Source organism: Rhinoraja longicauda, chromosome 2 (genome assembly GCF_053455715.1).
Source record: "Rhinoraja longicauda isolate Sanriku21f chromosome 2, sRhiLon1.1, whole genome shotgun sequence".
NCBI classification, from domain to species: Eukaryota; Metazoa; Chordata; class Chondrichthyes; order Rajiformes; family Arhynchobatidae; genus Rhinoraja; species Rhinoraja longicauda.
This window is the reverse complement of record NC_135954.1, coordinates 102,523,905-102,643,337: the sequence shown is the minus strand read 5'-3', so window position 1 is coordinate 102,643,337 and position 119,433 is coordinate 102,523,905. Positions and strand designations below refer to the sequence as shown.

Below are 119,433 nucleotides of genomic sequence, written 5' to 3'. Positions count from 1 at the left end.
GAGGAAAAGTACCACACTGGCTACTTTGGGTCGGGAAGATCGAAGGAACTGCAGCAGGGGAAAACATGAGATTGGTCACTTTGGACAACGGACCAGTGAACTATATTGATAAATTGGAAACGAGTAACTAAATCATAATAGAGTTGAAGTGTTCTGTTTTTAATTAGTACTATTCATAAAGATTCCAGAAATTAAAGGGGTTAACTTGGGATATGTATTAAAGCAACTTTGGGCTCAGTTATGTTCATTAATGCTCTGAACTTATAAAAGACACCAAGAGGTTTTCACGGGAGATATCATCAATAATGGCATTAGTCTTTGTGGTTGACCAGATCAAATTGTTGCAAAGAATAGAGCGTGCAGTGTTTGTTAATTGGAAGTGGGGTTTTTTTGGGGGGGGGGAAAGACCACAAATATGTGTAGGAAGGAATTGCAGATGCTGGTTTAAAATGAAGATAAACAGAAATTGTTGGAGTAACTCAGGGGGGCAGGCAGCATCTCTGGAGAGAAAGAATGGGTGACGTTTTGGGTCGAGACCATTCATCGGGTCCGAAGAATGGTATCGACCTGAAACGTCACCCATTCCTTCTTTCCAGAGATGCTGCCTGTCCCGCTGCATTACTCCAGCACTTTGTGTCTAAGACCACAAATACAGCAAATGCTGGAAATTTGAATTGAAAACAAAAAACACATTCAGGACTCACTCAGCAGCAGCGAGGAAACAGTAGTTTTGGTCTAGGACCATGCATCAGAATTGGAAAAGTGAGGAAAGAAGAGTTGGGGTGGGAATATAAATGATACAATGCAGGCTGACAACATGGTAATAATTAATTCATGATAATCATCTCCTTTCCTGCCTGATACCAATCCCTTTGCTGCTCTTTTTAAAGAGTAGTCATGATTTTTGTGAACCCATCTGAGGAGCCACAACATCCCTTATCCACCACCCCCCCCCCCCCCCCTCCACAGATGCTGCCTGACCCGCTGATTTCCTTCAGACTATGTTTGCTCAAGATGTCGGCTCCTTTACGCCTCCATGGTTTTATTGAATGTCGGAGTAGGATCGAGACGACTAATCTGCTTCTAGTTCTTTGCCTTTCTCACACTGAATAAAAAAAGTAATCAGTCAAACCAAATGCAAATCTGTACAGGACCAGCCACAGCAGTTTTATTTGAAGCTGGAAAATAAAATATAGTATTCCACTTCACTACAACACGTGAATTACATTGATCACATAAATATGCCTTTTAGATTTTTCACATTAAAACTATTGTCTTTCAAGAAGGTGATCCACACAATAAATATTTGGGAACAGTGCAATGAGAAGCAATTAAATTGTACTACAAGTGTAACTCTTTTTTTCTATTGGCAATGTCGACAAACCAATTCTTCCATTTTGTACCAGTGGCTGGGTGTAGCCTGAGTGCATGTGTAACGAAGGGTACAGGATGCCTGCTTTAATTTCTATAAAAAGTAATGATACAACATACCTAACTTACAGAGCAAATTAGAAGCTGCTTTTATCCTCTGCCAGGCATTATAAATGGTGTGTATCAAACAAGCTGGGGCGTCGTGTGTACCACTTTCGTACAGCCGACTTTTTAAATGGAAATGGTGTCACGATTTTCTGGTGTATGGTGTCGCTTAACGTGCTCAATCTGGCGCGCATTGGACACGTCGTAGCTGATCTTGTACTTGGCCAATATCTTCATCAGTGGCCGGAGTTCCAACCACCACTGCTCCTTTGGAATCCGATGCCTGAAAACACAGTTGGGGGTAGAATTACAAATTCTACTTTGCTCTTCTTGAATGTTAGGCATGATACTCCAGGGGCCCTCAGTGGTGCAATATATACAACCATCCCATCTGTGTAGGAAGGAACTGCAGATGCTGGTTTAAACCGAAGATAGACACAAAAAGCCAGAGTAAGTCAACAGGACAGGCAGCATCCCTGGAGAGAAGCAATGGGTGATGCTTCGGGTCGAGACCCTGCTTCACACTCGACCCGAAACGTCATCTGTTCCTTCTCTCCAGAGAGACTGCCTGTCTCTTTGACTTATCTGCTGTTGTGTGTATGCGCTCGGCACCACCTGCACTCTGTGGTAATTTAGTAAGTCTTCAGCAGTCCCTCCAATGCCAAACATCCAGAAGGACAAGGGCAATGGCTACATGAGAACCCCACCACCTGAAGTCCTGTAGGTCGTACACCATCCTGACCTGAACATATATATATATATATATCACACTGTTCCTTTATTTTGGCACTGAGTCCAAATTCCGGAGCTTCCTACTCAACAACACTGGAGTACCTTCAGCAAATCAAATTGACGACTACTTGATTGATTGACACCTTCTCAAGGCCAAATGCAAATAGACAATAAATACTGGACATTGCCAGTGTCACCCACAGTTCTGTAGGGGAATAAATAACGGCATAAAATCAAGCCATTCAGATGTACAATAGGTCCATGTATCTACCAAAGGATTCTCATACTATTCTTCATTTAACCCCTCAAACATATTCTAACCTGTTTTAATGCAATTAGATTCCCTGAGGCTATAAGCTCTTAACATCCCGTTGGAGCTTTGAATGAAATCTCAATGGTATTAGATAGGTTCAGATTTTGGAAGTTGCTTGTTTACTCAAAAGGGCATAAAGCGAGAAGGGTCCTGACCTGAAACGTCACTTTTGTGTAAACCAGTGTCTGCAGTTCCTTGTTTTTATTCTCTTCCTCAGATTTTTAAAACTTATGGTAAAGGTGACTTAACTAATGGTTTAACAGTATTATTTGTACAGGAAACCCATCTGCAGGCAAATGGCCAATTATATATAAATTCACAGAATCCTGCAGCACTGTCTCCTGTCTTGTGCTTATGTTAGCTATTCAAGAGTTATCTGGTATATGTGTCTCCACTCATCAGTTGTAAAAACCCAACCAATTTCTTCATTTTGACTTTTGTGGGGTTCCATCAAGACTTCATTTTCTAGACCATAATTTATTGTCTAGTCCTCTTGTCTTTAATAAAAATCTTAACGATTATCAGTTAACTCCTTTTTAAAGTTATGGTATTGGCTCCACCTTTATCAGCCTTTTCCAGCAATTCAAATGCTGACACAATAAATTGTAACACAATAACAGTGAAATCCCCAACTAAAAATAAAACATCTATCTGCACGATGCCTTCAATAAAGTAACAGGTGCTTCAAAGCATCGGAGAGACTAATACTGCAAAGATCTCGGTGCGATGCGGGATTGGAAGAGGTGTTCAGAAATATGAATTTAGAAGACCGAGGCTGGAATTTAGAAGACTGAGGGGGGATCTTATAGAAACATATAAAATTCTTAAGGGGTTGGAGAGGCTAGATGCGGGAAGATTGTTCCCGATGTTGGGGGAGTCCAGAACCAGGGGTCACAGCTTAAGGATAAGGGGGAAGTCTTTTAGGACCGAGATGAGAAAACATTTCTTCACACAGAGAATGGTGAGTCTGTGGAATTCTCTGCCACAGAAGGTAGTTGAGGCCAGTTCATTGGCTATATTTAAGAGGGAGTTAGATGTGGCCCTTTTTGCTAAAGGGATCAGGGGGTATGGAGAGAAGGCAGGTACAGGCTACTGAGCTGGATGATCAGCCATGATCATATTGAATGGCGGTGCAGGCTCGAATGGCCTACTCCTGCACCTATTTTCTATGTTTCTATGAGGAGGTGGAAGTACTGATGGATTTGAAAATAAGGATGAGGAATTTGAATACAGAGTTTGGATGTGCTTACGTTTATGTACAGTGGAAGATAGGAAGCTGGATAGTGTACATTGGAATAGTCAAGTGGAGAATGATTACTAAACACCTTACAGTGCCAGTTACCCGGGTTCGATCCTGACTGCAGGTGCTGTTTGTATGGAGTTTGTACGTTCTCTCGGTGACCTGCGTGGGTTTGCTCTGGGATCTCTGGATTCCTCCCACACTCCAAAGATGTACAGGTTTGTAGGTTAATTGGCTTGGTATAAATGTAAATTGTCCCTAGTGTGTGTGTGGGATAATAGTGGACGGGATGATCGCTGGTCGGGGCGCACTCGATGGGCCGAAGGGCCTGTTTCCGCGCTGTATCTAAACTAAATAAACTAAATAAACTGTATAAACTAGACTAGTCAAGTGGAGAGTGATGACTAGACACCAGATGACCTGAGACAAGGATGAAATAAAGCTACATGTATAACCAACCAACCTGAAGCTTTTTAGAACTGATGATCATATACTTACTTAAAATCAGTTGTATCTCTCAGTTCTGATACAGGCTGGAACACCAGGGAACGCCTACGCATTCCCAGTAAGCAAGCAGATTCATGGCAATTTGCAAACACTCTCCCTGTGGGTTTTTACACAAATATAAAAGTAAATTTATTTTTAAAACTTAACCAAATTTTAAATTCACAGTTTATTTTTCTAAATTGAGATACATTTGGCGAGGTTACAGCTTTAAAAAAAAAAAAGGAAAAACTATTGAAAAGCAGCCAGGAACGGACCCCTCTAATTTCAAAAACTCAACATTCAAAATCAGAATTTGACAGTAATTAACATTTATTCCAAGTCAAATCTAAGAACTTTAGACTCTGATTTCCCTTGGACAGCCAAAATATTTGAAGAAAAACATCTTCAGATAATAAAGGACTTGAACTTGTACTGAACTCTTTCATGGCTTCAGAATGTTACAAACCCTGAACTGTTGTAATAAAGGAAATGTGGCTTAAGAATTGCACGTAGCGAGCTCCCAAAAACGTGGTGTGATGAAGACCAAATTAATTGTTTCGTAATGGTAATTGAGAGGCAAATATTAGACAGATAAATCCTTTGACCTAGTTCTTTTACAATCACTTGAAGAGCTTTAATGTCTCATCTGCAAAGCCTAGAGTTTAATGCTGAAGTTTCTGCAGAGGGAAATACGCACGGAAGTCAAGTCAAGTCAAGTCAAGTCAAGTCAAATTTATTTGTCACATACACATACTCGATGTGCAGTGAAATGAAAGTGGCAATGCCTGCGGGTTGTGCACAAAAAGATGAAGCTGAAAATGCAACCAGCAGAGCTGCAGCTTTCAATGCTGAAACTATCAACTGGTTCACATTTCAAGGATCACCATTTAATGAGACTAATGTTCATATTTTGCTTCATACCATTTTCTCACACCATCCCATTGCCCTCTGACACCCACCATCATCAAGTACTTTGAGAGGCTGGTCATGACACACATCAACTCCAACCTCCTAGACAGCCCCGATCCACTACAGTTCACCGACTCACAACAGGCCCATGGCAAGAGGCTTCTTCCTGGCCCCTACACTCATCGGCGGAACTTCTGGACAATAAAGGTACCTACATCAAACTCCTATTTATTGATTATAGTTCTTCCTTGAATAGCATGATTCCAACCAAACTCCTGGACCAAGAAGTCAACAGCCCCCTCTGCAATTGGATCCTTACTGTCCCCAAACAGTCAATGACATTTGGCAACAAAATAACCTCCACAATAATTCTCAACAGTGGTGCCCTATAAAGGATGCATTCTCCCTGCACGCTCACAATTGTGCGACCAAATTCTGCACCAACTCCTTTTACAAGTTTGGAGATGACGCCGCTGTAATGGGCCGGATCTCGAACAACGTGATGGGACAGATTACAGGGAGGAGAGCACTCAGTAATGTGCTGTCAACATAACAACCTCACCCTCAATGTCAGTAAATCGAAGGAGCCCGTTATTGATTTCAGGGATCGCGGTGGTATATACTTCCCTGGTCGAAATGGAGATGGTTGAGACCTTCAAGTTCCTAAGCATATAACCTGGACCATTCACATTGTAGCCGCAGCCAAGAAAATACACCAATGCCTCTAGTTCCTCAGAAGACTAAGGAGGTTTGGTATGACTCTAACTTCTGAAGATGCACCTTAGAAAGCATACTATCGGAATGCATCACAGCTTAGTCTGGCAACAGCTCTGCCCAAGACCACAAGAAATTGTAGAGATGTGCATGTAGCTCCATCCTTCACACACGCACCAGCCTTCCCCTCATCAACAACATCTATTCCATAATGCTGCCTCAGGAAGACAGTCAACATAACGATGGACTGTCGGATCCCCATACTTCCCTGCTCTCCCCTCTCCAAGCAGAAAATACATACAGGTAAGCTTGAAAGCACACACCGCCAGATGTAGGAACAGTTTCTTCCTTGCAGGTACCAGATTGCTGATCTGTTCTCTCATAAGCTAAGAGTGTCGTCCAGACCTCCCAACCTACCCCCTTGCAGCCCTTGCACTTTTTTTAAAAATCAGCACGTTATTGTGAAACTGTAATGCTATAAGACTATCCTCTGCATTCTGGCAATTTTCTCTTTGTTCTCACTACCTGTTACACTTGGTTGTAACTCAGCTATGGTTCAACTGGATAACAGGTAAGCAAAATATTTCACTGTATCTTGGGTACACATATCAATAATAAACCCCCATATCATTACTTTTGTACCCAATATCTCTCAATTTTGTTCTTAGACATTTATCAACTGATTAGACACAGTCCACTGAGAAAGTAAATTCCAAAGATTCTAAATGCCAAAGATACTTCTGGAGGAACTCAGTAGTTCTGACAGTAGATGTGGAAGCACCAGCATTGTGTTTTTTGCTCCAGATTCTTGGAGTCCAGGGTTATTTGTGTCCCAATTCAAAATGCAAACCTTCATTTGAGATTATGACCCCTAGTTCTAGGTAGGGAAGCTAGTCTCATTTGGCCCATATCCTCAAACTTGCTAATCTTGCCATAAACATTCTCATCCAAATCATTTGATTGGATGATTGATAATGATTGATAAAGGCAAGCAGGCCAAAAGTCTTCTTTCAACCTTCTGTCTACCTGCGATGCTACACTGAAGTACATGCACCTGTTCTCCTAGATCCTTCCACTCGCTACACTCACCAGGGCCCTACCATTCACTGTGAAGGTCCTGCACTGGTGCAACTTCCCAAAATGCAACACCTCAGTATTAAACTCAGTTTGGCATTCCTCAGCCCACTTACCTACTGTAATTCTTGACAACCATCCTCACTGCCTAGGAGCCAGACAGACCACGTCTAGGGCCCTGCTCTCATCAATCCTTTTGGTTACTTCTTCAAAAAATGTATCAAATTCATCAGACATGATCTCCCATGCACAAAACCCTATCTTTCCAGATGCAGGTCCATTTTACCCCTCAGAATCCTCTCCAGCAACTTTCCTACCACAGACAACAGGTTTGTTGGTCATATTCAGATCAGATTAATTGTCTGAAAGCTATTTACTGCACTGATAGGACCCTTGAGAACACAAGGCAATTTAGTCCCTCAAACTGTTCTCCTACTCAGTACAGCTATATCCATTAGCAACTTTAGGCTACAAAAAAATCATGGATTTAAAATGAAGAAGTTAACCCTAAGTCTGAGGAGGTTAGTTGCAAACATGTACCACCTTTGTGCACAGGAGTTTCACTTCTGGAAGTCTTGCACATTAGACGTACTGCCCTGCCCCTCCCCCATCTCTACCATAAGACCACAAGGCATAGGAGCAGAATTACAACACCCGGTGCATTGAGTCTGATCCACCATTTGATCATGGCTGATCTATTTTTTCCTCTGAACCCCCCTTCTCCTGCCTTCTCCCCATAACCATTGACACCTCTACTATTCAAGAACCTATCAATCTCCGCTTTAAAAATATCTATTGACTTGGCCTCCACAGCCATCTGAGGCAATGAGTTCCACAGATTCACCAGCGTCTGACTAAAGAAATATCTCTTCCTCCAACTCCACCACCCTGGTCTCGTGAAATAATTCAATCCAATTCCTAAGATTTCCCAGGAAGTCTTGGAAACTTCATTTAAATCATTAACCCTCCTGATTTTTTCCCCCCATATCCATCCCCAAGTTTTACAAATCTCATTTTATAATTTAACTATTTGCATGAAACTAAGGAGGATTAAGTGAATGAGATTCTAATCTGTCATGAGTGAGTCAGCTTCACACCCCTGCCCAAGAGTAGTTTTGTTTGTTTCGAAGCACTACCAGCTTTTTTTGGTGCTATCACTTTCATTAAGAACATTGCAAACCAGTTTTGGGTTCTGGGGAAATAAAATAACTGTTCCAGACCAGTGGTAATCTGATGTTCAATAAATTTGAACGGTTTTGAGCATATTCAATGACCTCAGAATACTGCTAAGAAGCAAAAGGATGCCTGCCCAGAATAAATCGAAATGGTGTAAAAGGGTAACAGTGTTCCCAGTTAAGTCTTCCAATGGGAAAATTCTTATATGTGAATAAGTATTATTCCATGTTCTTGAATGTTCTGTGCAGTATTCCAAATCAAAAACAACCAATTAAATACTTAAAATAAACATACGTATAATGAATAATTATCATTAAATACAGGTATCGTGTATAAAATCATGAGAGGGATCGGGTAGATCCACAAAATCTCTTGCCCAGAATAGGTAAATTGAGGACCAGAGGACATAGGTTTAATGAGAAGGGGAAAAGATTTAATAGGAATCTGAGGGGTAACTTTTTCACACAAAGGGTGGTGGGTGTACGGAACATGTTGGCTGTTGTGGTCAAGTTGGACCAAAGGGCCTGTTTCCACATTGTCATTATCATAGATTGATACAATGACTTCCAACAAAACAATATCAATACCAACTTAAAACATATTAGAATCAGTAGCAGGTTGATTCAGATATCCTTCAAAGGTAACTATGACAGAAACAACATCAATATTGCGCCATTAACTTTAAATGTTCGGTAGGACTGCTTAAAACACCTTTGTTTAAGCATAGAATCAATGCAAGTTAATAATGTTGTCACTAACATAACAATAAACAAAATTCATTACCTTCCTCTATGTATTCCACGATGCCAGCGAGGGAAGCAAAGCCGAGACAAAGCAAGGGATAGATTAAAGTGACCATTTTGTGGTACATCAACTTTCCAGAAAATAACATACGTTTTACACACGAACTATTTGACCATGTACTAAAGGAAGCCTAACTGAAACTGACCAGCTTGTTGGAGCACTGGATAGTTAATGTTAACCCACTTGAGTAGTTTCTGACCATATCCCGAGCTGAATAGGTTTAAATAGGGCGGCACGGTGGCGCAGCCGTAGAGTTGCTGCCTTCCAGCGAATGCGGCGCCGGAGACCCGGATTCGATCCCGACTACGGGTGCTGTCTGTACGGAGTTTGTACATTCTCCCACGCAGGTCACGGGGAGAAAGTACAAACTCCGTACAGACAGCACCTGAAGGCAGGATTGAACCCGGGTCTCCGGCGCTGCATTCTTTGTAAGGCAGCAACTCTACCACTGCGCCACCATGCCGCCCTGAGTTACAGGGAGAGTTGGCCTCTGTAAAATTCTGTTAATGCATAGAGAGTGGACGAGAAAATGGGATAACATAGAACTAGTGTGAATGGGTGATTGATGGTCAGCATGGATTTGGTGGATCCATTTCCATGCTGTATCTCTCAATGAACTAATATCTTTAATTAGGCAGAGACCAAAACTGTACGGAGCATCTTAGCTTTAAAATTACATCAGACATTCTTGTCTTTTTGCTCTGAACCCTCACAAGAAAGGTCAACAAACCTCTTGCCTGCCTAACTGGTATATCTGCATGTTGGCTCTCTGTATCTCCTGAATTGACACACAATATTTGGTCTCTACATTAAAAAGTAATGTTTATTTTTTCATTAATTAATTAATTTATTATGTATTCAATTTTCTGTTCATTTTTTCATTTTCCTTTGTTAAATTCTACCATCCAGCTATTTTTCCCCATCGCTCAACCTGCCGATATTCCTGCCTCTACAGATCATTTTCTCTTTTACGTGGTGAACACTGTGTAGGTGACTTCATGGTTTGACAGAAGGAGGAGTATGGTGACAGAGGCAGCCTGTGGTAAAGTCACACACTCAGGTAAATTAAAGGGCACAGCAAGTCTTCAACAGAGGGCAAATGGGAGAAGGGAACCAATACAAGAACAGGCAAGGTGCAAATGAGTGCAGCAATGTAGACAACCAGACAAAGTGGACCCATTGGGCCCAAACCTCTCCTGCATTGGTGCAGCACCCTGTCCTCCCGTCCTCCCCTCTCTCCTCAACCCCCCCTCCCCTCTCCCCCACTTCCCTCCTTTTAAACTTTAAAATGTGAATAACTTTAAAAATATAACACCGATTTCAATAAAACTACTTGCATCGTTACTAAAGTGACGACGGTGAGTAAGGTGGGCCTAAAATTGTCGCGCTATCGTGTACTGTTTTGGCTGAAGTTCAGTCACAAACAAGATAACAAACAAGAGTTTTAGTATATAGATATAGACAAACAACATTAAAAGAGATTGAAGATTGGAGAGATAGCAGAAGGAAGATTATTTCCTTCGCAAGTCCACAATAATGATTTTGCAATCTGAACAGGTACTACACAATTCTGAAAGTGTGTACAATAATGCTTACATATCAAACTTAAAGAGAACATAATTTTCCACATTAGAGATCAATTTAAACTTAAACTTTAAAGCATTGATAAACAAATTGGCCATGCCTTACACTAAAGAATGAAATCCTGCACTCATTCAAAAAATCACAGTTATCGGATCAATAATTTTGAGACTGCGTTGGTTATTACCTTGTCTGTAGTATTCTTTTAGTTTGTCCGAGATCCACTGCATGGCTTTGGCAGAAATCTTTGTCCCAAAGTTTCTATCAAAAGGAGAAGGAGATCCACCCTGGCGAGATTTAACAACATTGCATGGTTGAATGTTAAATTCCACACGGATTATAATGACTCAGTCAAATTTCTTCGACTGCAAGTTTATTCAAGAAAGAAACTTCAATGATTCAATACTTTATACTTTATATAATACTTTATATATAAGTTATATTTTACACAACAAATTACAAAATGCACAAAATAAAACCACTTTTCACCAAATCAACTTCACCTCCATTTTAAGCTATGTGATGATACTTTTACTTTCACAGATTGTTTCCACTACCTCTAGAGCCAGTGAATTCCAGATCCTAACCTCTCCCAGACAGGTTTGTAGATTAATCGGCTTGGTATAAATGTTAACTTGTCCCTAGTGTGTGTAGAATTGTGTTAATGTGTGGGGATCGTTGGTTGGCGCTGACTCGGTGGGCCGAAGGGCTTGTTTCCATGCTGTATCTCCAAAACTAAAAACCTAAAACTAAAACATGAAAATCAATAAATGTGCCGCAGCCTAACTGAAGAGAAACTGTAAAGTTACCATCAATCCTCAGAACTACACCTCACTGTTAAATGAAGGAAGACAATAATTGAGTGTTATAGCCTCAGTTTTGAATACAGCCGCCCACTCTATGTTTTTAACCCGTGTCGGACGGAACTGCGGATTCTGGCTTATACCGAAGATAGACACAAACTGCTGGAGTAAATGTAAATGTAAAAAACCTTTATTGTCACTACACAAAGTACAGCAAAATTAAAGCAGTCCAGATGATGCAATCACACACAGCAGACAGTACAAAGGACAAACCTCTATCCATAACAAGCTAAACCTAATCTACTGAATTAAACAAACTGACCTCTAATACAATATACACAAAACAATGACAATACGGTCAAGGCAGTGTACAGTTCAATCAAGTACAGCAAGTTATTGCACAGCAATGAGAGCTAACATATTGCACTCAGTGGGACAGGCAGCATCTCTGGAGAAAAAGGATGGGTGACGTTTCAGGTCGGAATCCTTCTTCAGGGTGAAGGTCTGTAGGGAATTTCAGTTTGTGGAAGTTGAGGAAGTTGTGGAAGATGAGGAAGAACTTTTTCAGTCAGAGAGTGGTGAAGGTGTGGAATTCTCTGCCTCAGAAGGCAGTGGAGGCCAGTTCGTTGGATGCTTTCAAGAGAGAGCTGGATAGAGCTCTTAAGGATAGCGGAGTCAGGGGGTATGGGGAGAAGGCAGGAACGGGGTACTGATTGAGAGTGATCAGCCATGATCACATTGAATGGCGGTGCTGGCTCGAAGGGCTGAATGGCCTCCTCCTGCACCTATTGTCTATTGTCTATTGTCTTTCAATCTGAAGAAGGATCCCGTCGCGAAACGTCACCTATTCCTTTTTCTCCAGAGATGCTGCCTGACCCGCTGAGTTACTCCAACACCATGTGTCGATCTTCTATGTTGTTTTTTTTACCTGCTGCATGTGGCCCAGGACATTTTTCCGGCAGTCAAACACACCCTTGCCTTCCTCGCTGTACAACTGGTAGATGAAGTCCGTTGTGTAATTCTCACTGCAGCACTCGTTTCTGAAACATACCAAAAGCCGTGCCTTGGTTTTAATTTTACCTTAAGCTGATTTACCGAGGCAAGTCCCGAATACAACGGAACCTGGAAATAAGAGTAGAAATAGCTGGAAATAAGGCCATAAGGGATAGGAGTAGAATTGGGCCATTCGGCCCATCAAGTCTACTCCGCCATTCAATCATGGCTGGTCCATCTCTCATTCCTAACCCCATTCTCCTGCCTTCTCCCCATAACCTCTGTCAGGATTATGATTCTTGACATAATCAAGAATCTGTCTATCTCTGCCTCAAAAATATCCACTGATAAATACTTCTGAGAAACTGCCCGATTGGCTCAAATGAGAAACGGAGTAAATGCTTCAATAGACAATAGGTGCAGGAGGAGGCCATTCGGCCCTTTGAGCCAGCACCGCCATTCAATGTGATCATGGTTGATCATTCTCAATCAGTACCCTGTTCCTGCCTTCTCCCCATACCCCCTGACTCCGCTATCCTTAAGGGCTCTATCTAACTCTCTCTTGAATGCATTCAGAGAATTGGCCTCCACTGCCTTCTGAGGCAGAGAATTCCACAGATTCGCAACTCTCTGACTGAAAAAGTTTTTCCTCATCTCCGTTCTAAATGACCTACCCCTTATTCTTAAACTGTGGCCCCTGGTTCTGGACTCCCCCAACATTGGGAACATGTTTCCTGCCTCTAACATGTCCAACCCCTTAATAATCTTATACGTTTCGATAAGATCTCCTCTCGTCCTTCTAAATTCCAGTGTATGCAAGCCTAGTCGCTCCAGTCTTTCAACATATGACAGTCCCGCCATTCAGGTTGATACCTCTGATAGAATCGCAAAAAAATCTAACCAGGTTCATCATTTCCAATCTGTGTCAGATGAAAGCTAACTTCATCACGAGGTGCACTGCCTTGGAGGTCACAGCTCAATTAAAATTTGAGCACTTTGTAAAAAGGGTGAAGATTCTTGCCTCTACTTTCGAAATGCTGACAGCAGGTCCACAGCAAGTTGCTCAGACAACCTCACAGGGATATACGGTTGGTTTTTGGGCTACCACAGTACACACAGCCAGATAAACAAACCAGTGTTAGACATGGCGCACTGGATCTGTGCAGGCATTGAGCTGATGCTACCTTGAATGCAGTACCCTGGGTGCGAGACCCAATACACCATTAAAACACAGACTGTAGATGCACAGAGTCTTTCACCCAGAGTAGGCGGATCAAGAACCAGAGGACATGGGTTTAAGGTGAGGGGGGGAAAGATTTAATAGAAACCTGAAGGGTAACTTTTTCACACAATGGGGGTGGCATATGGAAGGAGCTGCCAGAGGAGGTAGTTGAGGCAAGGACTATCCCAACATTAAAGAAACAGTTAGACAGGTTTGGAGGGATATGGCCAAATGCAGGCAGGAGGGACTAGTGTACCTGGTACATGTTGGCCGCTGAAGAGCTTGTTTTTTACACAAAGGGTGGTAGGAAGATGGCAGCTCATTCCATACACCCACCATCCTTTGTGTGAAAAAGTTACCCCTCAGATCCCTATTAAATCTTTTCCCCTTCACCTTGAACCCATGTCCTCTGGTCCTCGATTCCCCTACTCTGGACAAGAAACTCTGTGCATCTACCCGATCTATTCCTCTCATGATTTTATACACCTCTATAAGATCATACCTCATCATCCTGTGCTCCAAGGAATAGAGACCCAGCCTGCTCAACCTCTGGCTTTCGCTCTGACACTCTAGTCCTGGCAACATCCTCGTAATTGTTGGAGGACTGGGCAGGAAATGGTGTTCAGGCTAAAATCTGACCAACCGGGATGTTACTGAACGGCAAGACAGGTCTGGCCGACTCTGTGGGTAATGTGATCTGCAACTTAGGTAATCCAAGTCATCGGCCAATTTTCAAGTGCACACAAGCCGGCTCAGGAAAAACAATGGGAAATGTGAAGCCATCAAAGATTCAATAGGGACTAGAGGGGCAACATTTTTACACAAAGGGTGGTAGGTATATGGAACGAGGTGCTGGATAAGGCAGTTGAGGCAGGTAGTATCCCAATGTTCGAAATACATTTGGACACGTACATTGATAGGATAGGTTTAGAGGGATTTGGGGCAAATGCAGGCAGGTGGGACTAGCGTAGATGGGGCACAGAAGCTCCCCATCTCACATTTCAGCATCAATCAGTAATCTCAGCATCCCACCTAATCCCTTTGGATTGGGATCCAAACCCCATAGGGTCAGAGAACTGTACAGCACAGTGACGTAGCGGTAGAGTTACCGCCTTACAGCGCCAGAGACCTGGGTTCGATCCTGACTACGGGTGCTTGTCTATACAGAGTGTGCACGTTCTCCCCGTGACCTGCGTGGGTTTTCTCCGGGTGCTCTGGTTTCCTCCACAACTCCAAAGACGTACAGGTTTGGAGGTTAATTGGCTTGGTATAAATGCAAAATGTGTTAATGTGCGGGGATCCCTGGTCGGCGCGGACAAGGTGGGCCGAAGGGCCTGTTTCCACGCTGCATCTCTAAACTAAACACTGAAACAGGCCATTCCCTCCATGTTGTCGTGCTGACCAAGTTGGCATACTGGATTGGTCCCGTTTGCCTGCATTTGGCCTTATCGCCCTCTAAACCCTTCCTACCCATCTGTCCGAATGTCCTTTAAAAGTTGTAATAGTATCTGTCTCTATATCTTCTATTGGCAGCTTATGCCAGGTACAGTCTATCCTCTCAATGAAAAAGTTGGCCCTGATGTCTCTCTTAAATCTCTCCCCCTTCACCTTAAGCCTGTGCCTCGAGTTTTCGAATCGTCTATCCTGGAAGAAGATTACGATCATCACTTTATCTCTGCCCCTCTTGTCTTCGTTATGCCTTGTTCTAGTTCCCAGACACTGCTTCTTATCCATACTCTATTCCAATTTAATATTTGAAAGTTAATACTCGTGTGCCTTACCTGAACTTAAGGAAGTAGATACAGGGGAGCCCACTATATACCGTTCCCCTCCCAAGTTGCACATTATACTGACTAGTAAATTTATCACTGTTCCCCCATCAGTGTTTTAGTTTTAGTTTCAGAGATAGAGCACGGGTACAGGCCCTTCGGCCCACCGAGTCCGCACCGACCAGCGATCCCCACACATTAACACAATTCTCACATGCACTAGGGACAATTTACACTTGTACCGAGCCAATTAACCTACATACCTGTACGTCTTTGGAGTGTGGGAGGAAACCGAAGATTACGGAGAGAACCCATCCGGGTCACGGGGAGAACGTACAAACTGCGTACAGACAGCACCCGTAGTCGGGATCGAACCCGGGTCTCCGGAGCTGTAAGGTAGCAACTCTACCCGCTGTGCCACCGTGTCACCATAGCTACATCTAAAACCTGGCATTCCCTCTCCCGTCAGCATGAGGAGGACCTTGACCCAAAACATTGCAGTGTTTCAGAAGGCAATTAGCGATACGCAATAAAGCTCAAATCTAAACAAAAGACAATGTTAACTAATTCTCACCGGAGTACCAGACCACGTTGGACAGACGTTTTCATCTTTGCTGTCAAATGTTGCACGTTGGACTGCAAAACAAAAGGCACAAAGGCATAAAGAAACTGTCATATTTAAAGATTATATTAATTGAAGATTATATTGATTGAATATAACGATTATATTTTTTATAAATATTTATTTTTATTGAAGGAAAGATACAATACGAATGACGTAATGCAATACATTCCCCTCCATTTTGTTTATAACGATTATATTAATGAATATATTAATATTACTAGAATAACGCAGCACGGTGGCACAGCAGTAGAGTTGCTGTCTGGGGCTAAACTGTTTTTCTCCCCCAAAATAAACATTATTCAGAATTTTAAAAATTCTATACAAAACAAGAACACTCTTCCAACATTCTCAGCATTTATCCTTTCATAAGTGTTATATTCAGTGGGGTTCCCCAGCCTTACATCAAGCACTCTTGTCACTCATGTGGTCCCCTGGGTCTGAAGAAGGGTCTTGACCCGAAACTTCACCCATTCCTTCTCTCCAGAGACGCTGCCTGTCCCGCTGAGTTACTCCAGCATTTTGTGTCTATCTTCCATTTAAACCAGCATCTGCAGTTCCTTCCTACGCACTTGATATCCCTTTGCTTGTTTGAGGGGCGTCAGCCCCCCAGCAGCGGAAGGATCCTGGACTGTGGCCCTCTCCCACAGGGCCTTGGTGTTGGCTGCACCGAGCTTCAGTGCGTCCCTCAGCAGGTACTCCTGCAGCTTGCAGCGGGCCAGTCGGCAACATTCCCCAATGGACATCTCGCTCCGCTGGGAGAGCAAAGGTTTCAGGCAGACCAAAGAGTACCTTTCACCGAGTGATCTTCCAACAGCACATGATGTCCGTCTGATTGTGTCCTTGGGAGCAGTCCGTAAACTGAGAAGTGCTTTGGGAAAACTAAACTGCTGTTAATTCCCAATTCCACGTCCATTTAGGAGCTGAGGAGGAATTTATTTAGTCAGAGGGTAGTTAATCTGTGGAACTCATTGCCACAAAGGGCTGTGGAGGCCAAGTCAGTGGATATCTTTAAGGAAGAGATAGACAAATTCTTGATTAGAACGGGTGTCAAGGGTTATGGGGAGAAGGCAGAGAATGGGATTCGGAGGCAGAGATCAGCCATGATTGAATGGCGGAGTGGACGATGGGCCGAATGGCCTAATTCTAATCCTATAACTTGTGAACATTTAAACTTTTGTTATAGCCGAGTTCACTCCCTGCATTAAATGTGGGCTGCTGGCCAATTGTTCCACCACATGCCCCGTTAGGTAATCACCCAAGTTATTGAAGAGATATGAGCCTGCAAAAAAAAAAAAAAAAAAAAAAAAAACTCTCTCTCTCTCTCTCTCTCTCTCTCTCTCTCTCTCATCGAGAGATATGAGTCTGCAAAACTCTCGCTCTCTCTCTCTCTGTCTCTCTCTCGAATCAGTGAACAAGCACGCTCCCACTTCAATCAGCACCATAGGGTCACAAGTGATCAGAACAATTGGACACTCAGGGCTCTGACGAAGGAACACCAAAGGTTTACCAGGATATCACTTGGAATGGAAAGGTGTAGTTATAAGGAGACATTGCACAGTCTGTGGTTATCATCACTGGAATGTCGGAGGCAGTGGGGTGTCCTTATAAAGGCTCATAAAATTGTGAGAGGCTTGAATAGAAGGTCATAAGTGATAGGAGCAGAATTAGGCTATTCGGCCCATCAAATCTACTCCGCCATTCAATCATGGCTGTTCTATCTCTCCCTCCTAACCCCATTCTCCTGCCTTCTCCCCATGTTTTTTTACTGCCTCCACAGGATTCCAGAGGATGGGCAAGGCAGTGAGCCCGTTACTCAGAAAACCTAGACGCACGCTGTTAGTTTTAAACGTCCTGCTGTAAGAAAAGGATCCTGGGTGGCTCAGGTGGTAGAGCATCAGGCTTTGCATCTGCAGGGTCCAGGGTTCGAGTCCCCGTTCAGGCCTAGGTGAAGTTCATCTGCTCACGGTCAGGTTCAAGTGGAGCTGGTCGCTCCCTCATGTTGACTGACGGCCCTCTCAAACAGGCGGCACAACTGGTAGAGCCGCTGCCTCACAGCAGAGACCCATTTAGTTTGGAGATACAGCGTGGAAACAGGCCCTTCAGCCCACCGAGAACATGCTGACCAATGCACAACTACCTACAAGCCAATTAATCTACAAACCTGCACGTCTTTGGAATGTGGGAGCAAATAGAGCACCCTGAGAAAAACCACACGGTCACAATGCAAATTCCGTTAAGTCAGCACCCGCAGTCAGGATCAAACTCGGCTCTCCAGCACTGCAAGGCAGCAAGTCTACTGCTACGCCATTGTGCCACCCCCAGGTTCGATCCTGACTACGGGTGCTGCCTGTGCGGAGTTTGCAATTTTTCCCTGTGACCGCGTGGTTTTCACAAGGTCATAAGTGATAGGAGCAGAATTTGGCCATTCGGCCCATCAAGTCTACTCCGCCGTTCAATCATGGCTGATCTATCTTTCCCTCCTAACCCCATTCTCCCCATAACCCCTGACACCTCTGGGTGCTCGGGTTTCCTCCCACAAGCCGTGTGTTCTTATGTAGAATTGTCCGCAAGAAAAAGTGCGGTGCAAAAACAAGAGTGGTAGTGCCTGGAAAGCACTGCTCAGAGTGGTGATGGAAGCAGACACGACAGCAATGTTAAAGAGGCATTTGACAGTCTTATGAACAGACAGGAGATGGAAGGAGTGCAGATGCATGGTGCCTTGAAAGTAGAGTCGAAGTATACAGGGTAGTCAAAAAGGCTTTTGGCACAATAGACAATAGGTGCAGGAGAGGGCCATTCGGCCCTTCGAGCCAGCACCACCGTTCAATGTGATCATAGCTGATCATTCTCAATCAGTACCCCGTTCCTGCCTTCTCCCCATACCCCCTGACTCCGCTATCCTTAAGAGCTCTATCCAGCTCTCTCTTGAATGCATTCAGAGAATTGGCCTCGGCTGCCTTCTGAGGCAGAGAATTCCACAGGTTCACAACTCTCTGACTGAAAAAGCTTTTCCTCATCTCAGTTCTAAATGGCCTACCCCTTATTCTGGCCTTCATCAGTCAGAGTATTGAGTATAGAAGTTGGGAAGTCATGTTGCAGTTGTATAAGACGTTGGTGAGGCCACATTTAGAGTATCGTGTCCAGTTCTGGGCACCCCTGTTATAGGAAAGATGTTGTCAAGCTGGAAAGGGTACAGAAAAGATTTTCGAGGATATTGCCAGGACTCGAGGATCTGAGCTGCAGAGAGTGGTTGAGCAGGCTGGGTCTCTATTCCTTGGAGAGCAGGAAGATGAGGGGTGATCTTATAGAGGTGTATAAAATCATGAGAGGAATAGATCGGGTAGATGCAGAGCATCTGTTGCCCCGGTGTAGGGGAATCGAGGACCAGAGGACATCAGTTTAAGGTGAAGGGGAAAAGATTTAACAGGAATCTGAGTGGCAATTTTTTCAGACAAAGGGTGGTGGGTGTATGGAACAAGCTGCCAGAGGAGGTAGTTGAGTCAGGGATTATCGCAACGTTTAAGAAACAATTAGACAGGTACATGGACAGTGTAAGAAAGAACTGCAGCTGCTGGATTAAACCGAAGATAAACACAAAAAGCTGGAGTAATTCAGCGGCATCTCTGGAGAGAAGGAATGGGTGATGGATAGACAGGTTTAGAGGGCTGAGTTACTGCTAAGTTACTCCAGCATTTTGTGAAATAAATACCTTCGATTTGTACCGGCATCTGCAGTTATTTTCTTACAGGTTTAGAGGGACATGGGCCAAACGCAGGCAGGTGGGACTAGTGTAGCTGTGATATGTTGGCCTGTGTGGATAAGATGGACCGAAGGGCTGTTTTCCACACTGTAAGACTCAATGACCAACAGACCATGTGCAGTTTAAATTGGAATTCTGGTCAGCACAGACATTGTGGGCTGAAGGGCCTGTTCCTGCACCTGGACTGTTCTATGGTTAAAATGAAGACAGGAGATAAAGGGAGCCCTGCACAATTTCCTGACCAGGTTTCCATTTCCGGTCATATTCAGTATTGCTGGATTTTCACAGTAATAACGTCACTCATTAACTATTATAACTTCAGGGACTAAATTTCTCTTTTCTGTATTAATTTAAATTTATATGCTGTAATTGTAACTTTTTTTTGCACAATCCGCAGGCATTGCCACTTTCATTTCACTGCACATCGTGTATGTGTACGTGACAAATAAACTGGACTTGACTTGACTCATAATAGGTTATCCTTTAGTTACAGGGGTGCCTACTCTGGAGTCTTGTAAGAAACTGCAGCAAAATCATCCTTTGAGATCAGTCCTCTGGATCTGCTAAGCAGCGACAGACAGTCTACTGATAAAATTCAGCTTGTGTGATCAACCTGGACATGATGTCTCACATTTTTCAAACTGAAAATACTGGTGCAAATGCGTGCAGCAATCCATTCCAATAGTCGAAAAGCAACGCTGGCAAAATGTTTTCACTTCTTATTTCTGTCCACTGGGCGGCAGTAAATGGCACAGGATGAAGACAGAAGGAATACGTTCTTCCACTCCGAACACTTAAGACCGAGCAAAGTTTGGTCAGAAGTTTAAATTTAGCATGAAAAGATTCCTGATATGGCAATTTATATTAATTAATATATTGTTATTACTATAATAATAAGTGGTAGAGAAAAGAATATATTAATTAATATATTGATATTACTATAATAATGAGCGGTAAAAGAATATATTAACTAATATATTGATATTACTATAATAATAAGCGGTAGAGTAAAGAATATATTAATTAATATATTGATATTACTATAATAATAAGCGGTGGAGTTGCTGCCTCACAGCGAATGCAGCGCTGGAGACCCACGTTCGATCAAGACTACGGGTGCTATCTGTAAGGAGTTTGTACGTTCTCCCCGTGACCTGCGTGGGTTTTCTCCGAGATCTTCGGTTTCCTCCCACACTCCAAAGACGTACAGATTTGTAGGTTAATTGGCTTGGCGTATGCGTAAATTGTCCCTAGTGTGTAGAATAGTGTTAATGTGCGGGGATTGCTGGTCGGTGCAGACTCGGTGGGCCGAAAAGGGCCTGTTTTCATGCTGTATCTCTAAACTAAACTAAACTAGTTCGCAAAGTTCTGAATTTAATATTGATTGCTGCTTAAAGGAAGCTGAAACAGGATGTAAACATGGCACAGTAAAAAGATTCCTTATTTGTTTGCCCAAAGGAAATCAAGAAGGAATTTGCCTCCTTGCAAAGGGTGAGTGAAATGTACACAACTGATAAAAAAAAAGGCTTCGCAAATTGCTGTGACTGCCTCTGAAAATATGTTTTAAAGAAGGGCCAAGACATCAATGCAATCCAAATTGTACCAACATTGCAGTGTTGAATAGTCACATGGGTGAAGCAATAATTAAAGTCCATATTGTGAAACATGCTGGTCTACATTCAAGTCTTAAATGGGATGAATCTTTCCGAGCTGCTCTCTGTCTATTTTAAAGGACACTCTGAGCTGACAACAGCTGCTGAGGCAATGATTAAAAATAGGCCAACTGAACCCAAGGGCAAAATGTGGAAGGGGCACAGTTCACAGTTCACAGTTCTCAGAGTGATCTGGAGAATGAGACTCCACATCTTAAAGAGTGATACAGTGTGGAAACAGGCCCTTCGGCCCAACTTGCACACGCCAACCAACATGCCCCATCTACACTAGTCACACCTGCCTGCGTTTGGACCATATCCCTCTAAACCTAAACCTATCCAAGCATTGTCTAAATATCTGTTAAATGTTTAGTTTAGAGATACGGCGTGGAAACAGGCTCTTCAGCCCACCGAGTCCGCGATGACCACAATCACCCGTCCACCAGTTCTATCATAGACACTAGGGACAATTTACAGCATCCAATTAACCTACACACCTGCACGTCTCAGGAACTGTGGGAGGAATCTGGAGCACCCAGAGAAAACCCACTTGGTCACAGAGAGAACCTACAAACTTTGTACAGGAAACACCCGTAGTCAGGATCGAACCCGAGTATCTGACGTTGTAAGGCAGCAAGTCCACCCACCCTTTCTGTTGCCCCTCAGGTTCCTATTAGATCTTTCCCACCCTCACCTTAAAGGGCCTGTCCCACTTAGGAGATTTTAAGGCGACTGCCGGTGACTAGGCTGTCGCCGAACGTTTGCCGGGGTGTCGCGGGCATGATCGTGAGGAGTCTTCAGTGAATCGTAGCGGATCTCGGCGCGTCGCAGAAAAATTTTCCAGATAGAAATTTCTCGGCGACAGCTGGCTTGTCGCCAGGTATCGTAGCTTATTGCGGGCGCTGTCTGTCGCATGCTGTCCCCAGGTTTGCTAGGTTGTCGCAGATGCATTTAGAAGCACGTAATATTAAATTAAGAAAAGGCATTTGAAGATACTAGAAGATAGTTTTGTTTAACCAATTTATTTACCGTCAGGACATTTGACAGGTAGGTTGGAGGCGACAGTTTGACGGTCAGGTAAGAGTGGGAATTTTGCGATGTTTCCGAAGATGGTGTAATCTCTTAGCCAGGTGCTAGTTTCACAAAAAAAGTGATTTGTATCGACCTGACTCGGCATTGTCGTGGTCATTGTCGTGGGGTAAAAGATAATTTTGGCGATCTGCTATGACTTTGACAGTCGCCGGCAGTCGCCTTAAAAATCGCGTAACTGGGATAGGCCCTTAAATCTATGTCCTCTGGTTCTTGATTCCCCTACTCTGGATAAAAGGCATTGTGGATTTCCCCTATCCATTCCTTTCGTGATCTTATAAGCCTCTATAGCCCCTCATCCTCCTGCGTTCCAAGGGTTAAAGTCCTAGCCTGCTCGACCTCTCCCTATAGCTCAGGCCCTCGAGTCCTGCCAACATCCTCGTAAATCTTTTCTGCATCCCTTCCAGTTTAACAACATTTTTCCAATAACAGGGTGGCAAAACCTGAACACAATACTCCCAATGCACCCTCACCAACGTCTATTCAACTGCAACATCACCTCCTAACCCACAGTGTCCTCGGATATATCTGATCCCGCCCAAGAGATTTATCCACCATTATACATTCAGCACCTCCTCGACTGTAATACTGGCCATCCTCAAGACACTTCCATTAACTATCTGGTACACATTAAAAACAAAGAGTGGAACAGCTAAATTGGTAGCAAAGGTTCACTAATGGACAGAGTCATAGGGTGACTGCAAAGAAATGAATGACTGAAGAAAGGAGTGTGGTTATGAGGTAATGTAAAGAAGATAAGGTTTGGAATAATCCTATAAACATAGACTGCCCGATGTACTAAGTGGGCAGTCAGATGGTTGACATCCTGATTGTTCCAGCCGTTGTTTGCAAATAAAGGCTTTTAACTTTTTGAAGAATTCTTCGTGTCATCTACTTCAATTTGAACCACGACAAAATGAGCAGGAATTGCACTCCAGGGAGCCTCACAGATAAAACTCTGCAAGATGATCAGGATATCCTTCCCTCCTGGTTTCCTGACTTCAAAATACACCCCCCCCCCCCCCCACCCCCTTCCCCACCGTACTCTGCCCCGCCCAGTTCAGTCCTGCCAGGCTCAAACACAGGAGGGACAGTGCACACAAACGGGCAGCACAGCTGGCACAGCTGGCACAGCTGGCACAGCTGGCACAGCTGCTGCCTCACAGCGCCAGAGACGCAGGTTCAATCCGGACCTTCGTGTGAACTTTACACGTTCTCCCTGAGGGTTTCTTCCGGGTGCTCCGGTTTCCTCCCACACTCCAAATGCGTACAGGTCTGTAGGTCAATTGGTTTGGTGTAAATGTAAAATTGTCCCTAGCGTGTGTAGGGCAGTGTTAGCGTACGGGGATCGCTGGACGGTGCGGACTCGGCGGGCCAAAAGGCGTGCAGGTTTGTAGTTTACTTGGTCCCTACGACAATTAAATGCTCTTGACTCTTACATGTTCATAAGATCAGAAGTGATAGGAGTAGAATTAGGCCATTCGACCCGTCAAGTCTACACCGTCATTCAACCATGGCTGATCTATCTCTCCCTCCTAACCCCATTGTCCTGCCTTCTCCCCATAACCTCAGATACCTGTACTCATCACAAATCTATCTGTCTCTGCCTTAAATATATCCACAGACTTTGCCTCCACAACGTTCTGTGGCAAAGAATTCCACAGATTCACCCCCCTCTGACTAAGGAAATTCCTCATCTCCTTCCGAAAAGAATGTCCTTTAATTCTGAGGCTATGACCTCTAGTCCTTGACTCTCCCACTAGTGGAAGCATCCTCTCCACATCCACTCTATCCAAGCCCTTCACTATTCGGTAAGTTTCAATGAGATCCCCCCCTCATTCTTCTAAACTCCAGCGAGTACAGGCCTAGTGCCATCAAACCCTCATCATACGTTAACCCAATCATTCCTGGGATCATTCTTGTAAACCTCCTCTGGACCCTCTCCAGAGCCAGCACATCCTCAGATATGGTGCCCAAAATGTATTAGTTTTGTTTTTCTTATCATCTCTATTATCTGTGTGCAATGGGTTTTACAGGCCTGTAATGATGCTGCAAGTAAGAATTTCTTTTTTTTCATAGAAAAATAGGTACAGGAGAAGGCCATTCGGCCCTTCGAGCCAGCACCCCCAATCAATACGATCATGGATGATCATCCAAAATCAGTGCCCCGTTCCTGCTTTCGTGTCGGCGCCCACTACGTTTAAATATTTTTTCATATTTTTTCATATTTCAGATACAGCGCAGAAACAGGCCTTTTCGGCCCACCAAGTCCGCACTGCACTAACACTATCCTACACACACTAGGGACAATTTTTACATTTACCCAGTCAATTAACCTACATACCTGTACGTCTTTGGAGTGTGGGAGGAAACCGAAGATCTCGGAGAAAACCCATGCAGGTCACGGGGAGAACGTACAAACTCCGTACAGTACAGCACCCGTAGTCAGGATCGAACCTGAGTCTCCGGCGCTGCATTCGCTGTAAAGCAGCAACTCTACCGCTGCGCTACCGTGCCGCCCTACATGCTCGACTCCTACATGTTTGCTGGCTAAATAGAGCATTGAAACCAACCTGTAATTCTTGGATGTCCATCTTCTCCTCGAAGATGTACGAGACGTCCGCGCCGGCGGAGAGGCCACTCATGCTCGCCAGGTAACCACAGTAACCTCCCATCGTCTCGATAATGAAGACACGTCGCTTGGTTCCACTCGCCGATTGCTTGATGCGGTCGCAAGTCTAGCCGAAACATATCATGTCATTAAACCGTGCACAACAGTTCGCAGGTCGGCCGTGTTGTGATATTGCAAGGACTACTTTGTTGTATCACAAGGACTACTTTGTTTGCCTGTGTAGTAACGTGTATATAAGAGAATGAGGTGATTAGGTGGTCACTCTGGTTCCAGGTGGCCGTGGAATAAACAGCCTGGATTTAAGCTCCAGCATTCTAACCTTTTAAACACGTCTACTTGTGGTCCGTCCAGAGTCATAACAAAGGTATAACAGATACCGGACCACGAAGTACAACAGGCCGAGTTCTTTTTAATACCCTGCTCTACCAGTGTGACTGCAGATAGCATTTTAGACCGTAAAATGGCAAAGGCATTCAACCCTCGTTAAAAACGCCTGAATGGTTTATTCACGAGTTAAAAATAATGTTAAGTGTCTCCCTGGATATCGGCAAATTGTAAAATAATTTTATGTTTTTTATCATGAGGGAAATATTTTGCTTCATGTTCTCTCCTGGATGCGATTATTGTTTTCAAACTATCTTATTTTAATTAATTAATTATGGAATATTTGCACTCATTCATTTGTGCACACCACAATTTAAAAAAAGGCAAATAATTAAAAAAATAATCAACATGTTTTTAAACAAAAAATTGGGTATGTGTTCATTTTGGTAACGTTTAGTTTATGACACAAAATGCTGGAGTAACTCAGCGGGAGAGGCAGTATCTCTGGAGAGAAGGAATGGGTCGAGACCCTTTGTGTCATACCTTCAATTTAAATGAGCATCTGCAGTTTTTCCCTACACAGGTTATTTAGTTTAGTTTAGAATATTGCCATGTGTACTGAGGTACAGTGAAAAGCTTTTGTTGCGTGCTAACCAGTCAGCAGAAAGACAATGCATGATTACAATCGATCCATTTACAGTGTATAGATAGATACATGAAAAGGGAATAACGTTTAGTGCAAGGTGAAGCCAGCAAAGTCCGATCAAGGATAGTCCGAGAGTCATCATAGAGGTAGATAGTAGTTCAGCACTGCTCTCTGGTTGTGGTTATGATGTAGGTATTTTAAAATGGCTTTGGTCTTCAATTTTGAGTTCTTAATTGTAAATTTGTAGAATTCCTGGGTAGTGACATAGTGGTTACATTACCGGAATGGTTTACAGAAGCCGAGAATATTATTCTGGAAATGTAAGTTTGTATCCCACCTATTTAACCACCCAATGGGAAACATATAGTTATTTTAAAAATTTGGATAAAAATTTGGAAAAAAATACACAAATAACTATGAATGCTCCATGATTACTGTTTACTGATGTTCTTTAGGGAAATAAATCTGCCATCGTTACCCAAACTGGACTATGGGATTATAAAACTAACAAACATGGTTAACTCTTAACAAGACACAGAGTGCTCGAGTAAATCAGAGTCACGACTAATCTATGGGTAGGCACAAAGTGCGAGAGTAACTCAGCGGGTCAGAACAGCGGTTCACTGGAGAACAGGAACAGGTGATGTTTCGGGACGGGACCCATCTTTAGATCTTGTTCTCCAGAGATGCTGCGTGGCCCACTGAATTACTCCAGCACTTAGTGTCTTTTTTTTGTAAACCAGCATTTGCAATTACTTGGATCTACATGGTCAACTCTTAACTGGCTCCTCAGTTGAGGAGTAATTTGGGATAAATGATAAATGATAAATGCACATCCGATGACATCCACATCCGTGAATGAATAAAAAAACATGCTGAGTATGGTGGCGCACCGGTGGAGTTACTGCCTTACAGCGCCAGAGACCCGGGTTCGATCCCGACTCCAGGTGCTATCTATACGGAGTTTGTACGCTTTTCTCGGGTTTTCCCTGTGAGATCCAGTTTCCGCCCACACTCCAAAGACGTACAGGTTTGTGGGTTAACTGGCTGGCTGTAAATTGTAAATTGACCCTAGTGTGTGTAGGATAGTGTTGGTGTGCGGGGGTCGCTGGTCGGCGCGGACTCGATGGGCCGAAGGGCCTGTTTTCCCGCGGTGTATCTCTAAACTAAAACTAAACTATTTCGAGTGACTTAAATGCAATGAAAGCCGGCTGTCTTGCCATTATCACAACTTTACTTTGAAAAGGAACAAAAGCTTCTCTGTAGGGTTGCCAACTGTATTAGCCGGGACATCCCGTATTTTGGGCTAAATCTGTTTGTCCCATACGGGACCGCCCTTGTCCCGTATTAGGCCCGTGGGCCGCTGTAGGCCCGGACAGTGTAGGCCAGGGGTCGGCAACCTACGGCATGCGGGCCTAATCCGGACCGCCGCCTGTTTTTGTACGGCCCGTGAGTTAATAATGATTTTTGCAGTTTTAAAAGGTTGAAAAAAAAAAATCAAAAGAAGAATATTATTGGAACACAGCCGTGCGTGAGGTGGGGGTGGAGCTGCCAGCGATCCGGCCACTCACGGGGGAAGCGGTCGCCCAAAGGGCTACGATACACCACTGACGTTCACCGTAACCCTCCCGTCCCCGGCCGCCTCCAACACACGGACCGGAGCCCGGGCAAATGCAGACGGGATGGGCATTGCCTCCGATCACTCAGCCCCAGAGCTGGGAGGGAATGATGTTGACGGCTCACAATAGCAAGGAATAAAATGTGCCCTCGTTTTTAATTTTACTTTCACGAGGTCAGAGCTGTGCCTTCACTTGTCTAGCTGTTCAATATTGTTTTGCAGAACACAGAATGTAGAAACAAGGGACTACCAATGCTGGTTTCCAAATAAAGACACAAAGTGCTGGAGTAACTCAGCGGGTCAGGCAGCATCTGTGGAGACCATGAATAGGTGACATTTTGGGTCAGGAACAACACATTTGCAGTGACACTATAGCTGTGCTAAAAGAATACAATATACGTCAACATTACCAGACTATTGGAGAACCAGATTAACTAATGCTCATTTAAATAGTGTATTGCGTTTGGCATCAACAAATATGAACCCCCAATATTGATAAGCTTTTAAATAGCAAAAAAATTAGGTTTCTCAATGATTTATTACATATTTAAATTGAAACAAACCATTCCCTTTTTATGTAGACTTTCCACTTTTCAATAATGAATGTTTAACATTTTTACATTGTAAAGTTTCCTTGTATTTTTACAAACTAAAAAGATTTTTAATAGAAATAAATTATGAATTAAATATGTTTTTAATCACAAATGGTGAACCTTGGTTAAGGACAAATCGTCTTATAAGTTTTACCCTTTCATTTTTTAATGAAAAATATAATAAGTTGTGTTTTAATAAAATAAGTATATTTTTTCTTTTTTATGTAATGCTTGTTCATTAATTCATGATGCGGCCCTCTGTAACAAAAAGGTTGCCCACCCCTGGTGTCGACTAACGGAGTGTGCTCGGGGAGTGGGGCCGAGTGTGTGCGCCTAACGGAGGTTGCGTAGCAACCCGCCTCTCGGCCCGGGCGGCCGCCATTGGTGGAGCGGAAGCACGCGGCCGCTGGCTGGATGAGGTCACGTGGGGCGCGGGCGGTGACGTCATCTTGTCCCGTATTTTGGAGTTAGAAAGTTGGCAACCCTACTTCTACGTCAATCATATTCCTGTAAAAAATGCACTCTGCCATACGTACAGGATTTTCACAGCAAAGCAGTTGAATAATGTGAAAGCAGCATGCAACACAGCACTACCACACTGGATTACAGAAGCTCTGCTAAGCACACATCATCATAACATTGAGTTAATTGCACCGTTAGAAGCATAGCTGTAACTGAGGCTGAAAACAATGGAACTTACCTCCACGATCATATTGATTGAAGTGTCAGCACCAATACTATATTCACTACCTGGCAGATTGTTACTTATGGTAGCAGGCACAATGCACATGGGGATGCAAAACTCCTCAAAAGAATCTCGTGCAGAATATAGTTCCAGCACTGCTTCGAACGCCTGAATTTCCAGATCAAAAATAATTTAACATTTTTGTTCGATTGTTGCACAGCATCGTGCAAGTATACCCCATCTTAACCATATTGCTTTATGTGTGAGGAGAAGTTTGGCTTCCCGTTAGTAAACACACCGAGCTTCAAACAAAAGAGCATGCAAAGCAGCTGTAACAAACTGGGAAAGCTTGCACTGAAACACACGGCCTAAAGCTGGCTGAAATCGTCTCACCTCATGGCCACTTCTGAATACAGGCACCTCGCCTTTTATGCGTGATTCCTTTATGCGCTTTTTGAACATCGCTCGTTTAATTAGCACCAGAGCCTATTTTACGCACTCGTACTTTTTAAAATAACATGCTCAAATTTGTGCCTGGCAGCGTGGTCGTGTACATGTTCAATTTACATGTTTTTGAGATACGCACAAAATGCTGGAATAACTCAGCGGGTCAGGCTGGAGAGAAGGAATGGGTGACGTTTTGGATGGAGACCCTTCTTCAGACCAAACTAGCATCTGCAGTTCCATTCTACACAGCATTTTGCGCCTACCTTCGGGGTTTAAACTAGCATCTGCAGTTCCTTCCTGCACATTTTTGAGAAACGCGCTGCTTTTCAGGAACGTACCCCCCACCTTCCCCACCTCCCCCCCTGTAAAGCATGAGGTGCCTCTATTCAGAAAAGGGCTGGCGAGGCATGTAAATGATTAGACCAAAGCACAGGCAACACTCCATCATAATCTTGAAACATACATTGAGGATGGAACATAGTGTTACAACTGAGAAATTAATAATACTTGCCTCACTACAAATTTAAAATGACATGAATAAAACATTAACAGATGCAATTTGTATGAATCTATTTCCATAATCGAATTACCACTGACAGTAGCAATGTGCATTTATGTTTAGACTTTAATAAGGTACCTGGGAGTATAATGAGACAACAAACCTAATGTTACAGTTAAACCAAATATGTGTGGTGCCATGATAAACAATGTAGTTAAAGATATAGCGTTAAATATGCATTGGAAACGAGAAGAAGGTAGACGTGATATAGAATGGAAAGTGAAGAGTTTAGGTTACTGAAAGATTCAAGGAATGTACAAGTGTTAAGCTGGATGCATTGAGCTTTGGACGATTGTGAGATGGTCACAGAGAAGGCAAAGGGGAGACTATGAGGGTTTGAAGACACGGAAGAGAAGCTTCAATCTGAAGACTTGGTGGGGATTAGAACCCTAGAGGTGATGGACGAAGAGGACACCTGTAATTAAAAAGTGAATCACATAATTGGATTTAGGAGGGAAAGATAGATCAGCCATGATTGAATGGCTGAGTAGACTTGATGGGCCGAATGGCCTAATTCTGCTCCTATCACTTCTGAACTGATGAATAATGCTACATTCCTCAGCAGCGTGTGAGTGAAAGCTGATTGGAGTTGGAGACAATGTTCGTGATTTCTTCTGTGTCAAATCACACCAGAACATGGGCGGCACGGTAGCGCAGCGGTAGAGTTGCTGCTTTACAGCGAATGCAGCGCCGGAGACACAGGTTCGATCCTGACTACGGGTGCTGCACTGTAAGGAGTTTGTACGTTCTCCCCGTGACCTGCGTGGGTTTTCTCCGAGATCTTCGGTTTCCTCCCACACTCCAAAGACGTACAGGTATGTAGGTTAATTGGCTGGGTAAATGTAAAAATTGTCCCTAGTGGGTGTAGGATAGTGTTAATGTACGGGGATCACTGGGCGGCACGGACCTGGAGGGCCGAAAAGGCCTGTTTCCGGCTGTAGATATATGATATGATATGATATGATATGATATGTGAAACTTGACTGGGTATTTCCAGTCGTGAGTTGCTCTTGCAAACCTCATATCATTTCTGCAGTGGGGATGCAGGTGATGTTATTCATGCAACGTTTTCTGCAACATTGCGACCAAGTCAGTTCCAAGCCAAATCACTGACTTGTGCAACAATATGCAAGTACAGGACGGTCAAAGTGGGAAAACTCAGCCTCAATTCCTTGTTATATTACTTGAACATGAATAAAGGACAAAGAAAACTAGTTATGTTTCAATTCAACTCTTTTTTTTCCATCTCTCAATGAAAACAGCCAGAAACAAGATTTTTAAAAAAAATGAACAAAATTAACAGTGACTGATAATAGGGGAACAAATGGAATTGTAAAAAAAAGTTACTCATGTGAGTCTAAAATGAGTGCTGGAGCAACTCAGTGGGTCAGGCAGCATCCTTGGAGAAAAAGGATGGGTGACGTTTCGGGTCGAAAGTTTGTAGAAATATTCAATCTGAAGCAGGGTCACGACCTGAAAGGTCATCTATCCATGCTCTCCAGAGATACTGCCTGACCCGCTGAGTTACTCCAGCACTTTGTGTCCTTTTGTGTAAACCAGCATCTGCAGTTCCTTGCTTCTACTAAAATGGGTGATGATTTTCAAAGCCATTTAATTTGACATGCAATGGAGAATTTTTAGACCAAGGAACAAAACTTGCTGTTTCAATATACTCCCAAAAGGCAGATTTTTTTTTCCCCTTTTTCTTTCTGTTGAAGGATAATTAATTTCACTGCATTGACACTTGAGTTTCTCAAAAATGATGGGATGTTGCCTTTTTAGTACATGAATTAAGGGTGGTTAATATGCAGCAAAATTAAAACGATTTATGTGGAATCAAAAACAGGCAAAGCATTGATTGATATAAACTGACATTGCAAGATTTTTATGCTGTCCTGCATAGTTCTTTTTTATCTTTTTAATGCAACGTCATCCACCAGCACTAACATGGATCATACTGCAAGAAACATCTCCCCCACCCCCAGAGAGAACAATAATCGCACAGTTGCTTCAAGAGAAGACACAAACAGAAGGGCCTGAAATTTCTTAATAACTTAAATGACCCACTACATTATCCAACCTGTTTCCACAGAAAAGACGAATGCAATGAGATATAATTTGGGAACAAACATTACAATGGAGAATCCGAGAGGGCTACCTTACTGTTTAAATAATTAATTTAAAATAATTCTCAGCAACAAACTCATGTGTAACAAAATCTACTGACAGAGCACTGTTATAGATGATAAAACATTGACAAAGTCAACTCGGTTGGATTAACCTTTTGCCCAGAATTATTTCGAATGTGCAGAGCCTAAAGAGGGCACCGACCGGTAGGTTAAAGGCTTTATTGACTAAAAACATTGAAAAATCTCACTCATCAACAAAAAGCAAATGTGTTGAATTAACCTAGGATAGAAACCCCTGTGATGCACAGGCCGCTCAGCATAAAATAAACACGATGGTGAGGGAGGCCAGTTACTAGCAGTGTCAGTCCGGCTGGTGCTGGCAGATAACGGATGCAGCGGAAATGGCTCTCCGGAGACCAATTGTGTTAGAAATGCGCTCGCACTTTCCCAGGCAGACTTACGTCGGTGATAGCATTCAGGGCAGTGTCTGCACCAATGCTGAAGTCTGAGCCAGGCACATTGTTGGAGACGGTGGCAGGTACCATTACCATGGGTATACAGAACTCGTCATATTTGGCTCGCCCGGCCAACAGTTCCAAAAGTCCCAGGTAGGCCTGGAGGACACATTCGGATTAGCTCGGGTGCACAGGTGGGGGGATCAGAACAAAGGCAAGGACCAAAGGGAAAGCCACCTGGAGCATCCCAGTGTCACACTGCGCTCCAATCATCATCGTTGGAAACGCTACACTCCTGTCACTGCCAGGGCATGTCCAGTCATCAATTAAACATCGTTATCATGTACTTGATTCTTAATTACAATATAAGATACAATCTTACGACAGATCCAAGCAATTTAATCCAATATGTTAAGCTAGTCATAGTCAGAGAGTCATACAGCACGAAAACAGGTCCTTCAACCCAACTTGCCCATACCAACCAAGATGCCCCATCTACACTTGTCCCACCTGCCCATGTTAAACCCATATCTCTCTAAATCTTTTCTATCCATGTACCTGTCCAAATGTCTCACAGATGCCGTTATAGTATTGGCCTCAACTACCTCCTCTGACAGCTCATACCATATACTCATCACCTGTGTTACCCCTCAGGTTCCTAATAGATCTTGCCTCTCTCACCTTAAACTCAAAACCTCTGGTTCTTGATTCCCCTACCTCGGATTAAAGACTCCTGTTCATTCACCTTATCTATGTCCCTCATGATTTTATACACCTGTCTCAGATCACCCCTCAGGATCCTGCCCTCTAGGGAATAATCACCTATGTGAGAAAATGAATCAAATGCTGTTATAGCACCTGCTTCAACTCCCTCCTCTGGCAGCTCGTTCCATATACCTATAATTCTTTGTGTGAAAAGGTTGTCCCTCAGGTCACTATTAAATCTTTCCCCTCTCACCTTAAACCTGTGTCCTCTGGTTCTTGTTTCCCCTACTCTGGGTAAAATACTCTGTGCATTGACCCTATCTACTCTGAGATTGAGTGTGCAAACTTTACACAAGCTTCTTATCATCTCATCCATCAACAGTTACGGTTGCCATTCATTCATCTTTGTTGCCTAGTCCTGTTTAACAGGCAATTACATAATTTCAGTTTCAGATTCATTTTGTTGTCATATACATCAGCGTGTAATGAAATTCCTTCTTAACAAGAAGCTCACAAAGTAGTATACATACTGTAATAAAAACAATGAGTGCAGAACAGCGGAATGATGCTAGATCGCAGTACAATCTGAAATAGTGCAAAATATATTAAAGTTCGGGCCCACCACCGATTTTCCGGACAAAATTACGAGATCGCACATGAAATCCCTCCCCTCGGAAGTCCCCCCGAAAATGTAGGGTGCCCAAGCTCGACCTCAACGGGACTTCCGTGGCCGATCGGCGGGTCAAATTTGCCCCCTGCGGCCAGGGCTCAGGAACTCCGGCAGATCCATTGCCATAGCCGGCTTCCGAGGCCGACTTTGCGGGCCGGGATCTCGGCTGCACGGCGGCCTAGGTACCGGTCGACTCCTCTCGGAGGCCGTGACCTATGTTTGGTCCGGCAAACCGGGTAACCCACCAGGGCCCTTGAACCAAGGGTGCCGGAAAATCGGTGGTGGACCTGTACAATATTGGAATCATCGAATGAGGTAGAGTTAAGAATGAGAATACATGGCAGCACTGCTGGGAAGAGGATGTGAAAGAGGTGACTGGCTCATCAATTTGACAACAGTAGGGAAAAGGCTATCCTTAAATAACTAGCTGTAGTATATAAAGAAATTGATAGACTAATTCTAAACCACTTAAGGGATTGGACAGGCCAGATGCAGGAAAAATGTTCCCAATGTTGGGGGAGTCCAGAACCAGGAGCCACAGTTTAAGAATAAGGGGTAGGCCATTTAGGACTGTGATGGGCCGCTCAACAACTTTTACTCAGTGTTACAATAACTCCGGACATGGCCAACTTCAGTGCTACAGCTTTCAAATTAGTTCAGACCTAAATCAGACATTGTGTTTACATTTGGGTCCTATCTGTGTGTTGGTTTAGGAGCTTCCTGAGGGGTTTGCTCATCGACATTGATCATTCAAAGAAATTAATCTCAATAAAGTGAACACTGGGGAATGCGAAGGAGGTGGGAAATTAAAAGGTCGGCAAAAGGAATTGCAGGGAAGGTGAATGGTGAGCTTCCAATAAATAGTTTCTGTTAGTAAAACTGGGCTAGGTATAACAGCACCCATTTTTTGTAATCATCAAAATGATACATAATGATTGATACTAATTCAACAATTTAAAGCTGAAGTATTAAATGGCTGTTGCTGTTTTCAGAAAGATTATTTTCTCACGAAAGGATTCTCCTTTGTTTTGTGAATATTAAAGTTTGTTTAAAAAGAAGAATCTTTTTTAACCTCTAATGGACATGTTAAAGACTAGAGGGCGTAACTTGGAGGCGAGAGGCCCAATGTTTAAAGGAGATGTGCGGGGCAAGTTTCTTTACACAGAGAGTGGTTGTGTTGCCTGTAACCCACTGCCAGGCGTGGTGGTGGAGGCAGATATAATAGTGGCATTAAGAGGCTTTTGGATATGTGCAGGAATAGGTGAGGAATGGAAGGGGTGTGGATCATGTACAATCAGCATAGGTTGGGTAATCTTGGCGGCATCATGTTCGGCAAGGACATGGTGAGCAGAAGGGTCCGTTCCTGTTCTGGACTGCTCTGCTCTTCATATTTATATATATATTTTTATCATTACACGTGTTCTTTAGGGAATTTCTGAAGAGAAGAGCATCACGTACCTCAAATCCGCCAATCAGCAAAAGAGCACTGATGTTGTGTAAGCGTATCTGTTCAGCGATAGCCTTGAGGTTGTTAACAGGAAGGGTGCTGTCAGGACAGGCAAAAAGACGCGTGAGAGATGCGTGCGGACTGATGGACAGTCAGCTGCAACAACAAACACTGGAGACGCAATTCTCCAAGGAGAGATGTCTCATTTGCAGAACCTTTGCAGGCTGGAAAAACTGACTTTGGATGTGCTGCCAGGTACGTAGAGAACGTGGTTCGGCAATTTAAAACAGATCCACAATAAATCCAATGGTGGCTGAGCAGCCAAGTTCCTGCCAGTCCGAACACTACTACTCCTGCCCCACCCACCTTCTCACCCACCCACACCACCCTCCGCCATCAGGAATGGTGAGGAGGAATTTCCTTAGCCAGAGGGGGGTGAATCTGTGGAATACATTGCCGTAGACGGCGGTGGAGGACAAGCCATTGGGTATTTTCAAAGCAGAGGTTCTTGACTAGTAAGGGCATCAAAGGGCTTACGGAGAGAAGGCAGGAAAGTGGCATTAGGAGGCTAAGATCAGCCACGATCGAATGGCGAAGCAGACTCGATGGGCCGAATAGCCCAATTCTGCTCCAATGTCTTCTGGTCTTATGGTCCTGAACTCTGTTCAGGTGTGGCTCTCATTGGAATCCATCTGATGGGGAACAACTGTGTTCTCTGCTGCAACTCAGTGGCTATGGGACGTGTGAGAAGTTAGTCGGTAGGTAGATAGATCAAAATACATTAGGCTTGAGCCCAAAGACGGGCCAAGTGCAGCTCCAGGTAACCTAATATCCACAAAAACAGGTACTCGTAAATAAGGTGGAACTGATGAAAGGGCATTGATCTAAAATGCAGTCTAGAAATTGGATTTTATTGCACAAGATTTTTCAGGGTTTTATGAAACAATGATTTACCTTAGGGCAAATTGGGACTCCATGACACAGGTGATGGTGTTAATCCTCATGTGGAATTTGGAACAGGTTGCTTTGGGGAGCTTGTTGTAGGGCCCACTCAAGGGAAAGTGCCCTTTATCCTGATGCACCAAATTAGAGGGCTCGCAGGCCAGAACAACACTCAGTCCGAGGTCCCTCCCTCACCTCACCGATCCCCACCTCCACTCACCTCCGAATGTGTCTTCTTCACCCTTTGCTTCCATCCCCAATGTAAAGTTGCTCCCTTGGCCCACGCCATCAGCCCTGCTCCCTCACTGCTTGAAGTGCCATCCCTGCTTCCATTCCTCCCCCCTGACTGTAAGCCTGACCTTTCCCGTCCTGATGTGTTTAGAGATACAGCCTGGCAACAGGCTCTTCGCCCCACCGACTCCACGACTCCACACTGACCAACAATCACCCGCACACTAGTTCCATTTTGTCCCAGTTCCGCATCTTACGCACTGGGGGCAATTTACAGAGGCCGATTAACCGGAAAACCTGCAGGCCTTTGGAATGTGGGGGGAATCCGGAGCACCCGGAAAAAACCCAAGCGGTCATAGGGAGAACTCTGCACAGATGGCACCCGTAGTCAGGATGGAACCCGGGTCTCTGGCGCTGAGGCAGCAAATCTACCGCTGAGCCACCGTGCCACCCAGACTCAATTTGCTTCTGACTCTGAGCCATGAGATTTATCCCACCTGACACCAACCCCCCCCCCCCCCCACCCCACCCCCCCACCCCACCCCTCACTGACAATCCCATGCACTGGTTGGAATATTTTGATGTACAATTTGTTGCACGCAAGGCTTTGGGGTTTGGGTTCGTGAGCTTTGATATTATGGAACAGAGATCAAAGCATCATTGAATGTTCATTTTCTTTTGTGCTCGCTGCATAGATTGGTCCTTTCCAGTAATGTCACGGTCCATTTGAAAGCATTCTGTGATCATAGCTACTCTAATTCTCAAAAGATGACAAATGTACATTTCTATTCACTCTGGATGAAGGACATATACCCTGGTTCAGCCCCTGTACTTACCGTTTGGTACCCAAAAGGGAGCCACCTTGCCCCGTCCATCCCCCAACATCGCCCCATTTAATTTCTTTGATCTGAGGGAGGGAGGAAAGGAAGAGTTATATTAATACAGAGACAGAAGCGAATATATAGATGCTGGAATCTTGAGCAAAATAAAAACATAAAGTAATGGAGTATGTCTGGAGTGCATCAGGTAGCATCTGTGGAAGGAATTGAGAAAACTTCTTCAAAGGAGGGGAGGGAGAAGGAGAACTTCCTCAAAATGTCCCAATCTGAAACGTTGTCTGTCCACATCTTCCACAGATGCCCGCAGAGTTCCTCCAGTACTTTAAAAAAAAAAATATAGTAATAGATTCTGAGTGTGTTTCAAAACCATTGGACGTTGACAGCTAATTTTGCAGTTCCAGATTTTCATTGTTACATCTTCAAAGTGCTAAGTAATGTGACGTAGCTGTAGTTCAGGCCACTGCGTTCATCTCAGTCTCTGCTGCTCAGAAAACCAGTCATCCTTTGTATGGACGTGGCCACGTGATGAAGAGGTTATGTGTAGGGAGGAACTACAGATGCTGGTTTACACCGAAGATAGACACAAAATGCAGGAGTAACTCAGCGGGTCAGGCAGCATCTCTGGAGAAAAGGAATAGGTGACGTTTCGGGTCGAGACCCTTCTTCGGGCGGCTCTCGACCCGAAGCGTCACCTATTCCTTCTCTCCAGAGTTTCTGCCTGACCCGCTGAGTTACTCCTGCGTTTGTGTCTATCTTTGATGAAGAGGTTACTTGGCCTCTCCTTCATATTTAGCTGGGCTGTCTATGGGGACTCGTCTGCCTGGAAATTTTAAACATGTAACATTGAAAATCAAGTTTTCCAAGAGATTATCACAATAATGACCGTTTCCGGTTTGGTATATCTCACTTGAAAAACTTGGAGTATTTTGCTGTTGTGAATCCATCCGTGTAACCTGACATGAGGCCCACAACACTCACCATAACTAATTGCCCAGAACACACCACCGCTGCTTTGACCGACCCTTCCCTACGCTAAATTCAGGTGCCTGTTCCGTCAGGTGCCTTCTAACCTCCGAGTAATGTCAGTTGAATTTCCCAAGTGCTGCCTATGGGAAAACGTCACTGCCTGTGCAAATAGGCTCAAAATGCTGGAGTAACTCAGCGGGTCAGGCATTATCCCTGGAAAAAAGGAATAGGTGACGTTTCGGGTCGAGACCCTTTCCAGGCTGAGAGTCGGGGGGCAGGGAGACTAGAGGTGCAAAATGGTATAGAACAAAGCAGAGCCAGCCGATGACCAAGGGAAGGAGGAGCCCACAATGGTCCATTGCTGGCTGCGGAAGAAGTGACAATTAAGGGGTATATGGATGCAAGCAATGAAATTAGCGGGGCGACTAGAGTGGGGGGGGGGGGGGGGGTGGGTGGGGGGAAGAGAGAGTGGGAATCCCGTTGGGTTGTAAAAGGACTATGAGGTGTTGTTCCTCCAATTTGTGTGTGGCCTTACTCTGACAGTGGAGGAATCCCTGGACAGAAAGGTCAGTATGAGAATGGGAAGGGGAGTTAAAATGTGATCTGGGAGATTGCATAGGCCAAGCGTACGTGTTCGAGACATTTTTGGATGCCATTTTGGTCAGAGTCTTCTGTGCCTTCCCTTGGAGGTCTGCAAGATGTGCAGGTCACCTGCGTACATTCTTGCCCACAAACCATCTGCAAAATGGGTGGCACAGTGGCTCAGCGGTAGAGTTGCTGTCTTACGGCGCCAGAGACCAGGGTTCGATTTTAACTACAGGTGCTGCCTGTATGGAGTTTGTACGTTCTCCCCTTGACCTGCGTGGGTTTTCTCCGAGTGCTTCGGTTTCCTCCCACACTCAAAGGCTCACAGGTTTGTAGGCTAATTGGCCTGGTGTAATTGTAACTTGTTTCTAGTGTGCGTAGGTTAGCGTTAGTGTGTGGTGATCTACATTTCCCTCCTAACCCCATTCTCCCGATAACCCTTGACATTCGTACTAATCAAGAATCCATCTATCCCTGCCTTAAAAATATCCATTGACTTGGCCTCCACAGCCTTCTGTGGCAAAGAATTCCACAGATTCCCCACCCTTTGACTGGAGAAATTTCTCCTCAGCTTGTTTCTAAAGGAACGTCCTTTAATTCTGAGGCTGTGACCTCTAGTCCTAGACTCTCCCACACTTGGAAACATCCTCTTCACATTCGCTCTATCCAGGCCTTTCGCTATTTGGTAAGTTTCTGTTTAATCATCTTTTCATCAGGCCACGGATAATGTCGGCAACTAGAGGGCACGGATTTAAAATGAAAGGGGAAACGTTTTAACGTGACCTGAGGGGTATGTTTTCCACACAGAGGGTGGTGGTGATCTGGAACATGTTGCTTGAGGAAATGGTAGAATTGCGATCAGTCTGAAGAAGGGTCCCGACCTAAAACGCCACCTCTCCATGTTTCGCTGAACACCTTCGCTCAGTCCACCTGGACCTACCTGATCTCCCAGTTACCAAACACTTTAATTCTCCTTCCCATTCCCACACACACCTTCCTGTCCTATGCCTCCTCCATTGTCAGAATGAGGCTAAATGCAAATTGGAGGAATAGCATCTCATATTTCACTTGGGCAGCTTACAGCCCAGTGGTAAGAATTTGTTTTCTCCAACTTCAAGTGGAAAACTTCCTGCATTCCCTCTAGTTCCATCCCTCCCCCACCCACCCAAGTCGCACCAAATTCTCATTTTACTGAGCAAACAGCTTACAAACAGCCTGTTTCCTTTATCATCGTTACTTTTTTGCATATCTTTCATTCATTGTTCTTTATCTCTCTACATCATTGCCTATATAATTTATATCTCTCGTTTCCCTATCCCGTGACTTTCAGTCTGAAGAAGGGTCACCCATTCCTTCTCCCCAGCGATGCCGTCTGTCCCGCTGAGTTACTCCAGCATTCTGTGCCTACCTTCGGTTCCAACCAGCAGTTCCTTCCTTCACCTGCCCATGCTCTCCAGGGATGCGAGCCTGCCCCGCTGAGTTACTCCAGCATTTTGCGTCCGCCCCATAGATTGGTAGTGCCTCGGATTCATTGTACAAAGTGCACACAAACAAGTGGGAAGCGCACCTGCCCCTTCATGAAGCCATCAAACCCATCGGTGACTGCAAACATTTTGTGACCTTCAGAGATGCCAAGTCTCACTGCAGATCGAACGGCCGCATTCATGCCGGCTGCTGGAGCACCCACATTCAGGACGGCCACATTGAATTGGGTCTGCACATGAAGGGAAGGAAGAAGAGAGGGCATTGTCAACACTGTTCGCAATGCAACAAGATGAAAAAAGACGGCATATAGAATTTGACTTGGTGGTTTACGTGTAAGCAGTCTACTTGAAGTCAGATCTCATTTTTACTTCTCGGAATTGAATTGAATTGAATTGAATACTTTGTTGTCAAATGTGACAAGTCACAGCAAAATTCTTCGCTTGCATACCTTGCCAAGGTATGCAAATAGTCGCCCATAAAGGGCGCTTACAAAATCACAAATTTACCCCATCCCATCAGAGCCGTCTTAACGCATGGGCCTGATGGGCACTTGCCCGGGGGCCCCATGCTGATCTGTGTATGTTAAGTGACTTGCAATAAATAAATACTACTTTAAAAATGTAGGTTCAATAAGTGCCTTTTTCACAGCATTTTCAGTGCTTCTCACAGCGATCTGTAAGTGCTTTTTGCAACAATGTAGCACCCTAAGTCCATCGCTAAGTGCTTTTCGGTAAGTGCTTTTCGCCGGCACGACAGGGGGGGGGGGGGGGGGCTGGTAGGGAAAGAGAGGTGGGGGAGAGTAACGGTGGGGGCCCCAGTACACTGCTTTGCCCGGGGGCCCATGATGCTGTAAAAATGGCCCTGCGTCCCATGCCAGGTCCCCCTTTGTTCTTCCCCCCCCCCCTCGCCCTCCCTCACGATGGTCCCCCGTCGCCGGGTACCCATTTTTCTTCCCCCTCCTTCACGACGGTCCCCCCATCCCGGATCCTCCATTGTCCATCATCCTCCATGGTCCTCCATTCTACCATTATCACCAGGTCAAAAAAAAGAGGAAGAGAAACAAAAATCTTTGAAAATAAGTGACTTCCGTGTCATTCTGAAGGTCAATGCAATGTGGACTTACAGCAGGAGGATTTTCTGAGATATTCTGATGTGACAATGCCTTGTAAATATTTAAGTTGTTTTCAAAACTCCTGCAGGCAGAACCAAGAAAGCAAAATAAGGAAAAACTGCATTGCTATTTTGAATGTGTAGGAACGAACTGCACATGCTGGTTTAAACCGAAGATAAGATAGACACAAAAAGCTGGAGTAAATCAGCAGGTCAGGCAGCATCTCTGGAGAAAATGAATAGGTGACGTTTCAGGTCGAGACCCTTTTTCAGACCCGAAGCGTCACCTATTTCTTTTCTCCAGAGATGCTGTCTGACCCGCCGAGTTACTCCAGTTTTTTGTGTCTATCTTTGCTATTTTGAATCTCAGATTTGAAAGACCGGAAACTAATTTAGCAGTAAATTACTGGAGGACACACAATTTGAAAAGGTAATTCAAGTTTCACTGTACCTTAATTGGTACATGTGACAATAAACTGACCTTGAAACCTTGAATTAATGTAATTAATATAAGATAAGACAACTACAGAGGTGTTGAGGAGCATTCACACAAGTCATTAATGGGGGTTTGGAGCTCACCAACTTAAGTAGAAACTTTCATCACACCTAAAGTATACATGGATATACACTCTGAGAGCTACATGCTACAAGGACCAGGTCAAAGAGTGGCAGATGCAATTAGTCTGAATAATCATCAGTCAATTTGAGGAAGGACATTCTTGCTATTGAGGGAGTGCAATGTAGGTTCACTAGATTAATTCCCGGAATGGCGGGACTGTTGTATGTTGAAGTACTGGAGCGACTGGGCTTGTATACACTGGAATTTAGAAGGATGAGAGAGGATCTTATTGAAACATATAAGATTATTAAGGGATTGGACACGCTAGAGGCAGGAAACATGTTCCCGATGTTGGGGGAGTCCAGAACCAGGGGCCACAGTTTAAGAATAAGAGGTGGCCCATTTAGAACGGAGATGAGGAAAAGCTTTTTCACTCAGAGAGTTGTAAATCTGTGGAATTCTCTGCCGCAGAAGGCAGTGGAGGCCAATTCTCTGGATGCTTTCAAGAGAGAGTTAGATAGAGTTCTAAATGATAGCGGAGTCAGGGTGGTATCGGGAGAGGGCAGGGACGGGGTACTGATTGTGAATGATCAGCCATGATCACAATGAATGGCGGTGCTGGCTCGAAGGGCCGAATGGCCTACTGCACCTATTGTATATTGTCCATTGTTTAATTCAGAAGTTATGTGCCAAAGAATTTGGACTTTAAAAATTTATGATTCCAACGCAGATTTTAAGACTAATCAGATTTAAGAATAGGTTTAGTTTAGTTTGGAGATACTGTGTGGAAACAGGCCATTTGGCCCACTGAGTTCTGCACCAACCAGCGATCCCCGCACATTAACGCTATCCTGCACACGCTAGGGGCAATTTTACATTTATATCAAGCCAATTAGCCTGCAAACCCGTATGTCTTTGGAGTGTGGGAGGAAACTAAAGATCCCGGAGAAAACCCACACAGGTCATGGAGAGAACGTACAAACTCCGTACAGTGTAGTCAGGATCGAACCCGGGTCTCTGAGGTTATCAAGGAAAACAGCGGGATATGAATCAGTTAGAAATATAGGCGGAGAAATGGCAGATGGGGTTTAATCTGGATTAGGGTGAGGTGAAGCACGTTGGAAGATCAAATAGGAGATACCAGGAATATTAATATACAGAGGTATCTTGGGGTTCGTCCTCTGGCCACTGAAAATGTGTGGTAAAGAAGAAGCATGCTATACGACTTTACCACCAGGGGGCGCCGCACGATGGCTACCTCACCAACAATCTGTCTCGTCTTTTTCCTTCTTTGTGTTTTTAGTTTGGTGTAAAATGTATGTTTTAGTTTATCTTTAGTTTTGTATTATGTGTGGGGATGGTGGGGGAATCTTTTTTTATCTCTATCCTCAACGGAGATGCGACTTTTTCCGTGTCGTATCTCCATCTGCACTGCGGTCTAACATCGTGGAGCTGGCGGCCTCTTGCTGCGACCTCGGAGCTCCAACTGTGGGAGCCTGCGGACTTTAACAATGTGAGCTGGCGGTCCCTATCCCAGGGATCGACCTCCGAGCTCCAACCGCGGGGGCCTGCGGACTTTAACAACGTGGAGCTCACGGTCCCAGGTTAGAGACCGACTTCAGGAGCTCCAAGCCGTGGGTGCTTCGACCGCCCCAATGCATGGGCTTCGATCGCCCCGACACAGGAGCTTCGATCGCCGGCTGCGGGAGCTTCGATCACCCTGACTGCGGATGGTTCGATTCCCCCCGACTGCAGGAGAAAAGAAGATAAGACTTTATGGCCTTCCATCACAGTGGGGAATGTGGAGGAGCCGCTGTGGTGGATGTTTAATTTTTATGTCTTGTTGCTTTTTTGTTATTACTGCATGGCAAACCATGCGAGGAAAGAGATAAAAAGAGTTTCCCCCACCACCCCCACATAATACAAAACTAAAGATAAACTGAAACATACATTTTACACCAAACTAAAATTCCTCGTATGTTGCAAAACATACTTGGCTAACAAATTACGATTATGATCATGATCAGTTCCGCTATTGAGTACAAGAGGCAGGAAGTCGTGTTGAAGCCACATAATACTTTGGTTCGGTCACATTTAGGGTGTTGCGTGCAGTTCTGGTTGCTGCTTTACAGGAAGGATGTGGAAGCTTTGGTGAGGGTGCAGAAGAAGTTCAGCAGGATGTTGAGCAAAAAGCAAACTGCTCAGCGGGTCAGCGGCATCTGTGGAGGGCAAAGGACAGACGATGTTTGGTGCCTGGACTCTCCTGTAGACAAGGGACTTGACCTAATACACCTGGCCGTGTCATCCATTCCTTCTCTCCTGAGATGCTGCCTGACCTGCTGAGTTACTCCAGCATTTTGTGAATAATTGTCCTTCCACAGATGCGGTCTGACTTGCTGAGATCCTCCAGCAACTTATTTTCTGCTGAAGATTCCAGCATCTGCAGTCTCTTGTGTCATCAGAATGTTGCCTAGATTAGAAGGTATTCACTATAGAAAGTAGTTGGACGAATTTGTTTTGTTTTTCGGAGGCTGAGGAGCAAGCTGATAATAGTGCATGTAATTATGAGACGCACCGATAGGGAAGATAGAGTTTTGATTCCAGGCTGTAAATGCCAAATACTAGAGGGCATAGCTCGAAGACGAAAGGGAAAAGTTTAAAGATGTTTTGTCCAAGACAATATATTTGCAGAGCGGCGGATACCTAGAAAGATCTAAGAGGGGAGGTGGTGGAAGCAAATACAATGGCAATGTTTAAGAGGCATTTAAACAGGCACGTGACAGGAAGGGATGTAAGGATACAAACCATGTGCAAGCAGATGGGATTCATTTAAATTGGCATCATGGTGGGCGTGGACATTGTGGGCTAAAGGTCAATAGACAATAGATAATGGACAATAGGTACAGGAGGAGGCCATTCGGCCCTTCGAGCCAGCACCGCCATTCAATGTGATCATGGCTGATCATTCTCAATCAGTACCCCGTTCCTGCCTTCTCCCCATACCCCCTGACTCCGCTATCCTTAAGAGCTCTATCTAGCTCTCTCTTGAATGCATTCAGAGAATTGGCCTCCAATGCCTTCTGAGGCAGAGAATTCCACAGATTCACAACCCTCTGACTGAAAAAGTTTTTCCTCATCTCAGTTCTAAATGGCCTACCCCTTATTCTTAAACTGTGGCCCCTTGTCCTGGACTCCCCCAACATTGGGAACATGTTTCCTGCCTCTAACATGTCCAACCCCTTAATAATCTTATACGTTTCGATAAGATTCCCTCTCATCCTTCTAAATTCCAGTGTATACAAGCCCAGTCGCTCCAGTCTTTCAACATACGACAGTCCCGCCATTCCGGGAATTAACCTAGTAAACCTACGCTGCACGCCCTCAATAGCAAGAATATCCTTCCTCAAATTTGGAGACCAAAACTGCTCACAGTACTCCAGGTGCGGTCTCACTAGGGTCCTGTCCTTGTGGGTCCTGTCTATGTTCTGAGTTCACTGTCAAGTCCAGAGGCATGCAATGTCTCTAGTCAGAAGATAAAAACCCCAATGTAGTGTCTTCAACCCTACATTGCTTTTCAAGGTAAGAGCAGAGAGATCTCTGTGGAGGGGGGAATGGAGACGTAAAGCCACTGGCCATCGGAAGCTCAGGATTAACCCTGTGGCTTAGTGAGAGGTGCTCTATAAATCTGGTCACCACCCTGAGTCAGTAGAGGAGAACGATACAAGAGCAGCTGCCCGAGTATCTCCCGCATCTTCTGTTTCGATCCTAGATTTTTTTGCCTCCGCCATACATTGGGAAAGGTTTAAAAAGACACAAAAAAGGTAGCCAAGCACACAAATCCGAGGCAGGCTGGAGGCCAGATACTGACATATCTGTCCACCGACCAGTGATCCCCGCACATTGCAGTGTCCGCCTGCGTCATTAATAATGGAGAGGATGCTTGCACTAGCGGGAGAGTTTAGGACCAGAGGTCATAGCCTGGGAATAGACAATAGACAATAGGTGCAGGAGTAGGCTATTCGGCCCTTCGAGCGAGCACCACCATAAAAGGATGTTCCTTCAGACAGGAGATGAGGAGGAATGTCTTTAGTCTGAGGGTGGTGAATCTGTGCAATTCTTTGCCACAGAAGGCCGTGGAGGCCGTCAATGGGTATTTTTAAGGCAGAGATAGATAGATTCTTGATTAGTACGGGTGTCAGGGGTTGTGGGAAGAAGGCAGGAGAATGGGGTTAAGAGGGAAAGAGAGATCAGCCATGATTGAATGGCAGAGTAGACAATGGGCCGAATCGCCTATTTCTGCATCCAATCACTTATGAACTAATGAACATGAATTTATTAATGGACTCAATATGGAGCAATGACACGGCGAGGAGGGCAACCTGATGTGCTTTATGTCTTGGCCCTCAGCTCTACACCAGAATGCACAGGTTATGTAACCGTAATGCAAGGCAATCGAATGGGATCTCTTACCTGTGGGGAAAGGTAACCTCAAGGTGCTTCTTCATAATTTTGTAATACTTTGTCATGTTTAATGTGTTTACACAAAATGTATTTGCTTTAAATGTATTTGGTTGAAATGCATTTTAATAGTTTTGCAAACGGCTTTAACTATCGGTGCGATTTTTTAAATAGTTTGAAAAACCATGTTAGGCCGACTGTGAGCATTTAAGGAATGTGCCTTACAATGTCAGGGGCCCTGGACTGATCAGCTGAGACAATGGGCCATTTTCTGGACAATCTGCCCCAGACTGGAGGAGGAAGGAAATGTCCCGCGGGGTGGAAGCAGCAACACAAACCATTGTCCAGTGTCTCTGTCAGTGACACGGCAAGCAACCTTGTGATCTATATCATTCAAACAGCCACCAAAAGTGATGGAAGAAACAGAGAGCAGAAATCACTGAGAACGCAGCTCAGTCCTACAACCAGGAATGCTTTTTAAAAAATCTACTTAATGTGTTCCTCTCTACGTAGGTTTAACAATAGACAATAGACAATAGACAATAGGTGCAGGAGTAGGCCATTCAGCCCTTCGAGCCAGCACCGCCATTCAATGCGATCATGGCTGATCACTCTCAATCAGTACCCCGTTCCTGCCTTCTCCCCATACCCCCTTTTAACTGGTAATTAGTTTTTGTCGTACTACACAGAAACAAAGCAAGGGGCGCAGGGGTGGAGTTGCTTCCTTTCAGCTCTTGCAGCGCCGGAGACCCGAGCTCCATCCTGACTCTGGTTGCTGTCTGCGTGGAGTTTGTACGTTCTCCCCATGGCCACGTGGGTTTTCTCCGAGATCTTCAGTTTCCTCCCACATCTCCAAAGACTTACAGGTTTGCAGGCTAATTGGCTTGGTATAAATGTAAATTGTCCCCAGTGTGTGTAGGGTAGTGTTAATGTGCAGGGATCGCTGGTCGGTGCGGACTCGGTGGGCCGAAGGGCCTCTTTCCGCGCTGTATCTCTAAACTAAACTAAGTCCACGCCGATCCTCACCCACCCATTTTCACTAATCCTACATTCGTTATTTTATTTTTAGCTTTAGAGATGCAGTGCGGAAACAGGACCTTTGGCTCACCTAGTCCGCACCGACCAGCAATTCCCCCACACTTACACTATCCTACACATTGTAATTTTACATTTATACATGTATACCAAGCCAATTAACCTCCAAACCTGCACGTATTTGGAGTGTGGGAGGAAACCGCAGCTCTTGGAGAAAACCCACGCAGGTCACGGGGAGAACGTGCAAAGTCCGTACAGACAGCACCCGTAGCCAGGATCGAACCCGGGTCTCTGGCGCGGTAAGGCAGTAGCTCATACCTAAAAACCTAAACACTAGTGTGTTCGATGGTCAGCATGCACTCGGTGGGTTGAAGCCTGTATTGAAAGGGCTGTATCTTTCAATCTATTCGGTTCTTCTCAGCACCCACACAAAACAACATTGCGTTGTTGAATCAGATGAACCAAAACTTGGAGAGGAATGTAGCTACATCTCCATTCATTTGTCTGACCGTGCAGATGATGGACATAGTGCAAGATCAGGAGCACTGATAAAATGTAGCATGGACACAAAACTGCACCTTTGACAAGATGCACTGATTGTAAAGCTGAAGGCAATTAACATCTCTCCATCAACACAAAATTAAAAGCCACCTTACCTGCCCCGCAACTTCACAGCTTCGTCAAACCTCCTTTCATCCATCGCCTTCTGAACTTCCATTGTCTGGTCGTAAATTTTAAAAGCAAATAACATTAAACTTGCAACATCTCTCTATCAATCAAGAATATTATCTTCCTTTTCAAGTGGAAATACGCTTAACATTTTTTTTTCCAATGATCTCCCCTTTTTATTGTTTCTTCACTGAACTGTTCAAACAGGGTTTTAAGTGCTAAATATAAGACGAGATTTTTGTTTCAAATTCCACAAAGTTACACATTCCTCTTTGACAACTTGTTTCTTCTGAAAAAAAAAGATAAGGGGTTTTGCTTTGTTAAAGACCCTGAGTATGGGCTAAAAGCGTCTCAGCAGTACTGAATTCCAGAGATAAGGGGAAAATTGCCTGTCTTTGACAATCCATCAGCTTTTGCCATTAATTGACTCATAAAACTCAGCAATTGCACTCTGTTTCACAATTCGTCATGGTGGTTATTTGCATTCGGAGTCTGTGCATTATTCACCCAGTAACATGGCTATTAGGCTAATGTACACCCAAAAGAGCTGCTCAAGATTATATTTTTGGGTCATTGATGCCCATTGCTAGAACAGATCTACCAGCTGAGAACGACGGTTGAAGGAGATAGACACAAAAAAAACTGGAGTACAGGCAGCATCTCTGGAGAGAAGGAACGGTTGATGTTTCAGACTGAAGAAGGGTCTCGACCCAAAACACCACCCATTCCTTCTCTCTAGAGATGCTGCCTGTCCCACTGAGTTACTTCAGCTTTTTGTGTCTATCTTCGGTTTAAACCAGCATCTGCAGTTCCTTCCTGCACAATAGTTGATGGAGGTTGACCACAGAAAACATTTTTAACAGATTTTTGATTAGTACAGGTGTCGGAGGTTATGGGGAGAAGGCAGGAGAATGGGGTTAGGAGGGAGAGATAGATCGGAGTAGACTTGATGGGCCGAATGGCCTAATTCTTCTCCGATCCCTTATGACCATATGACCACTGGAGTTACTCCAGTACTTTGTATCTTTTTTTTGTTGACCCACTGAGTTACTTCAGTACTTTGTATCTTTATCTGTCGACCCGCTGAGTTATTGCAGTGCTTTGTGTCTTTCTTTATTGTTGAGTTGTTTCAGCACTTTTCTTTTCAAATTAAAAAAAATACAAACTATAAAATATAACCAGAGGTGCCCCTTGCAATTCGGCCAAGCAAGGCCATGCCTCCACAGCTCGATCCCGGCTGCATGCTACACAGTTGACTCAACTTCGCCACTCACCATCTGTACGCACTCCATTAAGGGGAGTCGGATGGCCTGGTTCCCGGATAGCGACACAACGCTGGCTGGGGTTTCTGGTGAAGCTTCCAGCAAGGCGACCACGGCCTCTATTCCCATTCTGCTGGCCTATGGAGCACAGAACAAACACGACAGCAAGGACCACGTTGAAATGATGGACTCTTATACATCGGCAAGACCAAACGCAGACTGGGCAATCGTTTCGCGGAACACCTCCACTCAGCCCACCTGAAACTACCTGGTCTCCCGGTTGCTGGACACTTTAATTCTCCTTCCTATTCCTGCACAGACCATTCTGTCCTAGGTCTTCTCCATTGTCAGAATGAGGCTAAATGCAAATTGGAGGAACAGCGTCTCATATTTCACTTGGACAGCTCACAACCCAAGTGATATGAATATTGATTTCTCTCACTTCAGGTAGCCCCGGCATTCCCTCTCTCTCTCTCTATCTCTCCCCCACCCAAGTTACACTAGCTTCTCATCTTCACCCTGCAAACAGCTACCTGTAGCCTTTATCATCGTTACTTTTTTGCATATCTTTCACTCGTTGTCCTTTAGCTCTCGACATCACCGTCTATATCTCTCGTTTCCCTTAACCCTAACCAGTCTGAAGAAGGGTCTCGACCCGAAACGTCACCCATTCCTTCTCTCCAGAGATGCTGCCTGTCCCGCTGAGTTACTCCAGCGTTTTTGTGTCTATCGTACGCTGAAATGATTACTTTCTCCAAAGAAAGCAAGGAAAGCGATCTGCTATCAGCAGCAAGAATGGTTTCATGGGAATGGCTGCTAGGTACAAGATGAGGCGCTCACTTACCAGGATTCGGTCAAATGCAGACGGCGTGCCTCCCCGTTGAACGTGACCCAGAATGGTCACCCGCGTGTCATAACCCAGCCGCTTGACTACAAGCTGTCAGAATTTGTTGCAAAAAGAAATTTATCTTTAATAAACTGAAGAAGTGACACTCGACCATGAAGATGACACCTTGCCAAGAGCAGTCACACCTTGCTAAACACTTGCATCAAGGCAAAAAACCTTTTGATTACTTCCCCCGCCTTAATTGTCTTTAATTTATTATCATAACAATAAGTTCATTCTTGTAAGGGGGCTTGCAAGAAACATTGCGCGGGTACAAATTAAAACCAACATAATCTCAAATTTAAAAGATGTTGATAGCTGTTAATAACATTCTGCTACTCACAATCCAGTGGTATGAATATTGATTTCTCTAACTTTAAGTAACCCCTGCATTCCCTCTCTCTCTCCATCCCTCCCCCACCCAAGTCGCACCGGCTTCTCGTTCTCACCTAGCAAACGAGTAAAATGGCCTGTTTCCTTTATCACCGTTATTTTTTTGCATATCTTTCATTCATTTGTTCTATATCTCTCCACATCACCATCTACATCTCTAGTTTCCATTTCCCCGACTAGTCTGAAGAAGGGTCTCGACCCGAAACGTCACCCATTCCATCTCTCCAGAGAGGCTGCCTGTCCAACTGAGTTACTCCAGCATTTTGTGTCTATATTCTGCTACTTAAATTAGTTTTAATCTCTTTTCCTAAAAACTGTTTTTTTTTAATGTTTCCTATGAAAGAAATGCAATGAACTGCAAGAGGTTGCGTTGAGTTAAGTAATGTTCTAATTCTAATATTTAATTGAACAGATCAAGCAGCATATATTTAAAAAATAGTGCAGGAAAGGTGTTTAGCAAATGTAAGTTTAAACAAATTGCAAAGCAAGTAAGTTTATTCAGTGAGTTAGTAATGCTAGAAGCAATGCTATCACCAGCGTTAACCAAAACTAAACTGCAGCTGCTTGGTCAGAAGTTGCTAAAAGACAGAATAACATAAATCATGCCCGGAAAATATTTCAGCTGTCAGAATTTTACTTGTAATCCCTGAATATCTCACAATATTTAATCTAAAGTAGAATCATTATCCTGCTACTCAACTAAACGACCCCGTCTACATGGGAAAACTATTCCCTTCTGCAAATGTTACCATTATTTTTTAACCGTACAAATTTACCTGCAAATTGACACAGACGGAACTGACATGTTAAGGAGCAAAGTACGCCCCCCCAAAAGATTTGGAGTTTCTTACTTAAAACTAAAATGTACAAAACGTAAGACCTGGCATCACCTTTGCTTCCAAAATTGACCGTTAATAGTTAACAGCACGGGAACCAGAACGAGAAGACATAAGTACACACCACCCAGTGTTCAAATCCTGCAGGGCCACATTGTGCTTGGATTACAACATCCAGGAAATAAGCATCTCACCGCCTGGAAATTCCAAAAGGATTACTGGGAATGCAAGGGCTACCGTGAGGCATTAAAAAAAAAACCACTGCGGCCATTTTGCCCACTTTGTAGCGTATCTAATTTTCATTGACGACGGAGAAGGATTCGAATTGTTGCTCGAGATGGGCACACTACCAGTAATCCCAGAGGAACGGAAACAAGGTGCAGTGAAATGCAGGAAGGTGGCAGTCCCCTTCCTCAGCCATCCATGTAATTCCCCGCTGGTGCCTGACTGACCATCTCTGACCCACGTCTCCACAATATACAAGGTGGATGTCCAACGTGGGAGAGTGATGAAGAGTAGCCACCATTTATTTCCTGGCTCACATTGCTACCAAAATGCATCTTGCTCGGTATGTGCAGTTTTTGCTTTGCGTTATATTTTGCATGCAGTGCGCAGTGATGATCAATGATCTCCCTCTTTCGATGAAGGAACTAAGTGCATGCACTACAGAGCCTATTCGTTTCGTCTTACTCATGATGACAGGCTGAGCAACGGAAGAGCAGATGAATGCTCCAGAAGATCTCAACAGCAAAACACAAGACACCAAATTCAGAAAGGAAAGGTGTGTGGCAGAGTTTTTGATTAAAGTGTCAAAGGTGGGGGTGCTTCTTTAAACCAGCAAGGGCTGCGATTTGTGAAACCGTATTGCAAAAGCAAGCCGCAGAGGTTAGTGTGGCAATGCAGGAATTGGTCCAAGCAGCACTGTACAACAAGGCCTGTACTCACATCCTTAATCATGTCAGAAGATATAGCATTGTTGTGAGAATCTATTGCCCCTTCCGATATAATTATGATATTCAATCTTTTCTTTCCTGCACGGTTCTGAGAGAAAAAAAAATTAAAGATTGCATGAAACGACATCAAAATACAGGCACTGGAGCACAATCTGCCCTGAATAGTTTCCTTCCACAAAATTCTCTTGGATCATGAAGATTCACCCCCCCCCCCCCCCCCCCGCCCCCACTACTCCCTCCGTTTCTTCATAGCATGATTTTAACGTGGCCCATTGCTAATTAAAAATTTGAGAGCGAAACTATTAGCAGATGATGGGCTCCATGTTTGCCTGCATTTTATCCAGTTACTCACATCCTTTACAGTATTGGAAGAAATTGCCTGTCCACTTCTGTCAATTGCTCCTTCTGAAACTATGATAATATTCAACCTGGTACCCCTCGAACGCTTCTAGAGAACACAGAAAGTAATGCTGAATACATTTTTTTGAAGCAGTAAGCAGTTCAAGGAATAGATTTTCCGAGCCTGCTCCACAAAAAGCCTTTGGTTGGACTCAGGTTGTTGACACCCGTGGGAAGCTCCCGAGAGTGAAATAAAAAAGAAAACAGGAGAGGCAAATTGTCAGGCAGCAATTACAATGGCAGAAACAGGTATTTAACCGCTGAAAGGGTTATGGAAGGTCAGGTGTGTCTGATCAGGGACCAAGAAGGAAATTTCAAACAGGTATTTAACCGCTGAAAGGGTTATGAAAGGAGAGGTGTGTCTGATCAGGGACCAAGAAGGAAATTTGGTCATGAAACCAAAGCATACCTGAGGTACTAAATTAATACTTTACTTTGGTCTTGTACCAGGTGGATGCTGTCAGGTTCCCAATCAATTGAGATACCATTCAGTTTAGATTAGTTTAATTTATTGCCACGTGTACCGAGGTACAGCGAAAACCTTTTGTTGCGTGCTAACCAGTCAGCAGAAAGACAATACATGATTACAATCGAGCCACTTACAGTGTGTATAAATACGTGATAAGGGAATAACGTTTAGTGCAAGGTAAAGCCAGCAGAGTCCAATCAAGGATAGTCCGAGGGTCACCAAAGAGATAGATTGTAGTTCAGCACTGCTCTCTGGTTGTGGTAAGATGATTCAAGATTTTGAACTTGCTGTAGAGGAGAAATATTTCCAAATTTGCATATGGCAAAAAAATTGCAGGTTTTTATTTCATCCTTTTTGCGATCTGTGTATCACTGATTAGACAGATATTTATTGCTTCTACTTAATTGCCCTTGAGAGGCTGACGACCGCATTCTTAAACTGTTGCAGTCCTTCTGGCGAAGGTGCTCCAGTGATGCTATTGGGTAGGATTTAGCCTCAGTGAAGATGAAGGACCAGAGATATATTTCCAAGATAGGATGATGGATAACTTGGAAGGGAACCTGCAGGTGGTGGTGATGATGGTGGTCCCATGCACTTGCTTCGCTTGTCCTGCTCAATGATGGGGTCACACAGATGAAATTTATTGCTGAGCAATGTGAAATATCTTGGTAGGAAGAATGAGAAACAATCTATAAGACCTCAACAGCACATTTCTGAAAGGGGCTTATGAACAGACATATTTTTAGAATATGTGCAGAATATCATTGAAAGTGGCCGAGCAAGTTGAACAAGGGACCCGGAAAGTATTTGTGATCCCGGACTTGATAAGATGAGGCAAAGAGTACAAAACAAAATAAGAATGATCTTTTCCAAAACATTGGTTCGATTGCAAGTGGAGAATTGTCCACTTCTGGTTACCACACTTTAGTAGGAAATTGTTAAGGGCTTCAGAAGAGTTATACTGGAATGATTACAAAGATGAGGGCCTTCAGTTATATGAACTGTCTGGAGAAGCTATATATGACCTCCTTCCATGTCATAACATTTTTATAATTTCTGTGAGATGATTGGAAATTTTTTTGGTGACATTATTCCAATTACATGGTCATTTAACAAGGATGTCATCCGAGTTATTTCTAACGAGCCACTGTGCTTGTTAACACAATATAATCTCACACAAACAGTCATCACAAGCAATGTTGTTGGTTGATTGGCAAAATTAAGAAGTATTTTTCATACAGAAATTATGATTATGAATGATACCAGTTTTGACAGTGATCCATTGTGTTTAAATAAAAGTATACCTACTTGCATTCCACGTTTTTGCAGACCAGAAAAGTGCTGAAAGATATTTCGATCAAAATTGGGCTAAGGAGCTTGGATGGAAGAATAGACTGTCTGGTTGTGGCCTGACAAAATTCCTGCTCAGTAATAATCATAATCCCCCATTTAATGTACAACAAAACATATTGTGTGCGCGTGTGTTGTCCTCACTGTGCTGCAGGAGACTGAGGCAGTCCGACCATGTAATTAAAGAATTCAATTAGTTAAGCCACCCTAAATAATCATTCCTCCAGAACAAATGGATACCTGCAAAACACATCCGAAAATGATTGACATCTGAATGAGGTGCACTCTCTTTCCATTGGGTAAATGATATGTTATAGAAGAGCAAGTGTTGAATGCAAGGAATTCTACATAGGGCTTAGAATAAAGAAGCATCCACACACAAACTGCCACAGTACCACTTATACTTAGTCAAAAAAGAATCCTTGCTTGTAATTGTGATTTTCTGTCGTATGTTGTAAATTGGAAGAGCACCAAGGAGAGATATTCGTCCAATGAATAACCCTTTAGTCAGAGGGTGGTGAATCTGTGGAATTCTTTGCCACAGGCGACTGTGGAGGCCGTCATTGGATATTTGTAAGGCAGAGACAGATAAGATTCCTGATTAGTTCGGCTGTCAGGGGTTATGGGGAGAAGGCAGGAGAATGGGGTTGAGGGGGAAAGAGATCATCCATGGTTGAATGGTGGAGTAGACTTGATGGGCCGAATGACCTAATTCTGCTCCGAAAACTTATGAATTTATGAACTTATGAAAGGGATTAGGAAAATGATAAGAACCAGCATAATTGTAACGTAAGGATGCCTGATAATGGGCATCTGTTTACAATGGAAAGACAAATAGTGAAAGGAACTACGGACATACTTGTTTGAGGGACTCAAATGGTCTTGTAGATTATGAATAGGTAATTCAATGTTTTTTACTAAAACTGTCAACAGGAAAAAAAAAAATCACGCCCCACCTCTCATTTATCTGCAGCAAATTATTTTCCAGTAACATTCCATAAAATATAAAATGTTCCACTCCACGTATATGTTTATGTGGTGCTCAAGGTTCATTCATTTAATGTGAGATATTTCCAGCACCTCAGCTATCCAGTACTGGGGTGGACTTTCCATGGTCCCATTTGTCCGGTGATTCTTCTTGTTGCTCCCCATGGGATCTGCAGCTGTTGATGTTCTCCGGGAATTTGATAACAGTGGTGGCCTCTAAGGCATTGTGCAAAACTAATCGTGGTAGAACAGGTGAAAGGATGCCTAAGCCAGTTGCTTACCTTCAGACAAATGAGTAGGGCTGTGGGGTCCCTTGAAAGTGGCAACACAGGTATACAAGTTGGTGAGGACGACATTTGGCACACTGGCCTACATCAGTCGAGGCATGGAGCAGAAGAGGCGGGCACGGTGGCGCAGCGGTAGAGTTGCTGCCTTACAGCGCCAGAGACTCGGGTACGATCCTGATTACAGGTGCTGCCTGTGTGGAGTTTGCACGTTCTCCCTGTGACCGCGTGGGTATTCGCCGGGTGCTTCGGTTTCCTCCCACATTCCAGAGACGTGCAAGTTTGCAGGTTAGTTGGCTTTTGTAAATTGTCCCTGGCGTTTGGGATAGAACTAGTGTATGGGTGATCACTGCCACTGGGCGGCACGGAATCAGAAGGCTGAAGGACCTGATTCCATGCTGTATCTCTGAACTAAACTAAAATAAATTAAGAGTCGGGATGTCACGATACAACTGTACAAGTCTTCGGTAAGTCCACACTTGGAGTATTGCATGCTTGACTCGTTGTCCAGCAAGAAGAAGGATGTCATTAAGTTGGAAAGGGTGCAGAACAGATTCACCAGGATATTGCAATGACTGGAGAACTTGCATCATAAGAAAAGACTGCATAGGCTTGAGCTATTTCCCCTCTGCTGTAGGTTGAGTAGATGACTTTATAGAGTTTGGTATCACTAAAAGCTGGAGTAACTCAGCGGGTCAGGCAGCATCTCCGGAGAGAAGGAATGGGTGACCTTTCGGGTCGAGACCCTTCTCCCCAGAGATGCTGCCTGACCCGCTGAGTTACTCCAGCTTTTTGTGATACCTTCGATTTGTACCAGCATCTGCAGTTATTTTCCTACACACTTTATAGAGTTATGTCAAATCATCAGGGACATAGACAATGTGAAGGGCCACAGTCTTTTCCCCAGGACAGGGAAGTTTAAAACTAGTGGGCATAAATGAAAGATGAGAGGGGAAAGATTTAAAGGGATCCTTTAATCCTGTACAAGTCACAATGTTTTGAACACCGTTGTCAGAGAAAATGGTAGAAGCAGATGCAATTACAATGTAGAATAGACATTTAGACAGATGCATCGATAAAAAGGATAGAGGGGTGTGTGCCAAATTACCGCAAATGGGATTAGCTTAGAAGGGGGTATCTTGTTCGGCATGGACAAATTGGTCGAAGGGCCTGTTTCAGTGGTGCTTAACTCTATGACTGTGACTAACGGGGAACTAACTAAGAAGAGTTTCTGAAGATTCAGGACTTGCAGCTTGTCATCCAAACTGGGTTCCAACAATAATCTATAACTTACCCAGTTCCAAAAAAGGTGAGTTAAATCAAGATAAAAATCACGTTTATTTACGTAGCATTCAAGAATATTGTATCGCACGGGAGCATTTCTAGACCAATATTTCTACATGGTCTCCAAGTTTTGAAAAAAATCTGCAATGGGGTGCAATACCCCTTATTCCAAGCTCTGTCGGAAGAGATTACTAGGAAAATGGAGGGAAAGAACTCAAGGATCTACTTGAAGCCCCCTTGTAAACATCCCCCGTGCACAAAATCATGAGAGGAATAGATCGGGTGGACGCACAGAGTCTCTTGCCCAGAGTAGGTGAATCGAGGACTAGAGGACGTAGGTTTAAGGTGAAGGGGAAAAGATGTAATAGGAATCTGAGGGGTAACTTTTTCTCACAAAGGGCAGTGGGTGCATGGAATAAGCTGCCAGAGGAGGTAGTTGAGGCTGGGACTATCATGGCGTTTAAGAAACAGTTGGACAGGTACATGGATAGGTCAGATTTGGAGGGATATGGACCGAACGCGGGCAGGTGGGACTAGTGCAGCTGGGACATGTCGGCCGGTGTGGGAAAGTTGGGCAGAAGGGCCCGTTTCCACGCGGTATCACTCGATGACTCCATCTCTTAGGAATCGCTGGCCGAAAGACTGATTAAAGTGGAGAAGCAGCATTTAGAATGGCATTGAGAACCTCCTGGAACTTATGAATTTACGAACTTATGAAAGGGACGAGGAAAATCCGGTGACAGAAATGGTGGTAGGATGGGCCGCTTCACCGACAGCGTGTCCACCCGCCATGTGGGCACCTCCTGCCCCATCTGTGCAAGGGTCAGCAGCTCCCCCATTCGCCTCATCGGTCGGTCACCTCAGATCCCACGGAAAAACTGAGCGCACGGAAAAATAAATAAGTCACTCTCTGGAAGAAGGAATTGCGCCTCACCTCGGAGAGTTTCCGGCATAAGTGATCCTCCCATCCGTCACCCGGAGGTTTTTCAGGCAGGAATACCCAGTCTGCACCACAGGCCAAAGCGCTCACCAGAGCAAGGTAACTGGAGCACAAACACACTTCATAGCAACATAGAAACATAGAAAACAGGTGCATGGAGTAGGCCATTCGGCCCTTCGAGCCAGCACCGCCATTCAATATGATCATGGCTGATCATCCGCAATCAGTACCCCGTACCTGCCTTCTCCCCATATCCCTTGATTCCGTTACCCCGAGAACTCTATCTAACTCTCTCTTGAAAACATTCAGTGAATTTAGATTTTTTTTTTAGATTTTGGAGATACAGCGCGGAAACAGGCCCTTCGGCCCACCGAGTCCGTGCCGCCCAGCGATCCCCGCACATTAACACTATCCTACACACACTAGGGACAATTTTTACATTTACCCAGTCAATTAACCTACATACCTGTATGTCAATTAACCTACATACCTGTACGAATTGGTCTCCACTGCCTTCTGTGGCAGAGAATCCCACAGATTCACAGCTCTCTGGGTGAAAAAGTTTTTCCTCATCTCAGTCCTAAATGGCCTACCCCTTATTCTTAAACTGTGACCCCTGGTTCTGGACTCCCCCAACAAGGGGAACATTTTTCCTGTTTCTAGCCTGTCCAATCCCTTAAGAATTTTACATCTTTCCCTCTCATCCTTCTAAATTCCAGTGAATATCAGCCCAGTCGATCCATTCTTTCATCATATGTCAGTCCCGCCATCCCGGAAATTAACCTGGTGAATCTACACTGCACTCCTTCAACGGCAAAAATATCCTTCCTCAAATTAGACCAAAACTGCACACAATATTGAATTTAAAATTATTAATTTTTTTTAAAGTTTTTTTTAAAAATCACTTGAGTCAGAATCAACATGTCAGAAGTCACAGTGTTTGCTCACCCACAATGGCGACCCATTACTTCCAGCACAAATGTCCTCTGGTGGCTGTGAACAAAATGGTGAAAGAATTACTCAGCGCAAATCCTTCGGCTCAGTCCGCCTGGACCGGAGTCTGAGGAAGGGTCTCGACCCGAAACGTCACCCATTCCTTCTCTCCTGAGATGCTGCCTGACCTGCTGAGTTACTCCAGCATCTTGTGAATAAATACCTTTGGCCTGGACCTACCTGATCTCCTGGTTGCTGAACACCTTAACTCTCCTTCCCATTCCCACACTGGCCTTTCCCACACAGGCCAAATGCAAATTGGAGGAACAGCATCTCATATTTCACTTGGGCAGCTTACAACCCAGAGATATGAATATTGATTTCTCGAAAACCTCAAGTAACCCCTGCATTATAGACAATAGGTGCAAGAGTAGGCCATTCGGCCCTACGAGCCAGCACTGCCATTCAATGTGATCATGGCTGATCATCCACAATCAGTACCCCGTTCCTGCCCTCTCCCCATACCCCCCTGACTCCGCTATCATTTAGAACTCTATCTAACTCTCTCTTGAAAGCATCCAGAGAATTGGCCTCCACTGCCACCTGAGGCAGAGAATTCCACAGATTTACAACTCTGAATGAAAAAGCTTTTCCTCATCTCCGTTCTAAATGGCCTACACCTTATTCTTAAACTGTGGTCCCTGGTTCTGGACTCCCCCAATATTGGGAACATGTTTCCTGCCTCTAGCTTGTCCAATCCCTTAATAATCTTATATGTTTCAATAAGATCCCCTCTCATCCTTCTAAATTCCAGTGTATACAAGCCCAGTCGCTCCAGTCTTTCAACACACAACAGTCCCGCCATTCCAGGAATTAACCTAGTGAACATACGCTGCACTCTCTCAATAGCAAGAATGTCCTTCCTTAAATTTGGAGACCAAAACTGCACACAGTACTCCAGGTGTGGTCTCACTAGGGCCCTGTACAATCTGTACATTCTCTCTCTCTCCATCCCTCCCCCACCCAAGTCTCAAGTCTGAAGAAGGGTCTCAACCCGAAACATCACCCATTCCTTCTCTCCTGAGATGCTGCCTGACCTGCTGAGTTACTCCAGCATTTTGTGAAACAAGTCTCACCAGCTCCTCGTTCTCATCCAACAAACAGCTAACAATGGCCTGTTTCCTTTATCATTGTTACTTTTTTGCATATCTTTCATTCATTGTTCTATACCTCTCTACATCATCATCTGTATCTCGTTTCCCTTTCCCGTGACTTTCAATCTGAAGGGTCTTGACCCAAAATATCACCCATTCCTCTCCAGAGATGTTGCCTGTCCCACTGAGTTACTCCAGCTTTTTGTGTCTACCTTCCCTTTCATACATGCTTCCCCAAGACAGTTTAGTTTATTGTCACGTGTACCGAGGTACAAAGAAAAGCTTTTGTTGCGTGCTATCCAGTCAGCGGAAAGACAATACTTGATTACAATTGATCCATTTACAGTGTACAGATACATGACAAGGGAATAATATTTAGTGCAAGGTAAAGCCAGCAAAGTCCGATCAGGGATAGTCCGAGGGTCACCAAAGAGGTAGATACTAGTTCAGCACTGCTCTCTGGTTGTGGTAGGATGATTCATTTGCCTGATAACAGCTGGGAAGAAACTGTCTGCAGCGAAAGGTGATTGTTATTTAGCACAATCCATTCCATCTTTCTGTATAATATTCCTGGAAAACCTTTGGCTCTTTAAAACAATGAAAATAGTATGGCCAGGGTCAAAATGATAATAAAACAGAAAATTCTGGAAATACTCCACCGATGGCGTCAGAGTGATACAGCGTGGAAACAGGTCCTTGTGACCAACATGTCTCATCTACCCCAATCCCACCTGCCTGTGTTTGGCCCGTATTCTTCTAAACCTATCCAATCCATGTACAAATTTTTTTTAAACGTTGTGATAGTACCTCCCTCAACTACCTGCATCTCCTTCCATACACCCACCACCCTCTCTCAAAAAAATTCCAATTAAATCTTTCTCCCCTCACCTTAAACCTATGTCCTCTTGTTCTTGATTCCCCTACTCTGGAGAAGAGATTCTGTGCGTCTACCCTGTCTGTCCCACGCATGATGTAATACACCTCTGTAAGATCACCCGTCATCCTCCTGCACTCCATGGAATAAACTCCCAGCTTGCTTTACTTCTCCCTGTAGCTCAGGCCCTCGAGTCCCGGCAACATCCTCGTAAATCTTCTCTGCAGCTTTCCAGCTTATTAACTTTATTCCTATAACAGGTTGACCAAAACTGAATACAGTACTCTAAATCAAGTAGCACCTGTGGAGACAGAAGCAGGGATTGTATTTTGCATTGATGAGTTCCCTTCAGAACTGAAAAATTAGGGATGGAGCAAAAAAGAAATATCTGTTTGACTATTGTTCGTTCATACAGGCAGCCTCCTGATCTCTCGCTCCAGTTGTGCTCATTAGTCATTTGCAAAGGTTTAATTACTATTGATTTTGATTTCAACTTCATTCATCTTTTCCAATTCCCATCCCCCATCCCCCCAACATAACTTGTGTTAATCACTCACCGTTCCTGTCCTTTTGGAAGCTTGCAAGAGCTTAGATCTATTTAGAGACACAGAATGGAAACAGGCCCTTCGGCCCAAAGAGTCCACACTGACCATCGATCTCCCATTCACACTTGTTCTACGTTACATAGAAACATAGAAAATAGTTGCAGGAGTAGGCCATTTGGCCCTTCGAGCCAGCACCCCCATTCAATATGATCATGGCTAATCATCCAGAATCAGTACCCCATTCCTGCTTTCTCTCCATATCCCTTGATTCCATTAGCCCTAAGAGCTCTATCTAACTCTCTCTTGAAAACATCCAGAAAATTGGCCTCCACTGCCTTTTATGGCAGAGAATTCCACAGATTCACAAATCTCTGGGTGAAAAAGTTTTTCCTCATCTCAGTCCTAAATGGCCTACCCCTTATTCTTAATCTGTGACCCCTGGTTCTGGACACCCCCAACATCGGGAACATTTTTCCTGCATCTAGCCTGACCATCCCTGAAGAATTTTATATGTTTCTATAAGATCCCCTCTCATCCTTCTAGATTCCAGTGAATATAAGCCCTTTTCAGCCTACAACCACCACCATCAGCTTGGAAGAGCTTAGATCTATTTAGAGATACAGGATGGAAACAGTGTTATCCCACTTTCACATCCACTCCCTACATGTTATGGGCAACACCACCATTTGTTATCCAATCTCAGTTGGCCCTCCCTCCCCCCTCCCCCACCACAACCTTTCACACATTTAGTTTAGCACATTAACACTACCCTACATACTGGGGACAATTTAAAGACGCCAATTAACCTGGGGACAATTTACTATTTTACCAAGCCTGTAAACCTACAAACCTGTACGTCTTTGAGGTGTAGGAGGAAGCTGGAGCTCCCAGGAAAAACCCACGCGGTCACGGGGGGGACGTACAAACTCCGTATGGACAGCACCCGTAATCGGATTTTCTCTGAGATCAGTTTCCTCCCACACTTCAAAGACGTCCAGGTTTGTAGGATAATTGGCTGGGTATAATGTAAAATTGTCCCTAGTGTGTGGAGGAAACTGTTAATGTGCGGGGATCGCTGATCGGTGGGTCAAAGGGTCTGTTTCCACGCTGTATCTCTAAACTAAAGTGCATGACCGAGAAAAGAGGTAGACGATATCTGTGATACGAGTCATCCAAAATGTCAAAAGAGCGATAACTCCAGTTTTGCTCAACCTTCAGGACTGCTGTACCGACAATGGTCTTTTCAAAGAGTCAAGTGATTTACCGGTTTTCGTCTGCTCTTTATTATTTGGCAGTAGAGCAACAGTTTTAAATTGGAGTTCATAAACATTCTGAGAAACCGCAAATATCCTGTCAAACCTGCTGCTTGGCACTAAATATAATCAGCACCCAATAATCCAGGACTCATTAATCTGCTGAACAAACAAGATAGGATGTGAGAGCTCCACTGTGTACCCAGTAACGACTTTTACTGGAACCTGGACAGAAAATGCTGGGGCGGTCACGGTGGTGCAGCGGTAGAGTTGCTGCCTTACAGCGAATGAAGCGCCGGAGACCCGGGTTCAATCCCGACTACAGGTGCTGTCTGTACAGAGTTTGTACGTTCTCCCCGTGACCTGCGTGGGTTTTCTCCGAGATCTTCGGTTTCCTCCCACACTCCAAAGACGTACAGGTTTGTAGGTTAATAGGCTTGGTAAAAGTAGAAATTGTTCCTAGTGGGTGTAGGGTAGTGTTAATGTGCGGGGATCGCTGGTCGGTGCGGACCCGGTGGGCCGAAGGGCCCGTTTCCGCACTGTATCTCTAAACAAAACTAAACTAAACTAGACAGCTCATTGACAGCATCTATGCTTAAAAAATTAATGTAGCAGGTCGAGGAATCTTCATCAGTTTTAACGAAAACACAGGGTCTTTAACTTGATAGATGAATTCTGTTTCTCTTCCCACAGATGCTGCCAGACCTGCGGAGTTTTTCCAGCATTTTGCTTTCGTTTTGCAGTATCATTCATTCCCATCCACTGCCAACACATACTGATGGCAGTGTGCTCCATGGATAAAATACGCTGTGGCTTCTCCACCCAGCCAACTCTGGGTAGAGAACACCTCCAACCTCTACTGCCAAAAGTAACAAAGGCATCAGTGTCTGGGAAAACCACCTTTGCCAGCTTCCCTTCAAAATAACTTGCCGCCCTGACTTGGAAATATATTGCTGTGTCTCCAACATCACTGGGTCCACATCCTACAACTGCCTGCACATTGTTGCAGTGGGCGTATCATCAAGAAAAGGATTGCAGCAGATTAAAGGTGATTACGGAGGGCAAAACATGCCAGCCTTGCCAGTGATCCTTAGATCCCAATAAAAGAATAAATGAAAATACTGTAGACATTTGATCTCTGAACAGAATTTGCATCAGCTGTACAAAGTGATTTTTGTACATTATTTCAAAAGTCATAGACATATTTTCTATGAAACAAATCTGCCGTTCTTACACTTATATACTGCAGGAAAAGATGGCAGGCATCAAGTATTAATCTCTCTTGGTTTTATGTCTGGTAATAGGTTTATTGTCACTTATGGCACTGCAGGTGGATAGAGTGGTGATGAAGGCTTTTTGCCTTTCATCAGTCAGTGAAATGAGTACAGAAGTTGAGACATTAAGTTACAGTGGTGCACGATGTTGGTTAGGCCATACTTGGCCCAGTGGGTTCGGTTCTGGTCACCCTGTTATAGGAGAGATGCCATTTGGCCATCCTGCTATATTGAAAGAAGCCATTAAGCTGGAAAGAGTGCAGAGATCTGCAATTATATTGCAAGGACTTGAGGGTCTCACTTAACGAATGAGGTTGGGCAAGTTGAGACTTTATTCCCTGGAGCACAGGAGGATGAGGGGTGATCTTATAGAGGTGTGTAAAATCATGAGGGAATAGATGGGGTGAATGCACAGTCTTTTCTTTTTAAGTTTAAATTGAGAGGGAAAATATTTATTATGAACCTGAGGAGCAACTCAATGGAATGATCTGCCAGAGGAAATAGTTGAGGGACATACAATAACAATATTTAGAAGACATTTGGACAGAAGCAAAATGATTCAAACGCAGGTAAATGGGTCTAGCCTAGATAGGGCATCTTAGGTCAACAAGGACAGTTTAGACCGAAGAGCCTGTTTCTGTGCTGTATGACTCTATGTATCATTGTTTTGTGTGCTTATGGGAGCAACTCCAGATAGTTCCTCTGTACGTCCCTTTCCCCTCCCCTTCCCAGTTCTCCCACTGTCTTCCTGTCTCCTACTGCATCCTATCTTTGTCCCGCCCCCCTCCCCTGACATCAGTCTGAAGAAGTCTGCAGTTATTTTCCTACTCAGTCTGCAGAAGGGTCCCGACCCGAAACGTCACCCATTTCCTCTCTCCTGAGATGCTGCCTGACCCGCTGAGTTACTCCAGCATTTTGTGTCTGCCTACAAACCAAGTAAGTTAGTAACTGTAATATGCACATGATCACAAAGTCTAGTGACCATATCTGGAAAGCATCCTTGTTTCATAGAAAGAAAAGCAAGCATTCTCCATTAAATATTTAACTCAGTCTATTTTTATATTAACACACCATCCCTGCAGATGGAAAATTTATTGCACAACCCGCAACAACGGACAGATTCTATTGACCATTTCTGGAAAACACTCTCGTTTCATAGAAGGAATAGCAAGCATTCTCTATTTAATAATTAACTCTTGGTCTATTTTTACATTGACACCACATCCCGACAGACAGACGGAAAATTTAGTGCAGAACCTCCAGTAACTGGCACGGTAGCAAACTAAAATACTTGGCATTACTAAAAAAATACCTTGGCATTACAGAGGAAACAAAAAGAAATACACTACATATTTCTTCAACTGTCCCGACACGATATTTCTCAAGTTGGTTCTTAATGCCGCTATAAAATAATTAATGTGACTTGGAGACACACAATAAACTGCAGATGCTGAAATTTGGAGCAATAAACATTATAATGGACCGAGCGACAACATTGGGAGGAGTTGAATTGTCAATGTTTCCGGTTAAAATCCTGCATCGGGACTGAGAGTGGGGAGCGAAGATAGCCTGTGTCAAAGGGAGAGGGGTGGTGGTGGACCAAGCAGGGGTGAAAAACCATGGGAAGATGCAGCCAGGTAGGGGGAAGAGGGAGAGGTGGAGTTAGGAGGCAGGTGTTCGATCATTGAAGGCAAATGGAACCAGGCGGAGGGGGGTGGAGGGCGAGGGTAGAAGCAGCTCGGAGGGTGACAAGCTGGGACGCCAAGGCTACCAGCGCTGGATATGGAAGCTTATAATGGCAGCTATTGGCAGAGAGGCAAAGAGTAGATGGAACCAGAACCAGATATGGGGAGTGGAGTTGGGGAGTGAAGTATGTGGGTGGGAACCAGGAAGGAGGAAGAGACAAAAATTGGTGATGGGGCTGGAGAGGTGGCAGATAAAAATGGGAGGACAGGAGATGGAATGGAAGGACGAGGGAGGAAGATGTGGATCATAGGAGGTAAGAGAGTCAAGAGTGTTTTATTGTCATATGTCCCAGATAGAATAATGAAATTCTTACTTGCAGCAGCACAATAGAACATGTAAACATAGTGCACTGTAAACAATATAATAAACGAGAGCGAGAAAAAGTTCAGTGTGTGTATATATACATAAACAAATATATATATATTTGTTTATTTATATATACACACACTGAACTTTATATATATACATGCACACATGTGTACACACAAAAATTTCAAAAAATAAAGTAAAAATCAGAATTACGTGCAATGAGGGAATTCAATTATCATACAACCCAGGGGGGAATATGAGGTGTTGTTCCTCTAGATAGGCCTCACCCTGGCTGTGGAGAAGGGCGAGGACGAACAAGTTGGCGAGGGAATATTAGGATTAACAAACTCATCAAGAAGACTGCCTCACAGAGGACTCTGTGATCTATGGACTGTTCCCAGGGACGCATTCAGAGACTGACATCGAGCGCTGCTGGAAGGTCATCAACTTTGGTCTGCCCGAGCTTTGTTGACTTCCCAGCGGAGCGAGCTGTCCGTCGGGTAATGTTGCCGACTGGCCCGCTGCAGACTGCAGGAGTACGTGCTGAGGGACGCACTGAAGCTCGGTGCATCCAACGCCAAGGGTCTGTGGGGGTGGACCACAGTCTAGAGTTCTTCCGCTGCTGGACATGGGGGACAGGGGTGTGGTGGAGAGAGACGCCCCTTCAAATAAGGTAAGGGATTCTGGATAAATCTGGCAATGAATATCTGTATTGAATGTATAACCTCCGGGAATGTCAGATGGAGTTTTTGAAAAGAAAAAAGGAGTTAGATTAATGGGAGGCGGTCTTGGAGGGGAGGGTGCTCCTCAAATTGCGGAGCATCCTGGACAATACAGCTCACCCCCTCCATGACACACTGGTCAACCTGAGGAGCACCTTCAGCAACAGACTGGTTCCACCAAGATGCAGGACAGAACGCCACAGGAGATCCTTCTTCCCTGTGGCTATCAAACTGTACAACTTGTCCCCCTTCTGTCCTGGGGGTAGACTGACTGACTCCCCTCCATCCCTCCGTCCATCCGCCCCCCCCCCCCCCCCCCCCCCCCCGCCTTCTATGCACCTCCTCTATCCTTTCCTTATCACATTAATTTCATGTTTCATGTATTTTGTGTTTTCATGCTGTTGGCAGATCAATTTACTCCTGGGATAAATAAAGGTCTATCATATCGTATCATATAACATATAACATATAACAACTACAGCATGGAAACAGGCCTGTCCGGCCCTACCAGTCCACGCCGACCATTCTCCCTGACCTGGTCTCATCTACCTGCACTCAGACCATAACCCTCTAATCCCCTCCTATCCATATACCTATCCAATTTACTCTTAAATAATAAAATCGAGCCAGCCTCCACCACTTCCACCGGAAGCCCATTCCATACAGCCACAACCCTCTGAGTAAAGAAGTTCCCCCTCATGTTACCCCTAAACCTTTGTCCCTCAATTCTGAAGCTATGTCCCCTTGTTGGAATCTTCCCCACTCTCAAAGGGAAAAGCCTACCCACGTCAACTCTGTCCGTCCCTCTCAAAATTTTAAAAATGAGGAGGGAGATTAAAATGGCCTGCAACTGGGAGCTTGGGATGGCCATTGTTGGCGGAGGGCCCGTGTCTTGGCGGGGCAGAGGAGGCCGCAGAAGGAATTTCCGGAGGGGCTTTAGGAAGCAAAATATTAATGTTGTGACACCATAAAATAAAAGCGGCAATCCTGCCGGATTCGGTTTATGTTTGAACAAAATACGTACAAGCCTTTTCAAGGCCAACCCAGCCCAATTAAAGTGTTGACCACGGCATTCTCGCCCGTCTGAGAGGAAGTCAGGGGTTCCAGTCAGAGACTTGAACACACAATCAGACCGATTCCCTGGAGGAATGTACTAATCCTAGAATTTACGAGAATGATCCCAGGAATGATTGGGTTAACCTCTGACGAGCATTTGACGGCACTGGGCCTGTACTTGCTGGAATTTAGAAGGATGAGGGGGGATCTTATTGAAACATATAAGATAATTAGGGGATTGGACACATTAGAGGCAGGAAACATGTTCCCAATGTTGGGGGAGTCCAGAACAAGGGGCCACAGTTTAAGAATAAGGGGTAGGCCATTTAGAACGGAGATGAGGAAGAACTTTTTCAGTCAGAGAGTGGTGAAGGTGTGGAATTCTCTGCCTCAGAAGGCAGTGGAGGCCAGTTCGTTGGATGCTTTCAAGAGAGAGCTGGATAGAGCTCTTAAGGATAGCGGAGTGAGGGGGTATGGGGAGAAGGCAGGAACGGGGTACTGATTGAGAGTGATCAGCCATGATCGCATTGAATGGCGGTGCTGGCTCGAAGGGCTGAATGGCCTCCTCCTGCACCTATTGTCTATTGAGTTTGAAAGGATGAAGGGGACCTCATCGAAAATTATCGAATAATGAAAGGACTGATGTAGAGGGGATGTTTCCACTCGTGGGAGAGTCTAGGACCAGAGGCCATGACCTCAGAATAAAAGGGTGTACCTTTGGAAAGGAGATGAGGAGGAATTATTTTAATCAGAGGGTGGTGAATCTGTGGAATTCATTGCCACAGACAGCTGAGGAGGACAATTCCTTGTGTGTTTTTAAGGCACAGAATGACCGATTCTTGATTAGTTAGGGTGTCAGCGGTTATAGGCAGGGGAATGGGGTTGAGAGGGAAAGATAGATCAGCCATTATTGAATGGCGGAGTAAACTCGATGGGCCAAAAGGCCTAATTCTGATCCTATAACATGAATTTTCCTTGATGAGTTATTAGCTTGAATCCCTCAGTTGGATGTAAGAGTGTGTCACCATGCCGTTGAGGGCAATTTTCCTGGACGACACCAATAACTCGGCCAATATCTACAGAAAAGACCACAGACGCTGGAAATCCAAAACAAAAACAGAGAATGCTGGAAGCGCTGAGCTGCAAAACAGCTTCAGCGGGGTGAGGTTCATAGTCTGACCACTGATATTTTCTCCCTGCCACACCTGGAAAGTTAACTAGCTTGCATCTTTTCCTGGGTATCACAAAATGCTGGAGTAACTCAGCGGGTCAGGCAGCATCTCTGAAGAGAAGGAATGGGTGACGCTTCGGGTTGAATCGAAGGTATCACATAATGCTGGAGTAACTCAGCGGGTCAGGCAGCATCTAATCGAAGGGATCACAAAATGCTGGGGTAATACTCAGCATCTTTCCTATCTATTTCTTGTTTCTTTGGTGTCTCCAGTTTAGACAATACCAGACCACAGACATTCCTGGTGCTCTCTCCACCACTCCCCACTTCTGCGACTTAACACACAAGTTCTGATGAGGCATCCTTGCGCTGATGTGCCGACTACAGATCTCTCTCCACCCGATGCTGCTCGAGCCACCAAGTGCCTCCAGCATTCTCTGTTTCTGTCCCAGGAACGGGCGACCCAATCCTTTGCATCGCATTACAGCTGAGGGCAAACCCATGGATATTGCCAGCAAAGACTTCTTTGCAAGTCTAGCTGCAGTAACGTTTGTTCTCATAAGGTCATACGTGATAGGAGAAGAATTAAGCCATTCGGACCATAAAGTCTACTCCGCCATTCAATCATGGGCTGATCTATCTTTCCATCCTAACCCCATTCCCCTGCCTTCCCCCCATAACCCCTGACACCCGTACTAATCAAGAATATTATCTATCTCTGTCTTAAAAATATCCACTGACTTGGCCTCCACAGCTTTCTGTGGCAAAGAATTTCAGACAGGTTCACCGGCCTCTGACTAAAGAAATTCCTCCTCATCTCCTTCCTAAAAGAATGTCCCTTTAATTCTGAGGCTGTGACCTGTGGTCCTAGACTCTCCCGCTAGTGGAAACATCCTCTCCACATCCACACTGTCCAAGCCTTTCACTATTCGGTAAGTTTCAATGAGGTGTCCCCCCCCCCCCCTTCATCTTTCTAAACTCCGAGTAGAGGCCCAGTGCTGGGAAACGCTCATCGGATGTTAATGTAATAGGATTGAAACAACACTCTATCCAAGCCTTTCACTGTTCCTAACAAAATGTCCTGCTTGGTGTGCTGGAGTTACCTCTGGGCTGTGGTCATGATGGCATCCACCACTTCAATGATACGATGCAGTGCCGAGTCTGTGCCGATGGTCATATCTGTCCCACAGAAATCGTTGTCGATGGAGCCGACCATGCCCACAATATTTAAGTGGTTGTACTTGTGAGCTGTATCCTTGTCAATTTTACCTAAGGTAGAAAAATAAATGAGACTATAAAATGGCCTGCGACAATCAGTACCAACATTTCACCCAGCACATCACATTTGCGTGCGTACATCCTGATCGTGAGATTAGAGCACGGAAATTAAAATCCGTATTTATTTTTTACCCCTGCAAAGAGAGCTGACCATAATCTATTGCAATAAACTGATCGTGGTGTCAGCCTCGGCATTTTAATCAGCAAAGCAGTGACATTATTACATTATTATGCTCCAGGGCTCTTTAATTCTTGTAGGTTTTTCTTTATTGGAAAAGCTAACAGCAGTTCAATATCATCCACTATGTAATGGAAATAAACTGCTATTAAATCAACATTAAGGCCATTTACTAGTCCCCTGAACCCATAGACAACGGTCATTCACTCAAGGTGTAAAATAAGAAGATAATTGCAGATGCTGGTACAAATCGAAGGTTTTTATTCACAAAGTGCTGGAGTAACTCAGCAGGTCAGGCAGCATCTCGGGAGAGAAGGAATGGGTGAAGTTTCGGGTCGAGACCATTCTTCAGACTGAAGAAGGGTCTCGACCCGAAACGTCACCCATTCCTTCTCTCCCGAGATGCTGCCTGACCTGCTGAGTTACTCCAGCACTTTGTGAATAAAAACACTCATGGTGTATTGTGGGAGGGGAGGGGTGAATTTTAGCTCACTTTCAGGAAGAATGGAGGAGGATAAAGATGCTGTAACCACCCTCTGAATTCGTGTGGTTTATAGGGATGGCAGCTATCTGGCCTTGGGAGGGAAGTCATTTGTTTAGTTTAGTTTCATTTAGAGGTACAGCACGGAAACAGGCCCTTCGACCCACTGGATCCGCACCGACCAGCGATTCCCGCACACTAACACCATCCTACACACACGAGGGACAATTTACATTCATACCAAGCCAATTAACCTACAAACCTGTATACCTTGGGAATGTGGGAGGAAACCGAAGCACATTGGAGAAAACGGGTGGTGCAGTGGTAGAGTTTCTGCCTTACAGCATCTGCAGCACCGGAGACCCGGGTTCAATCCTGACTACGGGTGGAGTTTGTACGTTCTCCCTGTGACCGCGTGGGTTTTCTCCAAGATCTTCGGTTTCCTCCCACTCTCCAAAGACGAATGAGTATGTAGGTTAATTGGCTTGATAAATGTAAACATTTTCTTTAGTGTGTGCAGGATAGTGTCAATGTGCGGGGATCGCTGGTCGGCGCGGAACCGGTGGGCCAAGGGGCCTGTTTCCGCAGTGTATCTCTAAACTAAACTAAAAGCTCACGCGGTCACGGGGAGAACGTATCAACTCCGTACAGTCAGCACCCATAGTCAGGATCGAACCGGGATCTCTGGCGCTATAAGGCAGCAACTCCACTGCTGCGCCACCGTGCTGCCCTATTTTTTGCTGAAAGCAGCTGAAGGAAGATGACAACAACCACATTTAGCAGACGTTTGTTTTTAAATGGTGTTACGTTTGGGAGTATTGGAGCAGATATCTTGTCCGCCAACCACCAAAATGATTCCTTTCTTTCTTCTGAACTAGCCCATCTCTCTAGCCACCTGCAATCCTCCTAATTCCTCACCATCTATGTCTTCCCAATATCCTACCCTCGCTCCCACCAAATAACGGGATCACTTTCTTACCGGGAACACTCTCCGAATTCCAGCACCGAAACTCTGGTGCAAACCGTTTTGCTGGGGCAGCTTTTGAAATCAGAGCTAAGAAAGGCGAAGTCCCACCATTAAATTCAGCAAGACCTCTTCATTCCCAGAGCCTCTTGACACCTACAGATCCTAACTCCTCCTTCCCCACTGCCCCGGATATACCGATGAACAATGTCTCATCTAACTCACTCCAAAGATTTGTCTGAGAGGTTTTGCAGAAAGTAAGGACCTGGACCGAGAATTTGAGAATGCAATTGAAATTCTGACTCTCGATTGGGAAGATGGTCCTCACCAGCAACTAAAAGGTGCAGCACAGTGGTAGGGTTGCTGATTTACAGCGCCAGAAACCCAGGTTCAATTCCGACTACGGGTGCTGTCTGTATGGAGTTTGTACGCTCTCCCAGTGACCTGCGTGGGATTTCTCCGAGTTCTTCGGTTTCCTCCAAAGACGTACAGGTTGGTAGGTTAATGGGCTTGGTAAATTGTCCCTAGTGTGTGTAGGATAGTGTTAATGTGCGGGAATGGCTGCTCGGTGCAGACTCGGTGGCCTGAAGGGCCTGCTTCCATGCTGCATCTCTAAACTAATCTAAACTAGAAGGCATAGATAGGATAGACAGTCAGAAACTTTTTCCCAGTGTAGAAATATCTAACACATTTGGCCATAGCTATAAGATGAGAGGGGAAAGTTTAATGGGGATGTGCAGGGCAAGTATTTATACAGAGAGTAGTGGAGGCCTGGAACGCATTGGCAGGGGTGGTGATGGAGGTAGATACGATCGTGGCGTTTAAGGGGCTTTTAGATAGGCAAATGGATGTGCAGGAATAGAGGGGCATGGATCATGTACAGGCAGATGAGACGACTTCAGCTGGGCATCATGTTTGGCGTGGACATTGTGGGCCGAAGGTAACACAGGCCCAGGTACAGGTTTATGCGCTGTGCTCTTTCTTCTACATTCAATGTTCTGTGAAAGAGGTGAACAATATCTACGCAAACTGTAGGGGTTTGGGTTGTAAGTGGATCGCTAACCTTAGTAACAGCGGAGCGTATGGATTATTTTCAGAAATGTTAAGAACACTATCTCTTTTGTGCATGGCAATCCCCTTAAGAATAAAAGGACTGCTGGGCGCGACAGAAATAAGATCACAGGATAGATCATGCAAGATAAAGGTATGGAGGGGGAAAGCAAAGGCGAGGGTCACCTCCGTCCACGAGTTCCTTCAGTAGTCCTTCCCACTCCTCGCGAAAGAGATTGGCACCGGTTAAGCTGCCGTCGCCACCGATCACGCAGAGGTTTGTTATCCCGTACTTCACCAGGTTGTGGGCGGCTCGGAGACGACCCTCGCGGGTGCGGAACTCCATGCACCGTGCGCTGCCGATGACAGTCCCCCCCTGAAAAGACAAAGCCCGTCAGGTTCAGTGCCAAGCCACCACGCCCGGCCCAATGCAAAACCACCCTGCGCCGCCCACAGCAAGGCAACGCGAAACCCTTCACCTTTCCACGCACGTGATCACCGGCAGAGCTGAAAGCCCGGGACCTCGCTGGACCACCAGGGCTGGTCTCTCCAGAGGCATTTTCACCTCCCTCTCTGAACTTCAACCCCGTGATCAGGGTGTCGAGACGTATAAGATTATTAAGCGGTTGGACACGTTAGAGGCAGGAAACATGTTCCCAATGTTGGGGGAGTCCAGCTCAAGGGGCCACAGTTTAAGAATAAGGGGTAGGCCATTTAGAACTGAGATGAGGAAAAACTTTTTCAGTCAGAGAGTTGTGAATCTGTGGAATTCTCTGCCTCAGAAGGCAGTGGAGGCCAATTCTCTGAATGCATTCAAGAGAGAGCTGGATAGAGCTCTTAAAGATAGCGGAGTCAGGGGGTATGGGGAGAAGGCAGGAACGGGGTACTGATTGAGAATGATCAGCCATGATCACATTGAATGGCGGTGCTGCCTCGAAGGGCCGAATGGCCTCCTCCTGCACCTATTGTCTATTGTGTCGTTACCAGCTCCTCACAGTCTCCCGTTTGGAATTGTGTAGCAGGATCGTCGGGAAAGATTAGTTTTGTTTAGTTTGGGGAGGCGGTCGGAGGGAGGGAGGGTCAGGGGAGATGGTGAAAACACAACATCACCGATGGAGCCCACCATGCCCACAATATTTAAGTGGCTGTACTTATGAGCTGTTTTCTTGTCAATTTTACCAAGGTAGGGTAGGGGAAAAAAAGATTATAAAAGACACCCAACAATGGTGAGGGTGGGGGTTGGGATTGGGGGAGGGAGGGAGGGTGGTTGATTTTGTTAGTTTAGTTTGGTTTGGTTTATTGTCACGTGTACCGAGGTACAGTGAAAAGCTTTTTTTGTTGCGTGCTATCCGGTCAGCAGAAATAGACTATATACGATTAGAGTCAAGGCGTTCACAGTGTACAGGTGCAGGAGTAGTGGTTTAAAAGAGCGGAGTGATTAAAAAAAGTTCGGAGGTCATCAATGAGATAGATGGGAGGTCAGGGCCGCTCTCTAGTTGGTGATTGGATGGTTCAGTTGCCTGACGACAGCTGGGGTGAAACTGCCCATGAGTCTGGAGATAGAGGCTAAAAGCTGGGGTAACTCAGCGGGACAGGAGGTGTGCGTTTACACACTTCTGTACCTCTTGCCTGATGGGAGAGGGGAGAAGAGGGAGTGACCGGGGTAAGACTGGTTCTTGATTATGTTGGTGGCCTCGCCGAGGCAGCGTGAAGTGAAGATGGAGTCAATGTTATAGGTAATGAATGACGGGCTTGTCACCAATGCCCACATCCTGAAAGGTTTCAAACAGCGACATCAGCATTTGGACAAACCACAGAGACCAGAAAACAACGAGATATTCTGCGGAGGAATTTACACTGACTGCAAATGTCATATCGATGGTGAAATAATTAAGTCCCGAAAGCATTAACTGCTGATGAAATAATAGCTTGTTTTTTAGTTTTTTAATACAAATGAAGCATTCCCGGGTTCCATCCCGACTAAGGGTGCTGTCTGTACGGAGTTTGTACGTTCTCCCAGTGACCTGTGTGGGTTTTCTCCGAGATCTTCGGTTTCCTCCCACGTTCCAAAGACATCCAGGTTTGTTGATCAATTGGCTTGGTATACATGTCTGCCCAGTAGAAGATGGATGTCGGGGATTCGTGGCAACATCAACTGGAAGACTGATGAAGGACCTGGGGATCAGCGGACAAGCCCTACGCCAGGCCATCAAGGAAACATCAGGGGTGGCAGAGCAGAGTAGCCAGTGGCTCTGGCTGAAGAGGAAAGACCCCATCTGGTCTCCCAAATAAGCCGGCTAGGCAGATGCGGTGGGGGGGGGGGTAGTTCTGGGATGCCAGAACACACCGCTGAGCCTACTGGAGATGTCGTGGGCCCAGTCAGCGAAACGTCAATGAAAGTAGGAGCCCACTTTATAACCCCAATGACGTGTCTGCTCAGTCTTTTTCAACATCGGAGGTGCATAGGTGAGTGCATAAGCCTCCCATTACCACCGGGAGCAAGTTCACATTTGGCACTTTGGATGTTAACATCACGTCCTGTGTATTTGAAAACATATGTAAAAATAATAGTCCCTAGCGTGTACTGTGCAGGGCTTGGTATAAATGTAAATTGTCCCTAGTGTGTGTAGGATAGCGTTAGTGTGCGGGGATCGCTGGTCGGTGAGGACTCGGTGGGCCGAAGGGCCTGATTCTGCGCTGTACCTCTAAACTAAAAACATTCATATTTCTTAAGCACTCTTGCATTTTTACATAAATCTACTTGAAGGAGGCCGTGGCGATATCGACAGCCAAGAAACATTCCCATTAAAAGAATCACTGCTGCTTTTGCTATCATTCACCTCAAAACATTGCGGTATTTCCACTTACCACTTGCAAGATACTGGAGACATTTTCCCATTTTGCTTCCACTATATAATCCCCGCCATCAACCAACCCCTGGTAACCCTGCAAGAGAGAAAAAGCCAGACATTATTGCAATTTAATTAACCTGCACAGTCTCTGGTTTTGTATGAAAATAATTCTGGATCATGTCACGGCAATGAGATGATGCCATTAGTCATGCATTAATTTGCACTGTCATGCAGCATGGAAACATGCCCTTCAGCATAACCCATCCATGCTGTCCTAGATGCTCATCTACGCTAGTCCTACCTGCCTGAGTCTAACCTATTTCCCTAAACCTTTCCTATCCACGTATATGACCAAATGTCTTTTATGCCTTATGATTGTAACTTTCTCAACCAGGGCGGCACGCTGGCGCAGCGGTAGAGTTGCTGCCTTACAACACTTAGCGCCAGAGACCCAGGTTCGATCCCGACTACGGGTGCTGTCTGTACGGAGTTTGTACGTTCTCCCAGTGACCGCGTGGTTTTTCTCCGAGATCTTCGGTTTCCACCCACACTCCAAAGACGTACAGGTTTGTAGGTTAATTGGCTTGGTATAAATGTAAATTGTCCCCAGTGTGTGTAGGATAGCGTTGGTGTGTGGGGATCGCTGGTCAGTGCAGGCTCTGTGGGCTGACGGGCCTGTTTCCACACTGTATCTCTAAACGAAACTAAATTAAACTATACTAAACTAAACTAAAAGGCATAGATACGATAGACAGAAACTAAACCAATTCTCCTGGCCACTCGTTTCAGGGACATACTGCCCTCTGTGTAAAATAGTTGCCCCTCAGGTTTCTATTAAATCTTTTCCCTCCCAACTTAACCCTGTGTCCTCTAGTTCTTGATTTCATTCTCCTTTCTTTGCCCTCATGATTTTATACACCTTTATTAGGTCACAGTTCATGCTTCAAGCAAAAAAAGTCCAGCTTGCTCAATCTCTTCCTATAAATCAGTCCCAGCGACAACCTCATAAATCTTTTCTGTGTATGTTATTTACAAGTAGCATTCACAGGATCAATAGCTGCCATATCTGAAATAAGGTGCCTTTATCTGCTGTGTTTATCTTTTCTTTGTCCACGTTACTGCCGCAATGCAGTGGCAATAATTTGAGTTGACAAGGATTGGATTGGATTGAATTGAATTAAAAGATACGGCGTGGAAGCTGGTTTCTCAGCCCACTGAGTCCACGCTGATCATCCATCAACCATTCACGCCCATTCTGTTATCCCACTTTTGCATCCATTCCCTGCACACTAGAGGCAATTAACAGAAGGCCAATTAACCTCCAAACCTGCACGACTTTGGGATGTGGGAGGAAACCGGAGCACACGGGGGGGGGAAACCCACAATCACAGGGCCAACATGCACGCTTCACACAGGTCAGGATCAAACCTCAGGATCAAGGATCTCACCGAGGTCAGGATCAAACCTCAATGGATATTTTTAAGGCAGAGATAGATAGATTCCTGATTAGTACGGGTGTCAGGGATATGGGGAGAAGGCAGGAGAATGGGATTAGGAGGGAGAGATAAATCAGCCATGATTGAATGGCGGAGTAGACTTGATGGGCCGAGTGGCCTAATTCTGCTCCTATCGCTTATGACCTTATGAACCCAGGTCTCTGGCACTGCGAGACAGCAGTCCTATCAGCCATGCCACTGTGCCAGCCTATTATAAGATTATATAAAAGCAGGGTTATGTTACCCAGTCTGTCCTTGTTGCACTGTCGACAAATAAACTTGTGGATGCTTTGTTTTCCTCATCACCATTTTCCTGTATTGACCCCCATGTCCATTGATTTAAAAAATTTCTTAGTTTAAAGATACAGCGCGGAAGCAGGCCCTTCGGCCCACTAAGTCCTGGCCAACCATCCATCCTTACACATTAACACTATCCTACACACACTAAGGATAATATCCATTTATACCGAGCCAATTAACCTAGAAACCATTACGTCTTTGGAGTGTGGGAGGAAACGGAAGATCGCAGAGATAACCCACGCAGGTCACGGGGAGAACGTACAAACTCCGTACAAACAGCACCCGTAGTCAAGATCGAACCTGGGTCTCCGGTGCTGCAAGCTCTGTAAGGCAGCAACTCTACTGCTGCGCCACAGTGCCGCCATTTATCAATTTGATCAATGAATCGAAAAACCTATCAATGTCTACCTGAATACACTCAGTGACTGAGTTTCCACTGATCTCTTGAGAGGAGAATTCCAAAATGCATTAACCCACAAAGGTGAAGAAACTTCTCTTTCTTATGAATGAACAGACCAGTCTCTTATTTTGTCCTCTGATTCTAGACACCAAATGCAGGAGGAATGTCATCTCGGCATCTACCGATCAGCATAATAATTTTGCATGTTTCGTTGTTCTCACCTCTCATTGTTCCCAACTCAAGAACTGTGACTCTTTACACAGCAACATTTAAAAAAGATTTTTTTTTAAATCATAATAAGCGCTGTCTACTTTTCTTCCCACTTATGCCCTTTTGCCTAAAAGGACTGTGGTAAGCAGGGTACAGAATCACTCCGATTTGAACGTTAACAGCGTGGTTGGCATAAGCCCCATTTCAGCATTGAGTAGCAATCTGGTTTCTCGATTGCAACCCTTGAATCTGGAAAGGAGGCTATGAAGCTTATTTTGGTAAGTAGGAAGAAACTGGTTTACACCAAAGATTGACACTAAATGCTGGAGTAACTCAGCGGGAAAGGCAGCATCTCTGGAGAGAAGGAATGGGTGACGTTTTGAGTCGAGACCCTTCTTCAGAATGAGTCAGGGTAGAGGGAGACATAGAGATGTGGAAGGGTATGGTGTGAAAACACAGATCAAATGGGACGATGATCAAGGAGATATAGAACGGTACATTATTAGCTGAGGGGAAGGTGACAACGTATTTAATCAGGTGTACAGCTCGGCGATCATTTCGCTGAACACCTCCGCTCAGTCCATCTAAACCTATCTGATCTCCCAGTTGCTAAACACTTTAACTCCCTCTCCCATTCCCACACAAACCTCTCTGTCCTGGGCCTCCTCCACTTCCAGAGTGAGGCCCAGCGCAAATAGGAGGAACAGCACCTCATATTTCACTTGGGCAGTTTACACCCCAGCGGTATTAACATTGACTTCTCTAATTTCAAGTAGTCCTTGCTTTCCCTCTCTCCATCCCTCCCCCTTCCTAGTTCTCGACTGTCTCCAACTACATTTTATCTCTGTTTGCTTTGATGTTACCTACTCCCAGCTAACAATGATCCATTCTACATTTTCCTTAATCTCCATTCCCTTTGTCCTATTTTTCACACCTTACACTTCCCTATCCATGTATCTCCCTTTGCCCTGACACCAGTCTGAAGAAGGGTCTCGACCCAAAACGTCACCCGTTCCTTCTCTCCAGAGATGCTGCCTGTCCCACTGAGTTACTCCTGCATTTTGTGTCGATCTTCAGTTTAAACCAAGATCTGCAGTTCATTCCTACACATGAATGTTTTGTAGGTGTTGATAAATAATAGATTTAACCCTTGAGGTTTTCTTTGAGGTTAAGTCTCATTGCCTTTTGTCCTTGGACCACAGTCTCCCTGACAGCAATACTGCTTAAAAATGAAGACTTCAGCATTTATTATACCCTATGATCTATCGAATAGACTTGGGCAATGACTCTGGAGTTCAGCTAATCTACAGGACAAATTGAAAGCAATTACAATTAGATCACCTTCACTCCTAGAACAAGGTCACCACAGCTTCAGCCAACAGTATGAAGAGGCTGCTCACACAGTACATGATCATCACTATCATCATGCTCATTGAAGCATGTGAGAGGACGAGCCTTACATTTAACATCCATCACAGTCCTCTGCAAATCTGTCTCCTGTGTACAATGCCGCCCCTCCCATGAGAAATGCGGGTGGCGAATCTGTGGAATTCGCTGCTACGGACGGCTAGGGAAGGCCGAGACATTGGGTATTTTTAAAACAGTGATTGATTGATTGATTGATAGGTTCTTGATTAATAAGGACGTCAACGGTTACAGGGAGAAAGCAGAAGAATGGGATTGAGAGGGAAAAATAAATCAGCCATGGGGGAAAAAAGGATGGGTGATGTTTCGGATCGAGACTCTTTTTCAGAAGGGTGTGAGAAAGGGTTTCAACGCAAGGATGTCAGACGTTTCGGATCGAGACTCTTCTTCACAAGGGTCTCAACGCAAAACATCACCCATCCTTTATCTCCAGAGATGCTCCATAACCCGCTGAGTTACTCCAGCACTTTCCTTCAATTGTTGGTATAAACCAACATCTGCAGTTCTTTTTTCCTACAATAAATCAGCCACAATTGAATGGAGTACGCATTGGGCCAAATGGTCTAATTTTGCTCCTATGTCTTATGGTCCTTACAATACACAAATCTTCCCTCATCTTGGAAACCATCTCTCAGTGAAGGTAAATATCAATGATGAAGTTTATCACTTCAGTGCACCACCAAGGCATTTGACCACCTGAGAAAATAAGCATTTTAAGGTCAGGACCTAAAATCCCCCTCTCAGCCCTCAAGAGCATTGGGCCACAGTGATTACTTGCATTCAATTCTCGTCTAATCACAGATTATGTTGAGCAGGCATCTCAACCATGGGAGAAAGATCACCAATGCAGTCCCGGTGAGATCTACTGTCAGGATGAGCAAGCCAACTTCAGCATCCCAGCATTAAGGCCTTAATTACACTCCTATGAGTCTCATGGACAGGCCGCCTAGTTGAACTGACCAACAAGTGACCAAAAATCAGGCTATTTCGATTTCTGTCACAGCAAGAGATTACCAGGTAGACAAATAAACGATTCAAGGACCTTCTCAAAGTCTCCATAATAGACAATAGACAATAGGTGCAGGAGCCAGCACCGCCATTCAATGTGATCATGGCTGATCATTCATAATCGGTACCCCGTTCCTGCCCTCTCCCCATACTATCATTAAGAGCTCTATCTTGAAAGCATCCAGAGAATTGGCCTCCACTGCCTTCTGAGGCAGAGAATTGCACAGATTTACAACTCTCTGACTGAAAGTGTAATACCCACAGTGGCGCAGCGGTAAAGTTGCTGCTTTACAGTGCCAGAGACCTGGTTTGATCCTGACTATGGGTGTTGTCTGTACGGAGTTTGTATGTTCTCCATGTGACTGTGTGGGTTTTCCCTGGGTGCTCCGGTTTCCTCCCACATTCCGAAGACTTGCAAGTTTGCCGGTTAGTTGGCTTCTGTAAAATTGTCCCTAGTGCGTAGGATGGAACTAGTGTACGGGGTGATCGCTGGTCACTGTGGACTCGGTGGGCCTGTTTCCGCATTGTGTCTCTAAAACTACAACCAAGACTAAACTAAATCCCGACCAGCTCATGGGAATCCTTGGCTCATGACCACTTAAAACCAAAAAAAGGGAACTCGGTTAGCATTGTGCATCCAGGAATGGACTCCGAGGTTCTCAAAGAAGCCCAGCATAATGAGTAGATGGTCCGCTCTGTCTCCTGTACTACTTAAGCATCCGCCTCATCAAGCATTTCCTGCCTGTGGAGGTGTATGCAGGTCCATGTTAACCTCATCCACTACCTGAGATCCACGAAACATAGAAACATAGAAAATAGGTGCAGGAGTAGGCCATTCGGCCCTTCGAGCCTGCACCGCCATTCAATATGATCATGGCTGATCATCCAACTCAGTATCCCGTACCTGCCTTCTCTCCATACCCCCTGATCCCTTTAGCAAAAAGGGCCACATCTAACTCCCTCTTAAATATAGCCAATGAACTGGCCTCAACTACCTTCTGTGGCAGAGAATTCCAACCTGCTGAATGCAACATATCTGAGAGACCACCTGAAAAGAAGATGATACATTTTCACCCCTCAGTGTTAGATAATGTATGTATGAGGCAGAATCAATGGCAAACATCTAACTTTACCCAAATGTAATAAAAAAGGAACTGCAGATGCTGGTTTATACCAAAGATAGACGCAAAAATGCTGTCGAAACTCAACGGGTCAGGCAGCGTCTCTGGAGAAAATAGATAGGTGACTTTTCGGGTCAGGACCCCTCTTCAGACTAATTGTAAACAAATGTGAAATTCGGTGAGGCAAAAATGTCACCTTCCTTTTCAAAATACTTCCTGCCTGAATGCATTAAAAAAACAATGTGGTTAAATTGTTTAAACCATTGCTCATCTGAGATTCGTTAAGATATTGAATCTTGGTTGCATTCTTTTATTCAGCTTCCTCAGCTGTTGCAATGTGATTTCTACCTCCACCGGCTATTTCTGAATGCAGGTCTATCCGGGATCAATTCTGACATCATGCCTGGGCCATAAATACTTCGACCCTAACAGCTCGAGTCACTTTATGAGGAGCGAAGCAAAATCCAAACAATTAAATTGGGCCGCAAGTAATCATTTTGATGTTATATTTAGAAAGAATATTTCAAAGCCGGACTGAATTTTAAATTCCTTTTAAATCAGACACGGAGAATCCTCAGGGCTTGTAAAGTTGCCTGAAATTAAACTAGTAAAATTCAGTTTAAGTTTAGATTCCATGCGGCAACAGAAAGAATCACATTCAATGTATCCAATAAAGCCTTAGACAAATGCAACTGATAAAGAGCATTGAAAGACCAAATGTTGTCAACGGTGAATCTTTTTCAAAATGTTTCCCGTTTGAATGCACTCAAACAGTAGTTAAATCGCTCTTAGGATTCAGTTATATTTATTCAATTAATTAATTTAGGCTGGAGGGGACAGCAGTCCACATAGCAGGGTGTAACTTTAGAATGCGGGAGTTGGTGAGGAGCATTGCTACTTTTCAATGGCTTTTCAAGGATCATTCGGTCAAAATGGGGGGAGGGGGGGGGGGGGAAGGGGGGAACAGTTGCAGGAAGATTGATTAAGGAAGCATTCACATTCCTAGGCATGGAGAGGGTGCTTCATGGTAAATAATGCAGGGATGAAGTGCCTGTACTGTAGTTAGGGAGCTCATTCACGCAAAACATAATTGCAGCTGGGTCAACAGGATCATGTATTTAGTGCAAATGAACATTGCTACAAAACAGCATCACAAGTTGAGCCACTGCTTCAAGGTGCCAGAAACCCAGGTTCAATCCCTGACCTGGTGTGCTGTCTGTGCGGAGTCTGCATGTTCGCCAGGTGACCGGGGGGGGGGGGTAGCTCCAAGTACTCCCGCTACCCCCCCCCCCCCCCCACATCCTAAAGATGTGCGGGCTCTTGGGCGCAGATGCGTTGTAGACGGAGGAATTTGGAGTAGGGGATAGAGTCTTTGCAGGAGGCAGGATGGGAAGAAGTGTAGTCTAGATAGTTGTGGGAGTCAGTAGATTTATAATAGATGTCAATCGATAGTCTATCTCCTGTGAAGGAGACAGTGAGATCAGGAAATGGCAGGCAGATGTCAGAGATGGTCCAAGTGAATTTGACAATAGACAATAGGTGCAGGAGTAGGCCATTCAGCCCTTCGAGCCAGCACCACCATTCAATGTCATCATGGCTGATCATTCTCAATCAGTACCCCGTTCCTGCCTTTTCCCCATACCCCCTGACTCCGCTATCCTAAGAGCTCTATCTAGCTCTCTCTTAAATGCATTCGGAGAATTGGCCTCCACTGCCTTCTGAGGCAGAGAATTCCACAGATTTACAACTCTCTGACTGAAAAAGTTTTTCCTCATCTCCGTTCTAAATGGCCTACCCCTTATTCTTAAACTGTGGGCCCTTGTTCTGGACTCCCCCAACATTGGGAACATGTTTCCTGCCTCTAACGTGTCCAACCCCTTAATAATCTTATACGTTTCGATAAGATCCCCTCTCATCCTTCTAAATTCCAGTGTATACAAGCCTAGTCGCTCCAGTCTTTCAACATACGACAGTCCCGCCATTCCGGGAATTAACCTAGTAAACCTACGCTGCACGCCCTCAATAGCAAGAATATCCTTCCTCAAATTTGGAGACCAAAGCAGCACACAGTACTCCAGGTGCAGTCTCACTAGGGCCCTGTACAACTGCAGAAGGATTTGAGTGCAGGATGGAAATTTGTCTTGAAGTTATTGAAGTCCGTGAGTTCTGGATGGGAGCCAGAAGTATCCCCGATGCAGTAATCAATGTAGCGGAGGTACAGTTTGGGGATAGGGCCAGTGTACACCTGGAACAGGGATTTTGTTCGACGTACTCTACAAAGAGGCAGGCATAGCTGGGGCCCATATGAGTGCCCGTGATTATGCCTTGGATTTGGAGGAAGTGAGAGGAGTCAAAGGTGAAGTTGTTCAGAATAAGGACCAGCTCTGCTCGGCGGAGGAGAGTGCTGTCTATCTACCCCCGCCATATATTCTGCTCCGCCTAGCAGAGCTGGTTACAGCTTAGCTACAGAATTGGGTGGAGAGATGGCAGATGGAATTTAATCCAAGCAAGTGTGGAGTGTTGCACTTTGAAGGTCAAACGTAAGGGGGGAGAACCACCGTGAGGGGTGGGGGTGGGGGGGGGGGGGGGGAGAACAGTGTGGACCCGACGTGGGGGGACCGCCGTGAGGGAGGAAGAGGGGAGAACAAAGGGGGACTTGGCGCGGGGGTAGTTCGTAACTTTGTAAGTGCCCTTCATGTGGAAGCTATTTTCATACTTTGGGTATATGCAATCAAAGAATTTCACCGTGTCTTGTCACATGTGACAATAAAGTATTTATTCACTCATTAATTCATTCATTCATTCATTCATTTCCTTATTTGATCATTTTCCATTAATCGGGTTTCAAAATAGAGGATTTAAAACGTTGACAAACCTCGTGGATGAAATAGACTTTGGTTCCAACATAAATTCCCATACGCACCACAGCGCGGACAGCTGCATTCATACCTACGGCAACAATTAAAACAGGTCTCAACATTAATATGGCAATTGATATTTGACAAAAATGGAATCTAATGCTTAATGGTTTCATACATTCATATTTTCTAACAATAGAGCCCTAGAGTCATAGAGTGATACAGCGTGGAAACAGGCTCTTCGGCCCAACTTGCCCACACTGGCCAACATGTCCCAGCTACACCTGTCCCGCCTGCCCACATTTGGTACATATCCCTCCAAGGCTGACCTATCCATGTACCTGTCTAACTGTTTCTTAATCGTTAGAATGGTCCCTACCTCAACTACCTCCTCTGGCAGCTTGTTCCATACACCCACCCATGTTGTGTGAAAAAGTTACCCCTCAGATTCCTATTAAATCATTTCTCCTTCACCTTAAACCTATGTCCTCTGGTCCTTGATTCCCCTACTCTGGGCAAGATACTCTGTGCAACTACCCGATCTATTCCTCTCATGATTTTATATACCCCTATAAGATCACCCCTCATCCTCCTGCGCTCCAAGGAATAGAGTCCCAGGAGATGCAGAAGATACAGGAGATTCAGCCCATTGAATCAATGGCCACTCCCAGAGCAATCCATTCACCCACTTATTTCTCTGAAAACCTACTCTCTCACTTTGATTCATAGGTTTGGATGTTCCGAGATACCATTATCATTGCAACGGGCTTTCTCAAGTCCAAACCAGTTTTCGCCAGCAGATATCACTGTCGTTGAGGAGTGCTTTATCGCAACATATGCGATCCCCACAGGGTCAATGATGACTTGCTTCTACTTCAATGTGGAATGGGAGATGGTTGTGTGTGCTTTCCTTAGACATGGGTTAGCTGCCTTACACACAGGCTTGACAATACGAGGTGGTCTTGCACTGATGGACGAACATCAAAGACGACTGAAGACCCTCACAGAAAGCAAACGCAATGCTACCACTTATTTCAATAGGGCCAGAATACAAAAGCAGGGATGTAATGCTGAGGCTCTACAAGGCGCTGGTCAGACCGCATTTTGAAGTATTGTGAGCAATTGGGCCCCATATCTGAGGAAGGATGTGCTGGCTCTGGAGAAGGTGCAGAGGAGGCTTACGAGAACGATCCCAGAAATGAGTGGGTTAACATATGATGAGCGTTTGTCGGCACTGGGCCTGTATTCGCTGGAGTTTAGAAGAACGAGGGGGGACCTCATTGAAACATACAGAACAGTGAAAGGCTTGGATAGAGTGGATGTGGAGAGGATGTTTCCACTAGTGGGAGAGTCTAGGTCTGGAGGTCATAGCCTCAGAATTAAAGGACCTTCCTTCAGGAAGTAGATGAGGAGGAATTTCTTTAGTCAGAGGGTGGTGAATTTGTGGATTTTTTTGCCAGAAAAAGCTGTGGGGGCCAAGTCAATTGATATTTTTTAAGGCATAGACAGATAGATTGTTGATTAGTACAGGTGTTAGTGGTTATGGGGAGAAGGCAGGAGAATGGGGTTTTGGAGGGAGAGATAGATCAATCATGATTAAATGACGGAGTTGACTTGCTGGGCTGAATGGCCAAATTCTGCTGCTATCACCTATGACCTTATGACCCAGTTCTGCTGCACAGACAGGGCAGACAGAAATACAAGGGCACATGTGTGCATATTTTGCCCATGCTTCTCCCAGCCCAACCCATCCTACCCTCACTCTCACACAGACCTTCGCCACAGGTCCTCAACCTCCTCACTCCCACCGTCCCCATTCTATTATAAAGCCACCCTCACACAAAGAACCCTTTACTTAAAGCCTCCTTCTCTCTGTCCCCTTTGCCATAACCCCCACCCTCTTTACAGATTCTTGCACTAATCCCCTCCCTCTCACCGTCCTTCCTCCTTGCACTCTCCCCTCCTCCCACAATACCACCTTTCACCTTCTCAAGATCACAATATAAGCTAGAATTCAAAATGCAGAAGTGATCAGGTGATAGTTGTTTTCAATGCAGAAACGGTATTTTCTGAAGAAGGGTCTCGACCCGAAACGTCACCCATTCCTTCTCTCCAGAGATGCCGTCTGTCCCGCTGAGTTACTCCAGCATTCTGTGTGTATCTTCGGTTTAAACCAGCACCTGCAGTTCCTTCTTACACATAAACAGCATTTTCTTATTTTGTTTCATGCCTTATTTTGGTCAAATTATGCTGTTAGTTTGCAGGCATAGATGGCACGGCTTAGTTTCTTTTAAGAGATACAGCACGGAAACAGGCCCTTCAGCCCACCAAGTCCTGGCCGACCGACGATCCCCGCACATTAACGCTATATTACACCAGGAACAATTTACACATACACCAAGCCAATTAACCTACAAGCCTGTACGTCTTTGGAGCATGGGAGGAAACCAAAGCTCTGTGTGAAAACCCACGCGATCATGGGGAGGACGTACAAACTCTGTACAGGCAGCACCTGTAGTCAGGATCGAACCCAGGCCTCCAGTGCTGCAAGCGTTGTAAGGCAGCAACTCTACCGCTGCGCCACCGTTGCTTGGTACAATTGTAAATTGTCCATGGTGTGTAGGATAGTGTTAACGTGCAGGCATCGCTTGTCGGTGCGGGCTCGGTGGGCCGAAAGGCCTGCTTCCGCGCTGTATCGCTACAGTAAACTACCCTAAAGATAAATCCTTCCAGGATTCAGCAGGGAATCAATAATACATTCATCCTTGCAAAGTCCTTCTTGTCCTGTAAATCCCAAACAGGATTTTATTATCTTCCCAACAGGTTGTGTGTTGCATTCCTACCATTCTCTGCCCCTCACCCCGCACACTCGTTAAGTCAATGTCCATCTTCCCCGATGTCAAGTGACAGCTTGTTTTAGTTGCAACAACCTTGCCTCAATGACAAAGGCTGTGGGTGATAAGCAGGTCAATGTCTGCAGAACTATGGCGACTGTCAACAACTGTCAAAGTCCTGCCTTTCCTAAATTACACAGCGCTAAAATCAAATGGGTCTGAAGAAGGGTTTCGACCTGAAAACGTCACCTATCCATGTTGTCCAGAGAAGCCGCCTGACCTGCTGAGTTACTCCAGCAATTTGAGTACTTTTGTGTATTAACCAACATCTGTAGTTCTTTGTTTCTACAAAAGCAAATGCAATTGGGCTAACCAAGAAAGTCAACGGGGAAAATGGGTTGCTCTGTGTGTCAGCATGGACTTGATGGGCCGAGTGGTCTTCTTTATTGTTGAGTGGTATGGCTGGTGACATCAATGCTTTGGCCAAAAAAAACATTGAAGTGAAAAGTTCACAAGTTATAGGAGTAGAATTAGGCCATTCGGCCCATCAAGTCCACGCCGCCATTCAATCATGGCTGATCTCTGCCTCCTAATCTCATTTTCCTGCCTTCTCCCCTTAACACCCGTTCTAATCGAGAACTTGTCTATCTCTGCCTTAAAAGTATCCACTGACTTGGCCTCCACATAGGGTTGCCAACTTCCTCACTCCCAAATAACGGACAAACGGTGACGTCACCGCCCCGCGCCCCACGTGACCTCACCCAGCCAGCGGCCACGTTCCCGTTCCATCAATGGAAGCCGCCCGGGCCGGGAGGCGGGTTGCTATGCAACCTCCTTTAGGCGGCGCCCAGTCCTACACTGTGCGGGAACTGCTGCGGCCCCCGGGTTACAGTGTCCAGGCCTACAGTGTCCGGGCCTACAACGCCGTCCAGGCCTAATACGAGACAAGGGTGATCCCAGACAGGACAAACCAATTTAACCCAAAATATGGGATTTCTTGGCTAATATGGGACAGTTGGCAAACCTACTTCCACAGCCCTCTCTGGCAATGAATTCCACAGATTAACTACCCTCTGACTAAAGAAGTTCTTCCTCACCTCCTTTCTATAAGAGCACCCTTTAATTCTGAGGCCCTGACCTCTGGTCTTAGACTCTCCCACCAGTGGAAACATCCTTTCCACATCCACTCTATCTATGCCTTTGTGGAAAGTGTGGAAGAGAGCAGTATCTGAAGCCATGCCTAGGACAGCAAGTAATTGGCAGAAAGCCAGTTGTTAACTTGTAGGTTACATTTATCTTAAATGTATTGTTGTTGGTCACTTTTCCCACCACATCCCCCGTCGGTGAATGCTGCAATCAAACTGGAATTCTCTAAATCTTGTTCTCTCCAAGGCTCTGTCAATACTTAACACTTGGCACTTTTGAAAAAAAATGGTTATTTTAGCTGTCGGCAATCGTGGTATTTATTACCTCAGGTTGCCTTGACAGGACAACAGTGAACCCCCTTAAATCATTGGTAGCAGGATTTGAAACAGTGTTTAGGTAGCTAGGCCACTCTAGTGCGATAAAGATCAACAGTGCTCAGGGAACCAGAATCAAATGGAGGCCTAACTTACTAAGAATCGCAGACGTCACTACCCAAAGTGTTACAATTATCCATCAGTCATATCTATGAAGAGTATAATTTTATATCCGCATTTTTTTTTTAAACAGCCAGCTATTACAAGCACAAACCACTGATATATGCAAGGCAATGTTTTTGCAAGCATTATACTTTTAGATCGGCGGACTGGAATAGCTGGTGTCTCACAGCAAAAGAGACCCAAGTTTGATCCTGACACGTCGGGTGCTGTCTGTGTGGGGTTTTCATATTCCCTCTGCAACCAGGTGGGTGGTCCAGTTTCCCCCCACATCCCAAAGTTACGCAGGTTTGTGGGTGAATCAGCCTCTGAATTAGCCCCTCGTGTACACAGGGTGGGATGCGAAAGTGGGATAACACAAAACTAACGTAAAACTAAGGGCCTGTTTTAAAGGCTGTATCCTTCAATCATTGAGATGCATTTACACCCGACTCTCTCTCCAAAACGCCCAATTCCAGCTTCACCCCGTCTCCAAGAGAATAGTATTATTTGTGCATGCTTTCTCTTGTTTCCTCAATGGTGCTGTATTTGTCACATGTGCAATTGCGCAGTGAAATTCTTCTTGCATATTTACACATGCGGGCGCCGCCATTTTTGGCGCCGTTTCCAAAGCTCTGTCCGGTCGGCCCACGCACTCGATGTGCTGGATCAGTTTCCGCGAACCGACGTCCCTCTCCACTCCTGTCCTGGTCCAGGAATTTTTGTGCCCGAGGGGCACCTACTGCAGCCGACCTTGAAAGCCCTGTAGGTGCCCCCTGGGTTCACCATCCTACCAACCCCACTCATAGCGCCCGATGTCTCCAGTTCTTTCCCGGTTACGCTGTCCGACAAGCCTTCGGGCGGGTTCCTGGTCCCGCCGAACAACGAGCCTTCTGGGCTGACAACACGGCCACAGCGCCTCGGGAAGACCTCCGAAACACGGTACCCCAGCACCTACATTCAAATTGACTCAGAGCCATAGATAGATTCATGCAGCACAGGCAAAACATACATCAATCCACCAGGTTGACACTGACAAATTACCACTAATCTTGCACTCATAAGGTCAAAAGGCTATTCGGCCCATCAAATCTACTCGGCCATTCAATCATGGCTGATCTATCTTTCCCTCCTAACCCCATTCTCCTGCCTTCCACCCACAACCCTTGACAAGTACTATTCAGCAATTTATCTATCTCTGCCTTAAAAATATCCACAAACTTGGCCTCCACAGCCTTCAGTGGCAAAGAAATCCACAGATTCACCATTGAGATTGTTGTAGCAGCAATCACAAGGAGAACGTGTTAACTCCACAAGGGTAGTTACTGGGGCTTTGGGATAACAGCTCTATGATCTGTGTTACTGTGCCACCCCAAATGTTCCAGGACATGTGGGCACTGAAGTGACAAACATTCACTTCAGCAATGACTCATCCGGCTGCAAAATTACAACTGATATGAAGGGAAGTTAGATGCACGGGTCTCTTGCCCAGAGCAGGTGAATCGAGGACCAGATGACAACAGTTTAAGGTGAAGGGGAAAAGATTTAATAGGAATCTGAGGAGTAACTTTTTCCACACAAATGGTGGTGGGTGTATGGAACAAGTTGCCGGAGGAGGTAGTCGAGGCAGGGACTATCCCAATGTTTAACAAAGTTAGACAGGTACATGGATAGGACAGGTTTGGAGGGATATGGACCAAATACGGGCAGGTGGGACTAGTGTAGCTGGGACATGTTGGCCGCAGTGGGCATGTTGGGCCGAAGGGCCTGTTTTTCCACTCTGTAAAACTCTATGACTCTGTGGAACAGCTTCAGATTCAATAGGTTATTCGTTTGTAACAATTCACTGTCAAGCTAGTGTTCAGTATTAAGTATGCATCAAAGGAATTTCACATTCCCAAGGCAACTGAAGAGAGTTGGAGATTATTTTTAATATGAGTCGGTCTTATCTTTCATCTATACTCCTTTGCCTGCCACAATATCTTCAATAAACAGCAGATTAAGCAACTTCCTCTTCGTTCAGGATGTATGCATTACACATGCCGGGTGCACAAGATAAGCCTTTTCATAGAAGGTACCAACTACGATTCCCCAAGACAAAATTCCACATCCTCCTTGTTAATGCACAAAGTCAAGTACATTCCTTCTGAAGCAGACTGTGATGGACTGTAACGTGATTCAGTCAGTCCTTGGCAACAAGAGACCCAAAAGAATAATAGTTGTAGCAGTTATTTCTCATTAGGCCATCCTCACATTTCATGAGCAGTGCAGAACAAACAAGGGTGGACCTTGCACATTTCACCACCTGAATATTTTATGAAAGCCTTTATTGTGACCAGAATGGATTGCAACAATGAGATTATTTATTTTCCATTTGAATTAAACAGAAGCAAACAAAATAATTCATCATTCTTGCCAAGAACCATTCGGGAGAGCAACGCTGTTAGTTTAACGAGTTGCGTTTTCTAATCACCAGCCTGAGGTTTCCGCAGCCAGCCTGGGGTTTTGTCACTTTAAGGACCTAATGATGGATTATCATTCTCCTCCCTCGACTCCAGTTAATTCCACCCCTTGCCACAAGGCGAGAACTCATTACAGGATTACGTTCCTAGGGCGGCCTGTGCCCGAATGGTCGTTCATCAAGCATGAGTCACGGCAGTAAATGTCTCAAGTGCAACTCATGCAGGACCGGAATTATGTGCAGTCAAAGGTTCACAAAATAACGATTGTCCGATCCGATCGCAGATGTGTTTCGCAGGTAAGGTCAACGTGAGGCATGCTGGACAATTATAGAACAGAGCAAAGAGCCTCGTTGTTGGGGGGGGGGGGGGGGGGGGGTGTACGCAATGCATCTCATGTCCTCAGTGCGGCCCAAAGATACTAGAGGAACAAGATAGACCACTCGACCCTAAAAACCGTAGTATGTCACGGCGCCATTTTAGTAGGCAAAAACATTAAAAAAGAAAAATAACAAAAATCTGTGAATTGATAGATGAGATATATTCTGCATTTTAATGGTATCATCATACATACTGTTCCCCCAAAACACTGATTACACTGCGAGAGGCATAGCGAACGGCGGGTTTTGCCTACTATAATGGCTCCTTTGCGTACAAGATGCAAGTATAGGCGATTTCAACGGAGTGGTCCATCTTGTTCCTCTAGTATCTTACAACCCATGAACTCCTTTTGCACTTGGACTTTGGAAGGACAAAATCTGTTTTGGCAGAAACCCCAGCGGACAGCAATGGGATCACAACCAGGCCTGGAAATTCTTCAACACCCAAGGTGTGAGAGATCAGCGCTACGCACAGGACACACTTCAGTTTTGCATTCGTTGCTCCCCACCCAGCAGCACTAGTATGTGCCAGACCTAAGGCACTGTTCATGGCAACAAGTGTCCATGTACACACTAAGGTCAGCACAGAGGTCAATGGTCAATAGCCAATGGTGCTTTATTGTCACATGTGCAAACGCACAGCGAAGTTCATTTTTGGCATACAGTTCAGTAAAGTATTGCCATGTCTAAGCACAATCCCCAATTGGCAAAATGTACAGAAATAGTCCACTGAGACTTTGGAAATGGCACTAAAACCTGGCAATTCTTGCAAAAGTTGTAAGGTTTAAGTGCCTTTCCAAAGTCCAGTCTACCCTTTTTGCCCCGGGTGAGCCTCCCACAGCCGACATTGCCGGTTCCTTTCCCGGCCTTACTCTCGTGTTCGCCATCGCCGGCTCACTCTTCTCCGATTTCCTGGTCTTCGGAGGACGTGGGGGCTGGCTTGGTGGCTTCCGTCTACAGATCGCACGGCCCACCAGGACTTCTGAGTCTGGCCACCCGACCCACCGGGTCTTCTGCTCGGTGCAGCTAGCAGAGCCACTGCCCTGCAGTGCCAGGTTCAATGGCATGGCCACGAGGTGCTGTCTGCCGTTTTCCCTGTGAACCCTGGTTTTCCACCCATATCCCAAAGACTTGTGGGTTGGTAAATTATGTGGTAAGAAACTGCAGATGCTGGTTTGCACTGAAGATAGACACAAAATGCTGGAATAACCCAGCAGGACAGAGCCACTGCCCTGCAGTGCCAGGTTCAATGGCATGGCCACGAGGTGCTGTCTGCTGTTCTCCCTGGGAACCCTGGTTTTCCACCCATATCCCAAAGACTTGTGGGTTGGTAAATTATGTGGTAAGAAACTGCAGATCCTGGTTTGCACTGAAGATAGACACAAAATGCTGGAATAACCCAGCAGGACAGGCAGCATCTCTGGAGAGAATGAATGGGTGATGTTTCGGGTCGAGACCCATCTTCGGTCTGTATGGAGTTTGTATGGTGTCCCCATGACTGCATGGATTTTCTCTGAGATCTTCAGCTTTCTCCGAGAGACGTACAGGTTTGTTGGTTAATTGGCTTGGTATAAATGTAAATTGTCCCTAGTGTGTGTAGGATAGTGTTAGTGTGCGGGGATCACTGGTTGGCGCAGATTCAATGGGCCGAAGGGCCTGGTTCTGCGTTGTATCTCAAAACTACACTAAACTAAAAAACTTATTTCAGGGCTGTGGGGAAAGAACAGGGGAGGGGAACAGATGGCATTGCTATAAAGGAAGCAAGCACAAAATCAATAGGCAGAATACCCTTAATACCAATTCATGAATAACATCTTTGCAAGACTCCGGCACAGAGGATCTAATCACATTTAGTGATCAGGTTTTAAGGAACATAAAGTAGAAGCAGAAGTAACTTATTTTGTTCCTCGTCTGGGTTGGCCTTTTACCTCAAGGTTATTTTTCAGATCTCTCAATTCAATATCCAAAAATTCCAAAATAAAATTTTCTCAGAGCAACGTTTCAAAACGTACCTCAACACGAACAAACTTCCTAGACCCATCTGTTTTATTAAATCTGGTCGCAAGAAAAAAAACATTGCTAGAACAAAGATTCATTTTGAACAAAGAACGCTACAGCACGGGAACAGACCATTCAGCCCACTATGTTTGTACCGAACATGATGCCGATTTAAACTAATCTCGTCTGCCTGCAGGTGCATTATTCCTTCCATTCGCTGCGTATTCATGTACATATCTAAAGCCCTCTTAAACACCTCTATTGTATCATAAAAAGGGTCTTGTCCTGAAACATCGCTTATCTATTCCCTCTACAGATGCTGCCTGACCCATTGATTTACTCCAGCACTTTGAGTTTTGCTCAAGATTCCAGTATCTGCAGTTCCTTGTATCTCTGCTTCCTCTACACCAGGGGTGGCCAAACCGCGGCTCGCGAGCTACATGCGGCTCTTTGACCTTCAATATGCGGCTCGTGGAAATATGTAGGCTGAGCTCCTTTTTTCATCACAGTGTGTATTTTTTCATCACAAAATGTGTATGTAACAACAAAAACGTATGTGTAAATTTTGTTCATGTCTTGCGGCTCTCAAACATCTGAACTTTATCGTATGTGGCTCTTACATTAAGCAAGTTTGGCCATCCCTGCTCTACACCCTCCCTCGCAGTACGTTCCAGGCTCCCACCACTCTAATGCAAGACACTAGCCCCACACATCTCCTTTAAGCTTTCATCTTAAAGCAATGCCCTTAAACAAACGCACACCACCAGATCCAGGGATAGTTTCTTCCCAGCTGTTATCAGGCAACTGATTCATCCTGCCACAACCAGAGTGCAGTGCTGAGCTACTATCTACCTCTTTGAATGCCATCACACTGCTGACAAATTTGCCCCTAAATATTACTTTCAAAATAACTTATTTTCTGTTCTGCCAAGCCTGCGATTGCAATATTTAACTTAAAAAGCTTGTTTAAATTAATTTTAGCTTGTAAATATCTATAGGTGTGGCGCCCATAATGGCTGCCTCGCCAACAGTCTGTCTCGTCTTGGTCCTTCTTTGTTGTTTTAGTATGTTAAATGTGTTTTAGTGCTCTTTCTCCTGTTTTGTGTGGGGGATGGGGGAAACTTTTTTCATCTCTTACCTTGACGGACAATAGACAATAGACAATAGGTGCAGGAGTAGGCCATTCAGCCCTTCGAGCCAGCACCGCCATTCAATGCGATCATGGCTGATCACTCTCAATCAGTACCCCGTTCCTGCCTTCTCCCCATACCCCCTCACTCCGCTATCCTTGAGCTCTATCCAGCTCTCCCTTGAAAGCATCCAACGAACTGGCCTCCACTGCCTTCTGAGGCAGAGAATTCCACACCTTCACCACTCTCTGACTGAAAAAGTTCTTCCTCATCTCCGTTCTAAATGGCCTACCCCTTATTCTTAAACTGTGGCCCCTTGTTCTGGACTCCCCCAACATTGGGAACATGTTTCCTGCCTCTAATGTGTCCAATCCCCTAATTATCTTATATGTTTCAATAAGATCCCCCCTCATCCTTCTAAATTCCAGTGTATACAAGCCCAATCGCTCCAGCCTTTCAACATACGACAGTCCCGCCATTCCGGGAATTAACCTAGTGAACCTACGCTGCACGCCCTCCATAGCAAGAATATCCTTCCTCAAATTTGGAGACCAAAACTGCAGACAGTACTCCAGGTGCGGTCTCACCAGGGTCCGGTACAACTGTAGAAGGACCTCTTTGCTCCTATACTCAACTCCTCTTGTTACGAAGGCCAACATTCCATTGGCTTTCTTCACTGCCTGCTGTACCTGCATGCTTCCTTTCATTGACTGATGCACTAGGACACCCAGATCTCGTTGAACTCCCCCTCCTCCTAACTTGACACCATTCAGATAATAATCTGCCTTTCTATTCTTACTTCCAAAGTGAATAACCTCACACTTATCTACATTAAACTGCATCTGCCATGTATCCGCCCACTCGCACAACCTGTCCAAGTCACCTTGCAGCCTTATTGCATCTTCCTCACAATTCACACTACCCCCCAGCTTAGTATCATCTGCAAATTTGCTAATGGTACTTTTAATCCCTTCGTCTAAGTCATTAATGTATATCGTAAATAGCTGGGGTCCCAGCACCGAACCTTGCGGTACCCCACTGGTCACTGCCTGCCATTCCCCTTCGTAAATCCATGCTGACTCGGAATGATCCTGTTACTGCTATCCAAATGCTCAGCAATTTCGTCTTTTATAATTGACTCCAGCATCTTCCCCACCACTGATGTCAGACTAACTGGTCTATAATTACCCATTTTCTCTCTCCCTCCTTTCTTAAAAAGTGGGATAACATTCGCTATCCTCCAATCCACAGGAACTGATCCTGAATCTATAGAACATTAAAAAATGATCTCCAATGCTTCCACTATTTCTAGAGCCACCTCCTTAAGTACCCTGGGATGCAGACCATCAGGCCCTGGGGATTTATCAGCCTTCAGTCCCATCAGTCTACCCAAAACGATTTTTTTCAGTATCGTATCTCCGTCCGCACTGCGGCCTAACGTCGTGGAGTTGGCGGCCTCTGCTGGGGACCGACTTCGGGAGCTCCAACCACGGGAGCCTACAGGACTTAACGTCGTGGAGCTCGAACCGCGGTAGCCTGCGGACTTTAACATCGTGGAGCTCGCGGTCCCCGGTTAGAGACCGACTTCGGGAGCTCAAAGCAGCGGGAGCTCAAAGCAGCAGGACCGCGGGAGAATAAAGAGCGGTGAAGATTAGACTTTATTGCCTTCCATCACAGTGAGGTATGTGGGGAATCCGCTGTCTTTATGTTAACTTTTATGTAGTTGTGTGCCTTCTGGCAGCATCTCTGGAGAAAATGAGAAGGTGACATTTTGTGTCGGGGCCGATCCTTAGACATAGAGTTGTACATAATTATGGGACACAGATTAGTCTTAAGGTACTGAACTCTTCCCCAAGCAGAGATGGCTATAAACAGAGGTAAGGAATAAGGGGGGATAGAAGTAAAAACATGTTTCATCCAGAAATGATTGAATTTTGAATGCATTGCCTAAGAAAGTGGTGGAGGTAGAGATTCTTACATAATTTGATAAGTTTGGAGATGAGCCACTCGATCAAATGGTAAATTGCTAGGTTAATGCTCAAGTGCTAGGTTATGTTGATAGATACTTGATGGTCAGCATGGACAAGATGGGCCAAAGGGCCTGTTTCTGTGCTGTACTGCTCTATCATTTAGTTATAAAAAATACTGACATGCATTCAGTTTATTTTTTGATGTATTTGTTACCGTGATCATCGGCAGTGATAATTCATAATGACAATCTATCCAAATGCAAAATGTATATCCAATTGCTTCATTAAAACGGTCATGAACAACAATTGAGAATCGCTAATAAGCAGGTCATCTGTTAGCAGTAGGCATTAACCAGTCAGTTAGTAAAAAAGTGGTTTGGAGAAACTAATGTAGCACTTTGTCACTTCCCATGTCAGGAGGTTGAAAGCAGTAATGGCACAATCGAAGAGCAATTAATGGGATGTGAGATTGAATTGTGAGGGTGCAGGGAAACAAAGAGGCAGGAAATGGTGTTGGGTAGACTGACGTGACTGAAGGCTGATAAATCCCCAGGGCCTGATGGTCTGCATCCCAGGGCACTTAAGGAGGTGGCTCTAGAAATTGTAGACGCATTGGTGATCATTTTCCAATGGTCTATAGATTCAGGATCAGTTCCTGTGGATTGAAGGGTAGCTAATGTTACCCCACTTTTTAAGAAAGGAGGGAAGAGAGAAAACAGGAAATTATAGACCAATTAGTCTGACATCAGTGGTGGGGAAGATGCTGGAGTCAATTATAAAAGACAAAATTGCGAAGCATTTGGATAGCATTAACAGGATCGTTCCAAGCCAGCATGGATTTACGAAGGGGAAATCATGCTTGACTAATCTTCTGGAATTTTTTGAGGATGTAACTAGGAAAATTGACAGGGGAGAGCCGGTGGATGTGGTGTACCTCGGCTTTCAGAGAGCCTTCGACAAGGTCCCACATAGGAGATTAGTGGGCAAAATTAGAGCACATGGTATTGGGGGTAAGGTACTGACATGGATAGAAAATTGGTTGACAGACAGAAAGGAAAGAGTGGGGATAAAGGGCCCTAGTGAGATCGCACCTGGAGTACTGTGTGCAGTTTTGGTCTCCAAATTTGAGGAAGGATTTTCTTGCTATTGAGGGCGTGCAGCGTAGGTTTACTAGGTTAATTCCCGGAATGGCGGGACTGTCATATGTTGAAAGACTGGAGCGGCTAGGCTTGTATACACTGGAATTTAGGATGAGAGGGGATCTTATTGAAACATATAAGATTATTAAGGGGTTGGACACGTTAGAGGCAGGAAACATGTTCCCAATTTTGGGGGAGTACAGAACCAGGGCCCATAGTTTAAGAATAAGGGGTAGGCCATTTAGAACGGAGATGAGGAAAAACATTTTCAGTCAAAGAGTTTTAAATCTGTGGAATTCACTGCCTCAGAAGGCAGTGGAGGCCAATTCTCTGAATGCATTCAAGAGAGAGTTAGATAGAGCTCTGAAGGACAGCGGAGTCAGGGGGTATGGGGAGAAGGCAGGAACGGTGTACTGATTGAGAATGATCAACCATGATCACATTGAATGGTGGCGCTGGCTCAAAGGGCCGAATGGCCTACTCCTGCACCTATTTTCTATTGTCTATTGATTAGAACTGATGAGACTGCTTTACTGGGAGCCACCATAGGCCCAAAGGGATAAAAGGCTTCATTCCAGTCCCAGTAAGTAAGTAGGTTAGGACTCTCACACGTCCTTTGTCTAACTCATTGTTTCTGCTTGCTCCTGTCCCACTGAATTAATTTCCACATACCTCGACTCCATCCTATCCCCCCGGTCCATTCCCTCCCTACCTAGGTCCAAGACACCTCACACACCCTTTGTCTACCAGTCTGAAGAAGGGTCTCGAACTGAAACGTCACCTATTACTTCTGCCTATCCCGCTGAGTTACTCCAGCATTTTGTGCCTATCTTAAGTTGGGACATCTATTCTGCTACATCACAGATTCTGGGTGCTAGATAATAATATGTGATTTATTTTTGCAACTAGATTGGGGATATCGTATGAAAAATATTTGTCGTCTTTTCTGTGAAACCAAAAGGGAGCAATCAACTGAGACTGAAGGGACAGTGGGCTGATACTTTCTACGATGTAAACAACAGTGCTGTCAGTTCGGTGAACAATCTACGCAACTTTGGACCACCAAAAATAGACACAAAATGCCGCAGCCACTCAGCGGGACAGGCAGTGTCTCTGGATAGAAGGAATGGGTGACGTTTCGGGTCGAGACCCTTCTTCAGACTCTGCGAACCTGGTGAGAAAGAATCCGTAGCGCTGAAAGATATTCCAAGGAAGTAATTATTGCACCTTGTAGATCAATTCCAGTATATCTCAGCAAGACTGAGGGGAGGATGGTAAACAGCGATGATCTAAGATCCAAGATGGCTACTGAAGAGGAAAATGGCCGACTGGGGTGGATTGGCATGCCCTTGCCGATGTATTTGCGATTCCTGCAAACTCGGTAATCATTGTGCACTATGGTCAGATGATGGCTGACATCACCAATCAAACCTGCCAGTAGCATAATCAAGGATGAGTTGCTCTTCTCCCCTTTCCTATCGGGCAAAAGGTACAGAAGTGTGAAAACACACACCTCCAGATTCAGGGACAGTTTCCTCCCATCTGTTATCAGCCAACTGAGCCATCCTAACAAAACCAGAGAGCAGTCCTGAGCTACTATCTACCTCATTGGAGACCTTCAGACTATCTTTGATCAGACTTTACTAGACTTTATCTTGCACGAAACATTATTCATGATCTTCCTTTTATCATGTATCTGTACATTGTGGATGGCTCGATTGTAATCAGAAAATTGTCTAACCGCTGACTGGTTAGCACGCAACAAACGCTTTTCACTGTACCTCATTACACATGACAATAAATGAACTCAAACTCAAATATAATTCAGGTTGTTTCAACCCTTAGTTTCTTCCCAAATATCTCCAGATGCAGTTTCCACGATGAGATGTGACCGTGAGATCATTATTTAACAAGGTTTACTCTTGCACCATTAAATATTACTTCCAGACTTCACTGATTGCTAGTTATTGAAGTGGAGAGTTGAATAGATAACCTTGTGCAGCTATCCATCGGCAAATGAAGAGCTCAGTTCTTTGAATCCCTACCCAAAGTCTCCACATTGATGGATAGATTTCTATTTTACGTACCAAGCCAATGTCATCATCACAAATAATTCTGTAAGACTGTCAAAGGGTTCATCGGTTCAGATGCTGAATAACAGCGTTAGTGTAGAAACATGGAACTGCCGATGCTGGTTTACAACAAAAAAGTCAAGAGTGTTTTATTGCCATATGTCCCAGATAGAACCTTGAAATTCTTACTTGCAGCAGCACAACAGAAATTGCAAACATGGTATACCGTAAACAATATAATAAACAAGAAAAAAAATCAGTGTGTGTATATACACACATACCCACAGACACACATACACATACACATATACATATATATATGTGTGTGTGTGTGTGTGTGTGTGTGTGTGTGTGCGCATGTGTATACACATCATGTGTGTATATATTATATTTATATATATATATATATATATATATCTATATGGATATATAGATGTATAGATATATATATATATATATATATATATATATATATATATATATAAAGACAGAGTGATGGAGTAACTCAGTGGGTCAGGCAGCATCCCTGGAGAACATGGGGAGGTGACATTTTGGATCAGGACCTTTCTAAGTGCGAGTGTGTTATTTGCTCTGTGATGCTTCCGTTCACATCGAGAAGCACAGGTTACACTGGATCAAGTGGCCGAGTGGACCATGAACTTAGACTGAAGTAGTGGAGAGTGGGAGAAGCAGTGGTCACATCTCTACTGCCTCACACACTGCTGAATGTAACGTTGGTCTTGTTGGCACTGGAATCCTGCACAGATACCTGCTGTTAACACTGTCACTTGGCCTCAGCAATGACAGTCACTCCCCGCATGTGGCTGACACTCCGACATCTGTTCAAACTCTTTGTCCACCACTCTTTGATGTTATATCGGGTGATTGATACTGCGGTGTTACAGCCCTTTTAACCCTTGCCCTGGCGAACATGGAAACACAGTGAAAGCCATGTCTCATGCTATATTTCTTTATAATTAGGGTCTAATTGGAATACCGTTGCTCCAGCTGTGAACAAATGTGAGTTCGCAACCAAAGGACTAGGAACGGCCACAATTTTCCATTAGCTGGAATTCCAGCCACCGCTATATTTAGTTTAAGGCCAGCAGAAATATTCCCCATGAGTCAAAGGGACAAAAGATTGACAAGGACTTGAGATCTTGAAGAGAATGATAAAAGATTATTGACAAGTTATTAAATGTGCATTTTTGCCCTTCGACACAACTTGGGTGTAAAACAGTTACCCCTCAGATTCCTATTAAATCTTTTCCCCTTCACCTTAAACCTATGTTCTCTGGCCCTCAATTCACCTACTCTGGGCAAGAGACCCTGTACATCTAAATGTCTTCATCTTGAATGTCTTCACTTCACAACGCTATGAAGGAATAGAACTTGATGAACTACAAACATGAAGGAAAGCCACATACTTTGCATTTGTTTTATGTATTTATTTATAAATAAAATTTAATTTTGAGATTAATAGCTCACTGTGCTTTGGGGTTCCTCCATTGTCCTTGCTGTGACCTTCACATCCTCCCACTCAAGTTCTCCACCCAACACTTAATCCCACACTAAAATCCCACTGAGTCCGCAGGGCCTGCTGAGCAGCGTGCAGCATCTTTGGTGCCTGAACCAAAGAATACTAGCGAAAACTAGATGAACCACTCCGTACTGAACTGAAGTGTAGTACGCAAAGGAGCGTAACGTCCGCCATTTTAGTAAGCAAAACCCGCCGTTCGCGATGCCTCTCACAGTGTAATTAGTGTTTTGGGGGAACAGTATGTGTGATGAGACCATAAAAATGCAGAATATATCTCATCTATCAATGTTATTTTTCTTTTTAAATGTTTCTGCAAATTTCTGCCTACTAAAATGGCACCATGACATACTACGGTTTTTAGTGTCGAGTGGTCTATCTTGCTCTGCTCTTTTATCTTTGGCCTGAACATTGAATTTTCTAATTGTAGGCAACTATAAACTACCCCCCTCCCACCTAGATTCGCACTCATTTTGTTCCCTCCCCGTGGCAATTTGCACATCAACAAAAGCATCGTTGAACCATTGAAAGATTGAACCGCCCACTGCATTCCTTTCTCTGGCTTCACAATTCACAACTCTTCAGTCCTTTCGTCTCACACCTTCTGCCATTTCTTCTCTGGTCTTTGTCCAACCTAATGTGCCAATCTAATACAATCCTCACCTGTATCCACCTATTGCCTGCCAGGCTTTGACCTGCTCCCCTTCTTCCAGCCTTCCACCCCACCCCCCACCCTCACAAGCAGCCGGAGGTAGGGTCCGACCCGAAACGTCACCTATCCATGCTCTCCTGGGATGCTGCCTGACCCGCCGAGTTACTCCAGCACTTTGTGTATTTTTCCTATAAACCAGCATTTGCGGTTTCGACACGGTTTGGTCTCATGTGGTCATAAGGAATCGGAGTAGAATTAGGCCTATCGGCCCATCAAGTCTACTCTGCCATTCAATCATGGCTGATCTATCTCTCCTTCCTAACCCCATTCTCCTGCCTTCTCCCCATAACCCCTGACATCTGTACTAATTGAACTGAAGTGTCTCGATCTGCTATGACATTTCCAACATGAACAAAACATTGTGTGCAGGAAGGAACTGCAGATGCTGGTTTACACTGAGACACACAAAATGCTGGAGTAACCCAGCGGGTCAGGCAGCATCTCTGAAGTGACAGAACAGGTGACGTTTCGGGACGTGACCCTTTTTCCGACACTCGATGAACAAAAACTGTCTGTGAACAAACATTGTTTAGCTGCTGTGAGTGAACTTTTAAACAGGAATTGCCCTATTATCCCTTTCCCACTTGCAAAACATCTCATGTATCTCAGGTCCGGAAAGACACACAAAAGAATGTGGACCCTAAGCAAAGGACCCTGCATGGAAGCTGCCCAATAAGAGGGACTGCCTTGCTATTTTTAACTGTGCATGGGAACAGGAATAGAAGGCTGAAACTGTTCCAGGAAGAGGGGGCCTGGGAGACCATTTACAAAAAAACTGCTAGCCATCTTTCCCACGCTCTGATTTCTGGTTAAGACTTTGCTGATCTTTTGCAGGAATTTCCGTTTTGAATAGCCCACTGCAGAGTGGCGCAGTGGTAGAGTTGCTGCCTTACAGCACCAGAGGCCCGCGTTTGATCCTGACTACAGGTGCTGCCTGTACCTATGTTCTTCCTGTGTCCGCCTGGGTTTTCTCCGGGTGTTCCGGTTTCCTCCCACGCTCCAAAGACATACAGGGCTGTAGTTTATCTGGCTTTGGTAAAAACTGTAAATTGTCCCTAGTGTGTAGGATAACGCTAGTGTAGGGGGTTGATCGCTGGTCAGGGTGGACTCGGCAGAGTTGCTGTCTTATAGCACTTGCTCCGCTGGATACCCGGGTTCGATCCCGACTTGGGGTGCTGTCTGTACGGAGTTTGTACGTTCTCCATGTGACCGGCGTGGGTTTTCTCCAAGATCTTAGGTTTCCTCCACACTCCAAAGATGTAGGTTCATTGACTTGGTATAAACGTAAAATTGTCCCTCATGTGTGTGTGTGCGTGCGTGTGTAGACAATAGACAATAGACAATAGGTGCAGGAGTAGGCCATTCAGCCCTTCGAGCCAGCACCGCCATTCAATGCGATCATGGCTGATCACTCTCAATCAGTACCCCGTTCCTGCCTTCTCCCCATACCCCCTCACTCCGCTATCCTTAAGAGCTCTATCCAGCTCTCTCTTGAAAGCATCCAACGAACTGGCCTCCACTGCCTTCTGAGGCAGAGAATTCCACACCTTCACCACTCTCTGACTGAAAAAGTTCTTCCTCATCTCCGTTCTAAATGGCCTACCCCTTATTCTTAAACTGTGGCCCCTTGTTCTGGACTCCCCCAACATTGGGAACATGTTTCCTGCCTCTAATGTGTCCAATCCCCTAATTATCTTATATGTTTCAATAAGATCCCCCCTCATCCTTCTAAATTCCAGTGTATACAAGCCCAATCGCTCCAGCCTTTCAACATACGACAGTCCCGCCATTCCGGGAATTAACCTAGTGAACCTACGCTGCACGCCCTCCATAGCAAGAATATCCTTCCTCAAATTTGGAGACCAAAACTGCACACAGGTAGTGTTAGTGTGCAGAGATCGCCGGTGTGGACTCGCTGGGCCAATGGGCCTGTTTCAGTAAAACTAAAAACTAAAACTACACCAAATAATTCTCCAAGGATGGATCGACCCCTTGTTCAACCACTGGAAGTTTTTCCACTTTGGCCAAAGTTCTTGAATGATTCCTACTTCTGTCAACTTATCCTGCTTCTGCCAAGATTTGTATGCAATGTAACAACAACAACAACATGCACGTACAACCCAGCATTTTCACACCAGTCTATATCCACATATTTGCAACGGTCCCAATGAATGCTACTCAGACCAGAGGATCTGACTGTTCTCATGTAACATCACTTGCCTGAGTAGTGCTTTGCCAGTTGATGGAGCAGAAAAAAAAAAAAAACCTGCCTCTTGAACACCTAATACTTATTCAAAGCAATATCCCCCAAAAACGTCCAAATGATTGCATAACCCACAACTTAACTTTACTTTAGAGATATAGTGCGGAAACAGGCCCTTCGGCCCACCGAGACCGCGCCCACCAGTGATCACCCCCCTGCACTAGCACTATCCCACACACAAGGGACAATTTACAATTTTTACCAAAGCCAGTTAAACTACAACCCTGTACGTCTTTGGAGTGTGGGAGAAAATCGGAGCACCCGGAGAAAACCCACGTGGTCACAGGGAGAAGGTACAAACTCCGTACAAAGGGCACCCGTAGTCAGGATCAAAACCAGGTTCCTGGCATTGTAAGGCGGCAATTCTCCCACTGCCTTAGTAACTAGAAGCCACTTAAATGTTATGAAGTGTTTGGAAGAAACTCTGGAAGCAACAAGAATCCATGTAAATATTTAAATCTTTGTGGTGTTGTAAGCTCTGCTATGGCCAGTTCCAACTAAAAGTGATATTAAAATGAGACCAGTGAGGAAAACCAAATAGTTCATTCACAATTTTACCTAAGCCTATTGCAAGTGCTAAGTGTATTTTTCAGCCTCCTTAATCCCTGCTGCAATTGTACTTGCCCTAACCGTGAAAGAGCATTAAAGCACTGAACAGCGCTAATTGAGGATGTGACCAGGAGGCCCATGAGCTTCATAAGACAGCTATAAATACTCATCTCGCGTACATTTTTACATTGACAAAATGCAGAGCAGCTCCTCAGACTAACGATGTGCAAATAATCTGGTTGCAAGTACGTCAGCGAACATTTGTTTCGATCATAGAACAAAAACATGCAAAACAGATCTCCAACCACAACTATTGATGAAAGATATTTTCTCCCCGTAGACGTTTCTACAGAACAATAGTTTAAACAAAATAACCAACAATCAATGAAGTGGCACAGTCGGTAGGACTGCTGTCTCACAGAGTCAGAGACCAGGGTTTGAACCTGACCTCGGGTGCTGTTTGCGTGGAGTTTGCACGTTCTCACTGGGAACCCATGGGTTTCATCTGGGTGCTCCGGTTTCCTCCAACTTTCCAAAGGCGTGTTGGTTTGTAGGTTGGAGCTGCAGATGCTCGTTCAAACCAAAGATAGACACAAAAAGATGGAGTAACTCAGCTGTTCAGACAGGGTCTGAAGAAGGGTCTCGACCCGAAACATCACTTATTCCTCTTCTCCAGGTTGCTGCTGTCTGACCCGCTGAGTTACTTCAGCTTTTTGTGTCTATCTTTGGTTTGTAGGTTAATTGCCCTCTGTTAATTGCCCCTAGTGTGTTGGGAGTGGAAGAGAAAGGGTGATAACATGGAACTAGTGTGAATGGGTGATCGATGGTCGGCGTAGACTTGGTGTTTCCATACTTGTATCTCTCAATCAATCAATCAATCCAATCAATCAGTCAAAATTCAATCCAGGATGAAAAAAGGTTGTAAAAACAATTTTGAATTGGCAAAAAAAAAAACAATGAATACCTTAAATCTTCTCAAAACTGTTTCGCTGTGCAAGGGAAGGAATAAGTAGTGGTGTGTGGGTGGAAAGACTATTGGGAATAGTGAAAGCGAAAAAGATTGTGCAAGTCATGTGCAAGCCACAGCAGATAATCCTCCAACACTTTCGTCACCTCCAACCCGGATCCCACTACTGGCCACATCTTCCCATCTCCACCCCTTTCTGCTTTCCGCAGAGACCGTTCCCTCCGAAACTCCCTGGTCAACTCGTCCCTTCCCAACCAAACCACCCCCTCCCCAGGTACTTTCCCCTGCAACCGCAGGAGATGCAACACCTGTCCCTTTTCCTCCCCCCTCGACTCCGTCCAAGGACCCTGACAGTCTTTCCAGGTGAGGCAGAGGTTCACTTGCACCTCCTCCAACCTCATCTACTGTATCCGCTGTTCCAGGTGTCAACTTCTGTGCACCGGCGAGATCAAACACCTCTGCTCAGTCGGCCTTAACCTACCTGATCTCCCGGTTGCTCAGCACTTTAACTCCCCCTCACATTCCTAATCTGACCTTTCTGTCCTGGGCCTCCTCCATTGTCAGAGTAAGGCCCAGCGCAAATTGGAGAAACAGCACCTCATATTTCGCTTGGGTAGCTTACACCCCAGCGGTATGAACATTGATTTCTCTAACATCAAATAGCCCTTGCTTTCCCTCTCTCTCCATCCCCTCCCCCTTCCCAGTTCTCCCACCAGTCTTACTGTCTCCGACTACATTCTATCTCTGTCCCGCCCCCTCCCATGACATCAGTCTGAAGAAGGGTCTCGACCCGAAACATCACCCATTCCTTCTCTCCGGAGATGCTGCCTGTCCCGCTGAGTTACTCCAGCATTTCGTGTCTACCTCGTGCAAGTCAATCTTGCTTAGGCTTCATACCGCACTCCCATCGATATTTGACCACGAATCGAATGGTGGAGCACTTACACTCTCCTAAGAGACTAATTGAAGTGCAGTCCCATCAGAGAATGCTTATTAACAATGATTTTACAACAGGATTAGAAATATAGATTTCCCTGACCCTTTGCCCCCTTTGCTGCCACCGGTCATGAAAAAGATAGCATAATATTTCACTGGTATTGATGGCTTTAACCAGGTTGCCATTATTAATGCACAAGTCAACATTATTATTATTTGGCTGCATTTCCAATTCTGACTTATGTGTCCTTCACAGATATAATCACCTGCTACCGTGAAAGTATGAGAAGCCAGGCAACTATTGCTCCTTGGTTCCAAGGTTCACAACCAGCTATTTCAATACAGTTTTTGTTTCCGGCTGCAAGCGCAACACTCTACCTCTTTAGGTTGTGGTTAAGTCAATGAATCAGTAATTCAGGTGCCTGGACGGTTGATCGCAGAACATGGCTTCAAACCCTCCAACAATAAATGTAGTGATTCATGCTTTCTTACAGTTGGTATTAGCAATGGTTATCACAGTCATAAAGGCCCAACAAAGGATGTGCTTTCTGCAGCAACTGAGGAAACACAATCTGCCACTGGCAATGATGGTCCAATTCTATATTGCTATCATTGAGTCGGTCCTCACCTTCTCCATCATGGTCTGGTTTGGCTCAGCCACCAAGCACGACATCCGGAGGCTGCAGCGCATCGTTCAATCAGCTGAGAAGGTTGTTGGCTGCAACCTTCCCCCCATTGACGAACTGTACACTGCAAGGGTCAGGAAGCGAGCGGGCAAGATCATCTCTGACCACTCTCACCCTGACCACAAAATCTTTGAAGCACTTCCTTCTGGAAGGCCACTCCGGACTGTCGAAGCAGCCACAGCCAGACATAAAAATAGCTTTTTTTCCACGAGTAGTAGCTCTACTCAATAACCAGAGTCTGTAGTTTCTTTTTTGCTCTGGTTTATTTACACCCACATGTTTAGACCATAATGTTGTATCCTTATTGTTTTGATGTGGTTATGCTTTATTCTTAATTGTTAACTGTATGTTTGTGTTGTCATTTGTGAGCGGAGCACCAAGGCACATTGCTTGCATATGCATACTTGGCCAATAAACTTATTCATTCATTCATTCATGAAACCACATAGAACTGTGAACAATACAGCACAGAAACAAGACCCTATGCCCAACATCTCTGCATGAACCATGAGGTCATTCTAAACTAATTCCATTCACCTATATATGATCCATATCCCTCTATCCCCTGCATATTGACAATAGGTGCAGGAGTAGGCCATTCGGCCCATCGAGCCAGCACCACCATTCAATGTGATCATTCTCAATCAGTACCCCGTTCCTGCCTTCTCCCCATACCCCCTGACTCCGTTATCCTTAAGAGCTTTATCTAGCTCTCTCTTGAATGCATTCAGAGAACTGGCCTCCACTGCCTTCTGAGGCAGAGAATTCCACAGAGAATTATGTATGTGTCGGTCTGAATGCTTCTTAAATATTGCTCTTGGATCTACCTTGACTATCTCCCCTGGCATGCATCCCACCTAACATACTCTGTGTGAACAATGTGTTTTGCAAATCTCCCCTAAACATTCCACCTCTCACTTTAAAACTATGCCCTTTGTTGCAATTTAACATTTCCACCCCGGGGAAAATGGCTCAGGCCATCTCTCCTTTCGATGCCTCTCATAATTTTATGTGCTTCTATCAAGTCACCCTCTCAGCGTCCAGCGCTGCGGAGAAACTATCCAAGTTTGTCCAACCTCTCCTTATGGATAGACGCAAAATGCTGGAGTAACTCAACATGTCAGGCAGCATCTCTGGAGAAACAGAATACGTGATGTTTCGAGTCGGAACCTTCTTCAGACAGTCTCTCCAGAGATGTTGCCCTGACCTGCTGAGTTACTACAGCCTTTTGTGTCTATCTTCATTATAAACCAGCATCTGCAGTTCCTTCCTGCACATTTCCTTATAGATGTACTCCAACCCAGGCATTATTCTGGCAAACCTTTTTCTGCATCCTTTCCAAAGCCTTCACTTCCTTCTTATAGTGCAATAACCAGAACCGGCACACAAATCTACAAATGTGGCCTAAACATTGTTTTATAGACCCGTCATTGTGATTGACTTAGCGGCCATCCACATTGACCCAGAAAGCTACATATAGCTCCAATTTACATACTCAATTCCACAATTGCACACCTTTACCATCCCATCCACTTACATTGCTATGGACTAGCACCCCAAGATCCCTCTTTTCACCCCGAGATCACTCTTTTCAATGCTCCTCAGGGTCCTGCGATTTACTGTGTCCTCTCCTCTTGCATTTGGCCTCCGAAGATGCAACACCTCACACTTGTCCAGATTAATCTCCATCTGCTAGTTCCCTGCACAAGCTTCCAACCGATCTATATCCTGCTGGTTCTCTATTATCTGAAGATCTGAAGATCTATCTTGCTGTCCACAACTCCACCGATTTTAGTGTCATCTGCAAAACTCGCTAATCAGACCATCTACAATTTCATCAAAGTCATTAATATATATCACAAGTACCCAGAGGTCACAGCAATGATCCATTCAAAACACCTCCAGTCAGAAAAGCATCCCTCTATCATTACCCTCTGTCTTCTATGAACATGCCAATTTTGGGTCCAATTTACCAACTCATTTTTGATCCCACGTGACTTAATAGTCTTCGAGTCATTTCTCAGCTAGACAGCAGAGAAATAGGCCCTTCAGCCCCACTCATTCATGCCAGCCACGTTGCCCAACCTAGCAGGTCCCACTTGCATACAACAGCTCCATGTACCTATCCAAATGTTTTTTTTTTAAATGTTGTATTTGCACCCACCTTCGTCTGGCAACTCGGTCCATATACCCACCACCCTGTGTTACAAAGGTTGCCCTTCAAGTCCTCTTTAAATATTATTTTTTTTATTGCTTTTTCGGAATAGCATACAAAAACAATTAACATAACATAATATAACATAACATAACGCGGCACATCAACAACAAGGTCACTTTTAGGCACCTAAAGGCACTTTAAATATAAAGGAAGTAAGGCACATTTCTGCTGTAGTACATTTAAAAATATATATAATTTTTTTAATATACTACAGCAGAAATATATATATATATATATACTGTTCCCGCCTTTAATAACCTAACCAGACAATAATCACAATGAAAATAAAGGCAGTCAGCAGTTCACTACAAGGCCTCTTTAAATCTTTCCTCTCTCATGTAAAAGCCTATGCATCCTTATAATCTTCTGGGCCAGCCTACCCGGAGGGAATTTGTCAATAGGCTTTAGACAACGTAGACAACATCCACGTAGACAACATACACTTCTGTACCTTCATCACTCATTTTCATCATTTCCACAAAACAAAAATTAAATATGTGATAGAAGGATAGAAGGAATAGATGACGTTTCTCTCTGGATAGGAATGGATGACGTTTCGGGTCAGGACCCTTCTTCAGACTGAGACCCGATCAGTCTGAAGAAGGGTTTCAACCCAAAACAATAGACAATAGGTGCAGGAGTAGGCCATTCGGCCCTTCGAGTCAGTCATACATAAGACAGTCCCGCCATTCCGGGAATTAACCTAGTGAACATACACTGCACTCCCTCAATAGCAAGAATGTCCGTCCTCAAATTTGGAGACCATATCTGCACTCAGTACACCAGGTGCGGTCTCACTAGGGCCGTCCCTGCACAACTGCAGAAGGACCTCTTTGCTTCTATGCTGAACTCCTCTTGTCATGAAGGCCAACATGCCATTACTTTACTTCACTGCCTGCTGTACCTGCATGCCAACTTTCAGTGATTCCTTCTATCCGGAGATGCTCCCTGCCCCGCTGTGTTACTCCAGCACTTTGTGTCTATCTGCAGTTCTTTGTTTCTGCACAGGGAAGGATTTCTGACATCCTTACCCACTTTGACCTCCATGTGACCTCAATTATAATTGATTTCACGGCCTTCCACTGTGACGCAGCAAGCTACTCGGTTTACAGATGTGGGATGGACAATGGATGGCCATCCAGCTATCAGCACAGTGACGCAGGCAGCTTGCAGAGATGCTGCCTCACAGCTCCAGTGACGCTGATTCAATCCTGACCTCCGAAGGTCAACGTGTGGAGTTGTTGCTGTGACCTGGTAGCGGGTTTCCTCCGAGTTCAAAGTTTCCACCCACTTGCAGGGTAATCGGGGAATTAGCTACATTGCGTAAATGATCAGCCATGATCACATTGAATGGCGGTGCTGGCTCGAAGGGCCGAATGGCCTCCTCCTGCACCTATTGTCTATTGCAAAAATGAATGGTAGAATCAGAGGGGTGTTAGGTGGCAATGTGGAAAGAATAGGTTACAGGTAGGGATGGGATTATTCTGTAAAACCAGCAGACTGGATGGGCCAAAATGCTCCCTTCTCATAAGGTCACATAGGAGTAAAATTAGGCCGTTCAGCCCATCACGTCTACTCCGCCATTTAATCATGGCTGATCTATCTCTCCCTTCTAACCCCATTCTCCTGCCTTCTCCCTATAACCCCTGATACCCATACTAATAAAGAATTAGTACATTAGTATATGCTGCCTGACCTGCTGAGTTACTCCGGCATTTTGTGAATAAATCGATTTGTACCAGCATCTGCAGTTATTTTCTTATACTAATAAAGAATCTATCCATCTCTGTCTTAAAAAATATCCACTGACTTGGCCTCCACAGCCTTCTGTCGCAAAGAATTCCACAGATTCACCACCTTCTGACTAAATATATTTCTTCCCATCTCCTTCCTAAAGGAACATCCTTTAATTCTGAGGCTATGACCTCTAGTCGTAGACTCTCCCACTGGTGGAAACATCCTCTCCACATCCACTCTATCCAAGCCTTTCACAATTCTGTACTTTTCAATGAGGTCCCCCCCTCATTCTTCTAGACTCCAGCGAGTACAGGCCCAATGCCGACAAACGTTCATCACAGGTTAACCCACTCATTCCTGGGATTATTCTTGTGAACTTCGTTGTCATTTCTATGTCAGTATAGCACAGGAACAGGCCCTTCGGCCCCAGAAGGGTTATAGAGAAATATGGACTTCTCTCATAACTTAAAATGTTGGTATTTTACCGTTTGGAATGACTGTTTCTGCTGTTAAATAATTAGTTAAATAATATGATACTCGAGATGAATTTGTTGTTTTAATTAAACACCTGACAACTGGGGTTGAAAAACCAAAAACGAGAGCCTTTCAAAAAGGAACAGGGAAAAAAACGTCACAGCATTTTTTCAGAAGACATCCCATTGTGTACAGTTTTGGTCTCCTAATCTGAGGAAAGACATTCTTGCCATAGAGGGAGTACAGAGAAGGTTCACCAGATTGATCCCTGGGATGGCAGGACTTACATATGAAGAAAGACTGGATAGACTGGGCTTGTACTCGCTGGAATTTAGAAGACTGAGGGGGGATCTTATTGAAACATATAACATTCTTAAGGGGTTGGACAGGCTAAATGCGGGAAGATTGTTTGCGGGAAGATTGTTCCCGATGTTGGGGAAGTCCAGAACCAGGTGTCACAGCTTAAGGATAAGGGGGAAGTCTTTTAGGACCGAGATGAGAAAACATTTCTTCACACAGAGTGGTGAGTCTGTGGAATTCTCTGCCACAGAAGGTAGTTAAGGCCAGTTCATTGGCTATATTTAAGAGGGAGTTAGATGTGGCCCTTGTGGCTAAAGGGATCAGGGGTTATGGAGAGAAGGCAGGTACAGGCTACTGAGCTGGATGATCAGCCATGATCATATTGAATGGCGGTGCAGGCTCGAAGGGCCGAATGGCCTACTCCTGCACCTATGTTTCTATGTTTCAAGGTCAGTGGAAGTGCGGAAGACGGGCCGGATTGCGGAGGCGTTCGTTTGTTTGGTCAAGGAGACCGGAGGGTATACATAGGACGCGGAACCGGCGGCAGAGGAAGGAAATCGTGAAAAGCAAAACCGACCCGGGGTGGAGGCAGAGTTACTTTATCCCCATCAAACACTTCCCCAAAGCCAAACCCACCTGGGCTGCGGGGAGGGAGGGAGGGAGGGAGAGAGGGAGGGAGGGAGGGAGAGAGGGAGAGAGGGAGGGGGGGAGAGAGAGGGAGGGAGGGGGGAGAGAGGGAGGGGGGAGAGAGGGAGGGGGGAGAGAGGGAGGGGGGAGAGAGGGAGGGGGGAGAGAGGGAGGGGGGAGAGAGGGAGGGGGGAGAGAGGGAGGGGGGAGAGAGGGAGGGGGGAGAGAGGGAGGGGGGAGAGAGGGAGGGGGGAGAGAGGGAGGGGGGAGAGAGGGAGGGGGGAGAGAGGGAGGGGGAGGGGGAGAGAGGGAGGGGGGAGGGGGAGGGGGGAGGGAGGGAGGGGGGAGAGAGGGAGAGAGGGAGAGAGGGAGAGAGGGAGAGAGGGAGAGAGGGAGAGAGGGAGAGAGGGAGAGAGGGAGGGGGGAGAGAGGGAGGGGGGAGAGAGGGAGGGGGGAGAGAGGGAGGGGGGAGAGAGGGAGGGGGGAGAGAGGGAGGGGGGAGAGAGGGAGGGGGGAGAGAGGGAGGGGGGAGAGAGGGAGGGGGGAGAGAGGGAGGGGGGAGAGAGGGAGGGGGGAGAGAGGGAGGGGGGAGAGAGGGAGGGGGGAGAGAGGGAGGGGGGAGAGAGGGAGGGGGGAGAGAGGGAGGGGGGAGAGAGGGAGGGGGGAGAGAGGGAGGGGGGAGAGAGGGAGGGGGGAGAGAGGGAGGGGGGAGAGAGGGAGGGGGGAGAGAGGGAGGGGGGAGAGAGGGAGGGGGAGAGAGGGAGGGGGGAGAGAGGGAGGGGGGAGAGAGGGAGGGGGGAGAGAGGGAGGGGGGAGAGAGGGAGGGGGGAGAGAGGGAGGGGGGAGAGAGGGAGGGGGGAGAGAGGGAGGGGGGAGAGAGGGAGGGGGGAGAGAGGGAGGGGGGAGAGAGGGAGGGGGGAGAGAGGGAGGGGGGAGAGAGGGAGGGGGGAGAGAGGGAGGGGGGAGAGAGGGAGGGGGGAGAGAGGGAGGGGGGAGAGAGGGAGGGGGGAGAGAGGGAGGGGGGAGAGAGGGAGGGGGGAGAGAGGGAGGGGGGAGAGAGGGAGGGGGGAGAGAGGGAGGGGGGAGAGAGGGAGGGGGGAGAGAGGGAGGGGGGAGAGAGGGAGGGGGGAGAGAGGGAGGGGGGAGAGAGGGAGGGGGGAAGAGAGGGAGGGGGGAAGAGAGGGAGGGGGGAAGAGAGGGAGGGGGGAAGAGAGGGAGGGGGGAAGAGAGGGAGGGGGGAAGAGAGGGAGGGGGGAAGAGAGGGAGGGGGGAAGAGAGGGAGGGGGGAAGAGAGGGAGGGGGGTAGAGAGGGAGGGGGGAAGAGAGGGAGGGGGGAAGAGAGGGAGGGGGGGAAGAGAGGGAGGGGGGAAGAGAGGGAGGGGGGAAGAGAGGGAGGGGGGAAGAGAGGGAGGGGGGAAGAGAGGGAGGGGGGAAGAGAGGGAGGGGGGAAGAGAGGGAGGGGGGGAGAGAGGGAGGGGGGGAGAGAGGGAGGGGGGGAGAGAGGGAGGGGGGGAGAGAGGGAGGGGGGGAGAGAGGGAGGGGGGAGAGAGGGAGGGGGGAGAGAGGGAGGGGGGAGAGGCAGTGTGGATAAAGTTACCTACTCAATAAATGAACAAAGTTTGGATGGATTGAGGTTAGCAGCAGATTGAGCGAGGCGGGCCCACGCTTCAATTGACGCATGAACTTGCATCCTGCAAGGACGCGGGGTTGGACCACGTAAGCCGCAGCGCTTCCGCGTTCTCATTGCAATCCCAAAGACCCAGTGTGCGGCCAACGCCGTCTCCCGTTAAACGCCTCCATCCCAGCAATGGATGCAGAGCGCAGAGCCACACCACCACCCAAAGGCGTGCCCACCACGGATCGATCAGCCACGGGATTATACGTTACAGTCTGAAGAAGGGTCTCGACCCGAAACCTCACCCATTCCTTCTCTCCCCAGATGCTGCCCGACCTGCTGAGTTACTCCTGCATCTTGTGAATAAATCGATTTGTACCAGCATCTGCAGTTATTTACCTTATACTACGGGATTATACATCACAGGTGTGTACATCACCTGGCTGCTGATCGCCTTAGAGGGGTTTTTCTTTTTATTCCCCTCCCCTTCTTTAGTCTTTAGTATAAAAGACATTATACCAAAAGGCACTTATTCACAAAATGCTGGAGTAACTCAGCAGGTCAGGCAGCATCTCGGGAGAGAAGGGATGGGTGACGATTCAGGTCGAGACCCTTCACTCAGATCAGACCGAGACGCTGGCCCGACCCGCTGAGTTACTCCAGCGTTTTGTGAATAAACACCTTCGATTCGTGCCAGCTTCCAGCAGTCATCTTCTGATGCTGAAAGTCACGTTTTGTTGCTTTAATTGCGCCGGCGTGGTGCGATGAAAGCGGGGCTTTGCTGCGTATGTTGGTTGGCAGCGTATCAGACGGAGTCTGAGGTCGATCCGAAAGCAACGCAGTGCAGCAAGCGGAGACAGTGCAAGACGGGGAAATGCGAGCGGATTGGTGGAGGGAGAGAGGGGAGAGGGGAGAGAGGGAGGGGGAGAGGGAGAGGGAGAAGAGGGGGGTTCACATTTATTGACATCCACGCATCTATCTCCCCAGCCCCTCAATTCTCCCCCCTCCCCTCAATTCTCCCCTCCCCTCAATTCTCCCCCCCTCCCCTCCCCTCAATTCTCCCCCCTCCCCTCCCCTCCCCTCCTCTCCCTCTTCCGATGAAAACCAAACAAGATATTCTCCACTCATTTCCACCTACCTTGTGCATCCCCTCCGCTGGTCAACACGCCGATGGCTTTGACGTTTTCCGGGAGATGGTTGAGGAAGGATTTCATGTCTCCCTGCGACACATCTTTATCGCCCATTTGGGGGAGCGTCTGTCTGGTCGCCTTACAGTTTTGCAAATAAATTAATTAATTAAAAACCAAATTAAAAAAGAGAGAGAGAGAGGACAAAGTTTGCACGTAAGCCTCTCCTGGATGAGGTGGAATTAGCTGAGGTGTTGCAATGGGGCAGGGAGGTGCTGCCTCTCCGCTCTGTGTGCCTCTGTCTGTCTGTGTGTGTCCGTCCTGCGGCTTATCTTCACTCTAGCCCGGGTTCCCACGCTCCCCTTACTGCCAACCCCTCCCAGCGCCGCCGCCACCACTACCCCCCAGCCCACCGTCTCTCAAGCAAAACCTGACCCGCCCCTATTGTGCCGTCAAAAGCCGAGAGAGAGAGTGACATCCTCGCTGGCCTGTTGCCTGTCGGCGGTTCCCCAAACCCAGCCAGTCAGGAGCAGAGATTATGCAATGGGGCGTATGTGTGTGTGTGTGTGAGAGAGAGAGAGAGAGAGAGAGAGAGAGAGAAGGTGGAGAGAGAGAGAGAGAAGGTGGAGAGGGAGAAAGAGAAACAGAGAGAGAGAGAGAGAGAGAGAGAGAGAGAGAGGGGTATATGCCCAAGTTAGGTTGTGTCACTTTCCCACCTTTCTGTCATTCCTTGGTGCTGGACTTTCATAAGAGATAGGAGCAGAATTAGACCATTCAGGTCTACTCCGCCATTCAATCATAGCTGATCTATCATAACAAGATAACTGCAGATGCTGGTACAAATCGAAGGTTTTTTTATTCACAAAATGCTGGAGTAACTCAGCGGGTCAGGCAGCATCTCAGGAGAGAAGGAATGGGGGACGTTTCGGGTCCCGAAACGTCCCCCATTCCTTCTCTCCTGAGATGCTGCCTGACCTGCTGAGTTACTCCAGCATTTTGTGAATAGCTGATCTATCTCTCCCTCCTAACCCCATGCTCCCTCCTAACCTACCTTCTCCCCATAGCCCCTGACACCCCGTACTAATCAAGAATCTATCTATCTCTGCTTTAATATATATATATATATATATATATATATATATATATATATACAGTCTGACTTTGCCTCCACAGCGACTTTCCGCTCGCTCTGCGTCTGGTCGCTACGACCAGGAAGTTCAACAGCCTCCCCTGACACACTGACATGCCGACCTTTTTTTTCCCTCCCTTTGTAATTATAACCTTCAGAGTCCGTTTATTATTGTAACTCAAACATTGCACTTTTCCTCGCTTCAGTTCAGCCGCTCTCCCCTGTGACAGCTTGGCATGCCGGCATCTGGGCTCCGTGTGTCAGGGCGAACTTAGAGTGGTACAGCATGGAAACAGACCCTTTCGACCCAACTTGCCCACGCCAGCCAACAAAACATGTCCCAGTTACACTATCCCCACCGGCCCGCGTTTGGTCCATGTCCCTCCAAACCTGCCCTATCCATGTACCTGTCTGTTTCTTAAACGTTGTGATAGTCCCTGCCTCAACTACCTCCTCTGGCAGCTTGTTCCAAACACCCACCACCCTTTGTGTGAAAAAGGTACCCCTCAGATTCCTTTTAAATCTGTTCCCCTTCCTTCACCTTAAACTTTTGTCCTCTGCTCCTCGATTCCCCTACTCTGGGCAAGAGACTGTTCATTACCCGATCTATTCCTCTCATGATTTTATACACAAACTTGTCTCGTGGTCTCCATCCATTAAAACGGAGACATATAAATATACAACAATGACACTGTATATTGTAAGTGGACGTCCCATGGCTTTGCTCGAAAGCTTTGGACGGGAGAGTTTTGTTAGCGAACTGTCTGGAAACACATTTTTTATAGGCATTTTCTTTCCAATTCCCTGGTGTGGATGCAAATATTCTCAATGGTTCTCTTTCAAGATATATTGATGGTTTGCACTGAAACACCTTTCATAGCTCACAGGCAATAAGTTAATGCAAATAACGTTAGAGTTTTCGTCGTCAATGGTTTTGTAGGTGAATAAAATGATCTATCTACTTACAGAAGAAGGGTCTCGACCCGAAAGGTCACCCACTCCTTTTCTCCGGCGATGCTGCCTGATGCACTGAGTTACTCCAGCTTTTTGTGTCACCTTACAACCAGATCTCGAAAACAGTCTGGCAGCGGTGGTGGCGCATAGGAGATAACGTCTGGCAAGGTCACACGAATAAACTAACGACACAACAGAAGGGCACAAAGTGACTCAGCGGGGCAGACAGCATCTTTGGAGAACATGGATCGGTCGGGCCCCTTCTTCAGAGATGCTGCCCTGCCCGCTAAGTTACTCCAACACTTTGTGTCACTTTTTGTTGAGTAAACCAGCACCTGTAGGTCCTTGTTTCTAGCAATACCATTGGACTGTTGCTAAATCCCTGGAATTGGAACTGAGAGTTTAAAGAACACACTGACCAGCGCTGTTTTACGTTGTTGCCTTGGGTAATATGCTTCAGTGAGACCTGCTATCCTAATTCATGTTTCTCAGCTAAATCAAACATCCAAAACAGCCCACGCTGTACCTTGGCTCACTGCAATCTCATTCTTTCTGTCCAATTTTAAACGTGGGCATGAAGATGGCTATCTCTCTTTTTGCCACTCTAACTGTTATCTCTGAATAGTCGCAAGTGTGGCCAATCTATTTAACTAGGCATGTCATAGGCAATTAACAGCTATAAGGAGCTGCATAACTCCATAAGGAAAACTCAAATTGCTGAAGTATTCAGCGGGTCATGCAGCATCTGCGGAGGGAGTCTGAAGAAGGGGTCGGGACCCGAAACGTCACCCATTCCTTCTCTCCGGAGCTGCTGCCTGACCCGCTGAGTTACTCCAGCATTTTGTGGGTATCTGTGGAGGGAATGTGAATAGACGACGTTTCGGTTCAGGACCCGGTTCATAGAAGGGTCTCGACCCGAAACGGCGCGTATCTATTCCATCCACAGATGATGCCGGCCTGGCCCGCTGAGTTACTCCAGCACCTTGTGCTTTGCTCAAATACTGTCTTGAGCCAAGTTCTTCACATGACGTTTTAGGCGATCTTTAGACGGGGGATCAATAGACAATAGGTGCAGGAGGAGGCCATTCGGCCC

General features: G+C 45.4%; 1 protein-coding gene across 4 annotated transcripts; it reads right to left on the bottom strand.

Annotated features, from left to right (window-relative positions):
• Positions 1-1,122: 1,122 nt before the first annotated feature.
• Positions 1,123-116,664, bottom strand: pfkpa (phosphofructokinase, platelet a). Of its 4 annotated transcripts, XM_078425223.1 has the most exons (23): positions 116,269-116,664; positions 84,926-84,999; positions 76,107-76,184; positions 73,425-73,614; positions 70,391-70,556; positions 59,199-59,243; positions 58,245-58,353; positions 52,530-52,625; positions 50,314-50,406; positions 49,482-49,607; positions 48,195-48,259; positions 41,500-41,569; positions 40,459-40,605; positions 37,338-37,408; positions 35,340-35,427; positions 32,513-32,665; positions 28,932-29,084; positions 24,992-25,156; positions 15,867-15,928; positions 12,237-12,348; positions 10,693-10,792; positions 4,260-4,365; positions 1,123-1,759 (listed from the first exon to the last, which is right to left on the bottom strand). In XM_078425223.1, the coding sequence occupies exons 1-23, from the start codon at positions 116,372-116,374 to the stop codon at positions 1,603-1,605; spliced, it is 2,532 nt and encodes an 843-aa protein (XP_078281349.1). In that variant the 5' UTR covers positions 116,375-116,664; the 3' UTR covers positions 1,123-1,602. The 4 variants fall into 4 exon arrangements, with proteins under 4 accessions (XP_078281349.1, XP_078281331.1, XP_078281322.1 ...); XM_078425205.1 differs by lacking the exons at positions 28,932-29,084; positions 52,530-52,625 and adding an exon at positions 52,890-52,985 and having other exon boundaries at positions 1,125-1,759; positions 116,269-116,663; XM_078425196.1 differs by lacking the exon at positions 28,932-29,084 and having other exon boundaries at positions 1,126-1,759; positions 116,269-116,663.
• Positions 116,665-119,433: the final 2,769 nt, after the last annotated feature.

What these genes read in the sequence shown, in the direction of transcription:
- pfkpa (XM_078425223.1), bottom strand. Translation starts at nt 116,374, where the DNA reads ATGGGCGATAAAGATGTGTCGCAGGGAGACATGAAATCCTTCCTCAAC. An exon ending in AAGTCTATTTCATCCACGAG is followed by an intron (nt 76,185 to 84,925) that starts GTTTGTCAACGT and finishes TCTCTCTTGCAG; the next exon opens with GGTTACCAGGGGTTGGTTGA. An exon ending in AAAAGAATACTACAGACAAG is followed by an intron (nt 4,366 to 10,692) that starts GTAATAACCAAC and finishes AAAAACCCACAG; the next exon opens with GGAGAGTGTTTGCAAATTGC.